Here is a 108,607-nt window from a genome sequence, read left to right on the forward strand (position 1 = left end):
CAGAAGTGCTTTGTGCTATTTTTCAGCTCTGACACAGCTGTGCCTTGTTTCTTCTTGTAAACTTAGTCAGCGTCTCATTCCAACTGAACCTCGACCGTCACCAAACACTGGACTGTGCAAGGCTTCAGGCTCTTTTGCCATCCTTTATCATCAGCAGCTCACAGTGTTGGGCAAGTTTACTTTCAAAATGCAATATACTATATATTACTAGTTACTTTCATTTGAAAGTAATACGTTACTTTACAGTAACTTACAGTGTAGAGTAACTTGTTACTTATTACACTACTTTTGCATTACTTTCACCAAAATAACTGCAGTAGCAGAATGACATCGCCGCCCCAGAACCATCCCGAAAAATTATTTCAACCGCGTTGAAGTCAGCGTAAAGAATCCAAAATTCTAAATGTTATCCTTTTCCTTTGTTATTGTCATCTGTACTGGTTATTTGCATAAGAACACACAATTTGATTAGGGAATTATTGTATCTTTATTTAAATATGTGCTTTGATTTAAAAAAAAAAGTAACTCAATTTGTAACTTGAGTTACTTGACAAAGTAACTGGTATAATATTACTGAAATCCTATATAAGTAATAAGTTATATTACTGAGTTACTGCTAAAAGTAATATATTACATGTAATATGTTACTTTTGTAATGAGTTACCCCCAACACTGGCAGCTCATGACAAAGAAGGAACTCAAACATTTGATTTCTCCCAAATGTATCTCATGTTGAAGCTTCCTATCTCCATGTCTCACAGCCAAGGCAATTCCCTTTTAGCTTTGGCTACCATGGGGCTGCTCTGTTGCTCCCGGCTCATTACTTAGTCCCACTGCATCGCATAGGATCACACAGAGCTGCAGAACAGCTGCAGGTCCACTAGCATCTGCCATTTTCAGGCACAACGGACAATAGCCGAAATGGGCCTCAAGATGTTGCTTTTACTCTTACAGCTACTGACATGTCTTGAGTTTGAACATGGTCAGTGTAAAACTCGAGGGAAATATTGACAGAACAGCGTGGGGGTAAAACCCAGCTGGACAGATACAGATTGTGACAGAATAAGTTCCTCCTTTGAGAGTATAAAACAACAACAATGTTCCTTCAGCATAAGCGTGGCTGTGCACTATCAAGCGGTGGCACAGTACATCCAGGGTGAGCCAGTGGATTCTAAACAAGATCAGATCAAAGTGTGAAGATGGCTGAGGGGAAATGAGGCTGTGCATACAGCAATACAGAAAAAAGAAGTAGAGAAAAGAGCAAATGGGGGTTAAACATACAACATGATAGAACAAGTAAGAAGTGGACTAATGAAAGTATGAACAAAGAAATGGATTACGGATGTGGAAAATAGTATTTCAGTAGAACATAATGAGGCAAAGACAAAACCAATTAAAATATGTACAATATAAGAATATGGCATACAATATGAAATAAGTGAAAAATATTACAATATACATGCAATATATAACCAATGAGAATAAGAAGAAAACTAGCAGCTGATATACCGGATGTGCAAAGAAAATTGCTTCAGAGTGCTATTAAATGTCATGGCAATTCATGCTAGATGCAATTGAATGGCATAATGCATGTAAACACATTCATATTTATTTGCCACTTGTGCATTGAGAAACCTGTTTGTGGATTTTGGCTCCATGTTGAATAAGTTTAAACCGTTAAGATCACAGCCAGCCTTGTCTTTAGAAGTTGGGAAACTGTTATATTAACTGACTCTACCTGCCACCTCCTTGCTGATGCTGCAGGCAGCAGTTTGCCTCTTGCTGCAGAGGAGATGTAACAGACTGGGACAAGGAGCATCTGAACTTTCTGTTGAAGGACTTTGACAATGCAGCAAGAGAGGTGCTTTGGAGATTAGTCTCAAATGCCCGACACAGGTCTGCTGCTGTCACCTGCTGAAGATCTAGACCGGGCCAGGTGTGCTGAGGCCTGCTGTCACCTGCTGAAGATCTAGACCGGGCCGGGTGTGCTGAGGCCTGCTGTCACCTGCTAAAGATCTAGACCGGGCCGGGTGTGCTGAGGCCTGCTGTCATCTGCTGAAGATCTAGACCGGGCCAGGTGTGCTGAGGCCTGTTGTCACCTGCTGAAGATCTAGACCGGGCCGGGTGTGCTGAGGCCTGCTGTCACCTGCTGAAGATCTAGACCGGGCAGAGTGTGCTGAGGCCTGCTGTCACCTGCTGAAGATCTAGACCGGGCCGGGTGTGCTGAGGCCTGCTGTCACCTGCTGAAGATCTAGACCGCGCAGAGTGTGCTGAGGCCTGCTGTCACCTGCTGAAGATCTAGACCGGGCCAGGTGTGCTGAGGCCTGCTGTCACCTGCTGAAGATCTAGACCGGGCCAGGTGTGCTGAGTCCTGTTGTCACCTGCTGAAGATCTAGACCGGGCCGGGTGTGCTGAGGCCTGCTGTCACCTGCTGAAGATCTAGACCGGGCAAAGTGTGCTGAGGCCCAGTTCTCCATTTGCAGGAACACCTGCAGGTTTGCTTTGGTTGCTGTTACTGTTTCTCCAGCAGTCATTTTCTTCTGGTACTGACACTTTGTTTCTACTTATAGATGAAATGTATCTCGTTTCGAATTACAAATATTCAGCATTTTTCTTTAATAAAGAAAGCACTTTTTTAAGAGGGTGACAGCTCAATGTTCCTGAACAAATGAACACCGACCTATTGTCTTACAGAAAGTTAAAAACTGTTCATAGGGCATTTGATGCCGTCTGGCCGAGGAGTCTGATTGGGTCACAACACTTTGATGATAAAAACAACCTGGAAACGATAACCTCGGCACAGTTACATGACAGGAAGAGAAATAGAGGAAACAATCGAAGAGACGGTGAACACATCCATTCACTGCTGTTATTTCTATCTATCGCATCCATGATCGCATCACTCGTCCCCATTATTTTACTTGAAAAAATAAGTTTGGAGATGCATTTTACATTTAAAAACTATCATCTGTGCCAGAAGAAGTAACATAGCCTTTTTAATGCTAAAATGCAAAACTACCTCCTTCAGAAGTAAGACAGCAAATCCAAATTTTAACACACACATGAATTAATTCAATCTGACAAAAACTCAAGAAACTGTGATATTGAGTGGACACATGCTGTCTGAACATGAAGTCCTGCTGTTTGGTTTTCCAGACTATTGCATAATCTAGCCTCAAAATTAAAGAGCATTTGGAAGCAACACCGATGTGAGGCGGAGAACGTGTGCATATGAGAAATCTGTCTGTAACTTTCTAGTCTTAAAAAGCCATTTTTGTTCAACATCTTAAGACGCTGTGAAATGAAGAGACAGAACAGATAGTCAGGATGCATTGTGGTCAGACAGAGACAGAACAGATAGTCAGGATGCATTGTGGTCAGACAGAGTGGCAGGCTGAGTTTCTTTGTCTAAACTCAGTGATAGCGAGCACACTCAATCCAATGAGCGATCTTAGGTGCAGGGCCAACAAGAACTGAATAAAATAATGAACAGGCCAGCACACTAAGATGTCCTTTCAAAAGTTTCATATTAAATCATCTGGGACGACCATAGGCGGAGTTTGACTTTTAGCTTTGGGGGGGCCACTTCTGTAGGAGTCAGACAATTTGTTTTACATTTGAAATTTTGCCCGTTTGCAGCCAGATTTAGAGGAATATCTAATTTTAAGGCTGGCATCATCATGGTCTCTGTCTAATTATTGTTTAATAAGTATAAGAATGGAAATATAAGAAATATTAGAATATGAGTAGAATTACAGAACCTTAATACTCATTATTGTATGTTTAGTAATGTAATGTATATTATATAGCGCTTCACTGTTCACTGTTGCTTTTGACTGTGCTCAAAGACACTACAGGATAAAACAACTTTAATAAAGAGAGAAAATATTAAAATAGATAAGAGAGGGTTTTGAAGGCTTTTTTGGAAAGATGACATAATGAGTATGAAAGACAATGAGTTTTGGCCTGTCAGATTTGACTGGGGAGGGCACAAGGGTGTAGGCCGGGTCCCCTTTAGTGAAGCCATTGCATGTTAGATCGCCGCTCTGGCAGCAGGTGCCAGTATAGGTCACAAGGCCCGCCTCCCCATGTTAGTGGATGGGGAAATGGACAACCGAAATAATCACAGTACACGTCAGATAATTTTTTTCCAAAGGTGGTTTGTATCATTTTAGATAGTTATTATCATGCTAATGCCTGTGCAAGTGGTCATTTTTCTGATCAGTTTGTTTTTAAGTAGTTATTTGACATATAAAAAGGGATGATTGACAGCTGTGGCAGCCAGTCTCAAGCCGTCATTGGCTGGACAGGCTCTTCATATTATAGAGCTAGCATTCGTTTTACATAGACAAGACACAGTGCTGCTTTGATCTGTTGTACCAGACATATCGATGGACCGCAATAAAAAGGACATTGTTTTGAGAAAGGTGCACGAGGAAGTAACGTTGGTTGGGGACTGAAGTAGTAAGTTCAGAAAATATGTGTTTTATTAGTTACTCCAGCTACGTTATCGGTTATTTTAATACACAATGGTTTTAATGGACGCAGGCTAGCATATAGCTGCTTGTGGTAACCGGATGTTTTGCATTATTTGTCGGCTCAATATTACTATAACCAAACAACCGATAACGATAGCTGGAATAACACAATAATAGAGACATATTTTCAGAACGTACCAGGTTTTCCAACTGCCTGCATATGCCAGGAAATGTGTTTTATAATGTTAACTCAACCACCAACACAACCACCAGCCATTAGCTAATCGCTAACGGGTTAGTGTTAGCTTATACAGACACTGGAGGTTTTATTTTTGGTAGTAAGGCAATAAACGTTTTTATATAGATATCTCAGGGAGGTGCTTTGACTGTGGGGATGTTCGTTCTTCACAAGCTCCCCTCTTAGCTGTTGTAAGGATATACAAAGAGACCAGGCAGCCTGGCTAACGCACTGGGCTAACGTTACCACTGAGCTATATTAACACGTTGAGTGCCAAGGACGAGATATCTCGTCTTACATAATCCAACCGTTGAGTGCCAAAGACGAGATATCTCGTCTTACATTAAAAAAAAAAAAAATTTGACGGTGGGACATCAATCAACCCCTTTTACATCTTCTATACCACTATTGGAGGAAGAGAATGTGTATAATCTATTTTACCGACCACTAAGTGGCGACAGTTCTCTCCAGACAGAGAGAAAGCCGAGCAAAAAACAGCCACGGGTTTGCTGGAGAAAGCCATTCTAATTTTCAAGGAAATAGCTGGGCGAAAACTCTTTCGATTTCACACACACACACACACACACACACACACACACACACACACACACACACGCGCGCGCGCGCGCACACACACACACTCGAGTACCTTTGCGCATAAATAAGACCAGAATCGCAAAAGCTTCTTCAAAGCTCTCAGCCGACACCTCAAGAAACGAACGAGCCGGTTTTACAGTAAGCCAGACTGCCCGAGAGCCGCCAGCAGCAGCAGCCCAGAGGAGCAGCAGCAGCAGCAGCAGCAGCAGAGCGGAGTAGGCTGCCTCAAGATTGGAAGAAGGGGATCGCGAAGGAATTTCTCTCCCGTGTCTAACCCCCCCCCCCTCGCCTCTCCTCTCCTCTTCCCCGCTCCTGCGATTCCGTTCTCTTTTTTTGGGATCTGTGAGGCAACAGAAACTCGCCTGTGACAAAACACTGCAAAGCCACACCTACGGAGGGAGGAGTTTGGACACACACACACACACACACACACACACACACACACACACACACACACACACACACACACACACACACACACACAAAACAGTATACAGACTTGCCCAAGGGCACCCATAATCACAGGCACGTGAGGTGGTTCTAAAAATCCATTTATCTCAAAACTCTCTGAAAATCTCTGAAACCATGCTGTACTCAACGGCTAATATCTACATAACTACTAACTCTACAAACGAACTCTTTTAGACAGAGAAAGCACACATTCTATTAGTTCTTTTTAGATGATTGGTGTTCACGAAGTCTTAACAGAAAAGAATCCTCGGCTCTTGTAAAATGAGCCAGAATCCTCAAAAAAAACCTGGCACAACTTACCTACAGCATTGAAAAAACGGCTGGCACTCAATGTGTTAAATAGAACGTTACTTGGCTGCCCTACTCACACTATACCAGTAAACAACGTAGCGTAAAGCGTCAAGGTTAGATTTGTTAAACCAACATTTGCTGCAAAAGGAATTAAATCATAAAGTTAATCAAAATGCCACAGAAACATTAGGCTAATCAACACAAGAGCTGCAAACATCAGTTCATCCGATAATTTCCCCCAGTGAGAGGCTGAGAGAAGCCCGGAGGTCTGACTTGTCTGGCTGATACAGCTCAATCTCCGACAACGAAAATCAGATTTTCGTACAGGCGTCATTTTGATAAACTGATCTCATAGTGGGAATCTTCCTGGTTACTTTTGGTGAGACAAAAAATATTACAACTTAAAGTGCCATATTTACAGAGCTAGACTGTATATAAATACACAACGCACTGTGCGCAAATCTAGAAACAGCAGCTCTACATAAGAAGGTTCAGAGGGGCAGGGACCTCACAGAGGTTCTAACTCAACGGACCTACTGCGCAGAATCTGGTTCACTGATCTGGCAGGATTTCGGCTTTACTCGACCCTGCTGGGCGGAGATAGCCACGCTCGGTCCATATTTATTTATGTCGATGGGAGGGCATTCCAGAGGGAGGGGGCGGCTGCAGCAAGGCCCTGTCAGAGGCCCCCCTGTCAGGATTCAGGATTTTTTATTGTCACTCCGTAGTACAAGTATCACGTGTGAAATTCTTGTGCTGTGGACTCCGTTTACAACATAGTGCAAAATAACAACAATAACAAGCAATAAGGCAGTAAAGTGATAAGACAAGTCAAAGACAGTGACATATTCACTGCACATAGGTGCAAATGGCATGTACATACTTTATACATACCTAAACATAATTGACATTCTGTTCGCACAGGTGCAAATAGCATATACCTAATTAAGCATACAATTAAACATTAGACATACGTAATGGTAGCAGCTACAGTACAGTGCAGTACAGCTACTACACTATTTGTGTATGTTAAGGAGTCTCGTGGCCTGCGGGAAGAAACTGTCCCTCAAGCGATTTGTGAGGCACCGCTGGTTATACAGTTCCTGCAGTTCTGGCAGCTCACATCCTGTTACGTGGTGGGCCGTGCGCCTCACTCTTCTTAGCGCCCTGCGGTCCATGGTACAGTTCCCGTACCAGGTGGTGAAGCAGCCAGTCAGCAGGCTTTCAATGGTGCCTCTGTAGAAGTCCCTGAGGATTTCTGGCCTTAGCCCAAATTTCTTCAGGCACCTGAGTCCGTGTAGTCGCTGTTGGGCCTTTTTGACAACAGTGGCGGTGTGGCCGGCCCATGTCAGGTCCTGGTGGATGTTGACTCCCAGGTACTTGAAGCTGTCCACCCTTTCCACCACTGTGCTGTTGATGGTGATTGGGGTGGGGGGCACCCCACCCCCCCTGTAGTCTACAATGATCTCCTTGGTCTTGGAGACGTTCAGAGAGAGGTGGTTGTCCTGGCACCATTGTTCCAGGGCCCCCACCTCCTCTCTGTAGGCCGTCTCGTCGCTCTTGGAGATCAGCCCCACGACTGCTGTGTCATCTGCAAACTTCACGATGGTGTTCGAAGTTTGAGTCGCCACGCAGTCGTGGGTGTAGAGGTCGTACCAGAAGGGGCTGGAGACGCACCCCTGGGGCGCTCCTATGCTGATGGTCAGTGGGGAGGAGGTGAGGTTGCCCACTCTCACCACCTGGCGGCGGTCTGTCAGGAAGTCCAGGATCCAGTCACACATTGCTGTGTTTAGTCCCAGATCCTTGAGCTTGCTTACCAGCCTGGAGGGTACTATGGTGTTGAATGCTGAGATGTAGTCCACGAACAGCATTCTCACATACTCAACTTTCACACACGGTGAAAATACACACTGGATCATTGTTACGCAAACATCCGCCATTGAAGGCTACACCCTGCCCCCCCTTCGGCAAATCGGACCACGCCTCCATCCTGCTTGTTCCCAGGTATCATCAAAAGCTCAAGCAACACCCCCCGGCCTTCCGAACCGCCCACTGCTGGTCAGACCAATCAGAGGACATCCTGAGGGACTGCTTTGATCAAGTGGCATGGGAGGAGTTCAAGGCTGCAGGGGACCTGGATGAATATGCAGAAACGGTAGCAGGCTTCATAAAAAAATGCACCGAGGACAAAAAAAAATCAAAATTATGCCAAATCAGAAACCCTGGATCAACAGTGATGTTCGGGCTGCCCTTCACGCCAGGACTACCGCCTTCAACTCTGGAACACCAGAAGAACATAAGCAGACAAGATATGCCCTCCGAACCACTATAAAAAAAGCACGGAGAGAATATGGGAAGCAGCTGGAGTCCAAACTGGATTCTAAAAACCCCAGACATCTGTGGAGAGGACTCCATGCTGCCACCGACTTCAAGGGGGAGAAACAGCAATCCCCCAACACATCACCCTCCCTGCCGGATGAACTCAACGCGTTCTACGCTAGGTTTGATCCCTCCGCCAGGGCACCCACCCCCCAACTCACCACCAATCTCCCCCCACCCCACCTCACCACCCCTCCTCACGCCCATAGCCAGCAAGTGCTTCGAAAAGCTGGTTATATCACAGATCCGCCCCACACTCCCACGGGACCACGACCCGCTACAATTCGCATACCGCCCCAACAGGAGCACAGCGGATGCAGTAGCACACGTGCTCCACACCGCCCTCTCCCACCTGGAGGGGAAGGACACCTATGTGACACCTATGTCACAGCTTTAGCAAAGAGATACTGTGATGCTTGTCAAAGTGGATATAAATTGTATGATCATACTCAGCCAGAGAGTGAGATGGAGATTTACAATGGTGAGCATTTTTTTTTTTTTTTTTGCGACTGGGAGGGGGGGGGGGGGGGGTGGGGGCTGGCCCCCCCATTAACTCAGCCCATGGGGATGACCAGCAGCAACGGACGTTTCAGCCCAAAGGCCTTCTTCAGCGTTGTCAGGCTGAGTTTCTTTGTCACAGGTCAGCAGGGCAGTGTTGACAGGACACTTCTCACCCAGGACAAGTCATGTTGAATCACCACGTCTCTCCCTGTAATCTCACTCATCCAGTGACTCTCACTCAGGTCACTGCTGATGTCAGGCCCATATATAGGCCAGTGAGTCATCATCACAGTCAATTCAGACCCTGAGATTTCACAGGAAAACACCTTGTGTCTGCCGCTACGTACTACAGAATCCCCCAGGTTTCTGTTTATGTAACTGTGGGTTTTGCAAAGGCTTTATGGTTTCGTAGGTGTTGTTTAGTCTATGAATTGTATGCAGTTCTGGACTTTATCACCAGGGGTTGCATCCCTGCATACGGTTGATGGTGACTAATAGAAAGAGGATAAAATAGGTTCAACTAATGAGCTCTAATTTCAATAGAGACAGAGGGCCAAAAAGCGAGTGCAAAGTCAAATTTGAAATGCCATACAGAGGATGTGACATTTTAAAGGGGCATTAAGTAATACGATTTTGTTCTCAAACACATGACGGCCCAGAAAGTGAGATCTCTGCTTTGAAAGGCAGGGATCTCAGCAGGTATTTATCAACAACCCCATCAAACCTATGAAGATATCAATTGAAAACGGCCTGCATTTATATAGCGCTTTTATCCAAAGCACTTTACAATGTGCCTACATTCACCCATTTACACAGACATTCATACACCGAAGACGGCAAGCTACCACACAGGGTGCTGGCACAGCCATCAGGAGAGATTAGGGGCTCAGTGTCTTGCCCAAGAACACTACGACATGCAGACTGGTGGAGCCGGGGTTCAAACTACCAACCTCTTTTATCCAAAGCTATTAGTGCAGTGGTTCTCAAAGTGGGGTCCCCAGCAAAAAGGGGATAATTTATTTTCACTAGCATATAATTCCATCCATAATAAGTAGGCTAACACAGTGACAGGATGTATGACTATTTTGGTCATGGGTTTCATACATTTTCTGTAATAAAACATCTAAAAGCTAAAATTATCAGATGGGGGACCCTGGGGACAAAATCTTATCAGATGGGGGTCCGTGGTCTAATTTGTGTCAGTTCAGGGGTCTTTGATGTGAAAACGTTTAAGAATCACTGTATTATTAGTGGACGCACCACTCCACCTCCTGAGCCACAGCCACAGATATATTATTATAAGTTATGTTGTGCCATAGGACAGTACTTATTTACATACTTATACGTATTGCACCTTTAATTTATAATAGGCGCCTGTAAACTGCCTTCATGCATAGGGAAGAAAATTCTTCATATTGCCCTCTGGTGGTTGCATTCAAAACTTGTGACAAAAAGACTTAACTTCACTAATAGTCAAAATTAAAGTACAGTGTATTGAAATTAATGTTATTCCCTCTCCAGATAAAAACAATGCTCCTTTAGCCAGTGTAATTTCAAGCAAGCAGCTAACAGCTGAGGCTTTACAAGGCTTTATTAACCTGGTTTTGACAATGATAGATATATTGTTCAATGTTAATCATAAGGGAAAACTAGCAAACCTATGCACCAAACTTGCAGTTGCTTTTCTTTCTTTCTTGGGCAGCAGTGACAGGCTGTTGCTAGGGGCCATCTGTCAGCAGTTGTAAAGACAGCCAAGAGAGTCCTCTGTGAAAGCAAGGCTATTCTTGTAACCGAGAGAGCATGTAGCTTATTATCTGGGCTTTTCATGGACACAATTTAAATTATTACTGTATATCTTTCTGGTGCAATGTAGCCTAATACAACATTTATTCTAGTCTACACATGTATGGAAGCGATCAGCACTTCTTTAGAATCACTTTATTTAGTAACGGAAGTTTTGAGCCAATGAGAAAAGATTGCCATACTCTTCCACCAATAAAAAGTGTGGATGCTCCTGCATTTCCAGTAAGCAAGAATTCCATTGGATATTAGAAGGGAGGAGGTTCCTCTGGCATAAGTGGATTTGAGGGTTTGGAAGGAAAACAAGGACGCTAGTTAACGTTATCTCGTAGTTGAAGGTATGGATTTAATTATTTAAAAGTTTACAGAGTGTATTCAAGATACATATAACAATTGAAATATTGTATACTATATTGTTATAAACTAATACAACGTTAACAGCTAGTCATAGTCATTTGTTGGTGGTGGCAAACCAACCAACCAACCACCCAACAACCAGACTAACAACTAACCTAAGTAGCCCACGTTAACATCACTAACCTTTACGCTGACGTTAGTTAACCTCACCTAGCTAGCGTACGTTTGTCAACAGAGTAACCCAAATGACAGCAATCACGTCGATTGTCCTCATCTTATTCAAGCTAGCCAATGTTAACATTAAAGGGTTAGCTAGTTAGCTTTAGCTTATTCCCACTGAAGATGGCACGGCAGTGTTCGCAACATGGCCAGAAAATTAGTTGTGCCCCCGGTCTCACAGCGCTGCCTCCCGTGACACTACTGTTGACTAGCCTGGCTAACAAATACTGACACGTTACTTTGTTGATGGCAGGGCTAATGCGTTTGCTAGCAAGCAAGCAAGCTACCTCGCCGTGGATTTATCTACCCAAGTGTATCGTACTTTGCTATAAAAGGCAAATGATAATTATAAAGCGCTTTGAGTTCGTTTGTGTCAACGCACCGCGCTTGTCGCGCCTTGGAAAGTCAAACTCACCCATCAGGCTTGGTGGCAAAGACCATGTAACGCTAGTGTGTTTAGATGTAACATGCCATGCAGTTAACTCATACAGATTTGTAAGCGGTAATGTTGTCAAGTGGATCTGTAAACGCGATTAATGAAATAATACACATTTTTTCCAAGTTGTTCAAGTTGAAATACTCTGCAAAATGCCCTGTGTTAGGTTGCATACACGAGGGGTATTTTTAACTTTAATTAGCCTAGTTCTCTGTAAAGCAACAAGTTAGAACAGCCAGATTTGAACAGTGGAAATCCCTAAATGTAAGCCTAGCACTTAACGTTTGATGGACGTTTTGTATTCGAAGTGAGTGTGTAACATTACATGAGTCAGTGCAAATATTTATGGATGGTCCCAGTGGGAATTAAACCCATGATAGCCAAGATAGTTTACAAGTGCAAATAAGTTCAATCCTATCCATGTGCCAGTACCATCCACTCACTTGTGTGTTTATGCTTTAAGAGATTTACTAACTGCAGTGTGTATTGAAAGAAAGAAGGCTTAGTAGATTACCAAGAAAAACTCTAAGCCCATTTACTGCATTGTACCAGCGTGTTGGTGTGAGCAGTTGATTAAACCATGACATAACAATTGTTTAAAGATAAAATTCGGAAAAAAACGATTGTTCAAAGATGTAATGTAAGAGACTAATTATCCCCTTACTATTTTTGTATTGCTATTATGTTAATACTATAGTTAAGTAGGGTTAGGGTGTCAATATTATTGTGAAGAAATTTTAGAAAGTAAAAATTATATTGAGTATTACAGAAAATTAATGTTTAGGTGTTGCCAGTGTTGTAGTCAAGTCACTATATCTCGAGTGAGTCTTGTCCCCAGTGTCCGAGTCCAAGTGCGAGTCACCAAAGAAGAGCCCGGGTCAAGTCCCCATTAGATGAGTCAGAGTCCGGATTTACTGAACATGAATGTGAATCCCCATCTAATTTTGGTGGAACACACGTGCATGGCCTTAAGCAAAATTGAATAATGTCACGGTATTAATATAGCTATCAATATCTTGTGCCAAATTATTATTGCATATTACAAAAAATGAACAAAAAAGAAAGAAAAAGAAAAACTGTTATCAATTAACAAGTCCAAGTCTCCAACATCTGAGTCCGAATGCAGTCCAAGTCATCAATGCTCAAGTCCAAGTCAAGTTCAAGTTTATTTGCCATTTGCATTAAAATTTGGCATTAAAATGCATTGGAATTCTTGTACACAAGCCACACCTCCACATGGTACAGAAAAAAGAAAGTACAAAACAGAGAGCACACAACAAAACATTAAACAGGGTAAGACATGGATGTACATTCAGCATGTCGGCACAATGCATGGTTGTAAATTAGTATAAAAAATAAAGATTTTTTAAAAAGGCATAATAAGAAGAGCATATGAATAAAGTGCTTTGTGCTGTTCTCTAGGAACCATGCCAGGGTAGCATGTCTGCACAGTGCAAAATTAGAAGGATAAAAAGATAAAATAATAAAATGGTAAAATAATGAAAGCAGCAGATCAAAGCAATAAGGTGCAGTTGTGCTATTCATTTAAGAACCTGACGAACCTGAGAAGTCAAGTCACAAGCCCCGAAAATGACTGTCCGAGTCCGGACTCCACCGGTTGGCTATATTTACAAACAATACTTTTTGTGTGAACTGGCAGACTTCTTCAGAAAACTTAACTGTCTAATATCTACCTGTTAAATGTTTGTTTAATTGCATATGAAAGTCCCCTCAATGAAAGCATAGAAGCATAGTAAACTTAAAATGATAGTGCAGGCAGTAAAACTGGTTTGCAAGTGTTAAAACAAAACTGCATATTATCTTTTATCGTCTTTTTCCTCGTTCAGAATGTTTATTGCTATTGGGATGAAATATTTCTTCTAAAATGTCACAAGTATCAGCATGTTTTGCTTCTGTCTTTTTAGAGGTGTGGTTTTGGCGAGGGTATGGAGCACCCTGCTCACAGAGGGGAGACACTGCCCATCGGACTGCATGACAGGTACTGTGCAATATATTATGTGTACGCCTTTCTTTGGCAGGGATACGCAGTGGCCAAAACACATGTCGTGGAATCTCACTTAGATTGAACATTTTAATTTTTCATCACACGTAACCTACCCCCCCAGAAATCCAGGACCTCTCAGCCTCCAATGTTAGCTGCCCTGAGAATCCCCTGTCACGTTCTGGCATTCAATCCCCCCCATCTCCTCCTCTCAATATTTGCTAATTGTAAACAGTCAAAAGGACTTGTTGAAAATTGTAAACAGTCAAAATTACTTGTTGAAAAGGATAATCCTTGAGACATTTTGGACTGGTGGTTGGCCATTCTTAATCCCATATAGAGGTGTGTGTGCTAAAATTGAGTAATATTAAAATGCTAAATGATATTGAAATGCCACAGTAATGGTATTCAATTTGTGATTATGGAACAATATTAATAATTATGCAAACTCACTCTTTTAAAGAGAAATTCAACCACAAAGTAACATTAGGCCTAGCTCATTTAAAGGAAGACTTTGTATCATTACAATGTCTGTAATATATGCAGATGGGCAGCCTTTACCTTGTTTCCCCTGCCTTTTCCACACAAAATGGCCCCCGTCAAAAGGGTCTATTCACCTTATGTAGCCACGCCCATTTGACCTGGTTGTGTGGCCGTATCAAAACTTCTGGCTAAAAATAAAATAAAATAAAATGGCTGCTGCTCCAATATCATCTAACTCTGAATTAACTAATAATTTAGCCAATTGTATGTAACATACCAAATAAAAGCAAACGGCAATGTCTAAGAATGCAACGCCATGTAACTGGCTCGTTAAGTCTCGCATTCCAGGGAATTACGTTAACGTCTGCGGGTCTTACAAGACGTAAATGGCGCGAGCGCAGCTCGGAGGAGAGAAGACTATCTGAAGCTTTCTTTGTTGGAGTCCAGGTATGTTTTACAAGAAAGTGCTCGTCATTGTCGACGATAACGTTATCCGACCTGGCTAACAGTGGATACTCGCTTGCTTGCTGTGTACCGGCTCAAAGTAGTAGGCTACGTTCTTTATTTTACCCCCTTCACCGTCCGCTCCAAAAACAACTCTCTTATTTTGCGCCGTGAGCGCCGGAAGTGTTAAAAGGACCCGGAAGAATTTGGCCCACTGTAAGGTCTGAACATAAGGTGAATACTCTATAGCATTGAGAGCCTTAACTAGCGTTAATGACCCATGCCAGCTGGCGGGGGCGGAGGTTCTGCATGCAGACGAAAAAGGATTTCTCCATGTAGAAAACACATAGAGAAGGTAAGCACTGTTGATCTGCTTATATTACCAAGATTATAATGATACAAAGCGTGTTGGAAATGGGCAAAGCCTTCCTTGAACAGATTTGGTTTTGACAGGTGGCAGGACAGGTGCTCTCTGTGGGAAAATGCTCATAATTGCGGTATCTAGATTTGGAGGAGGTTGACATGAAAATGGCATAGTCCTCTGCCTCTCGCTGTTGGGGAAGAGCTACAACAGTTTCTGCTCTCCGACCGAAGGGGGTGCCATCTCAGAGGAGCGGTGGCCACAGGCCTTGGTACAGACAGACTCAAGGAGAAGTGCATTAATAGCCTGAATTTCTAGTCCCTCGACTACAGCTAGCTAACTTTAGCCACTATTCAGGAATAAATGGCTTCCAGTGTGAGAGAAGATGATGAATTGGACGATACATTGAACGACACTGTCGAACTTCATAAATTGGCTTTAGAGGGTTATGGGTTTGAGCCTTAAGTACACTGCAGAAGACTGGGGGAAAGACGGGAGGAGAAGAAGCAGAGGCGTCCGTGACTGCTCCTGGGCCACCTTAAGTGGAGCGACAAGCAAGTTTATGTGGCGACTTTCTCTCCAACGCCAACTGAGATGTTTCTCTACACTGCCAACGGAGATGGGAAGTGTAATGACTATGACCGATGAAGAAAAGGATCAAGTTGGAAAAGTCTGTCTTGCATCACATCAAAGTTTTGAACCACATGTAAACGGAGCCGTCTTGGACACATTTTCAAAATCCCCAAGTTAAACTGGTGTAGGTGAGCCAGACCTGCAGGGCCGGGAGGAACAATGACAATCGAGTAAGTACAAATAAACAAATATTTTCTCACTAGGACACCAAAATACAGCTAATGTGTTTGTTGTTGTGGTTAATATAAATCTGGCCTATTATAGTTTGTATGTGAAATGCTCACCATGGTTAGACAGTCTTTTGGGCTATTTAAAAATTATTATTAACACAGCTGTAGCCTAGAACAGGGGTTCCCAAATGTTTCCGTCCAAGCACCACTACGTACCAAATCAACCCCCCCCCATAAAATAAAATGTGCTGATTTCACCATGCAATAGCAGCAGAAAGGCTAAATGACAATAAGGCTACTAAGCTGGTTCAAAACGGACACACACACACACACACACACACACACACACACACACACACACACACACACACACACACACACACACACACACACACACCTACCTGCTAACATTAGGCTGTGGAAAAGACGACCCCTTTGGGAGAAAAAAAAATTCCCTCACCAAAATTTTGCCTAACGTGTTATTTAGCTACCTTCCTGACAAACTAGCATTACATGGTTGGTACAAATCGATTCCTTGGGTCTTCTAGTTTCATATGATACCAGAAACTTCATTCTGGCTTTAAACCTGAGCCTGCTGCAGCCTCTGAAAGTAAATGTTCAAAATTGTGATGTTTCCCAAATATCGTGATATTCCCGAAAATCGGTCAAATCTGGCTACTCCTTAGCTGTGTATGTAAAAACTGTTCTCTGGTGGACCACCAGGCGGAGCCCCGCGGACCAGTTTGGGAACCAATGGCCTAGAACAACTACATGCCAAATCATAACCTATATAATGGTTGCCAGCCAGTTAAAAGCTTAGTCTTAGTGCGGAGCACAGATTAATTGACATGGTCACAACTTTGTTCATTTGTTTGACCTCTTAGTGTAGCCAATACGCTTGGCTGCACACAGACTCTTCCTGGAGTTGGGCCTTCATGATGGTAAAAAGACTGGAGAGAGGAACTCCCCTGGTACTTCCTGCCTCTGTCCAAAGTGTTGGTAAAAGATTCCCCTCTCCTGATGGGCTGTGGCTTTGTGGAGGTGGACAAGAGACACCACAACACCTGGATGGACAGTTCACAGTTTGACTGTGTGGAGTACCATCATCTATGCAGATGAGGGCAGATGACTGTCCACCAGGGGCGGACTGGGATCATAATTCAGGCCGGGCATTAGATACCAAGCAGGCCAGGCCGATACGGGCCGACGCGCGTGCCGGCGTCCGAAGGGCCGTTTGAAGCCCAATTTGGCCCGTTTGAAGCCAGATTTGGGCCGTTTGAAGCCCAATTTGGGTCGTTTAAAGCCACATTTGGGCCGTTTGAAGCCCAATTTGGGCCGTTTGAAGCCCAATTTGGGCCAAGTCCAATTTTACAATGAGATGCACCCACTTTAAACCTGAATAAAGTAATAAAACCACTAGTAAACCAGTAGGCGGCGCCTGGCCTGCTGTTCAGTGAGTGGCCTGGTCTGGCCTGCAAATTTTTTTTTTTTTTTTTTTGCAGGCCAGGCCAGGCCACCGGGCATTTGCCCGACGTGCCCGATTATGCAGTCCGCCCCTGCTGTCCACTGTCACGTTGCTGAATATGTTTTCAATATCTGTACTGCTTCTTAGGTTAACCTGCTGCTTAGCTTGAATGAGTGAAAGAAAAATAAAGTTCCATTACATCAATTCTCCCTCAGTTAATTTCCTTATTATTGGTCTAAATTGAGTTGGATACAATGACCTTTGCTGTTCAGTGGGTTAGAGCCAAAGCTGCTAACACGTCACCTTTTGTTGAAATCTGCCGTTCGCTATTCAAAATAGCTTCTCCTTGTTATTTGCGGAGAGCCGATGACCTTTCTGATGAATTCCTGTGCGCAATTCAATATCAATTATTTTCAAGTAAAGTTGAAAAGGTATGAAACGAAAAATCCGATCGGGTAGCATCACTAGCATGATCATCAAATTTGAAGTTTTGTCCAGCTCAAATTTTAAATAGGAAAAGGCACATTTACTCAATCAAATGCTGCTCGTGATACATCTGTACATGGAGCTATTGAGTAAGACTGGTGTGTTTTCCTTCTCTGCTCATACACTATTATCATGAGTGGAACAAATCAAGAAATTAAATGAATGTTAAAATTCTGGTCGTCGCAGGACTTCATTTTTCATTTGAGCCATTTAGCTCTCGCTCTTATCCAGAGCCACTTGAGAGGACAACAAGAGTGAAGCTAAATCCCTGGATTGTCGTCACCACAAGCCACCAATAGTAAAGAGAACCAGGGTTGAATTAAGTAGGTGGTTGAGTGTGAAGGAATAAAAGCCAGGCTGCAATGTGGATGTCTTTTTATCTTTTCGTTTTGAACAAGATGGCTTTTCAGTGGAAGGAGGAGATGCTGGTGTGGGTGTACAAGGCAGAGAGAGCCAAGCAGCAGTTGGTAGCAGCAGGCAGGGGACAGGGCCTACGTGTAAAGTGATGCACTTTCCCCAGTAGCCTTGTAAAGCAGCTCTGCAGTTGTTGCAGAGCTGGCAGCCAGTTAAGGGAATGCAGGCTAGATGGGACATGAGTTTGGAGATGCTGAAGATGAAGGTGAGCAGGAGAATTTTGGATGAGCTAGTGGCTGAAAGGAGTGATTGGGCAGTTGTCCAGATGGCAGGTAACTAGCTTGGAAAAAGAGAGGTGCTGAGTGAGTACCTGCTGAGGGGAGGGGCTGATTCAGCGGATGTTATAGAGCAAAAACTTGCTTGTGTCCACGACTGACTGATGACTCACAACAGCTTGTTCTCCTAAAGAATATCAGTTACTTCTTGTTCTTATATCCTACTCCTTAAACATCCTCATTGAGCCTGATCAATCATCGTGTTGTGTTGTGTTGTTTGGCGGTGGGGTTTTTTTTTTTTAACATTGCGAGGCAGCTGGATTCACGACGATACGACAAATTCATCTCGCCAATACAGCCAGATATGCGTTTGACTCAACTCCACCAGCGGTGCGGACCAATCGGCGTCCGAGGACGGAGAAGTTGGTCACGAGTGGTTGAAGTTACCCTGTGATAGACGATGATAGACAGATCATTCATCCAATCATGTGCCAAGTATTATTATTTTTTAAGTGCCACTGCCTGCCCCTTTCCCAGTTTCCAAGGATGAGTTCTAGGTTTTGTGTAACAAACCATCTGGCCGCTCGGTGTCCAGGTTCAGTGGAATTTGCCGTGTTTAAGCGCCACAATTGGCCCAAAGGTCCAAACATCGCCCAGCCGGGGACCTAGAGGCCATCTCTAAAAGCGACACCTCTGAATTACTGCATGACCTGTCCTGAACTTGGCGTGTGATGCCCTCGGGCAGCGCCGTGGGAAAAAAGGAAAGACATTAACAGAGCACGGTTGTGGCGGTTGCTCACCATCCACCGCTGTTGGCTTGTTTATAGCACGGTATTGCAATATAGTGCTTATTGTGACAGTTAGAAAGTAGCCGGCTGGAAATGTTTTAATATCAGCCATTTAGCTGGCAGCTGGTGCTTATAGAAAACCCTGTATTCAGAATGTATCAAATACATTCTGGTGTTGTATTCAGTTCCGGGATAACATTTTATGTTCCGTTTTCTATTCAAATGCCACATTACACTTGCTAGTTACTATTAAATCCGGGGTTCCCTCTTTTTTTTGTCAGACCCAGTAGAAGACATGGAGAACCCCGTAAATTAACGTGACGCAAGTGTGTGGCGGGTTGTTGGCAATTACTGTATATTTCAGCGTGATTTGTTTTAACGTCCTACTAGGGATGCAGCGATTAACCGATTTCACTATTAACCGAGTGTTTTTCACTCTCAAAAAAGGGACATTATGGTATTGTCGAAGTAGCTAGTAGCTAGGAAGACACGGAGAAAACTATCGCCCTTTGTTATTTCAACAACACAACTTCACTTCCTAGTTGTCACAGACCACAAAACGTAATCACCCCCTATGGTGTATGGGAAATGTAGTTAATCAATTCAAGATTCAAGATTTTTATTGTCACTCCGTAGTACAAGTATCACGTGTGAAATTCTTGTGCTGTAGGCTCCGTTACAACATAGTGCAAAAAATAAAAGATAAATAAATAAAAACAAGAGGCAACAAGCAATAAAGCAGTAAGACACGCCACAGACAGTGGCGTATTCACTGCCCATATGTGCAAATGGCATGAACATACTTTAAACATAATTAAACATAATGACATTCTGTTAGGTGCAAATAGCATATACCTAATTAAACATACTATTGAACATTAGTCATACGTGATGGTAGCAGCTGCAGTGCGGTACAGTATGGCTACTACACTATTTGTATATGTTAAGGAGTCTCGTGGCCTGTGAGAAGAAACTGTCCCTCAAGCGATTTGTGCGTGCTCTTGGGACCCTGTATCTCCTCCCTGAGGGTAGCAGGGAGAACAGACTGTTGTGGGGGTGGTTTGTGTCTTTGATGATCTTGGTTGTACAGATCTTGCAGTTCTGGTAGCTCACATCCTGTTACGTGCTGGGCCGCGTGCCTCACCCTTCTTAGCGCCCTGCAGTCCATGGTGGTGCAGTTCCCGTACCAGGTGGTGAAGCAGCCAGTCAGCAGGCTTTCAATGGTGCCTCTGTAGAAGTCCCTGAGGATTTTTGGCCTTAGCCCGAATTTCTTCAGGCGCCTGAGTCCGTATAGTCGCTGTTGGGCCTTTTTGACAACAGTGGCGGTGTGGTTGGCCCATGTCAGGTCCTGGTGGATATTGACTCCCAGGTACTTGAAGCTGTCCACCCTTTCCACCACTGTGCCGTTGATGGTGATTGGGGGGTGTGCGCCCCCCCCCCCGTAGCGTAACCTAGCGTAGAACGCGTTGAGTTCGTCCGGCAGGGTGGGTGACGTGCTGGGGTTCTGCCGTTTCACCCCTTTGAAGTCTGTGGCAGCATGGAGTCCACTCCACAGGTGTCTGGGGTTGTTAGTGTCCAATTTAGACTCCAGCTGCTTTCCATAATCTCTCCGTGCTTTTTTTTATAGTGGTTCGGAGGGCATATTGTGCTTGTATTGTTCTGGTGTACCAGAGTTGAAGGCGGTGGTCCGGGCGTGAAGGGCAGCCCGGACATCACTGTTGACCCAGGGCTTCTGATTTGGCATTATTTTGATTCTTTTTGTTGGGACTATATCCTCGGTGCATTTTTTTATGAAGCATGACACTGTCTCTGCATATTCGCCCAGGTCTCCTGCAGCCTTGAACTCCTCCCATACTACTTGGCCAAAGCAATCCCTCAGGATGTCGTCTGATTGGTCTGACCAGCAGTGGGCGGTTCAGAATGCTGGGGGCTGTTTTTTTAGTTTTTGTTGATACCTGGGTATGAGTAGGATGGAGGCGTGGTCCGATTTGCCGAAGGGGGGGTGGGGTGTGGCCTTGTAACAATGGCGGATGTTTGTCTAACATCAATCTACCAACAGTAGCGTGAATGTATTGTAAATTGCCATAAATTATCTGTAGTGTTGTGAAATAAATTAATGCATAATAATCGTGAAACCGTGATTTTTCCTCAGACTATAATCGTACCATCCAAATCTATAATCGTTGCATCCCTACATCCTACCACCATGGGACATTATGTTGTCATTGTGTCTGTGTCTGCCTGTATGTAGATTTTTTTTTTGTAGACAATAGACAATAAATTATAATAGAAATGTAATACTTAACCACAGGTTCCCCCTATAGGGCAGATGGTCTGAGTAGATGTTGGAGCACTTTGCTGCATATATTTGCATATTAATGAGGGAAACATTCTCTTGAAACTGTAACTCCTTAATACTGTAAGATGCAGATTTCACTTTATACTGCAATGCTATGAGAGGACAAATATGTTGAGATTGAAATAATAGCTAATTAATGCATCAGTTACCCTAATTACCTTTTAAACATAACTTGTGTTTTAATGTGGTGATTATGGTGGGAGATTAGGCAGCTCAAGTGCCTTTTGTTTTGTGCCCACTTATTCCAAGTGGGTAAAGAGAACGAATAAATGAATGGTAATGCACACAAAAGGAAAATCCCTTTTAATCTATGAAATGTATGCCTAAATAATGACTAGATGGTGCAATAGCCTGTACAAGCCTATTGGTGTCAAATATGGTGTCCCCTTCAATGACCTTGTATTTCTCTGGATTAATGGAGTTCATTAGAAGTGGCTATTTTTTAATTTGTTGAATTTGCACAATAATAATCCACATACTCCAATTTGATTGAAATTGGGCCAAGCCCCATTGGCATAGCAAATTGTGCTTCCAGGAAGATATGAATATCATCTTGTTTTTCCTGTTCATGCATGAGCCACAGTGTGACGCCTACTCACCTGTTCTCCTCTTTAATTGATCTTAATCCTTCCATCCTGTGTTGCCTTCGTCACACAGATCATCTTTGCCCATTAAACCAATAATAATAATCAGTCAACTTTTCTTTCTTTTTTTTCCCCCCATTCCCTACATGGAATATAATTCAAACAGTTTGAGGTTTCAAAGCGATTAAAGTATACATTTGTGAAAAATCATACAGACAAATTAAATGGAAAAGGATGTGCTAATTAGGTACTAGAATTTCTACTTTGATACCGATACCCAGGAAAAGATCGATACTCGATATCACAGCAGGTTACCCCAGCTCTAGTAATTAGCCTATCAGAACACCTTTAGCTTGTTGAAGCAACAGATACCCACCAATGATATGGAGGGAAAATCAGTAATATGTTTGATTTTTCATTCAAAGAAAGTATACTGCTGGTATCCATACTGTTGCAAATGAGTATTGTATCCGTTTACATTTATTAGTATTGATACTTGCGATCAGGGGTGTAGTGGAGGGTAAACGCGAGTAAACGCAGTTTACCCACCTTTTGAAATGAGTTTACTCACTTTTTGAAATTAGTTTACTTACTTTTTGAAATTAGTTTACTCACCTATTTTCAGATCACCTATATAAATCAATGAGGGAAAACAAGGTGGGTAAACTACTCACCTTGGATAGCTTACCCACCTCTGTATTCACCACTACACCCCTGCTTGCGATACTATTGATACTTTTGACAACCCTAGTACTAATGTTAATATACAAAACAGTAACTTACGTAGCTATTCATTTCCTTGCCATTCCTTTGAAACCTCTGACATTATTGGAAACATTTTATTTGACTGTCACAGGGCTGCTGACTTCATCACACTGCTGTGAAGGGTGGCTGAGGTTTCCAAGATCGGTAGTATTTAAATAGTGTACATTTAAGAAGAGTTTTCACGCGTAGCTTATTTGAATGAAATGGGTTGCTAGAATCCCTCATATGTATTGTTTTGCACTGTCCGAATGCTATTTTGGTCACAGCCCTTGACTGCAAAGGTTATACAATGCTGTTATCTTTGTTCTGTTGTTTGCGATGATTTTTCTCCTTATCTCACTTCTCCCTCTGTCCTCCACTTCTTCTGATGCCAAACCAAGTGCTGTAATCACCACTCATAACAAGGGGGCACTGTTGCTGAGCTACTGGGCTATTCATGAACCCTGAAAGGGGAAAGGGAGGGCTTCTTCCCCCTCCCACCAGGAGACGACTGTGAATGCAGCAGGGCAAGCCGTCACAGCGGATACAATCTATTGGCTTCTCAGCGCTGCCGCGAATGTCACAACCCTGTCTGTAGGCTGCACTGCCTCTACCAGTCTATTTCTATAGCCTCCACCACCACCACCGCCGCTGCTGCTGCTGCTGCTCTCCTCCCCCTTAAATGGTGTGGGCAGAGTGGGATGGAAGCCCGCATTGGAAGCCTTTTCATGGAAATGCTCTTTGCTGTTGGTATTGCTCTAGCACCGTTCTGGTGACAACAACATGCCGTTAAAATGGAAAAGCGGTTCTCCCGTCAGCTGGAAATTCCCAGTGCCAGTGCTTAAGACATCCAGGTCCTCACCTCTTTCGCCTGCTTACATGTGAGTACCAGCAAAATAGCATTCACATTATGCCCTGGCGGTGATGTACATCCAGGTGGGGGCTTTTTTTCTGGATTTTCAGATTTGTAGTTTTTTTTTTTAGTTATGCAAATTATTTGGAATGCATGAAACCGTTCCCTTTCGTTGCAGCCCTGATTAGGCAGAATATGATGAGTGTTGTGCTGTGTGTGGAGAGAGTCGCCCTGCCCGCTGTGCGCCATATGGGCTTGCTTGCTTGCAGAATGTGGTGCTCCTGGGCAGCGAGGGCTCATTTTTTGCTGTGGGCATGTTAAGAAGCACATCTCCAACTCTTGCCCTCTCCCTGTGGCTGTGTTGATTTGGGCACAGAGACTCCGCAAGCTTGGGAGGAGCCTGCCTTTGTCAGGTTGTCTGACATGCCCTGGTTTAGGAGCTATTGTCATCTGCCACTGTTCAGGAGGGGGGAAGGGCAGAATGTAGATGGTTCACACAGGCTCTCTCTCTCCATCCTCTCTTATCTGGCCTTTTCTCACTGCTCCGCGTTGGGTGTCTTGTTTGACTTTTGAACAGTATCCTGGCGTAGGCCTAAACTGAGTCAGGCGAAAAGAAAAGGATAGACCAGATAAAGGGTTAGACAAACTAGCATATTAAGTAGGGGAATGTGGTAACTTGTAGGTAATTTCTTAGGGTAGCAAGGCTAACACAAGTTTCTTTACATGTGTATGTGTGTGTCTCATGCATCTCTGCATAGAATCATACTCCCTTGAAATGGTGCTAGTTTTACAGAAATGTAGCATTAAAATATTCGTGCACACCAGAGATGGCACATAAAATATGCCCTATCGGCTCTGTTTTTTCAGTGGTTTACTGCTCCAAAACGACCTCAATATAAAAGGTGGTACCTGCAACATGGATATTTTATAATGTAAAAAGCATTTTATAATATAAAATATATATTTATATTATCCATACATTAATTCTCAGATTCCTTAACCCTGAGGAAGTCTTAAAGAAAAGGGTGCCACTTTGTATTCTATAAGCTATGTACCAAATTACATGATTTGAAGGTTCTACTTTTTTTTTTTTTTACACTATTGACCTCTTGATTTTTGTTTCATTGTAGTATATGGTGGTAACACTGATCTGGAAACAGTGTAATATGAGTTGTTATTGTAGTGGCAAAACCTTTAATGTTACAACAGTACAATGGTTTAAGTCTGTACCAGTGAAGTGAAATTCTTACGTAAATTCAAATTATGTTTACACAACATAACATCCATATTACTATGTGTAAGAGTAATTTCATGTGGCCACAGTACTGACTCCACCTTACTCTGCCCAGTCTGGCCCTGCCCACACCAGACCACGTACTATTTTGAAATGTGTGTATTGTAAGTTGTGTTTTTAGGCAGACTGATATTGGACCCCCAATTATAGGTTACTCTGTGGTCGGTCTTTATAGGCCCTCTGAGTGCAGCCTGTATCCTTTTGGCTCAGGGATCTTTGGTAACTGTATACTGGTAGGTTGTTCTCTGTATACCGGTGTGTATCCAAAGCAACAACAAAATGATGGAGGACGCACAGAGGGAAGTTATGCATCTGGTTTGAAGACCTTTGTTGGTGTCTGTCTACATTGAAAATTAAAAAAGAGAGAACGATCATGGAAATGTGTTTGCATGTGTGTGCTTGCCTGCAGTGAGTGAGCCCACCCCAATCTATATATAGACTGGTTTGCTGCCTGTGGTGCAGATTTCATGCTAGCGAGGAATGGTAAAGGTTCACTGCCTGTATGACCCGTGGAATACAATCTAAAGTTCAGTCCAAAGTCATTGGGTTTGCACATAAAGTCCTTGAAATGAATGTCATCCTTGCATCTAGCACATGGATACATGGATTCCACACAGTGAGATATTCATATTGAGGGGTTGGCATGTGTGGCTGCTGTGACCACATTTCGCTTAAGCGCATTAGTCTAAAAGTAACTCATCTGGTCTTGGTTCTATTTATTTATAATTTTTCATTTGGAAGTAGTGCACTGTTTTAAGTACAGTATTCTCAAAATATCCTGGTTACTGGCGAAATGGTTTAAGTCTTTTACTCTGAGCCAGCTACTCTTTAGAAAAATAAATCAATGAAGAGTAGATGGAGTGATTGAAGCCAGTATGGGTCTGTATGGACATGGGTAAAGAGTAGATAGAGTGATTGAAGTCAGTATGGGTCTGTATGGAGTGGACATGGGTAAAGAGTAGATAGAGTGATTGAAGTCAGTATGGGTCTGTATGGACATGGGTAAAGAGTAGATAGAGTGATTGAAGTCAGTATGGGTCTGTATGGACATGGGTAAAGAGTAGATATAGTGATTTGAAGTCAGTATGGGTCTGTATGGACATGGGTAAAGAGTAGATAGAGTGATTGAAGTCAGTATGGGTCTGTATGGACATGGGTAAAGAGTAGATAGAGTGATTGAAGTCAGTATGGGTCTGTATGGACATGGGTAAAGAGTAGATGGAGTGATTGAAGTCAGTACGGGTCTGTATGGACATGGGTAAAGAGTAGATAGAGTGATTGAAGTCAGTATGGGTCTGTATGGAGTGGAAATGGGTAAAGAGTAGATAGAGTGATTGAAGTCAGTATGGGTCTGTATGGACATGGGTAAAGAGTAGATATAGTGATTTGAAGTCAGTATGGGTCTGTATGGACATGGGTAAAGAGTAGATAGAGTGATTTAAGTCAGTATGGGTATGTATGGACATGGGTAAAGAGTAGATATAGTGATTTGAAGTCAGTATGGGTCTGTATGGACATGGGTAAAGAGTAGATAGAGTGATTGAAGTCAGTATGGGTCTGTATGGACATGGGTAAAGAGTAGATAGAGTGATTGAAGTCAGTATGGGTCTGTATGGACATGGGTAAAGAGTAGATAGAGTGATTGAAGTCAGTATGGGTCTGTATGGACATGGGTAAAGAGTAGATAGAGTGATTGAAGTCAGTATGGGTCTGTATGGACATGGGTAAAGAGTAGATAGAGTGATTGAAGTCAGTATGGGTCTGTATGGACATGGGTAAAGAGTAGATAGAGTGATTGAAGTCAGTATGGGTCTGTATGGACATGGGTAAAGAGTAGATGGAGTGATTGAAGTCAGTATGGGTCTGTATGGACATGGGTCAAATGAAAGCTGTGACAGTGAATTTAACAGACTAGCAGAATACCCGTGCAGTGTATCAGGCGTATGTAAGCGCAGCCATTTCGCAGCATCACAAGTTCAGTCATTAATCTGTGCAGGCCTCACTCACAGAGTTGGCATGCAGCCTCTCCTCTCTCTCCCCAGAGGGTTTTCATAGTCCACTTCCCTGGCTGATTCCAACTCCGCTCAGCTATGTGCTCCTTAACCCTGGAGCTCTCCATGGTGCTGAACCTGCTAAGTTAGCGTTTGATGCAGCGTTTCCCATACATAAGGCAGCGCCTCTATTGAATGTCTTGCACAGCTGCTGTAAGAGCATGAGTTTAGCAAACGGCTACTCAGGGCAAATGGTGCATTAGTTTGCATGAAGTTGTTTTAAACCTACTTATATTACCAGCCCACATCAATTTTTAGGCCCGATTAAGAGCATTTCCCTACCCTCGAATCAGCAGAAGATTGCACTGCCTCATCTGCCCTCTACTACCCAACCCCTGCAGCCAAAAAGACCTTGCAGAATTCAACACACATGCAAAGATCTAGCCTGGGTAAACCCATCCCCCACGTGACCTGCTCTCAGACCTGTTCTCAGTCACTATGACGCTAGTGACTGGGAACTGAGAGCAGGTCACGTGGGGGCTGGGTTTACCTAGGCTAGCAAAGATCTGTGTCAAGAAATGGGAGACTGTCGTATAACATCGCTTTGAAGAAACGAAAAGAAGAAGAAGCAGAAGATTGACCATTGATTCATTTTAAAGCCATCGTTCTTCATACAAGGCATGAAACCAGGGCTGTAGTGGTGGCTAAACGCACATAAACACCTTTTTCAATGCTCTGCAGTGTTTAGGCACCTTTTAAGATAGTGTAATAATCCGCTCCCGGGATCATTAAGTGAGGAGGAGAAGAGGCAATACTTGGTACAGGCTTTATTCACGCTTCATAGCTCCTAGCTATACACACACAGCTCTTAGCTACACACACGTCCTGTCCGCTTCCTCATATTCCCAGAGTCCTCCCCACCCGAGACCGGAAGTCCCCTATACACTGGCTGGTCCGCTGCCTTCACGTAACGTCGTAATCGCCACCGACATGTCAAACTCTGGGTCGCCACAATAGTTTACTCACATTTTTAAATTGTTTATGCACTTATTATTGCACGAGTTGTAAAAAGTTTGAGTAGGAAACTCTGTTGATGCGGAGATCACGGCAAGCACGTCACACACCAAAACAAAAGAAACAAGATGACACATGGCACTGACCAGGAGCTCCGCGAACCGTAGCCTACTACTTGTGGAGCGCTCCGCGGGAAAGGTAGGCTACACGGCCCCGGTCACGTTGGTGCCTTTCTCGAGCTGCGCTTGCCTTAGCCCCATAACGTGACGCCGCTTTATACTGTACTTACTGTACAGTAAAGCGGCGCCACACAGCGTTAGAATCCTCAATAGGTGGACAAGGCTGTTCAAAAAGCTCTCCTACCCGTATCCGACCTCCGATTGCAGATCCAAAGATATGATCGTCCGCCCAGTGAAGCCAGTAATTTAGCCGGAACACCGGCGCTGTTAAAATGATACTGCTTGCGTGAAACAACCGTTTTAGAAGCAGTCTTTGCACAGCCTGCGCTGAATTTACAGCAGGGTGTGTTTGATCTTACTAACATGGTGCACCGCTGCACACGGCGAGCAAACAACACATGCAGTCACACGGAGATGGTGGCTGTCAGTGATCAACACAAATCCAGCGCACCTGGGAAGTAAAACATGTCATGAAATACTCAAACTCCCAATGTTCCTGTCGGCACTTCTCCTGTCCTCAATACAGCACAGGCTGTGCAAAGACTGCTTCTAAACGGTTGTTTCACACAGCAGTATCATTTTAACCTCCCCGGCGAGCTTACTGGCTTCACTAGGCGGACGATCATATCTTCGGATCTGCAATCGGAGATGGGATATGGGTAGGAGAGCTTTTTGAACAGCCTAGCCCACCTATTGAGCATTCTAACGCTGTGTGGCGCTGACTGCTGTACGAGAATTATCTCGGAGTACAGTAGGGCGCCATGTTATGGGGCTACGCTTGCCTGCCCAGACAAACAACTTGATGGTGCCATTGTGGCAGCGATGCGCAATGCGCATTTGGAGACGTGCATTTGGAGACCAGCTCATGGTGAGCTAAACGTATGTTTAAAAAAAGAATGTGTGTCAGGAGTGGGGAAAATCATATAGGCCTACCGTTTTACAACTGAAGAGTGAATCACTGGTGTAAGAGACATGATTGATTTCCCTCTGATCAAGTAAAGATTAGGTGCGACTTGAATAGTCCAGGTGCTACTGTATAAAGCCAATACGACGTATTGGCTTTATACAGTAGCACCTGGACTATGCGACCATGTTGAAAACTATCTAGAAACATACTGGTGTTTGTTATGGCGAGATCTGTACCCCTGGCCTGGCTCCCGGCAAATTCACAAAATGTTTTATTATTCGCGAAAAGCCGAGGGTGAACTACGGCATGCAGGTTATTTTCTTCTTCACGCAATTAAGACAACGTGACAATTTCTTCTGACGCAGAAGAAGCAGAATGGATTCGTCAGTTTTTCACAAACAAAACAAAAATATAGGTTGCAAATGGTAAATTGCTTGTTAAAGCAGTTAGTCAGATTATGCCTGACATTATTGTTGTCAAGTAGCAATGATTGAAGCTTGATGTGCTGAGCTCAATCAAGCTAATGTTATTAATTTGCACTGCTCTGGCTAACGTCAGCATTGATGAACTGAATGCTATTGCTAACTGTTACTTTGAACATCCATTTGCAATGATTCTGGCTGGATATTAACTATTGTAAATTTGTCACAATGAATGCAATTTGTGCACAATGTGTAAATACATTTTATATTGATTGTTTAGCCCTAATTATTTGTAAAGTCACAACACATTAGAGATGTGTGTAGTTCTTCATAGATTTAGCCTCTTCATTTTGCTCTCAAATGCACCAGGTTGACGAATTTTACTTTAAAATGTACAAAATTTTCCTCCAGGGGAGAATCCCCCCGGACCCCCCTTGAAGGTCCAAGGCCCATCCCATATTTAGCCAGCTACTTTTCCTATCTGGCTGGCTACTCAGAAATGTGGGGCACCCCCTGATATACCTTTTATAGGGCTATTCAGATGAAGTTGTTCTACTCTCATATTTTGTCTTGTACATCGGTCACGGAAGCTTATAGTTTATCCGCCGTTATAACACTGCCGGTGCCGCGTGAGAAAGCTGCCTCAAAAGTATAGTTTACCCACCTTTTGTTTTTTACCACTACAGCACTGCATGAAACTGAACCACAGCTGGGTTTACGCTGGCCATGTTTCATTTGGTTTCACTTTGAACGTCACCTCCTGCAGTGCTGACAAAAATGAAAGGTTTTTGCTCATTTAATACCATCAAGCATCAGAATCATGATGATGATTATAACCAAATATAGCACACTGGACTACTGCTTTCTGTGTTAAATTGATTCAAGCTGGGATCATCTGACAGCAGAGACGTTGACAAGCACAGTGTTGGACTGCTTGTTCCTTACACTGCACCTGTGGTGGGATGAGAATGAGTTCACATCAATCTCAATAGTTAATATCAATTTATCAAAGGTTTAGCAAACATTGCTTGGAGCCTTGGCGGATACAGTGTTGAATGTATTGATCAGATCTGTCAGGGGCTGTTTGTCAGAATTCTTTCATATTCTTGGTTGCTCCCATCTGATTCTTATCTTGGCTGCATGTTGGATGGTGGATGCCTCATTTTGATAGAACTGGTCAGCACGAACAGTGGGAAATCAGCTGCTGTGTGAGAACAGATGAGAGAAAGTTACAAAGTAGCTCGCCCGTAACATAAAGTCAGCTGCTGTCTGAGAACAGATGAGAGAAAGTTACAAAGTAGCTCGCCCGTAACATAAAGTCAGCTGCTTTGTGAGAACAGATGAGGGAAAGTTACAAAGTAGCTCGCCCGTAACATAAAGTCAGCTCCTGTGTGAGAACAGCTGAGGGAAAGTTACAAAGTAGCTCACCCATAACATAAAGTCAGCTGCTGTGTGAGAACAGCTGAGGGAAAGTTACAAAGTAGCTCGCCCGTAACATGAAGTCAGCTGCTGTGTGAGAACAGCTGAGGGAAAGTTACAAAGTAGCTCGCCCGTAACATAAAGTCAGCTGGCAGCTGCTGTGTGAGAACAGCTGAGGGAAAGTTACAAAGTAGCTCACCCGTAACATAAAGTCAGCTGGCAGCTGCTGTGTGAGAACAGCTGAGGGAAAGTTACAAAGTAGCTCGCCCGTAACATAAAGTCAGCTGCTGTGTGAGAACAGCTGAGGGAAAGTTACAAAGTAGCTCACCCGTAACATAAAGTCAGCTGGCAGCTGCTGTGTGAGAACAGCTGAGGGAAAGTTACAAAGTAGCTCGCCCGTAACATAAAGTCAGCTGCTGTGTGAGAACAGCTGAGGGAAAGTTACAAAGTAGCTCGCCCGTAACATAAAGTCAGCTCCTGTGTGAGAACAGCTGAGGGAAAGTTACAAAGTAGCTCACCCGTAACATAAAGTCAGCTGGCAGCTGCTGTGTGAGAACAGCTGAGGGAAAGTTACAAAGTAGCTCGCCCGTAACATAAAGTCAGCTGGCAGCTGCTGTGTGAGAACAGCTGAGGGAAAGTTACAAAGTAGCTCGCCCGTAACATAAAGTCAGCTGCTGTGTGAGAACAGCTGAGGGAAAGTTACAAAGTAGCTCGCCCATAACATAAAGTCAGCTGCTGTGTGAGAACAGCTGAGGGAAAGTTACAAAGTAGCTCGCCAGTAACATAAAGTCAGCTGGCAGCTGCTGTGTGAGAACAGCTGAGGGAAAGTTACAAAGTAGCTCGCCCGTAACATAAAGTCAGCTGCTGTGTGAGAACAGCTGAGGGAAAGTTACAAAGTAGCTCGCCCATAACATAAAGTCAGCTGCTGTGTGAGAACAGCTGAGGGAAAGTTACAAAGTAGCTCGCCCGTAACATAAAGTCAGCTGGCAGCTGCTGTGTGAGAACAGCTGAGGGAAAGTTACAAAGTAGCTCGCCCGTAACATGAAGTCAGCTGCTGTGTGAGAACAGCTGAGGGAAAGTTACAAAGTAGCTCACCCGTAACATAAAGTCAGCTGCTGTGTGAGAACAGCTGAGGGAAAGTTACAAAGTAGCTCGCCCATAACATGAAGGGAGAGATTATCAATGAACAAGGGAGCTAACTATAATCTGTATAATCATCTGGCTAGGTTGGTTCACATCGCTGATCAGGGTGATGTCAAAACATACTCAGCATTTTCATCTTAATTTTCAGATGAGCTTGCTTAACTAGTTGCTTAAAAACCCTGAAAGATGAAATGCTCCCTGCCGTAACTCTAGAGAACTGGTGGAGCACTTCATTGACTTGCCCTTTGGAAATGTAAATAGTCCTCCCCTCTGATTTAAGGCCATTTTGGATGGAATGCAATAGCCTCCCAGAGATCGTTCATTTTCAGTGAGAGGCCAGGGGGGGGGCACAAGCAGTGGACTGTCAAGTGGGCTTGATCCTGTTCAACTGTCGTGTCTGTGGTCTTCACACACACCCGCCCACCTGCAGACTCACAGTTGAGTCGTCCTGACCTCTGGAGGGTGCAACGCAGAGTTTCAACACCACTAGTCAGTGGATGCCATCATGCCTGAGAATGAAACGTTCACCTGACAGTGGGGAGCTTCACCGGCAGGACGTAGCACGGGGGCCACCAGTTCCCTTCCGCCCTGAACAGGCGCCCCGACCGACCAGGGGAGGCGCTAGTGCAGCGACCAGGACACATTTCCTTAATCCGGCTTCCCACCCGCAGACACAGCCAATCGTGCCTGTATGGACGCCCGACCAAGCCGGAGGTAACACGGGGTGCGAACCTGCGACCCTCGTGTTGGTAGGGCAGGGAATCTACCGCTACAATACCCGGATGCCCCATGTCGCTGAAACTTTGCTTAGCTCCCTCATCAGGTGGAGATACTAACCATGCGTGGGGTTGTATCCGGGGTACATGCTTTAGCCACTTTCACACAGGCAGCCTGTTCCGTAAATGTAACGGCAGGCTGTCATGTGAGGAAAGGAGCCGGTGTCTTTATGCGTGTAAATCAATTCTAGAAAGGCACAACAGAAACTGCTACCTTTACTGGAGAAATTTAAATAACAATCTTACTGGTTACGTGTGTGAAAGGGGCTTTGTACCCACAACGACCTTCAGCTTATTTCCTTGTTAAGTCCCTCTGTGGTGGTCCATGGCTACAACTAAGGCCATATGATTTCTGCAAAACGGAAAAAACAGACTGAATCATGGAATTTGGTAAAAATGGAATCAACTGTAAAACATGGAATATTGCAGAATTTCCCATAATTTGTCTGAAATTGATAAAAGTAGGCCTAATTATCAAAATCAAAAGTAGACTAACCTAAATGATTACATAATTATAAAATAGGCCCAGAGAAATAATTCTGTTTTGGATTGGGGTGTTTTGAGAGGAGGGGGGGTCGGTGTTGCGTTGCGTGGGACCCTTTCGTCACCTCACAACTTGGTTTTCACCTTGAGAAACATGTCGAAGAGGCCGTCTGAAAGCCAAGTCATAAAAAAATAAATAAAAAAATTAAGATTTAAATGGAAAAAACAGAATTTGGAGGGGAAATAAATGGAATTTGGAAAAAAATAAAACAGATTTCATATGACCCTATGACAACTCATTCTAACCACTTATACTACAACTGAAATGTTTACTCAGAAACACAAATTCTCAATGAGAAAATTCTGAAGTTATAACAATGTAACTGTATTGCTATATACCTAGCTATCAAAACATGTGCTATAGCTTACAGCAGTGTGAATACACAGACATCCACCACGCACCAGTTAGCGTGCATGAAGTGCCTGGAGCTCCCTCTCTTCACACAAGAAGCAGTGAGCCATGCAGATGGCATGCAGGTCAACATGCGTCTCCATCGGAAATGGCCGTTACACAGTATCCCTAACATCATGAGCTGTGACCGAATGAAGTTTCACAGTGTGTTGCTTAGATGTATTCCTCTCTACATTGTAGCAACATTTTGGAAGAACGCTCAATTAAGTTTTATTATAGTTTGTAGCGATTAGATTAACTGTTCATACCTGCTTGGCTCTACCTAATTATTGTTGGCAAGTTGATATAGAAGCGTGCCTCCCTCTCTGCTCATTTGAGTCCAGGCACAATGATACGGACCCTTCTCACGCATTCAGGATCTTGACTGTCTCCTCTGGTACAGCTCCCATGCTTAGCCTTCACACTCGGAATACATCCACAACTCTGCAGTGACAATACACAGCATATTGTAGCCCAAAACTACAAACTTTTCAGTATTAACTAAATATTAATTATTCTGTATCAACTTCGGTGTCATCCCCCCCTCCCCCCCCCCCTCAAAATCCCCCCCCATTTTCTCCCCAATTGTACTTGGCCAATTTCCCCCTGCTGCCCTGGTCGCTCCTCCACCCTCTGCCGATCTGTGGAGAGCCGTAGACTAGCACCATGCTTCCTCCAACACATGCGCAGTAGCCAGCCGCTTCTTTTCCCCTGACAGCAGGGAGCTTCATCGGCAGGACGTAGCACGTGGGAGACACTATTCCCACCAGTTCCCTTCCGTCGCGACCAGGCGCCCTAACCGACCACAGGAGGCGCTAGTGCAGCGGGTGTATTCTTGCTTTTTTGTTTGCACATTCAACCAGGTCCTGTCCCTTGTATTGGCACCCGATCAGGCTGAGTGACTAGTAGGCCTATTTGGTACATGTTGACAGACTGCCCGCTCCTCCCAAATCCAAACACATCATGATGCTTGTTATGCTTAGCCACTGGTATTGCAGGTTTTTTAAGTTTCACTTTGATGTAGAAGTGTTGACCTTAAATTGCTCTCTGACTATAGGCTGTTTGTATGTCATTTTTGCCCTTGATGTTTATGAGACTCCTTATCTGCCATGGCAACCACAGTCACCAGCCAGACATCTCACCATCTTTGAGTTATGAGCAGGTGATCGTGTTACAAATGATTCTTTGGTGAATCTTAACCATGGCTAAAACATGCCAAGAAAGTGTAGCTGCATTTGGCTTTATCTAAAGTGTTCAGATGTCTAGAAACAATGTTAAGCATTTTAGTCACTGCAGTCTTTATTCACAGATAGATCATGGATAGTTTGAAAGTGACTGGATTGGCAGAGCTGCTATACTTTGGGAAATATGTGTGCCTAAATCTGAACTGTTATCTCATCATTCTTAACTGCACTTGATGACTAGGCAAAAGTAGGGCAAAAAGGGAATATGTAAGGAGACTAATAGAGGAGTGTAACACAGGCAAGCAGCCTCACTGCTCAAAGCAAAAGCTGCATGCAATTCACAGTCCATCAGCATACACTCACTGACTCACATTAGCATACACTCACTGACTCGGGATTGAATCTGACACACTGAAATTGCTTGTAGGCCTATCAACCCCCCCCCCCCCCCAAATCCTACCTGGATTTCCTGTTCTGTAGTTACAGGAATCCACAAAGACGGCGTTGCTCCCTCAAACACATTGCTGTAACGGCATAACGATATTATGTTTATCTTTTAATTTTGGAAACTACTCAAAAGAAACAGTGCTCTACTATACTTCTATATATAGTACCCCTAAACCTGTTGCCCCATTTTTGAATCCAGATTCCACGTGTGATTCCTTCCTGGCAATAATACTAGCTGGTACGTTAGTGAACTTTGCATAGTAAACTATTAATCAAATTAGATAAGCCTGAGCATTAATTAGGGTTACAAACATCCACATTAGGGCGTCAGTTTTATTCAGAATGGGCAAAAGCAAATGACAATTGCCAGACACATACTGTAGGCAACAGAATGTCTGAATTAGTGTAAGAGAAGATTACTCCCTTACTGGAACTCTATGAATGGACGAACAAGGAAATATAAAATGCTTGTATCTAAATTAAATGGACTATGGGCGGTTGCCCGACTTGTGCCTTTTGCTGGTTGGGGAGGACTGTGTTCAGATGATTTTCTCATGGCCCTCTACCCACCAGCTGTCTCATTACATAGTAGATGTTCTGTTGGAATAGAGACGCTATGGGAAAAGGAGAATGATAAGACTGCCTATTTACTGCTTATGGCTTCCATGCTTCTGTCTTTGGAAGTGCTTCTCGCTGTGGTGGGGGAGGGGAAACATGCTGTAGTACCCGCTTCTCTCAAATGTAGGGTTAACCCTAGAGTAAAATAACCCAGTGGAGAATCAGTAGGCCTGCCCCTTTAGCCATGGGTATCCTTGAGTAATTGCAAAATGATTTTCTGTTTGTTTTGATGCTGCGTGTTTGAGATGTTTTTTGCTTTGAGTCTTAACTTGCAATTCAGACCTGCTAAAAATACAGCAACATAATAACAAAATCAACACTATGCCAGTGTTTACATCAGTCCCAACCCATCACAGAAATGAAACGCTTTTGATCATTTTGAGCATCGCCCCGGGGCCATATCAGCTCTGAGTGGACAAACAACTCTCAATCTTGTCAATTAAAAATGATTGTCAGTAAAAAAAAAAATCAACTAATCAAAATTTACTGTGAAACTTTTAAATCTCAGATTTAAAAAGTGTGAAGTTACTGTTCACAAATACCATTATAAATACATGAGAGTTTGGAGCAAATTATAGAGTTTCAGTTTCAGTTTTCGATATCAGGTTTTTGTCAGACTCTACACAGGACAGAGCTTTTTTATTTCTTTATTTTTAGGTCAGACAGCAGGTGATGTCTGTCCCAGACAAGCAGATGGGCGAAAGGCATGTGCATGCAGTGCGTTTACAAGCAACAGCTGAGTGAGCGCCCCAGCCTCACAAGCTTAGTCTCTAATATATACGCTACATATTAAGCTTGTGTGATGTCAACCAAATAGCCATTGCGATGGTTCCACAGTGAAACATCGCGATGGACGATGGCATCGTTGTTGACGATAAATTAATCATTTATGAAGTCGCTGCAGTGCCGATGCCAAATTCGGCTGCGCCGTTGCAATGCACGTTCACGTTAACAACAGGACAGCTGAACTCTACATGAGACCAGCGGGCTGGCTACTACAGCACAATGGCTGAAGTAGCGACTGAAGCAGTGGCTGTCAATACCAGCAATATCAAACGGTGCAAAACAAATAACGTTAATGTCACAGATCCTGACCAACAACATGTGTGTGTTGAATTTAACTAGCTGGCAGAAAACTGACAATTACTGGCGGATATAAAGTTAGATTTGTGTGGACTCCGTTTACCTAACATTATGTTGAGGAGAAATAGAAACACAGCAGCAGCAGTAATGGAGTGACTTGATGGAAACAGGCGAGTTGAATTCACAGTTGTAACTTGTTGTAACTTGTAACATTACTCACATTGGGTTGAAAACAGGAAAGAACATGAAGTTTCTTCTTTGTCTTAACATTTTCACAATAACACAACCGACTTCTGCTTATCCTCCCCTCCCCCTCCTCCTCTCCGCTCTACCGCCTCTCTGAACTGGTTGCGCTTGTTTAATGTTTGTAATGAGTGTGTTTAATGCCGCCTGCGCATCACGGTAAGTCGACTTGGCCTTTTTTATTATTAAAACTGCAAAAATTTTAATTCAAACAGATAATTAATCATCGTGCCAACAACCCTAGTACATATAGTGCTTCCATGGGTTTGACAGGGTCTTACACATGATGCACACCTCTCTGATCACATTACAGATCAGTCAATGTTTTTATTTTGACCAACTTTATTATTTTGTGTCAACCATGCTGATATTATGGTGGTGTGGCACAGATGAGTTTATGTATGGAAACACCGATGTTAACTTTGTCTTAAGTTGTAAATTGGGTGAGTATATTTCCCGCCAAAGTGCCGGTATTTTTGTGCGACTCTGGACATCCATGGAAAATGCTCTGTATTGAATCATTTTTCCATCTTTTTAATAAAATGTTTTGCTTGCATACAAATTGATTCAAATACATTCTGATGCCATCTGACTCGGAACGTGAAGAACTAGCAAACAGCTGCAGTAGCAATCTTTTTAATTTCCCTTTTCTTCCCTCAGTGACTTTTTCAAAGTTACTTGACATTTGCCTGAGGTATAACAGTCTCATAAGTGCTCCAGTAATGTATAACATATCTTATATGTTTTCTTTCTTTCTTTCTTTCTTTCTTTCTTTCTTTCTTTCTTTCTTTCTTTCTTTCTTTCTTTCTTTCAACGCACCCAGCAAGATGGCATGTTGACACTTTTGACACGCTAGGCTTGGTAGGGCAGATTACTCTGGTGCCATATGCTTTGCAGTTGCGTCGGTCTAGAGCGAATACGGTAACTAGTATTCTCCAAAAAGAATGTAGCTTTGAAAATCCTCCCATAAAACCGATGGGTAAATAAATGCCATGCGAGTTGTTAGTTATGTCGCTTAAATATAAAAAGAACTAAAACAATTTTGGAAAAAAACCACGATATTAACACTGACTGCAGTATAAAGTGGTTCTGCTCTCTCGACCAGCTCTCACACCGGATGACAAGACGGTGATGAACAGAAACCAGGCTCATATCACTTCAGAGTGTGGCACTGGCTTGTCTCCATGTATCATCTAGTCACCTTTTCGTGTGTGTGTGTGTGTGTGTGTGTGTGTGTGTGTGTGTGTGTGTGTGTGTGTGTGTGTGTGTGTGTGTGTGTGTGTGTGTGTGTGTGTGTGTGTGTGTGAGAGAGTGAGATGCTACTGGAGTATACCTATGTCATGAGAAGATCAGCCAAAGCATAGCAGTCCCATGGTCTTTTTGACAGGGGGCAGATATATCCTTCTCTTGCTCATGAATAGCATTGGTGTTGCTCTCCGCCTGCTGCTCTGCCACTTCCACAACAACCCCATTGTCTGTCTCACGCTGCTCCTACTAAAACAGCAAATATATCCTATTAGTCCAGTTATAACCTGAATCAACTAGCAACAAACTGGAATGAAACACATTGCCTACTGCTCTATGTTAAATGCATATCTCTGCCTAATACATTTTTTCTAGTTATTGCACACTCATGTTATTTTTCTGCTCTAGCTTTTTATTTTTCTGCTGACTGGCCCTCTGGTCCTCTGAGTAAGGGAAAGGTTTAAAGCAGGGGGCAAGAATGGACACCATGGAGATGTTGATATTATCTGTGGCAGCAGGCTACGAGACATCAATATGCGTCGTTATGTATGGGCTCTAGTCACTAGATCCTGCTAGATTTAACTGTCCATTATCATGATCTTATGATAAACACAGAAAGGTGATAAAAGGCGTTTATTTGGGAAGCATCTGGAGTAGTAACCTACATTATATTATATATCTCCAACATGGTGAGGTCTTTATGATTTGAACGTACAATATGTAATTTTCTGCTGCTAGGGGTCTCTCAATTAGAGGTGACCCCAAATAGTCGACGATTTGTTCAAGGAGCCTGATTCGACTGCCAATCTCACAGTCGAATAGTCACAAAAATGTGGATGAAACAAGGATCATTCCATTCTGGCTATATGGGGGTGCTGAATGTCTGATTTGACACAGAATTGCTTGGTTTCTCCCAATATATTGTGATATAGGCCTATTTAGGTATAAGTATCAGCCTATTAATACCGTAAACCAAGTCCCAATTAAACAAACAAGCACATGCCAATGGATTTTCTGATTACCCGATAGTCTTATTAAAAAAGGAAGAAAAATAATAGTAGAATATTTGTATTGAACAGCCAAATTCGATTCGACTGACAGAATTCTGAGTCGGGTACAGTACAGTCCTACTCTCAATCAAACCAATGACGATGGACAGGGTGTGATGAGGTGGATGAGATGTTGTTAATAGCGTGTGTGTGTGTGTGGGGGGTGGGGCTGCTTGCCGAGCTATTGCTAACGTTCACTCAGTCCGTTTCTAGGTGCTAGTTGTTTTAGGGTAGGATTCCTTCAGGGTTCATTGTTCACAAGTTTTTTTTACCTGGAGTGGAGCTGAATTATTCATGAGGTTTCCTCCAAAACAAACTGACTCTGTAATTAGAACTGGTAAAAACACTCGAGCAGTTACAAAAACCTTCCAGATCTTCATACCTTAAAGGGAAGAAATTAATGAGGTTCTTATCAATGCACATGTAACATGACAAAATGATAAAGCTACCAGGTGCTCATTAAGCTTTTAAGACCCTTCCACTGCCATCCCAGGAAAGAATCATGTTGACTTTAGCTTCCCCAGCTGTCACTGGTGGTAAGATATGTTTCTAAGCTTTCCAGTGACATATGATTAGGGGACTGGATAGACTCCCACCCTAATTACGACTTTACTTCTTTCTCATTATTTCTTCTTCATCATCATCATCTTCTTCTTCTTCTTCTTCTTCTTCTTCATCTTCCTGTCTTCCTCCTCCTGCTCAAAACTTGGTAACAAAATCAAGAAAATAAATGTCTTTGCTGGCTTGTCTGAGTTCATGCTAATTGCATCGTGTGTCTTCCTTGTTTGTGTCCATCCTCCAAGATATCTTTGCAATCAACAAGATAAAGCCCTCAAATTAATAACACAATGTTCTTCCACACCCACGCACTGGCTGTTAAAGCCAGTGATGAATTGGGACTATAAATGTGTCAGTTAGCTAAGGTAATGACAGATCTAAATATTGTGCAGATACTTCAATTTCAAATGCATTATTATCTTAGTTTGTATTGTCATAATACTACATACTTCAGTGTTGTTTTAGCAATAACTTTCTAATTGATGTTTTTAGTCATTAATTAATTGGCTCATAAAATCGACCTAAAATAGAACTTTTATTGGTATCAATATTGGTCTTCTGAGAGGGTAGTAGTACCTCTCTTGAGGTTTAACACATTATTTTTGCCTAAGTCAATGTAGAACTGCGGGAATTTATGCTTTAACCATAAATGTCTTTAAAGCCTTTTAAACTCCATCTGTGTTTTCTGCTGTCTTTGGATAGAGCAGAACTTTTCTGTGGGATGCTGTAGCTTGTCTTCTTTGTTTCATAGCCACCAACACTCCTTTGTGGTTTGGACAACCCACTCTCTCCTCGCTGCCTCTCCGACTTACCACCTGACAGGGTAAATGTACCAGTACATTGCCTGTGCTGTGTGTCAATGTGATTGTGATCACTTCTGTAGCCATGAAGATTTCTCAGCGTCTAGTGATGGTGCATGGTGTTCACAAATTCCTACTAGAAGGAGCTGATTATCTCCCTGTAAATTATACCTTTTTATAACTGACCCCATCCTCTCCTCTCCATTAAAAGATGGTTGTGTGTATTAGTTTGTAGGTTTTTTTCTTTACCTCTTGTGGTGACAGACGCGTCCCTCCAGCCCCTAAAGTCCATACCTGTGTCGTGTTTGGTGTCTTTGTTTTTGATGTATCACCATTGATCATCTTTCCTTTTCCTTGGAGGTTGTGATGGGAATGATAATTAGATATTGGATCTGACCTTCTCTTCAAGCTTATTCATGCTCCTCTTTTGGCCTGATTGAGTTAAACATACTTGAGTTTTATTCAATGAAAATTATTACATAAAAAGAAAAGAGAAAGTTTTAATCCCATATAAACTAGGGTTTAAAGGATGGTGTGATTGTGTTTTTTTCTTTTTCTTTTTTTGCTGTCCCCCCCCCCCCCTTTAATGTTAACTCATTCATGGCCAAAGACGTCTTTGACGTGTTATCAGGAATAGCCCTCCCAGCCAATGACGTGTTTGACGTGTTTTTGTTTTTATTAGTGCAGCGCGTAGTTCAAACACTTCCCCAGCCTGTGACATAGTATCAGGTCCCTGGCATCTAAGACAAGCCGACAACACGTGAACAAACACATACCGCAGCTGTTGTTTTGAAATTGAGCAGGAGGAAAAACAGAAAACGGATAAACGCTTCCTTGTGCAGACAGGAGAAACGCCATTGAAACGCCCCTCGGCGCGCTGCACGAGCTGGTCGCCTTCCTGTGTGCCAGCCGGGAGAAAACGGGAGAAAGTAATCCAGAGATGTGTTTGATCATCGGAGGAATGAGGAAATGATCGATCAGTTTGACGGGTAATCCAGAGGGCGGTGAGGACGTGTTGAATAGCCGAGGGGAAAACGGGAACGATCAAATAGCAGGGAGGATAGGACAGGGAGACATGGACGAGGACGGGTGGACCAGAACAAAACAAAATAAACACACGAACAGCTAACAAGGCAGAAGCGGCAGTCACAGCAGCAGACGCCAGCAGTACTCAGACCCGGAAACAACGTAACGAAGATAAAAGGGGGATCGTGTGTGTGTGTGTGTGTGTGTGTGTGTCTGTCTGTCGGTGTGTCTGTCTGTCTGTCGGTGTGTCTGTCTGTCTGTCTGTCTGTCTGTCTGTCTGTGTGTCTGTCTGCACACTCACTCACACTGAGTAAACTGTATTGTTGAATGTAAAAAAAAAGCACTTCATGTGTATATATATATATATTTTTTTTTTGTCATTTGTGTCATAATGAATAATATTTACATGTCTGATGTCAATACAGTTCAAAATAAAAGAATTGAGAGCGAGTTCTGCCTGAGATTGTGCCCTTTACAAAAATTGCCTTTTCTCCTGTTTATCTTCTCAGGGAGACCTTTTGGGTGAAAACAGGGTGTATATAAATGGCTATAAGTAGAGTACAGAACATGCTAAAAGCTCACTTTTTTTCCTGGTGAACCCAGAAACGTACATCTTCATTTTGAGGTATTGCAAATCACTTTGGTGCTAATAGATAATTTACTGTGGGTCTTGAAAGATGACCAACAATTATGAAAATCTTTGGCCTGTGCTAAATATTGGCAGTCCTAAACTGGCCATGAATGAGTTAATTCTAAATCTCTTCCAAAATATATTTGTCATTTTTGTTCAAGTTTTGTCACCTCGGTCTGATTCCCCAGAATGATTCAGTTATGTAATCCAAACAATCACATTTTACAAGTTGCATCAGAATGCTAACCTGACTCCGCCAGAGGGGGTGCTATTGAGTTCACAACACCACCACCGATGTCGTCGGTGACACAGAATGTGAAGCAAACCCATCCCATCTGGCAGCGTCAGCAGAATGCTAATATCAGGCTAGAAACCTTGACTAGAAATAGCACACGCTTCACATGCTCATTTCTAGCTTGCACGCTATGCGAGCTTGCCCCCTCAGCTGGCATGCACAGTTGAGCAATTGTCGGCTGCGCCGTGAAACCCCTCACCTTATTATAGTAGTGAGATATTTAAAAACATTCTGTTCACCATCATTAATAATGAATGAATGCACACCTTCGGGAACCAAGCCAAGAGAAGACAGGAGGGGTCGTCTTACTGCATGTAGACGGAACAAGATGAAGTTACTTTTTACACAATTATGACTTGAAGTTGCTTCCCTCTTCTTTACTAGTGTAACTTGTAGTATTTAGACCTTCTCGATCGTTTGGCGTAAGGTGGTGATAAAACTCAGTCCCAGCTGTCTTATATCAATCTTCTTCTCGTCTTGACATTCCGACAAAATCAAACATGTTTAATATTATCATTATTATTATTATTATTATTGTCTTTAGCCTTGGCTCATGCAAATAATGTAGGACACAAAAAAGCACCATGTCGCACTCTCGAGTGGAGCTAAACTCCTCATACTCTCCCCGTTTGGTTGATCTCCTTGTTCTCTGTCTTGTTACTGCACCCATCAAGTTGCATCCATTATCTATGCCTACTGTCTTTTCAAAATAAAATCACTTCCATGTTCATGGGAAATAACAACAAATACAACAAATACATGATTACAAACTAGCCATACACATGTGAACTGCACTGTGCCTTGGGGTCATTTACAGTTAAAAATGAGAGGATGTCAGACTTTAGTCTTTTAAAAGTCTTTTTCTTCTAGTGTATGATAGGCAATCTTTGCAAAATTACAGTTTGTGACTAAAAACGCAGTGACTTATGACTTGTCATTAGCTGTGAGCTGGATGTGAGAGGGTGTTAGACTTTAGATGTGAGCTGGATGTGAGAGGGTGTTAGACTCTAGATGTGAGCTGGATGTGAAAGGGTGTTAGACTCTAGATGTGAGTTGGATGTGAGAGGGTGTTAGACTCTAGATGTGAGCTGGATGTGAGAGGGTGTTAGACTCTAGATGTGAGCTGGATGTGAGAGGGTGTTAGACTCTAGATGTGAGTTGGATGTGAGAGGGTGTTAGACTCTAGATGTGAGCTGGATGTGAGAGGGTATTAGACTATAGATGTGAGCTGGATGTGAGAGGGTGTTAGACTCTAGATGTGAGCTGGATGTGAGAGGGTGTTAGACTCTAGATGTGAGCTGGATGTGAGAGGGTGTTAGACTCTAGATGTGAGCTGGATGTGAGAGGCTGTTAGACTCTAGATGTGAGCTGGATGTGAGAGGGTGTTAGACTCTAGATGTGAGCTGGATGTGAGAGGGTGTTAGACTTTAGAGATGTGAGCTGGATGTGAGAGGGTGTTAGACTCTAGATGTGAGCTGGATGTGAGAGGGTGTTAGACTCTAGATGTGAGCTGGATGTGAGAGGGTATTAGACTATAGATGTGAGCTGGATGTGAGAGGGTGTTAGACTTTAGATGTGAGCTGGATGTGAGAGGGTGTTAGACTCTAGATGTGAGCTGGATGTGAGAGGGTGTTAGACTCTAGATGTGAGCTGGATGTGAGAGGGTATTAGACTATAGATGTGAGCTGGATGTGAGAGGGTGTTAGACTCTAGATGTGAGCTGGATGTGAGAGGGTGTTAGACTCTAGATGTGAGCTGGATGTGAGAGGGTGTTAGACTCTAGATGTGAGCTGGATGTGAGAGGGTGTTAGACTCTAGATGTGAGCTGGATGTGAGAGGGTGTTAGACTCTAGATGTGAGCTGGATGTGAGAGGGTGTTAGACTCTAGATGTGAGCTGGATGTGAGAGGGTGTTAGACTCTAGATGTGAGCTGGATGTGAGAGGCTGTTAGACTCTAGATGTGAGCTGGATGTGAGAGGGTGTTAGACTCTAGATGTGAGCTGGATGTGAGAGGGTGTTAGACTTTAGAGATGTGAGCTGGATGTGAGAGGGTGTTAGACTCTAGATGTGAGCTGGATGTGAAAGGGTGTTAGACTTTAGATGTGAGCTGGATGTGAGAGGGTGTTAGACATTAGATGTGAGCTGGATGTGAAAGGGTGTTAGACTCTAGATGTGAGCTGGATGTGAGAGGGTGTTAGACATTAGATGTGAGCTGGATGTGAGAGGGTGTTAGACTCTAGATGTGAGCTGGATGTGAGAGGGTGTTAGACTCTAGATGTGAGCTGGATGTGAGAGGGTGTTAGACTCTAGATGTGAGCTGGATGTGAGAGGGTGTTAGACATTAGATGTGAGCTGTATGTGAGAGGGTGTTAGACTCTAGATGTGAGCTGGATGTGAGAGGGTGTTAGACTCTAGATGTGAGCTGGATGTGAAAGGGTGTTAGACTCTAGATGTGAGCTGGATGTGAGAGGGTGTTAGACATTAGATGTGAGCTGGATGTGAGAGGGTGTTAGACTCTAGATGTGAGCTGGATGTGAGAGGGTGTTAGACTCTAGATGTGAGCTGGATGTGAGAGGGTGTTAGACTCTAGATGTGAGCTGGATGTGAGAGAGTGTTAGACATTAGTCTTGTCAAAGTATTTTCATAGTCTTAAGTCTTCTAGTGTATGTTAGGCATAAGGTTGGCGAGAGAGAGAGAGACAAAAAACAATAATTTTAAAGGTTAAGGTTATTTATGTCTTGCTTAAATAGCCTACAATTTGCCAAAAATGTGCACAAACTCACCTCAAACACATCATTTGTTTGAGAAAAACTGAATGACTGACAGTAGCTTGCCAAACATTGTAATAGCAACTAGAAGGTGTGTTTTATTCAAGATAGCTCACATTTGGCCTACTTTTTCGATAGATTCTCACCCAGATAGAATGACTCAAACCACGAGGGGACACTTATTTACAAAGTGAAGAACTATTCTGCTAACCACGAAAAAATCCACCGCTCAACTAAACAAGGACTTACCACAGCTTCATTACAAACATAGCCTACGCAAAACGATTAGTCTTGTACAACTGACAAGTGCTACTTCATCAAAAGCCTATTATAAGGCACAAATGTAAGAGAGACAGAATTTTTCATATCACAATATTTCATTAAAACCGGGCCAGTCTGCTTTTGAAAATGAACCTCTAAAAACCTTCCGATGGCACATTTGTTGGTTCCTCTGTTATTTCCATGTCTTGCATGGAAAATGGCCTCAGTATTTTAAGCTCACATTGCTGTTCTTTGTAGGCTATTGTATCTCAGCATTTGCTTCTCTGCATCACCTGTTATTACAAACAAAACAGGTTAAGGCACTTTTATCACACACAATTGTTTCATAGACTTATTTAACGCCAAGGCAATGGATTTGATAGAGGCAGCACTTTTGGCACTTTTGAAAAGACACACACAGGGGCTAGACAACCCAGTCAAAGCAATGCAATGCATTGAATGCACAGTATTTGCTTGCAGTTAACCTTTTTGACACTGTTCTGCTGTTTGGTAACAGATGGTGAACTGTTGTCTGACTTTGTGGACGCACAGAATGTTTTAACTTTTAAGCCCAAATGAGTCATTTGTATTAAGAAGATTCTCCTTGGTGCTCTGAGTCACTTGTATTAAGGAAGATTCTCCTTGGTGCTCTGAGTCACTTGTATTAAGAAGATTCTCCTTGGTGCTCTGAGTCACTTGTATTAAGAAGATTCTTCTTGGTGCTCTGAGTCACTTGTATTAAGAAGATTCTCCTTGGTGCTCTGAGTCACTTGTATTAAGGAAGATTCTCCTTGGTGCTCTGAGTCACTTGTATTAAGGAAGATTCTCCTTGGTGCTCTGAGTCACTTGTATTAAGAAGATTCTCCTTGGTGCTCTGAGTCACTTGTATTAAGAAGATTCTTCTTGGTGCTCTGAGTCACTTGTATTAAGAAGATTCTCCTTGGTGCTCTGAGTCACTTGTATTAAGGAAGATTCTCCTTGGTGCTCTGAGTCACTTGTATTAAGGAAGATTCTCCTTGGTGCTCTGAGTCACTTGTATTAAGGAAGATTCTCCTTGGTGCTCTGAGTCACTTGTATTAAGAAGATTCCCCTTTAATGCGCCACAGAAATATTACATATTGCAGTAAAGTATCAAGTATTAGGGCAATTACCTAATTAAAAAATCCAGCTCCGTCAGCTCCTTTACACCCCCTGAAAGTTTCAGCCCGATTGCACGTAAAACGGCATAGCTGTAGCCGGACAAAATTCTTGAAACAGAGGCCCGGACAAACAGAGTCCACATTGCCAAATGTATATAATATAGATAGATAGATAGATACTAGGCATCCTGTGCGCTATGTTTCGCTCGATTCCTAGCCCTACACCTCGCCGAGCTGGCCCTGCAGCCCAAATACGCAGCTCGGACGCTGCGCAGCCTCCCCCTGGCTGCTCCTCAGGGATGCTGGATCACCAGTCCTGGAGCTGGCAACATACAGCTGTCGATGGCTGAAGACGGGGGTCTGAAGCCAGACTCCCACTTCTTTCAGTGTCTGCCCCAGGGACTTGATTTTGCTCTTATGACATCACTGATGACATCATCAGTGGGACTCTTATGACATCACTGATGTCACAACTGCTTTTATGACATCACTGATGATATCACAACCTCTCATGACATCACTGATAATGTCACAATGGCTCTGAAGATGTCACATCACTGATGCCGGCATCTCGCGCGCTACACACGCTCGATGCCTACGCACAATTAAGCATGATCTACAGTCCAGATATTTGAGTTCCAAATGATCATATATGAGAATGATTAGAATCTGGCAAGGTCACATTCATTACTTCTGTTATGGAGAAAAATGTCACGCAGCTAATATTTTCTACCTGTGCTCAGTTCCCACTTCCAGAATTCAATACAAAGTTGTTTTGTGCATTTCTTCAAGAACACTTTTCTTTTCAGGGTAGAAATTGCAAAGGGAGTGAGATTCAGGCTGCTTTCTCACTGGGAACGATTGCGTTCGTTCCGTTCCGTTCCGCACCAGGGGAACGATTGTCCCCCCTCCCCTCTCCCTTGCTGGTCAGCTTTCACATTTAACATTTCCTCTGCGCTCGGGAAACGAAACAGAGTGCACTTGTGTCATCTATGCCTGCAGTGTATCCTCGCTCCGTGTGTTGTCTATGAGGTTTGGAACGGTTGGCTTTCACACTCGCAAGTGTTCCGTGCCCGGGCACGCCAAAGCGCCCCCCCCCCCCCCCCCCCCAAGACCACCTTTTCAAGTGGATCCTGTCACGGTTCCCTGTTGCTCGCCCGGGCGCGGGACGAAACGGAACGCAACGTTCGCACTCATCAAATGTTCCGAAACTGGGGGCAATTTGGGGACAAGTGTGCTTGGGAGCGGTACCGGGGCGCCAGTGAGAAAGCACCCTTACACTGGCACATGGCACGGGCATGGCACACCTGGTTGCCACCAGTCTTACGTTGGAAGACACTGAGCAAATTCAGTCAACGTTGCTTGCCCAAGGATACCTTGGCGGTAGTTGAGGGAGGGGGGGTAGCATGTCCCGCTGATTTCCCCTGCCATGTTTTTCCCAGCTGATCCAGGGCCAGGCATTCAAACCTGCAGCCTTTCGGTCACGACTCTTCTCTACCGGCCACCCCGCCACATATACTCAAGTAGTGTGCTTTTGAAAACTCTTTTGCCCTACTTTCCAAAAGCCTACAATCAGGTGTAAAGACGTGTTTGCGCTGCCATTTTGAAGTCAAATCCTTCTTTTCTTGTTTCCTAACAGATCCCTCGTGGAGGACGACGACGCTCACATGAAAGTTGCCCTGGGGTATGGTGATATGGGCGTCTCTGCTCATCTTCAGGCGTCAAAGACGGGAAACACTCGCTTCTTCACAAGCAACACACACAGCTCAGTGGTTCTTCAGGTGAGAGTTCAGGCACACTGTCACTGTTGTATGTATAGACCGATAAAGCTCATAATAACCTTTGCTTCGTGTTCCTGGAGACATCCTAAGAGTGATGTAGTCATGAAGTGATGCAGTATAGCTGCATCAACAAAAATGTCGCTGCTTGGGAGTAAAATGAGACCGCGATCCAGATTCAATCATTGCATCATGGTTGCGGGTGAAGTTTTTTTTAGTCCACAAAATGTGCTGGAGTTTCACAGCAAAACCGGTTGCTGCATTCTCATAGTGGGACTGGCGCCGTGGGCTAAATGTTTGCACTTGTTAGCTGAAGTCTTCACTGTAGCCGTGAGTTTAAAGTGAAAGTGAACACGGGACTTTCGGCTCACTGCTACAGTGAAGATCTGGGACAAAACCCCTAAACTGCTTGATGGGCGAAGTTGTCCTCTTTTTCGACACAAGCGCTTCCAGTTTATTCTCAAAATGGCGGCTGGTTGCACAGGTCAAAACATTTTCCCTCTTGGGACCCCCCCCCCCCCCCCCAGCACCCCCCACCCCACGCCCAGTCCCCAACGTTACAGGACAGCTTAAAAGAAGAACTTCAAAGTGGTCTGTTAGTTACAAAGGCTCTTGAAGTGACCTACTTTTGACTTTTCATCCTTCATAAAGAATGTGTTAAGAACGGGAGCAGTATGGCTGGAGCACAGAGCAGCATATTGACAGAACACAAACAAGTCTCTTTACTGAAGTGTAGCTACATTCTGAGCTCTTCTTTCCAACATTTGCCATGCTCGCCTCGCTGCTCTGTGCTTCTTCTACAAGAGAACAGATGTTGCAGAGAACTGAACACACTCTGGTCCCGCCTCTCAGTCACTCATACACACACACGCTGCCAAAGAGGAATAGAAAGTGAAACAATTTGATAGATGAAATATTCTGCAGTTTGATACTTGAAAAAGGTACAGAAACAGAAAGACTGGGAATCAATAGCGGGAATCAATAAGGCAAATGTGTTTTCGATTCAGTCTTTCTGGGAACATTGGAATTGATTCCTCAATGGAACCAAGTCTCCGTTTCTAACACCTGCTCTGTCAACCCAGGATTTTATAATCCAGCTAAATGCATGTTCACGTAAAAGGGGGGGGGACTTATAACGTGACACAAAATAAACGCGTAGAAAGCGACACAGAATAAATACATTTTCACCGTGATGGTCATACTTTTTCTACAGCCATTATTATATGCTATCAAAATTAATTTGAGAATGATTACAGTAAATATTCTACAGGAAATTTAAGGTTAATATGAGAGAAACAAAATTATGTTAAAACAGAAACTCTGGCATTTTCTTAAACAAATCATAAACTAAAATTAACAAAAATGTTCTCTCTTAAATAATTTCCAATAGACCCTTTTCACGGGGGCCATTTTTGTGTCGAAAAGGCAGAATAAACACAGGTGTAAGCAAAACATTAATGGGGGTTTCCAAATTCCAATCATGGAAGTTTGAAACCCTCATTAGTGTTTTGCTTGCACCTGTGTTTACCCTGCCTTTTCGACACAAAATGGCCCCCATGAGAAGGGTCTATTAGGTAAAAAGATGGAACTAAACTAAACTTGTTTATTTGCTAGTCATGCATACAACTGTGGTGCGAATACAGAGGCGGACTTGGTTTTCTTTAGTATAAAAATATAAACTTTAATTACCTATTAAAATACAATCTCAATTGATAGCATTACGAGTTCAGTTCAGCAGCTTGGTCTGCTCTGTGTCGGACTGGATTTGCCCTCTGCAGCATCTGCTTGGTGCACAGGTGCTGGGACTGAAGTGCAATCAGCACCAGTCAGTGGGGTGGTGCGCCAGCCGCTCCTCCTCCCGGCCTGTCAGTCACTGCTCTGGTGTCAATTGAAAAAGCAACAACAACAACAACGACCAGTGTAGAATAAATTGGGAATGTGAACAATCCCTCTGTAGCAAGAAGCCTGTCTGAGCAAACCCGGCTGCAGACGTTTGACAGACAAGCCAGCAGCATGGCACCAGTAGACATTGATTCTCCAAGAGATAAGGTGCTTTTAGTTGTTGAAACAAATACATATGCTATTAATGTAAATGAGTTGCTATGTAATTTCCTGGTTAACCTACACTATATTCCTGGTAAGAAAATGGAAAGAGGCTGAATGGGAATTCCCAGAGGAGGCGACTGCATCAGATCCAAGTTTTGATCAGCCCCTTCTTGCCGCACAGCATGTGCTCCAGAAGTTGTGCCTGGGTCACGTTCAGCCTCAAGCAAATCCATGCAAATAAATAGCAGTGATATTTTGAGGCTGTTCAGGCTACATGTTATCTAGCTGAGTGAGCCACTGTGAGAGAAATCAGATTCAGATTCAGATTCATTTATTTAAAGAGTGGGACATTACACGTTAATGAACAGTACAGCCGTACAGTAAACATGTCAGGTTATAGCCCAAGGGCTAGTTTCCACCTGTAGTCCCATGGCAGGTTGATGTAATCATGAAGGAGAAAAAAGATTAATAGTACAAAAAAGATTAATAATACAGAAGATTAGTAAAACCAAAAATGATTAAAACACACACAATTAATAAAACCAAAAAATTAATAGTACAAAAGGTTAGTAAAACCTAAAATGAATAAAACACACAGAGATGCAGCGAAACATGACAGATGTTAAGTGTGGTCACATTGTTGTTTTGATCTGAGCCATAATTTCAACTGGCCTTTGAAAGTGGCGAGACTAGGGCATTCTCTAATAGAGGGAGGTAGATTATTCCAGAGGGTGCTTCCCGTAAAGGATAAGGTCTTCTGGCTAGATATATTCGCATCCGCATTCTGTGTCATATAGCTATCTATCTATCTATCTATCTATCTATCTATCTATCTATCTATCTATCTATCTATCTATCTATCTATCTCTATAGATAGAGATAGATCTCTAATCTATTCTATCTCTCCTTAAATGTTCCCAAAAATGTTCAAAAGTTCAAAAAATAATACCATTTTACACATTGAAAAAATGAATTCGTTGTCAGCAAACAATCGCTAACAATCCATGAGCTGGTGAAGTTATGAGATATTGCACATCAAACGTCTCGCCTGGTAAAACTGTTCTGTTGTGAAATCTGTCTTTATAGCTCAACAAAAGGCCTACACGTCGATTGTACTATCAATGCAAAAAACCCACATTTTTGAATAGTAATATATCAAAACAACTTGTCTCACATCTATCACTTCTGTGATACGGTACTGACTAGCATGTCATTATTTCTCCCTTTGTCTTTTTCTACTGACGTCACAGCTTTTCTCTGTTCATCTGTGACTCCTTTTCTCTGCCATTCTGCTCTGTTCATCTGTCTCACTCCTCTCTGCTGTCCTGTTTGCTTCTCTTCAGGACACAAGTTACACATCTTGGTTACACACTGTTTGTGATGGAATATTCATTCAACATTCAATTGGCTAACTCAGTGTGTCACAAAACGTTGATCAATTAAAATGAGATGTTAACCACTGAACAGGATATGACCGCAGCAACATACTATAGCCTTTCTTCATCAGTGATTGATTATTCTAGGCCACCGATGTTAGGCTCTGTAGCTAGACTTTGCTCCCTAGTGCATCAGTCAGATTCAGTTAGTGAACCAGCGATTAAGCCTAAAATCCTAACTTATCCTTCATTCTTATAAGGAGAAAGTTGAGTGATATCATACGTTTTTTATTTTCTGGCTTGCGCAGCACCCCTTTACTGTCAGGCTGCATTAGCAAGCCTCTGTCAAGATGTGGCTGAAAGATAGACTTTGGTTATTGTCCTTAATGAAACGTTGAAGTCTCAAAGATTAAGAATATGGATACTTCTATTCAATTTTGATGATAAAAATAGTAAAAGTAGTAGTTAATATAAAATTGCCTAAGCAGGCGGGCGGTGTTAGCCACGATTTTGCGGGCGGTCGTTGTTAGTCACGTTTTAAACATGACTCAAATCGTGACATCGTCAGTGACTTCATCAGTGTGATGCAAATCGTGACATCATCAGTGATGTCATAAATCAGGCTCCACCTGAGCCCTTCTTGAACTAACATCTTTCTCTCTCTTTCTCTCTCTCTCTCTCTCTCTCTCTCTCTCTCTCAAAAAAAACTTTACCACTCTGTTCCTTCAAAAGTTGAAGCTGTCATAGACTGTGTTGCATAGTTGATTTCTCTAATGTTGACAAAAATGTCTTATTGTAAGTCGCTTTGGATAAAAGCGTCTGCCAAATGACGTAATGTAATGTAAATCCTATGGCGCATCATCTCCAGAGTCTCCACCCTAGAAATCGAGCGCACGCACTACAGTGACATAATCATTTGTGATGCAAATCGTGACATCATCAGTGACAGCATCATTGAGGTCATCAATCCCCCAACAAGGGCGCATCATCTCCAGTCTCCACCCTAGAATGCTAGTAATTACAAATGTGCCAACTATGGAATGTATGTTTTTGCCTGGTTTGTTGTCTGCCTGTTTTTGCCTAATCATGTGACCTTACTGGCCTGGGTAGCAGTCTGGCCTTGACTGTATGAGCTAAACATCTCTGGAATGAAGCCACTGCTCGTTTCCCTTGGCTCACACTAACAGCCCTCTCCGGCCTCTCTGCTGTCTCTCTCGTCTTCCAGGGATTTGACCAGCTGAGGATAGAGGGATTACTATGTGATGTCACACTGGTGGCTGGGGATGGCGATGAAGTTTTCCCTGTACACCGTGCCATGATGGCCTCCTCCTCCGACTATTTCAAAGCCATGTTCACAGGTGGGTCTCCTCTGCACAGAACGGCAGCAGCAAACCTCCTTTAGTGCTGCTGATCAGTGGATTAGCCCAGGCCTCAGGTTGGCAGCTGACCCATAAGGAGATGTTTTATGATAATGCATTAACTATGGCTGCTGATAGCTGCTGCAGGATGCCAATTTTGAATATCAGCTATTTGAAAAGCTTTTGAAAAGCTTTGACATAGTGACAACTCATAAAGCTGATTACAAAGGGTGTATATTTTTTCTTTTCATTCATTCATTACATATTGTGTACACAATTCGGTCAGATTTTTCCTGGGACCAATTTTATTTATTTATTTATTTATTTATTTATTTATTTATTTATTTATTTATTTATTTATTTATTTATGTAAAGTAAGTCAGTAAAACTGTATTTTTATAGCGCCCTTCACAGCACAAATACACACAGTGTTTTACATCGGTAAGAAAAAGCAATACAGTGCAATAAAACAATAGATTAAAAAACTAACAAGGTACAATAAAAGCATGGGATAAAACAACAAATATGACAAGTAAAGTATGTATTTATTTGATTGTAGGGTGTGCATCCCCTTGTTATGATGCCTTAATTTTAGGGGTGTCACGATATTTCGTCGCACGATATATCGCGATATCGAAACGTCACGATATCGATATCGTCAGAAAAAAATATCGTAAAAAAAAAAAAAAAAAATGCTCCTGAATAATAATAGAACAAATTTTGCAGAATCAACACGCATGAGTGAGGGGGTAGACTACTACTGGCATGGCAAAACAGCTCAAGGGGTACATAAGATTACATAAGTTTAGGGACCATTGAGCATGAGTTATTTAAGAAATAGATTGTATACTTTATTTTTCTTTCACCATGCAACAAACATTTAGTTTGTGACAGTGTGACACATTCTATTGCAAGATAAGCATTATCTTCCATGTTGTTTTCTAGTTATTATAATAACAATTTCCAAAAACAGCATTTGTTTTGTATTTTGTTATTTCAAATGAAAGACTATTTTTCCAGTATTTTCCCAGGGCTCCCTTGAAAAGAGGTTTCGATTTCAACGGGACTCACATGGTTAAATAAATGATAAATAAATACATAAAAATTATTTACTTTTGTTAAAAAAAATATTGTTAAAATATCGTATCGTATCGTTATCGTGAACCCAATATCGTGTATCGTATCGTATCGTGAAATTAGTGTATCGTGACACCCCTACTTAATTTCCTTCTCCCTTTCTGCACTGTATTCTAAAGTAAATTGTTTATTGTTCATGAAAATCCCCATGCTTTGATGCAGGGGTCTCCAAACTTTTTCGAATGGGGGTCAGATTAGATATGTGAAAATACCTGGGGAGCCAGCTGCTTCTCGTATCATATGGGTTATTAAAAACAAAAAGAAAAAAATACACATACAATACAATTGTACTGAAAACATTATTCTGCCTGTGCTGTTCCTACTTGGTGCTTGTCTACAAACTGTATGGTAGTGCTGTCATCATTAGGTGAATGGGAAAAAATGCAAATTGAACTTGCTTGATTAACCAATACTGTGTGGAGGGCCACATAATAGCTCTAGTATATTTTGAGAGACAAGCCGAGCCCGAGGGCCAATTAAAATCGGTCTACGGGCCGCAATTGGCCCCCGGGCCGGACTTTGGACATACCTGCTTTATTAACGCTACCCAGTTAAGTCATCATGTTGCTTCATGGGAATTTAGAATCACCTAGTACCTACGTCCCTCCAGTATAGAGAACCGCAGGAATAAGTCTGGAAGTATACTTCCGGGTTCGTCAGGGGAAAAGTGAATGGGGTTTTAGAATGGGGATTTCACTTAAATGCATAAAATAAGGTCTGTGGTTAACAAAAGTTTATTGGAACGCGAATTTGGGTTCAGCAGGATAATCTTCACAAACGTCAATAACTTTTATGACTTTTGCAACGTAAATGTGTTTTTTTTCAACACCTTTTTTAGAAAATGCTTCAAAAGGCATAAAAGTGATTAACGTTTGTGAAGATTATCCTGCTGAACCCAAATTCGTGTTCCCATAAACTTTTGTTAACCACAGACCTTATTTGACACAATTAAGTGAAATCCCCATTCTAAAACCCCATAGGCTTTTCCACTGACGAACCAAAATGGCGGTGATTTCTGGTTAAGCCTACAAAAATATGTCATCCCTGCGGTACTCTATTATACTGTGAAACAAATGGTTTCTCTATAATTCATCAAAGTTTCATAAAACACTTACTTGGTCAAGTCATTGTTATGTATGCAGGTTTATGGTAATTTATCGTTGTAATGAATGGTAATTTAGTGAATTTTTAGCCTGGATCTCTTTGGGGCACTGCCTGGTGAGGTACATTACCTAAGCAACCTTAAGACTTTAAAGTACAAACAGTCTGCTTTAAGGGTATTTTTATCCATGGTAAAAATGTGCCTAATTTTATGAACATGTTCCCACCATTCCAGAGGGCTAAACAGCATTTGAACAGAAAAGGCTCATATGAATGTAGTTGTTTTAATGTGGCTTGAAGTTAAACTTTTCTCACATCTACTGTATATGGAGATTCTTTTGATATAATATACTCCAGTGATTCCCAAAGTGTGGGCCGCGAGTGGTCTGCCAACACTCCCGATTTTCATGGGCGATCCTATGGCTGTATAGCGGGGTGTTTTTTTAAAGCTACAGTAGAGATCCTGTTATCAGAAGAAACTAGAAGACCTAAGGCATCCACTGGTACCCAGCATAATGTGCTGGCTTGTCAGCACATTATGTGGTCATTTCCATAGCAATACTCATTTGGCTGAAACAATGTGCTGGCGTTTCAACATCTACGTCTTACTTCGCTATTTTCCCCTCCTTTGCTTATTGACAACTATCGTTAGTGTACTGAATTCAAACTATAAGTTCTACTTTACTTACCGTACTTCCTCACTGGACATGGTGCTTTTAGTCACTAAAAGTTGTTGAAAAGAACGGTTGCGGCGTTATTCGAGGCTGATTCAAGTCCACACTGCAGTCTCCCTCTGGAGGCGCGTTCCCGGGTGGGTACGCACGCGCTCTGGCACATGCAAGCGCCTGGGTGCAGTTCCCCTAATGGCCACCGGCGTCAGTAAGAGGGACAATTGCCGGAATGGGTCTTTAAATTACACTCCAAATGTAGGTTAAATTTGGGTGAGGGAAAACTATTTCAAAGGGGTCCCTTGACCTCTCAGCTCAATTTATCTGAATGAAAATGTGTTCAATGGGTACCCACAAGTCTCCCCTTTACAGATAAGGTAGCATTTTTCGCAGACTAGCATTAATAGCTGGTGGATTGATTTCTTCTGTTGTTGCTCATCACATTTTGTCTGAACATTATGCATGCAAATACTTCTAATGAGTAAGGGGGGAGAAAATGTTGACAATCTGATTTTGGGTATTTTGCCGAAATGATTTTGTATGTGGATGGCTTTCCCTTATGCCTATCACATGCTCTGTTAATGAAAAAAATATATAATATAAAAAAACATATAGGGAAATACATCATCTTAGTGTTGTGTGTTGATCAGAGTTGTAATTAAAGGGTTGGGTGGGCCCCACAACATTTTTCAGATTTCAAAGTGGTCCATGGCATTCTTAAGTTTGGGAACCCCTGACCTACTCTATATCTAATGTAGGCCTTTTGTGCCCTTCTAGTTGTTTAGCCTTTTTTTTTTACATTTATATGGAGATGTCTTTTGATGCAGTGTATAACCTAAACTTACTAATGGGAGTTTTAAAAGGCATGTGAACCAGGTATTTGCTCCTCCCATAGTATTTAAGTGTGATTGAGGACACTCCTCCCCATGATAGAACACAACTGTGTCCTATTCCCTTCCCTATATATTTTCTGTTGAGCTGGTATGTCCCTCAATACCCTGAAGAAGGCTGTCAATGTTGAACCTTTGGTAAATTATTAGAATATATTGTTTTGCATTGTGGCTACATGTGTGAAACTTCCTTCCTTGTCCTTCACACTTTAAGTTAAAGTTAAACAGCTGTTCTTGTCACACAATGCTTGACTATTGGCCAAAAAGCTGTTTTTCTCCTTTAAATGTAAAAGTAAACCCTGTATTTAAATATAGATCTTTATTTAATGCCATTAGGGCTCTGATCAGTGAAGGACTCTGCTTAAAACACACAGTATACAATGGGTACTAGTCACTGGTCACTAGACTAGACCACCTCCAAGAAGTTGGAAGTTGGGTTTGAGGCTTGGCATTTGCAGTATATGATGGAGAAGCTCCTGGTATCAGAGCAGAAGAGAATGCTTGTTGAAGGAGTTAAGGGGAGAATTGTACTTAAAGTGAAGGAGAGCTTACAAGTAAACTGCGCCATGCACAGATGCTGACTAAAGGTTTTTTCCTGAGACCTGTAATCCTCTCTGAGAATTAGTCTGGGGACACTGATGAATACATTTTCTTTGACATTTAAGCATAATGGCGTAGGCTACTTATAAATAAATGAATATATATATATTTTTTATTTTTGGTCGTATGAGGCCTTTATTCTCAAAGGTACTCAGAAATCAGATAGATGCGATACCTCTGGTTGTTCTCAAACCTTTCGACCAAAAATATGACGAGTGAGTCATATTTCTCTCTTTTCCCTACTCTCCTCTTATGCAGGTGGAATGAAAGAGCAGGATCTCATGTGCATCAAGCTTCACGGTGTTAACCGAATAGGCCTGAAGAAGATCATTGACTTCATCTACACAGCCAAGCTCTCGCTCAACATGGAGAATCTGCAAGACACACTCGAGGCAGCCAGCTTCCTCCAGATCCTCCCTGTGCTGGACTTCTGCAAGGTCTTTTTAATATCTGGGGTAAGGAAGCTGAAACAGCCAGCACCACTACATACAGTATAACTAGAAGCTGAAACAGCCAGCACCACCACTACATACAGTACAACTAGAAGCTGAAACAGCCAGCACCGCTACATACAGTATAACTAGGGCTATTATACACAGCAGCGTACCTCTAGTCTACACCAGAATTAAACTGCAAGCTTGGGCTTCAGCTCCATCATGCGCATCGCTCAAGATCTTCGTCTTAAAAAATAAAAATACTCAAACCAGTAGTTTGATGCATTTTGTCTAACAGTTTAGTTTGTGTAACATGGACTGACGTAACCGGATGTTGAGGTTTTTAAATTCCCTAACTAAGCCTTCTCAAACAGTCTGCTATGGCCTCATGCTGCCATTAGTTTACCAAATATTTTGGGATAAAAAGGCCTGCCTTGTCAGAATGAGAATAAAACAGTGCATTTACACACAATAATCTGATAACTTGGAATAATCAGGTAATTGCAATAATCTGATTGATGCGTTTGTATACACTTTAGATGCAATAATGGGGGCGGGATTGTTTACATGATTCAGTCAATTAGTTGGATTTCTCTCCCCAGTAGTAAAACTCAAACTTCCTGTTATTTTCAAAACTTCCTGTCTGGTTTTCAACATGGCGTCGCTTACAGTGATGATATGGATGAGGCTGCATCATCGTTCCCTTGCCGATCCCAATACAGTATACATAAACAGACCCTAATCTACATAAATATCTTACTTAACATAATTTACATCTTTGTCCCCCCCCCCCCCCTCATACTTGGTCTCACCCGGTGACATCACTGACGATGTCACCCAGTCTATAAATACAGGAAGTGGTTGGGTGTTTCTTACTTATGTCTTTGGACCTCAACATGGTAAGTAACAAAGAAAGGAAATAATTAACATGTCACACAGAACTGAACCAATAAACGATAACTAAACTTATCAGTACTTGTTAATGTTTTACTAGAAATGTTGATGGAATGTACTGTAAACTGTAACCAATCCTAATGCAAAACACAAACTAACCCACGACACTATGTGTCTGAAAGTTACAGATCAATTATGGACCAATTGCTAAAACAAACAATTAACAAGCATTGTTAAAGCAGTATGAGAATAATGGGAAAAAGGGGGTGTTCTCACCCACTTTGTCACAACTCCCACACGGCCCACACTTAGTTTCACTTTGATTTGAAAACAAACCACACATGCACACGCCACCGATTTTCCTCTTATGTGTTGCCAGAGTTGTTGTTATGGGTAGTATTATAGCCATAGGCCAAGTTTGAACTTTAAGGTTGGGGGTGCAGAAAAAATGTACAGGAAAATTAATCATTAGGATACCAGCAGGTGCATTTTCATATCCCATCTAATATGCCCAATGAGTGATGACATTTAGCTTAGAAATCAAACTCAAATCAAACAAACCGCAAAACCGAAAATTGTGTAGTCTAAACAAGTGAGAAAAAGTGCTAAAAGGAGAGAGCTATGAGTGCTTGAGCACTGAGCAGTGTAGCCTACGTTTAAATGTACAGCGTTGTAATTGCCTGTCATGGGACATGCAAGATGCCCACACAGGCGAGGCGGTTGTATCCGGCTGCCATACCACGGTAATGGAAATGAGACAAGAATAATATTATGTTTTATAATAAACATTGAAAATAATCACAGTCACACAATTATTCTACCCTTTATCTAGAGCAAGGCATTACGATAAAAGATTACTTCTGTGTTATAATTAAATGGATATTTAAATCCCTACATGCATTTTGGCTACGGCCACTAGGGGGTGCAGTGCACCCCCTGAACCAACACAAACTTCGCCTATGATTATAGCAATGTTACTACTTCTCTGAATCTGCAGCTGGGTAGGATACTATTGCCAGCCAGACCACAAATAACCAAAACAACCTTTCGCCAGTGCAAAATGTTTGTGTTTAACTGCATCCGCTTTTTACAAAAACAAAAACAAATTAACGGAATCTGATTAACTGTAAAATAAAACTGATTATTGGGCAAAAAGCTAGATGTGTTTATCAGATTTCTCATAAGAGCTTTTATCCGAGAAAGCATATCACACTATGCTGTTTACATGAACACTTGAATAATCTGGTAACAACATAAGTCAGATAATGATGGCTTTAGTGTGCATGTAAACACACTCAATGCGGAAAGTGAAAACAGTTTTCCTAAATTCTCTCCCCACAAAATACCCCAATCTTCCGCCAGGTGTTGGTACCCAGGTGTAAATGTCTCTCCCTCTTCTCCTCCACTGCTGTTCAACACTTTAATGGCTAACACCAGGACGGCTCAGCCTAAAATGTTCAATGATATATTTCAACTTCTGCTTGTTTATTTAGAGGCTATGTTCTTGATTTCACACATTTTGAATACATGCCTAAAATAGAAGTAGTGCAGACACAGAGGCCTCACGTGTTGCTGACGTGTTACTGATGTGCTGCTGATGCAATGCGACTGGTGTAGACTATTGGCTCATTTATACCTCATTTTCATACGTAAATAGATGTGTCCGTTTCAAACGGTGTACTCCTCACTGCCCACATACTTCCATGTGTCTTTCACGTTGGTATCATGTTAAGCAATACATTCACCAGTGGGCAGTAGAGAGTCAAATGTGTGTGTGTGTGGTTTTGCTGCGTTTCATGCGTATCCGTAAGCTTTCAGAGGACTGAGAGAAAACGCACGAAATGAACGCAGAGTACGAACAGAAGGCTCTGTCTGTCTCCGTCTTTAATGTAGAGTATAATTGGGCCTTAAATGTTAAGTTGCCTCCGATTACAGCCCCCCTCAATGCTAAATCATGGATCATTTGTAATTAGGAATCTAAGGAAAATATGTGCATAAAAGTGTGGAGGATCCATTTATTTATGTCCTAAGCTCTGTTGTCAGTCTTAGGTGCAGCATTCCTAAGACTTCCCATTTCTTATTCCTCGCAGGTTTCTCTTGACAACTGTGTAGAGGTGGGGCGCATTGCCAACACATACAACCTCACAGAGGTGGACAAATATGTCAACAACTTCATCCTGAAGAACTTCCCCTCACTGCTGAGCACAGGAGAGTTTGTCAAGCTGCCGTTTGACCGGTTGGCTTTTGTACTGTCCAGCAACAGCTTGAAGCACTGTAGTGAGCTGGACCTGTTCAAGGCTGCCTGCCGCTGGCTACGCTACGAAGAAGGCCGCATGGACTTTGCCTCGAAGCTCATGAAGAACATCCGCTTTCCCCTCATGAACCCACAGGAGCTCATCAACCATGTGCAGACAGTGGACTTTATGCGCACAGATAACACCTGCGTCAACCTTCTCCTGGAGGCCAGCAACTATCAGATGATGCCCTACATGCAGCCGGTGATGCAGTCAGAACGGACGGCCATCCGCTCGGACAGCGCCCACCTGGTCACCCTGGGGGGCGTCCTGCGCCAGCAACTAGTCGTGAGTAAGGAGCTGCGTCTGTTTGATGAGAAAGCCCACGAGTGGAAGGCGCTGGCACCCATGGACGCACCTCGCTACCAACACGGCATCGCGGTCATTGGCAACTTCCTCTATGTGGTGGGTGGCCAAAGCAATTATGACACCAAAGGCAAAACAGCAGTGGACACAGTGTTCCGGTATGACCCTCGCTACAATAAGTGGATGCAGGTGGCCTGCCTGAATGAGAAACGCACCTTCTTCCACCTTAGTGCACTCAAGGGACACCTCTACGCTGTCGGTGGAAGGAATGCTGCTGGGGAGCTTGGTGAGTTGATTTCACTGCTTGTTTGTTTTATCCCTAAGCAACAATAGAAGCCATCAGCATTGGATTATTTACAACATCTATACACATACTGTAGCATACACATAGTGTAGCGGTGATTTGTTGTCCCAACATATCACATGCATCATCTCTGTATGATTTAAATTAGATGCAGGTACAGAGAGGCACGTAGTACGCCGACACAACAGCAGAGGAGGATAAGTGGATAGTCACATGTGATTTGTCACTGGAAGTTTGGGCGTTTAAAAAATGGTGGCATCAGTGCATCCCTACTCAGTAATGTGGCTGTGTTTATCATTTCAAAGACAATGAATTGTTTTGGTAAAACGCGCCACCTTGATATCAACTGAACTCACTGTAGCCTCATAGTTGATGCAAAATAAGCAAGCTGGAGTCCAAACACCCCTAACTGTGGACCACAAAGCGGTGCCGCCCAATACTTAAATGCAGCTCTGTAACTGCAGTGGACAGAGCGGCCACCATGCAAGCAGTCCTCTCTTCTGGGTTATAATTAGACCGATGAGCATGGCCCCATTCACTGCCTGTCCACACCACTGCTCCTTTCTGCTTTCATTCAATGGCCTTTATCTTTGTTGTTTTGCCCGATGTGTCCAGCTGCTGTATTTTATTTGTTTACCCCGGGTACGCACGTCACGTGGGTGTGGTTTCACATCATGCCCACATCATAAAAACAATACCTTTAATGTAGCTTAACAACAAACAAAATATTTGCAGGAGAAGGAAGCAATTTGAACTGATCCACTTGGTGTGTTTGTGATGGGACAGTCAGGTTTGATTCTCATTTATGCCTGGTTCAGTGCTATTGAATTCATTCATTAAAATATGTAACAAAAATATCTTTGGAAACAAACCTTTTTGGATTAGTTTTTCCAGACAAATCATTCTAATTGACCATATTGTCAGACCTTTTATGGAGCTTAGAATTCTTTCTTTTACTAATTGTAACAAAGCAATCCCTATTTGTATTGCACCAATGGGAAAAACACAAGTTGAAATTTTGTGAAAAGTGTATCTGTAACACCCATTAACAATCATTTGACAGTTATTCAAGCTTATTAATTTGGACAATGAAAAAGTTGCACAATAGCTGCATGACCCTGTTAATGCAGAGGGGAAGCTGCACACAGTCTGTGACTAAAGATAGAAGCTTAACGCACATCAAGAACTGCATGGGCGTGAGTGAGGGAAGGATGGAGCTTGAAAGGGTTAAATAATTAATTTGCGTGAGGCTCTTGCAAACTTAGCAGCATGAAACTAAATCTCCTCTACAACAATTGCTTGCATTTACTGTAAACCTTTGCACAAATTAGATTTATATTGTATAATATATTGATTATATTGTATTTTATAAATTAGATTGATATTGTAGCTTCTTAAATGAAAATAAAATTTTAGAGAAATTCCAATCAGGTTTTCATCCTTTGCACAGCACAGAGACAGCTCTTCTTAATTTAAAGTAACAAATGACCTTCATTTAAACTCAGATGCAGGACACTGCTCGATTTCAATTCTTCTCGACATCAGCGCGCCATTCAACACTATTGACCATGAGCTTCTCCTAAATCGCCTGAGGGACTGGGTTGGCATCTCAAACCCTGTTATTAACTGGTTTAAATCCTATCTCTCAAATAGGACATTCTCAGTACTGCTTGGTAACTCCTCATCTTCTTCTGCACATAACGCTTGTGGGGTGCCACAAAGCTCAATTCTGGACTCAATCCTCTTCTCTCTATATATGCTCCCATTAGGTTACGTTATGCAAAAATACAATGTGTCCTAACACTGTTATGCGGACGATACGCAGATATATATACCCATCACTCCAAATGACCAAAATAACCTAACCAATCTGCACAATTGCCTGTCCGAAATCAAAGAATGGATGCACCAAAACTACCTTCAGCTTAATAAGAATAAAACAGAAGTACTACTAATTGGTCCACACTGCACAACTGAGCAGCTCAAACACCAGCTAGGCTCCCTAGCTGCCTACGCAACACATTCTGCTAGGAACCTAGGGGTTATATTCGACAGGTGAAGAAAGTTGTCCAAACATGCTTTCTGCAACTGAGAACCATCTCCAAAATTAAATATTTTATGTCCTTTAGCGACTTGGAAAAGGTCATATATGCTTTTATCTTCTCTAGACTTGACTATTGTAACTCACTGTACTCTTGCCTCAATCAGAAACAACTGTCACGCCTACAACTGGTTCAAAACTCAGCCGCCAGCCCAGAGAAATACATGTTAATTAGGAATGTAACCAGTGTAGATGTAGTGAATCTGATAGTTCATGATTCAAGGATCAGTTAAATCGGTAACATACACATGTTATACCGGTCTTCTGGTTTTCTGCACACACACAGGTCAATTATCAATTTTCAGAGTTTATTTGACCACTTGTCCAGATATTTATCCAAATGATTGTTGCTAAGCATGCCTGCACTTTTCACATTCTGCTGCAATCATATAATTAAACACATTCATATGTTGGATCTGCTCTGTAGTCCCTACAACCAGTCTTCTATCTGCTCTGTAGTCCCTACAACCAGTCTTCTATCTGCTCTGTAGTCCTACAACCAGTCTTCTATCTGCTCTGTAGTCCCTACAACCAGTCTTCTATCTGCTCTGTAGTCCCTACAACCAGTCTTCTATCTGCTCTGTAGTCAAGTCAAGTCAAGTTTATTTGTATAGCACATTTCATACACAGAGGCAATTCAAAGTGCTTCACATAAAATGGATGACAGGAAAATAAAAGAATAAAAGAGAATAAAATGGACATTTAAAAGCATCACAACAAAACTTAAAAAAAGAGTATAAAAAGTGCAGGAGAATTTCGTTTTTTTTTTAACCTGGACCCATCTCCTGGCAATAATTATGATTTGGCCACTCACCCAGCGATGTCCGTGGCGTTTCTGGCCGTCCTAGCGTTGTTTTGAGATCAATAGCGTCCAAGTCAGTTGTAAAATGGAGCTGATTTGGGGCCAAGTGTGAGCCTGTCTTTCCTGCATCTAAATAGCTATTTTTATTCCCGTTTTCGCCACATATCGTAATAATGTGATCCCTCAACATCCACCAGAGTGATATTTCGCCCCAGGCCATTTCCTGGACTCTCACAGGGATCAAATTACCTCAAACGTGATCTCGGTCACCAAGTCTCGTGAAGTCCTGCGATACTTTCCTGCCGACTGGCCAACTACAGGTACACGCTTTGCGGTGGTGGTTTTAGCGTAACCTATGTGGGATTCGAAATAACGAAGGTTATGCCATGCTAATGTAGGCTAACGTGCCCCGGCTAGAGTGATGTGGGCTGGGGCCAGAGTTATGATTATTGCACGGGAATTTCCACAAACTAACGCATGAGCGATTTATAATTGGATTGGATTAATAAACGTTTTGATGGGAGGTACGGTGGGGCAGTGGTAAGCACTATCGCCCTACAGCTCGAAGGTTGTGAGTTCGATTCCCACCTGGGACGAGGTGAACGCTGAAGGAATGCGTGCCCGTCTGCATGTCCTCGAGTGCCCACCGCCCGGGTGGGGTCGGCAAAAGGGCCTTTCTGTGTGGAGTTTGCATGTTCTCCCCGTGCCTCCCGGGGGTTTCCTTCATATAGGAACCCCCTTCACAAAAACATGCAATATCCTGGTTGCTAATGTGGTTCCTCCTCTGGTCGTTCAGGGCGCCTGTTCAGAGGGAGGGGAACTGGTTGGAATAGCGTGAACCTCCCACGTGCTATGTCCTACCGGTGAAGCTTCCTCTGTCAGGTGAAAAGAAGCGGCTGGCTGACTGCCCATGTCTCGGAGGAAGCATTGAGCCAGTCTCGGCTCTCCCCAGATCGGCAGAGGATGGAGTAGCAACTAGGATTGAGAAATCAAGTGAGCACTAATGGGGGATAAAAATGGGATAAAAAAAATCGGGGGGAAAAAAGAAACGTTTTGATATTTTGGAAATGCTGTCCAGTTGAGAAATAACTGAAGTTATTGCTGCATCTACGATAGCCTCGCTAGCTTTCGCTTCTGCGGCGGCAGCCATGTTGACGAGTGAAAAGAACTAAAAAGACCATGTACCCACTACTTGCCCAGACGCTTCTCAGTAGCATCACACAGAAAGCCCGCCTAAGGCTGCCGCTGATTCGACGAGCCAGCCATGGTTCGGGTTTCTAAGCCAATCATCTTAACTGTCTGCCTGTGCATATCAAGATGGATTACGTCGAGAGAATCTCTTTTGATCTCGCGAGGTTATCCATCTTGCAAGCAAGGTTAGATCTGAGGTCTTCAGGCAGTTTGTTCCAGCTAGCAGAAGCATAGTGGGTAAATGCGGCCTTCCCATGATTTGATTTGATCCTAGGGACAGTTAATAAGCTGGACCCTGCTCACCTGAGGGGTCTAGACGGTTCGTAGCGTGGGAGCAATTCAGCTATGTATTTTGGGCCTAGGCCATTAAGTGATTTATAGACTAATAACAGTATTTTAAAATCTATTCTATGACACACTGGCAACCAGTGTAAGGACTTAAGAACTGGAGTGATATGATCAGCTTTCTTAGTCTTCGTTAGAACTCTAGCAGCAGCATTCTGAATGAGCTGAAGTTGCCTAAGTTATTTTTTGGAGAGACCAGAGAAAAGGCTATTGCAGTAGTCTAACCTACTATAGATGAAGGCATGAATTTTTCTAGATTTTCTAGATCCTGTCTGGACATGTAGCCCCTAATTCTTGCTATATTTTTAAGATGATAAAAAGCTGATCTTCTGATTGACTTAATGTACGGTAGTCCCTACAACCAGTCTTCTATCTACTCTGTAGTCCCTACAACCAGTCTTCTATCTGCTCAGTAGTCCCTACAACCAGTCTTCAATCATATAATTAAACACATTCATATGTTGGATCTGCTCTGTAGTCCCTACAACCAGTCTTCTATCTGCTCTGTAGTCCCTACAACCAGTCTTCTATCATATAATTAAACACATTCATGTTGGATCTGCTCTGTAGTCCCTACAGCCAGTCTTCTATCTGCTCTGTAGTCCCTACAGCCAGTCTTCCACTGAGTAGTTGCACCTGAGCAACTGGGGATTAAGTGCCCTGTTGAAGGTCACTTTGACTGTAGTTTTTAAGGTGGAGCCAGGTGCTTAGGCTGACGTGTAGGACACCAGTGTTTGATTCTATAGGGACCTGTAGGACACCAGTGTTTGATTCTATAGGGACGTGTAGGACACCAGTGTTTCATTCTATAGGGACCTGTAGGACACCAGTGTTTCATTCTATAGGGACCTGTAGGACACCAGTGTTTGATTCTATAGGGACCTGTAGGACACCAGTGTTTGATTCTATAGGGACCTGTAGGACACCAGTGTTTGATTCTATAGGGACCTGTAGGACACCAGTGTTTGATTCTATAGGGACGTGTAGGACACCAGTGTTTGATTCTATAGGGACCTGTAGGACACCAGTGTTTGATTCTATAGGGACCTGTAGGACACCAGTGTTTGATTCTATAGGGACCTGTAGGACACCAGTGTTTCATTCTATAGGGACCTGTAGGACACCAGTGTTTGATTCTATAGGGACCTGTAGGACACCAGTGTTTGATTCTATAGGGACGTGTAGGACACCAGTGTTTCATTCTATAGGGACCTGTAGGACACCAGTGTTTGATTCTATAGGGAGTGGGACCTGTAGGACACCAGTGTTTGATTCTATAGGGACGTGTAGGACACCAGTGTTTGATTCTATAGGGACCTGTAGGACACCAGTGTTTGATAGGGACCTGTAGGACACCAGTGTTTGATTCTATAGGGACCTGTAGGACACCAGTGTTTGATAGGGACCTGTAGGACACCAGTGTTTGATAGGGACCTGTAGGACACCAGTGTTTGATTCTATAGGGACCTGTAGGACACCAGTGTTTGATTCTATAGGGACGTGTAGGACACCAGTGTTTGATTCTATAGGGACCTGTAGGACACCAGTGTTTGATTCTATAGGGACGTGTAGGACACCAGTGTTTGATTCTATAGGGACGTGTAGGACACCAGTGTTTGATTCTATAGGGACCTGTAGGACACCAGTGTTTGATTCTATAGGGACGTGTAGGACACCAGTGTTTGATTCTATAGGGACGTGTAGGACACCAGTGTTTGATTCTATAGGGACGTGTAGGACACCAGTGTTTGATTGTATAGGGACGTGTAGGACACCAGTGTTTGATTCTATAGGGACGTGTAGGACACCAGTGTTTGATTCTATAGGGACCTGTAGGACACCAGTGTTTCATTCTATAGGGACCTGTAGGACACCTGTGTTTGATTCTATTCACCTTATGTAGCCACGCCCATTTGACCCGGAACTGTGGCTGTCCTACGACTTCCGGCCAAAAAAAAAAAAAAAAAACGCCGGCAGCGCCAATATCATCTAATTCAGCAGCGCCGCTTGGCGGAGTGAGGAAGGGAGTGCAATAATAAGAAGAAGAAGCTTACGGCTAGCAGTAGTGGCAGTAGTTAGTATTAGCAGCAATAGTAACGGTAAACGTTGTGTACATTTTAAAATGGATAACGTGGTCAATATATGGGCGCATACGTCTTCAACACTGCTGCAGTCGGATGGAGATAGCGTACCGCACCCGTCAACTATTAGCGACTGGGACGATGACATGCGAAAATGGCCACAAATAACCTACGGGGATATCTTCAATTATTTTGTGCTGGCGACCCGGGCTCTAGTGCTGCAGCAATCGCACACGGCTTTTAATCGTTTTATCTTGTTTTTATGTTTTACGTTTTATGTTTCTGTGTCTTCAGTGGTTACGTTAACTTTGCCATCTGCACTCTGGGGAAAAACACGCTCACTCTGGACAATACCAGCTAGCTACGTCAGCTAGCTTAGCTTCTTTCCCCCACGCCGAGTGGAACAGAGCTCGGCTACCCAGGAACCCTCCATTAAGAGCCTGATGATCCGAGAAACCTCTGGATGAGCCGAAATCGCAACGTTCCGGGTTGTGAAAGGACAGAGCTCGGTGATTCTGGAACCCTCCACTTAGAGCCGGAGGATCCGAGAAATCTCTGATGGTGTTTTGGTGTGGCGGGCTAGCATAGCTAGGCACCTCCAGGATAATTCCTACCAACTGGGAGACCAAGCTAGCCTAGTCTCTTCAAGCCAGCTCGGCTGCTTTTTGCCCCACAAAGGGCCAGCTCGTCGGACAACGGTGGGCCCTGCGTCGGGGATTATTGATGCTGCGATACGGCAGCTTTCTGTGATATTAGGAGCTGCTTGCCCAAAGCTAATCTGCTAGCTTCTTCGGGCTGGCCGCGTATCTTGACCGTGTCCCTCTGCCTTAAGCTAGCTAGCTTGCTAGCGCCGGGGCCCAAGGACGCACACCACAGAGCCACTGACCAATTTCAGCACCCAGAGGTGAGGCCACATTGTCCACCCCTGCATTTCATTCACATGATACGTTTAGGGAGAGCCTGAGCCACTTGAAGCTGCCTGTAGGAAGCCTGCTCTACAAATGTTTCAACGCTCAGCCAAGAGAAGAGCCACCCCAGCCAGATTCCCTTCCACATGGTGAGCATGATGTTCCCACCACCTGCCAGAAGTGTCTGTTATTTTACAGTACCTTCATTGCACTTGACCTGACCAAGTCTGCATCACTGGAGCACATCACCAAAGAGCAGAGTGCCTCACACATGTGGTATGATGCTCGCAAAATTCGCATCACTGCTAGCTCAGCCAAGAGGGTTCCAGTCAGAGCCATTCCTGAGAAGTTCCTGCAGGAGCACCTCTACCCCAGGTTCCATGGGAATGCAGCTACACGATATGGGAAGGAGAGTGAGCTGGTAGCTTCCCAGTGGCTGGAAGGCTGTGGCTACTCTGTCAGTGGCAGAGGCACTGTGGTCAGTGTAGAAGAGCCATGGCTGTCGGCAAGTCCTGACGGAGTGTTGAACACTGAGGAACTGTTAGAGATCAAGTGTCCAGTCTTGGGAAAATATTTTGAGTCTCTGGAAGACCTCTTCAGCAGCAAGACCTCAGATGTAAAGATGGTGGATGGGGAATTCCAACTCCAACCACACGGGCCACCTGGCTATTACAAAACGTGAAAACGTATTAATATAGAGCCGAACTCTCTTGATATAGAGCGGAACTCTCTATGGCTGTGAGTCACAGGAGAAGGACGCTCGCACGCACGTCGCACCTTTTTTTTTGCTTGTAAAGTGAAAACGTATTAATATAGAGCCGAACTCTATTTTATTTTTGTTTTATAATGTTTAAACCATATGTTCAAACCCACATCACCCTCCTTGCTAGGCGAAGAGGCTAGTACCAGCCCCGACTAGGCAAACTGCTAGCGGATAGCAGTTTTGGTTTATTGTTCTATTTTAATTATGAAAGTGTTTTGATATGCTGTTGATTTCTTTCTTATTATTTTTTTTTTCTCTTTGTGTGCTATGCATTGCTGCTTGTCTTTCAATGATTTTTTGTAGAGCACCTTGGATTGCCTTTGTGTGTGAAAGGTGCTATATAAATTTGACTTGACTACATGCAGGTGCAGCTGGGCATGTTCTGCACAGGGCTGAGAGCAGCAAAGCTGCTCATCTGGACCCCATCCCAGCAAGCCTTGATCAGTGTCACATATGATGACAATTTCTGTGCTGCGATTGTGTCTAGGCTAAAGGCTTGCTATTTTAAACATATGCTGCCTCGTATTGTGGATGATTTTCAGGCAGGCAGCTTGTTATTGAGCGACAGGTACATGCAGCTTTGTGAAAGCTAGATCCAAACTGTTAATTCTGCTCTCTAATTCACCCTCTCCCATCTTTTTGAGTGTTCAGTATTTTTTCCTTTTCTGTATCGATTTCGCCACTTTAACTTGAACCAACTTTAACTTCACACTGCAACCTCAGAGATCTGGTCACTCATGAAGATTAAATTACTGACCCCCCCCCCCCTTCTTTTTATGTGCTCAACTTATCACATTGCACTCAATGTGATAAGTTGAGCAAGTAAGTAATTTAATCTTCATGAGTGACCAGATGTCTGAGGTTGCAGTGTGAAGTTAAAGTTGGTTCAAGTTAGGAAGCTGCACGATATTGGGGAAAAACAGACATTGCAATATATTTGGTTTCTGCGATATATATTGCGATATGAAAAAATACACGATTTTCACCAAATGACTTGATTGGCTCATCACGCCTTGTCCCTTTTAAGAAGGTAGTGGGTAACCTGCATGGATGTGACGTAGTAGCAAGTGTTTTTAGCTGCAGCCAGACTGATTGGCAGGATGCTAGTGTGCTAAGTATCAAGCAGCAATAAAGTTATAGCCTGACGTGTTCAAGTTAATTTGCCTTATTCTTTGACATTGCATGTCCTGCAATGTGACTATTGCGCATGTGCACATTGCGGTGACGATGCTGAAACGATATATTGTGCAGCTCTAGTTCAAGTTGTATGTTTGTATGTATGAGAGTTGCCGAAGTTATTTCATTGTTGAATGCTGTTACCATTAATTAACTTTGTCCATTGTACATGTATATCTTTTTTTGAATAACAAGTAAACACATTTACCCCTCCAAAAAACTGACTGCCCATGTAAATTGATCCTTCCCTTGGACGTAATACAAAGTAACTTTCCTATTGTAAATCTGTGATATTATGGTATGGTATGTTCCTTGTCTAGGTGATGCAACACAAAATAGCACTGACAGCAGGACTGAGGGGGAAAATCCACAATGTATTTAATTGGTGGACAATATGCAGCACAAACAACAATATCCTAATCTACACTTCCTGGCCTGGTTAAATGAAAGTATATATTACATACATGTTTGGACAGAGTGGACAGTTTAAGATAGGTTTTCAAAATTCTGACTGTGGACCTCCCTCCAGACAAAGCTTGGAAAAAGGAGCCCCCCTCACTCATTCCAGGATACCTATGGGTAAACCCAGCCTTCAACGTGACATCACAGGCTATGCCATAGTTAGTCTACATCGTTTCACGTCTGCCTTGAAAATTCCCGAAACATGAGTGCATATTCACAATTATATATTATTAATATATTCACATTGACAAGTAAATAAGTTGAAGCTTGCAGTGAAATACTATTTGTTTCACCAAATAAATGGAAATTAATACAGGTTTGGACAACGGTAGTTATTTACACAATATACAAAAGGTTTGGAGATGAAGACAAGCTCGATCCTGTTGCTGCTACTCTGACAACTATACAGATAATTTCCCAAAAATTAGAATATCATGGAAAGAACATGGATGACCGTGGGCTTCAGCGGATTGTCAAGCAAAGACGATTCAACGGCTGAATTGAAATGAACGGCTCCACAGCACTCAGACCGCAGCTGCGGGCGATGTTCAACGCATTCTTGCTCTAAAAACAGTTTTCGCTTAATCGAATTATTGTAGCACCCTTTGACGGAACATGGCGTGCTGCTCGGCATTGTCGACGATAACGTTATCTAACCTGGCGGCTAACAGTGGATACTCCGCTTGCTTGTAGTGTAGTAGGCTACGTTCTTTGTTTACTGCTAGCGCTGCACTGACTCTCTTCTTCGGCGTTGTTTGTATTTTGGCGCCGTGACCACCGGAAGTGTTAGGTGGACCCCGGAAGAAGTTGGCCCACTGTTAGGTCTGAACATAAGGTGAATAGGGACCTGTAGGACACCAGTGTTTGATTCTATAGGGACGTGTAGGACACCAGTGTTTGATTCTATAGGGACCTGTAGGACACCAGTGTTTGATAGGGACCTGTAGGACACCAGTGTTTGATAGGGACCTGTAGGACACCAGTGTTTGATAGGGACCTGTAGGACACCAGTGTTTGATAGGGACCTGTAGGACACCAGTGTTTGATTCTATAGGGACCTGTAGGACACCAGTGTTTGATAGGGACCTGTAGGACACCAGTGTTTGATAGGGACCTGTAGGACACCAGTGTTTGATTCTATAGGGACCTGTAGGACACCAGTGTTTGATTCTATAGGGACGTGTAGGACACCAGTGTTTGATTCTATAGGGACGTGTAGGACACCAGTGTTTGATTCTATAGGGACGTGTAGGACACCAGTGTTTGATTCTATAGGGAGGTGTAGGACACCAGTGTTTGATTCTATAGGGACCTGTAGGACACCAGTGTTTGATAGGGACCTGTAGGACACCAGTGTTTGATTCTATAGGGACGTGTAGGACACCAGTGTTTGATTCTATAGGGACCTGTAGGACACCAGTGTTTGATAGGGATGTGTAGGACACCAGTGTTTGATTCTATAGGGACGTGTAGGACACCAGTGTTTGATTCTATAGGGACGTGTAGGACACCAGTGTTTGATAGGGATGTGTAGGACACCAGTGTTTGATTCTATAGGGACGTGTAGGACACCAGTGTTTGATTCTATAGGGACGTGTAGGACACCAGTGTTTGATTCTATAGGGACGTGTAGGACACCAGTGTTTGATTCTATAGGGAGGTGTAGGACACCAGTGTTTGATTCTATAGGGACCTGTAGGACACCAGTGTTTGATAGGGACCTGTAGGACACCAGTGTTTGATTCTATAGGGACCTGTAGGACACCAGTGTTTGATTCTATAGGGACGTGTAGGACACCAGTGTTTGATTCTATAGGGACGTGTAGGACACCAGTGTTTGATTCTATAGGGACCTGTAGGACACCAGTGTTTGATTCTATAGGGACGTGTAGGACACCAGTGTTTGATTCTATAGGGACGTGTAGGACACCAGTGTTTGATTCTATAGGGACGTGTAGGACACCAGTGTTTGATAGGGATGTGTAGGACACCAGTGTTTGATTCTATAGGGACGTGTAGGACACCAGTGTTTGATTCTATAGGGACGTGTAGGACACCAGTGTTTGATTCTATAGGGACGTGTAGGACACCAGTGTTTGATTCTATAGGGACCTGTAGGACACCAGTGTTTGATTCTATAGGGACCTGTAGGACACCAGTGTTTGATTCTATAGGGACCTGTAGGACACCAGTGTTTGATTCTATAGGGACCTGTAGGACACCAGTGTTTGATTCTATAGGGACGTGTAGGACACCAGTGTTTGATACGGATGTGTAGGACACCAGTGTTTGATTCTATAGGGACGTGTAGGACACCAGTGTTTGATTCTATAGGGACCTGTAGGACACCAGTGTTTGATTCTATAGGGACGTGTAGGACACCAGTGTTTGATTCTATAGGGACCTGTAGGACACCAGTGTTTGATTCTATAGGGACCTGTAGGACACCAGTGTTTGATTCTATAGGGACCTGTAGGACACCAGTGTTTGATTCTATAGGGACCTGTAGGACACCAGTGTTTGATTCTATAGGGACGTGTAGGACACCAGTGTTTGATTCTATAGGGACGTGTAGGACACCAGTGTTTGATTCTATAGGGAGGTGTAGGACACCAGTGTTTGATTCTATAGGGACCTGTAGGACACCAGTGTTTGATAGGGACCTGTAGGACACCAGTGTTTGATAGGGACCTGTAGGACACCAGTGTTTGATTCTATAGGGACCTGTAGGACACCAGTGTTTGATAGGGACCTGTAGGACACCAGTGTTTGATAGGGACCTGTAGGACACCAGTGTTTGATTCTATAGGGACCTGTAGGACACCAGTGTTTGATTCTATAGGGACGTGTAGGACACCAGTGTTTGATCCTATAGGGACGTGTAGGACACCAGTGTTTGATTCTATAGGGACGTGTAGGACACCAGTGTTTGATTCTATAGGGACGTGTAGGACACCAGTGTTTGATTCTATAGGGACCTGTAGGACACCAGTGTTTGATTCTATAGGGACCTGTAGGACACCAGTGTTTCATTCTATAGGGACGTGTAGGACACCAGTGTTTGATTCTATAGGGACATGTAGGACACCAGTGTTTGATTCTATAGGGACCTGTAGGACACCAGTGTTTGATTCTATAGGGACCTGTAGGACACCAGTGTTTCATTCTATAGGGACGTGTAGGACACCAGTGTTTGATTCTATAGGGACCTGTAGGACACCAGTGTTTGATTCTATAGGGACCTGTAGGACACCAGTGTTTGATTCTATAGGGACGTGTAGGACACCAGTGTTTGATTCTATAGGGACCTGTAGGACACCAGTGTTTGATTCTATAGGGACGTGTAGGACACCAGTGTTTGATTCTATAGGGACCTGTAGGACACCAGTGTTTGATTCTATAGGGACCTGTAGGACACCAGTGTTTGATTCTGTAGGGACGTGTAGGACACCAGTGTTTGATTCTATAGGGACCTGTAGGACACCAGTGTTTGATTCTATAGGGACGTGTAGGACACCAGTGTTTGATTCTATAGGGAGGTGTAGGACACCAGTGTTTGATTCTATAGGGACGTGTAGAACACCAGTGCTTAATGGCCTGAGGGGTCTGGCTGGTTCATATTCAGTGAGCAAGTCAAAGATGTATTCGGGAGATAAAGCCTTGTAGACATGAGTAATACTTTGAAATAGGGCTGCTCGATTAATCGAATTTTAATCTAGATTACGATTTGGGCTGTCCACGATTATGAAAACAAGATAATTGACATCAAACGATTTTGTGGCTCTTGTCTCTCTCGTTCTGTCTTGTGTTGTAAATCAAGCGCACCCCTTCCTTTGCTCGGCCCCTCCCCCAAAGCACACCAGCTCGAGTTGTGACTGTCGTGTGAAGAGCCACAGGCTTTCTCCTCCCCGCTTATTTCACAGAAAGAGAGCCGCTGGTCGAGAAGAGAGGTGAAACAACGTATGTGGGGTGGAAACACTATGGTTTCGCCGAGTTTAAAGGTCCTTACACTGCGCATATCTGGCACTGTTTGTTCCAACTCTGTGGCTGTGACAGGTGGGTCAAAACTCGCATCGCAATTCCGTGCTGTATATTCGCATCGCTCTTGATGTGTAACTGATGAGCGATGCGAATATACAGCATGGAATTGCGATGCGAGTTTTGACTCACCTGTCAAGATATGCGCGGTCGTGGCAGCACCCCGCAACATGACCTCTCCCTCTGTTTAATCTCTTGAAATCCACTCACAAAGTGGTCTATGACTATGACCAAGAAATAACGCTAAATGAATAAAAAGACAAAGTCCCATCTAGTTACTCCTGCCACAACACAGTCATCGATTCAGGACACTCTTTACAATGCGACCGCATTGATATGATGCATGAATATGCATTCAACAGCTAACGATCTCACAGATAAACATTAACAATAGCCTATTATGAACCTAAACGTAAGTCGCTTTGGATAAAACCATCTGCCAAATGAGTAATTTAATGTAGCCTAATGTAAACGAACGTTACTCAATAGCGTTCTCATTTGGTTAGATTTGAGGTTTAAGGACTACTAGTTCAGATGTTTACCAACATATTGAATGTAGATTAATAGTTGCAGTTGGTTGTGGCAGTTCACTGCAACATAGTAGGCCTACATATACTGTATATTTATTTTAGTTTTTATTTTATTTCTAAATCATCTTTGCACTTTTATTATTTATTTATTTTCAATTATATCTAAAATCCAAAGACATCCAATGTTAAAAAGAAAAGCCAGTGTCAATGTTCAATAAATGCATGATGTTCTCAATGTCAATGATGTCAATAATCGTGTTAAATAATCGTGATCTCAATATCAATCAAAATAATCGTGATTATGATTTTTGCCATAATCGAGCAGCCCTACTTTGAAATCACTTCTGTATTGTACTAGGAGCCAGTGAAGTGGATGGCGACTTGGAGTGATAATTATGCTCATTCCTTCTTGTCCCAGTTTGCACTCTGGCTGCAACATTCTGAACAAGCTGCAGCCTTCCAACAGTCTTCTTGGGAAGTCCAGTGAATAGGGCATTACATTAATCCAGGCGCTTGGAAATGAATGCATGAATCAACCAATGTTTCAGAGTCAGACTCGGACAGAAGCTTCTTACAGTATATGGCCAAAGCCTTCAAAAACGCCTTCAAAAATGTGCACAATTCCATTCTTATAGATTGGTTTAGGCATGTTGTTGTCTCTGGTCAATTCTCCAACTACTTTTACTTCCTTCAGAAGTTCTAGCCTAACTACCTGCAATGGACTGCAAATAACACTTTGTTCTGAAGTAACCTGCAGCAGGTTCAATAAAGCTCTGTCTCTCCATCCATTTTCTATCTGCGTCAGGGTGGTAGGGGCAACAGGGCAAGAAGAGCAGCGTAGATATGTCCCCCCCCGCCCCCCGCCCCCCCTTCTGTGTGGCCCGTGCTGGAATTGTTTTTTTGTTTTTTTACAGTGCACCTGCTACATTACTGCAGCTGATTCATCTAAACAAAGGTCAATCTCACTTGAGACACCTGAGATACCTGAACTTCCTCTTGGGCAGCCAGCATAAGCATCATTTTCTATGGGAGAGCACCATGGCCTCAGACTTGAAGGTGCTGCTGATCCTCATTCCAACTGTGTCACTTTCAGCGGCAAAGAGCATTGTTGAGTCATTGACTGAGTCTGATGCTCACCTTGAAAGAGCCTGAAGGAGCTCTTGCTCCTAGTGTACAGGTACATGGACTAAATGTTCACAGCACAGTTCAAGCTTTTTCCTAACCCAAACATCTGAACTGTTAAGAACAATAGAGTTTTCCTCCTATAACACACTGTTGTATTTAGGAGAAAAACCACACCCAATACTGTGTGGAGGACCCCACCACTCCCCGGCCTGCCTCCAGGATTGAGCGCCAGTGTCCCCTGAGGTTCTTCTCATCCTGAGTAGTATTTTATGAAACCATTGTTAGGTGTCTTACAATGATGGTGACTCGTGGAATCAAATGCTCTTTTTATATGGAAAGCATCAGTGCACTACAGTAGAGCAATGCTGACAAACCTGTAGTACAACGAATGCTGCTCTGCCAATGGTTGCATCCTACAATCTCCATATTGCCTGTTTAGTCACTAGAGTCAGTGCTGAGGGAGGGTCAGCTGTTCTGTATTTAAATCCTTGTTTTAGCTCCTCCCACACTGAGACCCTCCAAGGCCTCATTTGTAGCTGTTTGTCCTCCTTAGTTTGGTCCTGACCTACTTTCTACTAATAATGTATTTCTTTATTTGCTTCTGTCCCCCCCCCCCCCCTCTCTCTCTTCCCCCAAGCTACTGTGGAGTGCTACAACCCGAGGACAAACGAGTGGACGTATGTTGCCAAAATGAATGAGCCACATTACGGCCATGCAGGGACGGTCTATGGCGGTTATATGTATATTTCAGGTAAGTGGCTCCAGGGAGCTCAGTATCTATAATACTGGATTTGTCAAAGTTCATTTTCATCTGGCCTTAAATAAAGACTGGCATGTTTCCTCCAGAATGTTCAGGTTGTCTAGTTGTGAGAGCCTCTGTAACTGTAACAGCGCAGACACACTGGAAACACTTAAGGCGCGTTCACACCGACCTATTAAAGTTTTTCGCCGGCATCGAGTTTACATACAAAGTCAATGCAAACGAGCGATTGAGCGTATATTCGCCCGGGAGAAAAATCGCTGGGCGTCCGAGCGACAGAGACAGAGCGATAGGGCGAGAATTCGCTCGTCGCCCGAGATGAAATATCCCAACTCGAGCAAAATTTCGCTGCCATCAGTCGCTCGCTGTTCAACACTGATTGGCTGCCGTGTGAGAGTGAGTCAAGGATCACACTTGCTTGCAACAAACCGCTGGTTTATTGTGTGGCAACAAACCGCATTGACAGCTGACATGAAGTGAAGTCTGTACTACCGGTATAGAGCTTGCGTTAGGAGCACGCTGATAGGCTTAGCCAGAGCCGTGTAGATAGAAGAGTCCCGACATCTCCATTCACTCCAATGGACCAGTTTTTTACTCTCAAGAGTTCCAGGAAGTAAGGTCCTGGATTAAGCAGCACTGTCGAGTTGCAGCAAAATAGACAGTTTGTGTTGTACTCTGAAAGGGTTTTTTCCCCCTTGAATCAAATTGTACATTATCAGCTTTATTTTAGCATGCAAAAGTAGCGCGAGACCTATTCCTGGCTGTTCATTGGCTAATGTGTCTCGCATTTTGGTCCTCCGCTGACGCCACTCTCTCTCTAGAGCAGGGGTGGCCACATGAGAAACCCAGATTGTTGCCGGGGGCCGAACAAATGTTGTCATGCCGTAACCCAGGGATGGGCAACTTTGATGATAGAGAGGGCCACGAAAGAATTTCCTCGCTACCAGAGAGCCAGATTTTGCTGGGTGCTGAACGGCGCCGGCATGAAAAACTTGGGGCATTTGAAGGCAGGTTTATAGAGGAATAACTCATTTTAAATTAACAGTTGTGATGTCATTATTCAGTCTTAACCACCAATATTTGATCCTTTTCTCATTCACTCCTATGTCACCACCTGCTCTCCCTGCAGGGCTTGAAATTAACTTTTTTGACCACCTGCCAATATGGCTGCTAGATTTTAAAATTACCAGCCAATTAGAATTTCCACTAGCCAAAATGTTTTTCTTTAAATAAACCAGAATATGAGTGGGTTAATTTAAGCACACAGTAAGTATCAGTAAGTGGCCCAGGATTCTCAAAGCCTGTGTTGAGGGTCACACGAACAAAAATGGGCCACCAGTTGCCCAGGTCTGCTCTAGAGGACACTAGGCTTAGCTTGTAAACAACTACGGTGGCTCGTAGTGGACAAACATTCTGTTCCGACCTACAAGGCTTATACTCATTTCTGTAAACAGTTTAATCTGAAGCAATTGATCACAGAGCACACACGGGTAACTGATGTATCTAAAACCACCATAGACTTGATTTTAGTATCTGACCATGAGAAGATCCCCCAGAGCGGAGTGATAAAGTATGGTCTCAGTGACCACTATCTCATTTACTGTACCAGGAAGGTAAAGAGAAAAGTCTTCACTGGTCATAAAACTATTTATGCCAGATCCCTAAAGAACTACTCAGGGGACATTTTGAGAGCCCAGCTAGAGCAGGAGAACTGGTCACAGGTCATTGATGCCCAAGAGGTAGATCGGGCCTGGGACATATTTAAATCCAAGTTTCTAAGAGTTATTGACTCTGTAGCCCCTCTCAGACAATTCAGAGTGAAACAGAGAACTAACCCGTGGTTCGACCATAACATAGCAGATAGCATAAAACTGAGGGATGCTGCCCTAGCTAAGTTCAATAGTTCAGGAAACACAGATGACTTTGAAGATTTTAAGAAATTAAGGAACCAAACACAGGAAAAGATCCGTATAGCTAAGAGAGATTACTTTGCAGATACCATAAAAGAGAACAGCAATGACCCACCTAAACTATGGAAAACCCTCAAAGAGCTAGGCTGTGGGGGTGGTCCCAATAGCAGGTCTACGGAATCCAACATTGGCCTGGCCACAGAAAAAGGGATGGAATTTGACAAATTGAGTGTAGCCACCATCTTCAATGACTTCTTTACCTCTGTAGCTAGTAAGCTTGTCTCCAACTTACCTGCTAAGTCAGATATATTTGGTGAGAGCTTTGTGTCCAGCTACTACAGTCAGCGAGGAGTACAGGCTGACTCATTCTCCCTAAGCAAGGTGTCAGTTGACAAAGTGGCTAAAATGCTAAGTGAACTCAAGATCAAGAAAGCCACAGGAGAAGACGGTATCAGTGCTAGGTTCCTGAGGGATGCTGCTGAAGTAATAGCCCCTTTAGTTACCCACATCATAAACCTTTCACTAGTGCAAGGCAAGGTCCCCACCGAGTTTAAAAATGCAAAAGTCATCCCCATATATAAAAAAGGCAGCAAATCAGATCCCAGTAATTATAGACCTGTGTCCATTCTAAGCGTCCTATCCAAGATCTTAGAGAAGATAGTCCAAGAACAAGTCCAGACCTATGTAGGGAACCATGACCTACTCTATGAGTTGCAGTCCGGCTTCAGAAAGTCCAGCTCCACTGACACCTGTCTTTTATACCTGACTGACAGTATCAGGAAGGAAACAGATTCAGGAAAACTGTGTGGGCTAGTACTGCTCGACCTGCAGAAGGCATTTGATACAGTAAGCCACAGCATACTGCTTAGCAAACTTAAGGCACTAGGTATGACAGAATCTGCAGTTAGATGGTTCTCTTCATACTTGACTGACAGAGTGCAGCGGGTTGAGGTCAAGGGCACTATGTCCGACGCCAGGCACATAGAATGTGGGGTCCCGCAAGGAAGCGTATTAGGGCCACTCCTTTTCTTACTGTACATAAATGATATGTCTGCAGCATGCTCGTGCAATCTCTTCTTATTTGCAGATGATACTGCCATGCTAGTCTCGCATAAAGACCAGAGCACACTCGAAAAGCAATTGGGGGATGAGCTAGCCAAGATCAGCAGCTGGTTGGTAGACAACAGACTCTCCCTTCACCTAGGCAAGACTGAGGCAATCCTGTTTGGCTCCAAACCCAAACTTAAAAAGGCCCAGGACCTCAAAATTGCACTAGGATCTACAACAGTGACAGCTACAACAACAGTGAAATACCTAGGCTGCATGCTAGAGAGTAGCTTAGAGGGGGAGGCCATGGCAACCATGGTACTTGGCAAGGTCAATGCCCGAACCAGGTTTTTAGCTAGCAAGGCCAGCCTCCTTGGCAGAGATAGCCTAAGACTGCTAGCAAATAGCTTAGCACTCTGCCACTTCGATTATGCTAGTATAGCATGGTATGGGGGGTTGACAGTGAAAATTAAAACAAGATTACAAAGAGCGCAAAACAAACTAGCTAGGGTCGTATTAGGACTAGGTAATCGCAGCCACATAGGGAAGAAGCAATTCCAAGAGCTCAATTGGCTTCCTGTGGAAGAGAGAGTGAGACAACTAAAACTCAATATGGTGCATAACATTGTCAACCACAGGGCCCCCACATACCTTCTTAACTATTTTACTGTAGTCGGGGAAGCTCACAGCCACAACACCAGAGCTAGCATAGCCAACCTCAAGCCTAAAATCTGTTTTAAGACCAAGATGGGTCAGCGCTCCCTGGCTTACTCAGGAGCGCTCGAATGGAATGAGCTGCCTGCACCCATCAAACAGAGCACAAGCCGACACAGTTTTAGGAAGAACACAGGGAAATGGCTGATGGAGAGAGTCAAGGAATAGCTACAATAGACACTAGGAAAGGGCGTTAACTTATTGTTCTGTTTGTATTTTATTGCATTTTATTGTATTTTATTGTTTTTATCTAGTTGTATTTTATCTGACTAAATTATTAGATTTATTTGATAGGAGGGTTGGTAAGGGTATTCTTATATTATTATGTTTATGATTTGTTTTTAATGTATAGGAACATCGATGGGACCATGATGGAAACAAGTGTCCAGCACTTTATCATGTAATCCTTTGGATATGATGTGTATTTCCATTAATAAATCAAATCAAATCAAATCAAACATTGCGTAACGTTGTAGCCCCCAGATGTCCGTCAATTCTTGTGCCTGTTGACGAGCGATTTAAACACAGCGACAGAGCGATTCCAAAGGGTTGAATCGAGCGACAGAGAGAAAAATAAATATCTCGGTGTGAACACAGCTTTACGACACGGGAGCGTGGTGAAGCACAAGCAGTTTCACTTTGGCGTCCTTGACTAGACTGATCACACCGGCTTAGCTCGCGCCCTGCAGCCAGAGTTTCTGCATCTGGCCTATTTGTGACGTGAGCTGCGAGCTCCGCATGCAGCCAGACATGAAGTCAGTACATGTTGTGACCGCCGGCACGGAGCAAAACGGAGCGCTTCTGGACGGTGTGAATGACCAGGCTCCTGCTCCATGCTTCCCTTCCATTTCCAGTGTGTCTGCGCCGTGAGGATCAATATTGATCTTACAAGTTGATTCCACCTCTTGGAATCACATTTGGCATGATGGTCAATGTTTTTCATTTGGATTCATTAGACGCTTTTATTTTATGGCAGTAAACGATTGACTACAGTAAGTACCTGAAAAAGAAAAAAGGATGATTGGTGAAATCATCTTCAGAGCCATAAAACCTGTTTCATGACACATAGTAGATACAATGCTGCTGGAGATCCTACACTGACAGTGAGGTGTTGAGTGGAATTTCAGGGTTCCGATCAGAGAAGCTTCTCCCAGTTTGAGCTCTAACATTCCCAGATGTTATAATGAGATGAGAAATACAATGTTGTTTAGATATGAACGGGCAAAAATAAGAGAAGGAATGAGGGGCATGACTAGAGTTCCAGTCTCTGCCATGTTAATCTATTTGACTATGTACTGTTCATATTTTTAATATGACAGCAGTAGGATTTTGGAAGTAAGAAGTGGAGCCATAAAAGTATGTTAATGCCTGCTAAATATTTCTCTCCCAAAATGATCCAGTAAATCATAGAATCTAACATGAAATTTGCTGAAATGTCACAGAAATTTTGGTCAAGTAAAAGGTGATGGAAACGCTTGGCTGGAATCAATCCTCTGTTGCTCTTTAGGAGTCACCTCGGTGCTTATTCACTTCATAGGCTTGAAAACAAATCCTGCGTTGTGGAGATAAGCCCTAGTTTCTCAATGTGTGACTAATCCAAAGTGATGCTGGCTAGGAAGGGAGGGGGAGGATGGAGGAGAGGGGAGGCCTATGTGTAGGAGGTGTAACACAGAAGAGCCTGTGTTAATCCCTCCTGCTCTTTGGGTGCCGTCAGCGTTCATAAATGCAGCGCATAAACACGAACATCAACAGTGTCCATAAACATGAAAAAGGTTCACAGCTGCTGTTTGGCAGTGTAGAATTTTGCATATTAAACATGAGCCAGAATAAGCAAAACTCTGTCCAGATGCCAAAATGTCGCCCAAATTTCATGAAGGCCTATGGACTAAAATTGTCCGTCGCTCCATCTATGAATCTTTACTGTCCCTGGTAGTGCCAGTTAAAGTGATAATCCATGAGATTCTTGTTTTTCTTGATTTTGACACAACACCTTGGATGTCATTGCTTTGGTGTTTTGCACTGCATTTCTCTGCAATCGCAATAGTGTCGCTGTCGCCAGTATTGATGCGACTGGATTGACAGCAGCTCCCTCCCACACCCCAAAAAGAGTGTTTGCTACAATAACGTAACAGCATAATTTCAACTTGCGCCTAAGTAAGAAGAGTGACGTATACAGTGATTATACAGAGACAGTAATATCTACACTACATCAATAGTGATAACTGTTTAGTTATGCGAGGAAATACTGATTATAAAGCTATATTAACAAAATACAGTGACTGCTTATGATAAGGTACAAAAATGTATATTAGTCATTTTATGCTTCTAATTAACACTACCACAAAATTTACGAAACTAAGCTAAATAGTCAAGTTTGCCGATATTTGAATTGGCTGTGAGATGGTGACTCATTGTTTGGCTACCAAAAGATTGCTGGTTGTCTCAAAAGTTGTCTAACTTGCAAGATTCTTGGTGCCCTGTCACACAGGTCTGCATGATATCAAGCTGAGCCTAAACCAGTAAATTTAAACATATAATCTTTAGATCTTACTGCTCTAGCAGATCTTCTTCAGTCAGTTATGTAGTTATATGGACCACATTGCCTGGCTGCATGTTAGTTTATAGTTATAATCTTACGCTTTCATATCCTTTTATTTTCTGAAAATTCTTATCAATAAATTATACCTAAATGGCTGACAGAATTTTTGCCAGTGTTTCAGTGTAGATTTGCAGTTTTGATGAAAAGATCAACACATTGGTTGTCACATTACAAATGACGAGAGTGGTGCAGGAAGAATTGTGTGTGCATGCAGATGAAAAGCTTTTAAAACGTAGGGCGTTTTTATTCCCTTAATCAAAAATGAGCCAGAAAGCCCCAACTAACGTCATCCAGCATTACTTTCATTGTTTGAATAAACACAAAAATCAACATTTTTCTAGCACATTTTTAATTAGCTAATATTGCACTTGGCAATCCTAAGAAGTGGGGCGTAAAGTTTGGGACCACACAGACTGCATTATTTGGCAAGGCAAATGAAAAGGCAAGGCAAAGATGAAAGACATATTTTCGCTCCAAATAAGCCTCACCCAAAATAAACTAATGATGAATAACTTGGAGCTAATGGGTTGGTAGCCAGATGTTTTGTCATTCTGCTTCAGGCGGTGCTCTGCATTGCATGTTTACTGCTCACCCTGTTTGATGATGTGAGCAGCACATACAAGCCAAGGTGATTATTTTGATGGCTTCATGTTGCAGTGGTACAGTGAACAATAGAGCAGCCTCAGTACAGTACCCTGCTGTCACAGCTGGCCTACAGTCACATCATGTTGCAGTGGTACAGTGAACAGTAGAGCAGCCTCAGTACAGTACCCTGCTGTAACAGCTGGCCTACATTCACATCATGTTGCAGTGGTACAGTGAACAGTAGAGCAGCCTCAGTACAGTACCCTGCTGTAACAGCTGGCCTACATTCACATCATGTTGCAGTGGTACAGTGAACAATAGAGCAGCCTCAGTACAGTACCCTGCTGTAACAGCTGGCCTACAGTCACATCATGTTGCAGTGGTACAGTGAACAGTAGAGCAGCCTCAGTACAGTACCCTGCTGTAACAGCTGGCCTACAGTCACATCATGTTGCAGTGGTACAGTGAACAGTAGAGCAGCCTCAGTACAGTACCCTGCTGTAACAGCTGGCCTACATTCACATCATGTTGCAGTGGTACAGTGAACAATAGAGCAGCCTCAGTACAGTACCCTGCTGTAACAGCTGGCCTACATTCACATCATGTTGCAGTGGTACAGTGAACAGTAGAGCAGCCTCAGTACAGTACCCTGCTGTAACAGCTGGCCTACAGTCACATCATGTTGCAGTGGTACAGTGAACAGTAGAGCAGCCTCAGTACAGTACCCTGCTGTAACAGCTGGCCTACATTCACATCATGTTGCAGTGGTACAGTGAACAGTAGAGCAGCCTCAGTACAGTACCCTGCTGTAACAGCTGGCCTACAGTCACATCATGTTGCAGTGGTACAGTGAACAGTAGAGCAGCCTCAGTACAGTACCCTGCTGTAACAGCTGGCCTACAGTCACATCATGTTGCAGTGGTACAGTGAACAGTAGAGCAGCCTCAGTACAGTACCCTGCTGTAACAGCTGGCCTACATTCACATCATGTTGCAGTGGTACAGTGAACAATAGAGCAGCCTCAGTACAGTACCCTGCTGTAACAGCTGGCCTACATTCACATCATGTTGCAGTGGTACAGTGAACAGTAGAGCAGCCTCAGTACAGTACCCTGCTGTAACAGCTGGCCTCCAGTCACATCATGTTTCAGTGGTACAGTGAACAGTAGAGCAGCCTCAGTACAGTACCCTGCTGTAACAGCTGGCCTACAGTCACATCATGTTGCAGTGGTACAGTGAACAGTAGAGCAGCCTCAGTACAGTACCCTGCTGTAACAGCTGGCCTACATTCACATCATGTTGCAGTGGTACAGTGAACAGTAGAGCAGCCTCAGTACAGTACCCTGCTGTAACAGCTGGCCTACAGTCACATCATGTTGCAGTGGTACAGTGAACAGTAGAGCAGCCTCAGTACAGTACCCTGCTGTAACAGCTGGCCTACAGTCACATCATGTTGCAGTGGTACAGTGAACAATAGAGCAGCCTCAGTACAGTACCCTGCTGTAACAGCTGGCCTACAGTCACATCATGTTGCAGTGGTACAGTGAACAATAGAGCAGCCTCAGTACAGTACCCTGCTGTAACAGCTGGCCTACAGTCACATCATGTTGCAGTGGTACAGTGAACAATAGAGCAGCCTCAGTACAGTACCCTGCTGTAACAGCTGGCCTACATTCACATCATGTTGCAGTGGTACAGTGAACAGTAGAGCAGCCTCAGTACAGTACCCTGCTGTAACAGCTGGCCTACAGTCACATCATGTTGCAGTGGTACAGTGAACAGTAGAGCAGCCTCAGTACAGTACCCTGCTGTAACAGCTGGCCTACATTCACATCATGTTGCAGTGGTACAGTGAACAGTAGAGCAGCCTCAGTACAGTACCCTGCTGTCACAGCTGGCCTACAGTCACATTGCTAAAGCTATGTATGGAAAAAATGAAGGGGCATCTTGGTTTCATCAGGATAGAACTGCCCAATTTATTAATTTATTTTTGATCCAAGTTTTTTCTGATGTTCCCCCATTTTCTCCCCAATTGTACTTGGCCAATTCCCCCTGCTGTCCCGGTTGTTGCTCCACCACCACATCTGCCCATCTGGCGAGAGCTGTAGACTAGCACATGCTCACATGCTTCCTCTAATATATGTGCAGTCGCCAGCCGCTTCTTTTCACCTGACAGCGAGAATTTTCACAGGCAGGACACAGTGCGTGGGAGGATCATGCTATATCCCCCAGTTCCCCTCCCCTTGAAGATGCGACCAGAGGAGGTGCTAGTGCAGTGACCAGGACCCACACAGCCCACCAGCTTCCCACCCACAGACATGGCCAATTGTGTCTTGCAAAAAGATATAAAAGGTGGATATTATAAAAGGTGGTTGACATCCATGGTTTATAAACCTGGCTCATTCAGAGACTTACAAATCCACACTCCCATTCTGATGCCTTTCTTTTGGAAAAGAAACGAAAGCAATGTGAGTATGCCACTACTGTAGTGTTTTGATACAAGAGGTCATTACCCATTAGATGAACTGTGTTGCACTGAGGCCCTACAGTAGGCCAGAGATGCTCACAAGTCATGTTTTGCAAGTCCAAGTCAAGTCTCAAGTCTCTTATGGATGAGCGTTCTATCATCTGCTGCATGCCATCCGGTCTGCTTAGAACACTGCATAGCTAAAACTAAGGAATTCAAAGCATGTACTGCATTATCCTCACTCCTTTATCTATTAGAATACAGTAGCAGCAATGAGTACAGATGACATTAGTAGACATTTACTTCATGTTAATGCACCAAAAAAATAAAATAAAGAAAAATAAAGATTGTTCACAAGTCCCAAACCTTCAAGGTCAAGTCTCAAGTCTTTGAGGACGAGTCTCAAGTCCAAGTCCCCAAATTTTCACACAAATATCTGTGCTTTCAACTCCTTACATTTTCAAAACAGGGCTAGTAGGATATTTTAATAGTCTTTGAATTATATTAATAGGACGTGACTTTCAGGTGGCATTGCACAGAAACAGAAAACATACTTTTTTTTACTTTTATACTTACCGGTAATTACATTTCAGAGCCTTTACTTTGTGGCTTTTGCTTGAGTAAACAAGTTGAATCAGTCTTTTTTACACAAGTAACTGTACTTGTATTTAAGTAAAGAATGTGTGTACCTTTCCCATCTCTGCTGAACCGGCACAGGGCCACCCTGCCACTGGCTCAGAGTCCATCTGAAAGATTCACATTCTGTGTTATTGATTCATAGCCGGTCTGACGATTCAGACTACTTGGGAGTGATTTAGGGCCATGCATAATCACAGCTGAATCCTCAGCCAAAGGGCTGCAAAGCGAACCTGACAAGAGACCATCAAGAGTGTGGTGATGTTCAGTGGAGAATTTAATGAACGTAATCTTAATATGTCCATATACCTTCAGGTACCATCATTAAAAAGGGCTGTCATTCTTACCGGTGATCTGCTATAGCAGAAAATGCCCCCAAATTAAAGCTGGCTGCAGTTGAACGCCAGTCATTTTGCTTAAGCAGTGAAAAGAGGAGCCAAAGAAATGAGAGGATTCATTACTTCCCAATTGAAATATTCCTTGTCATCTTGTCATCTTATCCAGAATTGGATAGATTGTTATCTCTTTAGCAAAGTGTCTTGGGCTGTCAGTTTGCTCAGAGACCACGCATAGATCTGTAGCAGTTGATATTGGTCACTCTTTTGATCATCATGGGTCTTTTTGCCTCAGTTTTGTGTCTATCTGCCCTCCTTTCTTTGGGTTCCATTTGTGCCAACGCTGTGATTCAACCAAGCAGGTCATCAGTTTTTACAACGGGACACAGCAGCACATTTCTATCTGCTTCACTGAACAGTGAAATGTGTGTCTATATGGTAAGATATGGGCAGATGCGGCCGAAAATACAAACAACCTAGTCTTGACTTTCGCTATCTACAGAGGGACAAACCCACTTAGCCTGTGTCTGTCCTAGATAGGTACAATTTGGCAAAATGTTATCCACTTAGAAGAATGAAGATACTGATTAGAAGTTGTAATATTGATTTAAAAGTTATTGTTGACGAGAAAGGTCGAGGCCGTGAATTGAATCCCAGTAGCAGGGCCTCTTGAGAGGAATTAAAAGGACCGTGGCTAGTTGGGACCTTATCAGCTTCCCCTTGGTGTTTCTCTAATGGCAGACTTGGTGTTTCTCTAATGGCAGACTTGGTGTTTCTCTAATGGCAGACTTGGTGTTTCTCTAATGGCAGACTTGGTGTTTCTCTAATGGCAGACTTGGTGTTTCTCTAATGGCAGACTTGGTGTTTCTCTAATGGCAGACTTGGTGTTTCTCTAATGGCAGACTTGGTGTTTCTCTAATGGCAGACTTGGTGTTTCTCTAATGGCAGACTTGGTGTTTCTCTAATGGCAGACTTGGTGTTTCTCTAATGGCAGACTTGGTGTTTCTCTAATAGGCAGACTTGGTGTTTCTCTAATAGGCAGACTTGGTGTTTATCTAATAGGCAGACTTGGTATTTCTCTAATGGCAGACTTGGTGTTTCTCTAATGGCAGACTTGGTGTTTCTCTAATGGCAGACTTGGTGTTTCTCTAATGGCAGACTTGGTGTTTCTCTAATAGGCAGACTTGGTGTTTCTCTAATAGGCAGACTTGGTGTTTCTCTAATAGGCAGACTTGGTATTTCTCTAATGGCAGACTTGGTATTTCTCTAATGGCAGACTTGGTGTTTCTCTAATGGCAGACTTGGTGTTTCTCTAATGGCAGACTTGGTGTTTCTCTAATGGCAGACTTGGTGTTTCTCTAATGGCAGACTTGGTGTTTCTCTAATGGCAGACTTGGTGTTTCTCTAATGGCAGACTTGGTGTTTCTCTAATAGGCAGACTTGGTGTTTCTCTAATAGGCAGACTTGGTGTTTCTCTAATGGCAGACTTGGTGTTTCTCTAATGGCAGACTTGGTGTTTCTCTAATGGCAGACTTGGTGTTTCTCTAATGGCAGACTTGGTGTTTCTCTAATGGCAGACTTGGTGTTTCTCTAATAGGCAGACTTGGTGTTTCTCTAATGGCAGACTTGGTGTTTCTCTAATGGCAGACTTGGTGTTTCTCTAATGGCAGACTTGGTGTTTCTCTAATGGCAGACTTGGTGTTTCTCTAATGGCAGACTTGGTGTTTCTCTAATGGCAGACTTGGTGTTTCTCTAATGGCAGACTTGGTGTTTCTCTAATAGGCAGACTTGGTGTTTCTCTAATAGGCAGACTTGGTATTTCTCTAATGGCAGACTTGGTATTTCTCTAATGGCAGACTTGGTGTTTCTCTAATGGCAGACTTGGTATTTCTCTAATGGCAGACTTGGTGTTTCTCTAATGGCAGACTTGGTGTTTCTCTAATGGCAGACTTGGTGTTTCTCTAATGGCAGACTTGGTATTTCTCTAATGGCAGACTTGCTGTTTCTCTAATGGCAGACTTGCTGTTTCTCTAATGGCAGACTTGGTGTTTCTCTAATGGCAGACTTGGTGTTTCTCTAATGGCAGACTTGGTGTTTCTCTAATGGCAGACTTGGTATTTCTCTAATGGCAGACTTGGTATTTCTCTAATGGCAGACTTGGTGTTTCTCTAATGGCAGACTTGGTGTTTCTCTAATAGGCAGACTTGGTGTTTCTCTAATAGGCAGACTTGGTGTTTCTCTAATGGCAGACTTGGTGTTTCTCTAATAGGCAGACTTGGTGTTTCTCTAATAGGCAGACTTGGTGTTTCTCTAATGGCAGACTTGGTGTTTCTCTAATGGCAGACTTGGTGTTTCTCTAATGGCAGACTTGGTGTTTCTCTAATGGCAGACTTGGTGTTTCTCTAATGGCAGACTTGGTGTTTCTCTAATGGCAGACTTGGTGTTTCTCTAATGGCAGACTTGGTGTTTCTCTAATGGCAGACTTGGTGTTTCTCTAATGGCAGACTTGGTGTTTCTCTAATGGCAGAGTTGGTGTTTCTCTAATGGCAGACTTGGTGTTTCTCTAATGGCAGACTTGGTGTTTCTCTAATAGGCAGACTTGGTGTTTTTCTAATAGGCAGACTTGGTATTTCTCTAATGGCAGACTTGGTGTTTCTCTAATGGCAGACTTGGTGTTTCTCTAATGGCAGACTTGGTGTTTCTCTAATGGCAGACTTGGTGTTTCTCTAATGGCAGACTTGGTGTTTCTCTAATGGCAGACTTGGTGTTTCTCTAATGGCAGACTTGGTGTTTCTCTAATAGGCAGACTTGGTGTTTCTCTAATGGCAGACTTGGTGTTTCTCTAATGGCAGACTTGGTGTTTCTCTAATGGCAGACTTGGTGTTTCTCTAATGGCAGACTTGGTGTTTCTCTAATGGAAGACTTGGTGTTTCTCTAATGGCAGACTTGCTGTTTCTCTAATGGCAGACTTGCTGTTTCTCTAATGGCAGACTTGGTGTTTCTCTAATGGCAGACTTGGTGTTTCTCTAATGGCAGACTTGGTGTTTCTCTAATAGGCAGACTTGGTGTTTCTCTAATAGGCAGACTTGGTGTTTCTCTAATGGCAGACTTGGTGTTTCTCTAATGGCAGACTTGGTGTTTCTCTAATGGCAGACTTGGTGTTTCTCTAATAGGCAGACTTGGTGTTTCTCTAATAGGCAGACTTGGTGTTTCTCTAATGGCAGACTTGGTGTTTCTCTAATGGCAGACTTGGTGTTTCTCTAATGGCAGACTTGGTGTTTCTCTAATGGCAGAGTTGGTGTTTCTCTAATGGCAGAGTTGGTGTTTCTCTAATGGCAGACTTGGTGTTTCTCTAATAGGCAGACTTGGTATTTCTCTAATGGCAGACTTGGTATTTCTCTAATGGCAGACTTGGTGTTTCTCTAATGGCAGACTTGGTGTTTCTCTAATGGCAGACTTGGTGTTTCTCTAATGGCAGACTTGGTGTTTCTCTAATGGCAGACTTGGTGTTTCTCTAATGGCAGACTTGGTGTTTCTCTAATAGGCAGACTTGCTGTTTCTCTAATGGCAGACTTGCTGTTTCTCTAATGGCAGACTTGCTGTTTCTCTAATGGCAGACTTGCTGTTTCTCTAATGGCAGACTTGGTGTTTCTCTAATGGCAGACTTGGTGTTTCTCTAATGGCAGACTTGGTGTTTCTCTAATGGCAGACTTGGTGTTTCTCTAATGGCAGACTTGGTATTTCTCTAATGGCAGACTTGGTATTTCTCTAATGGCAGACTTGGTATTTCTCTAATGGCAGACTTGGTGTTTCTCTAATAGGCAGACTTGGTGTTTCTCTAATGGCAGACTTGGTGTTTCTCTAATGGCAGACTTGGTGTTTCTCTAATGGCAGACTTGGTGTTTCTCTAATGGCAGACTTGGTGTTTCTCTAATGGCAGACTTGGTGTTTCTCTAATGGCAGACTTGGTGTTTCTCTAATGGCAGACTTGGTGTTTCTCTAATGGCAGACTTGGTGTTTCTCTAATGGCAGACTTGGTGTTTCTCTAATGGCAGACTTGGTGTTTCTCTAATGGCAGACTTGGTGTTTCTCTAATGGCAGACTTGGTGTTTCTCTAATGGCAGACTTGGTGTTTCTCTAATGGCAGACTTGGTGTTTCTCTAATGGCAGACTTGGTGTTTCTCTAATGGCAGACTTGGTGTTTCTCTAATGGCAGACTTGGTGTTTCTCTAATGGCAGACTTGGTATTTCTCTAATGGCAGACTTGGTGTTTCTCTAATGGCAGACTTGGTGTTTCTCTAATGGCAGACTTGGTGTTTCTCTAATGGCAGACTTGGTGTTTCTCTAATGGCAGACTTGGTGTTTCTCTAATGGCAGACTTGGTGTTTCTCTAATGGCAGACTTGCTCAATGGACTACTTGGATAAAGAAATGGGATTTGATCTGTCAGTTAAGGAGGCTGAGCAGCATCACAGATCTCTGAGTCATGGCAGCTGATTGGACGACTTCGGCCTCCACAGTAAATAGACTGAGATCACTGGGCAGAGATGCTGTCTCTGTTCGGCATGCGCTGCAAATCCTCACTGTGCTGCGTTTGCTCCTAGTCATTCTGCATAGGGGGGAGGAAAGGGGGGTGGGGGGGTGGCTCCCACCCAGATGCATGCTGGGATTGTGTTCCTCTTTATTTTAAGCCTTCCCTGTAGACACGTCCTGTTTTTTTTGTGTGTTTTTTTCCCCTCGGCTTGTCCCGGTGTCTACAGTCTGTTTCCACTGCAGCTTTGTGTGTGTGTGTGTGAGTGCATTGTAACGCTGTTTCTCTCTAGTAAGTAGTACTCATCGGCATCATTTCAAACTGTAGAAAAACAGACGGTGCTTGTGTGAGTATTGTGCTGTGCATGAATGCTGTCACAGAATTATTGCTTGTAAAAAAGGCTGTTTGATTCTTTAACGGATTGAGGACATGACAATAGATGAATGGCCTTCTTCTTGATTCTCATTACTCACAATGTTAGCGTAGCCTCCCTTTAAGTATTCGCCGTCTCCGCTGTTGTGGCTCGGGCTCAACTTGGCCTACAATGTAATTCTAGGTTGACACGGGTGATCGAGTCACAAATGGATCTAATGTGAACTTGATTGATTAGTGTGCGGGGCGTGTGTTTTTATCCCCCCCCCCCAAGTGATTCACGTCAAGGCTAATTTGTCCCATTTTTTTTCCCCTTGTTGCTGTAGGGGGAATCACTCACGACACTTTTCAGAAGGAGCTGATGTGCTTTGACCCAGATGCGGACAAATGGACTCAGAAGGCGCCCATGACCACGGTGCGCGGCCTCCACTGTATGTGCACGGTGGGCGACCGCCTGTACGTCATCGGGGGCAATCACTTCCGGGGCACCAGTGACTATGACGACGTGCTGAGCTGTGAATACTACTCCCCCGCCCTCGACCTGTGGACACCCATCGCCGCCATGTTGCGCGGCCAGAGCGACGTGGGCGTGGCCGTGTTCGAGAACAAGATCTACGTGGTGGGCGGCTACTCGTGGAACAACCGCTGCATGGTGGAAATAGTACAGAAGTACGACCCCGAGAAGGACGAGTGGCACAAAGTGTTTGACTTGCCCGAGTCGCTGGGCGGAATCCGCGCCTGCACACTCACAGTGTTTCCCCCCGAGGACCTCACGGGGTCGCCCTCCAGAGAGTCGCCCCTCTCAGCACCTTGAGGAGCCAAGGGGGGTGGGGGGAGTCCACTTTGCTCGTACCCCCGTCAACCCTGCCCACTCGCAAACCCCCCCCCCCCAACACACACCTTATAGACATTGTTTGCACTTCCTCTTTGGACTACATCTGTACCGCATCCCTAAGTACTCCCCAAGTCCGCCTTCCCCAAAGCTGTGCAGAAAAGCCCTTCCCCAAGTGATTAAACCCACATACCGATATGGTTTGGCAACCTAATTACATGTTAATGTTGCATATTCGGTATATTTTGGCAGGAAATACCTTGACTTGAAAAGTGACTTTGCAAATCAACTTTTCTACCTGATGTCTATGAAGTTTTGTTATGTCTTGTTTCTTTAGGCGTTCTACCTTGAGATCCACTATGTCGATTACCACACTGACTCTCTTGTAGTCTATACCAGGTCAGATGACTACCACACTGACTCTCTTGTAGTCTATGCCAGGTCAGATAACTACCACACTGACTCTCTCTCTCTCTTGTAGTCTATGCCAGGTCAGATGACTACCACACTGACTCTCTTGTAGTCTATGCCAGGTCAGATAACTACCACACTGACTCTCTCTCTCTCTTGTAGTCTATACCAGGTCAGATGACTACCACACTGACTCTCTTGTCGTCTATACCAGGTCAGATGACTACCACACTGACTCTCTCTCTCTTGTAGTCTATGCCAGGTCAGATGACTACCACACTGACTCTCTCTCTCTCTCTCTTGTAGTCTATACCAGGTCAGATAACTACCACACTGACTCTCTTGTAGTCTATACCAGGTCAGATGACTACCACACTGACTCTCTTGTAGGGATGTTCATTTTGAAAAATTTCCATAATCGAAAATTGGGGAAAATTAACAATCAATTATCGATTATTGATCATATTACCGGTAATAATAATATTTTTTTATTTTATTTTATTTTATTTTTATTTTTTTACAAAATGAATGCCTATGGCAGAAAATACGAAAGACAACGTGTTCTCCTCAATGAACTCTTTATTTCAATGTGTCTCCTCTCCAACACTCTGCTGTCCCCGGCGCATGCCGGTGTGAATTCCCCATGTTTAAAACAGTTTTGTTGGCACAAAGGCCCGTGCCCAGCCAGAAAACTAGAGACTATATGAAGCTCCACCTCACGTTAGTCGGCTGTGCAATGGAGTGGGGCGAGGAGGAACGAATTCCACCCAAACCTAGTCCGCAAAAAAAAATATATATATATATATATTTTTTTTTAATAATAACAAAATCGATAAAAATTACACATGATCGATTCCATTCCTTAACGATCAATTATCGATTTTCGATAACTGATGAACATCCCTACTCTCTTGTAGTCTATACCAGGTCAGATGACTACCACACTGACTCTCTCTTGTAGTCTATGCCAGGTCACATGACTACCACACTGACTCTCTCTCTCTCTTGTAGTCTATGCCAGGTCACATGACTACCACACTGACTCTCTCTCTCTCTTGTAGTCTATGCCAGGTCAGATGACTACCACACTGACTCTCTCTCTCTCTTGTAGTCTATGCCAGGTCAGATGACTACCACACTGACTCTCTCTCTCTTGTAGTCTATGCCAGGTCAGATGACTACCACACTGACTCTCTCTCTCTCTCTTGTAGTCTATACCAGGTCAGATGACTACCACACTGACTCTCTCTCTCTCTCTTGTAGTCTATGCCAGGTCAGATGACTACCACACTGACTCTCTCTCTCTTGTAGTCTATGCCAGGTCAGATGACTACCACACTGACTCTCTCTCTCTCTCTTGTAGTCTATACCAGGTCAGATGACTACCACACTGACTCTCTCTCTCTTGTAGTCTATGCCAGGTCAGATGACTACCACACTGACTCTCTCTCTCTCCTGTAGTCTATGCCAGGTCAGATGACTACCACACTGACTCTCTCTCTCTTGTAGTCTATGCCAGGTCAGATGACTACCACACTGACTCTCTCTCTCTTGTAGTCTATGCCAGGTCAGATGACTACCACACTGACTCTCTCTCTCTCTTGTAGTCTATGCCAGGTCAGATAACTACCACACTGACTCTCTCTCTCTCTCTTGTAGTCTATGCCAGGTCAGATGACTACCACACTGACTCTCTCTCTCTTGTAGTCTATGCCAGGTCAGATGACTACCACACTGACTCTCTCTCTCTCTTGTAGTCTATACCAGGTCAGATGACTACCACACTGACTCTCTCTCTCTCTCTTGTAGTCTATGCCAGGTCAGATGACTACCACACTGACTCTCTCTCTCTTGTAGTCTATGCCAGGTCAGATGACTACCACACTGACTCTCTCTCTCTCTTGTAGTCTATGCCAGGTCAGATGACTACCACACTGACTCTCTCTCTCTTGTAGTCTATGCCAGGTCAGATGACTACCACACTGACTCTCTCTCTCTCTTGTAGTCTATGCCAGGTCAGATGACTACCACACTGACTCTCTCTCTCTTGTAGTCTATGCCAGGTCAGATGACTACCACACTGACTCTCTCTCTCTCTTGTAGTCTATGCCAGGTCAGATAACTACCACACTGACTCTCTCTCTCTATCTCTCTCTTGTAGTCTATGCCAGGTCAGATAACTACCACACTGACTCTCTCTCTTTGTAGTCTATGCCAGGTCAGATAACTACCACACTGACTCTCTCTATCTCTCTCTTGTAGTCTATGCCAGGTCAGATGACTACCACACTGACTCTCTCTCTCTCGTAGTCTATGCCAGGTCAGATGACTACCACACTGACTCTCTCTCTCTCTTGTAGTCTGTGCCAGGTCAGATGACTACCACACTGACTCTCTCTCTCTCTCTTGTAGTCTATACCAGGTCAGATGACTACCACACTGACTCTCTCTCTCTTTGTATTCTATACCAGGTCAGATGACTACCACACTGACTCTCTCTCTCTTGTAGTCTATGCCAGGTCAGATGACTACCACACTGACTCTCTCTCTCTTGTAGTCTATGCCAGGTCAGATGACTACCACACTGACTCTCTCTCTTTGTAGTCTATGCCAGGTCAGATGACTACCACACTGACTCTCTCTCTCTTGTAGTCTATGCCAGGTCAGATGACTACCACACTGACTCTCTCTCTCTCTCTCTCTTGTAGTCTATGCCAGGTCAGATGACTACCACACTGACTCTCTCTCTCTCTCTTGTAGTCTATGCCAGGTCAGATGACTACCACACTGACTCTCTCTCTCTCTTGTAGTCTATGCCAGGTCAGATGACTACCACACTGACTCTCTCTCTCTCTTGTAGTCTATGCCAGGTCAGATGACTACCACACTGACTCTCTCTCTCTCTCTCTCTTGTAGTCTATGCCAGGTCAGATGACTACCACACTGACTCTCTCTCTCTCTTGTAGTCTATGCCAGGTCAGATGACTACCACACTGACTCTCTCTCTCTTGTAGTCTATGCCAGGTCAGATGACTACCACACTGACTCTCTCTCTCTCTTGTAGTCTATGCCAGGTCAGATGACTACCACACTGACTCTCTCTCTCTTTGTAGTCTATGCCAGGTCAGATGACTACCACACTGACTCTCTCTCTCTTGTAGTCTATGCCAGGTCAGATGACTACCACACTGACTCTCTCTCTCTTGTAGTCTATGCCAGGTCAGATGACTACCACACTGACTCTCTCTCTTTGTAGTCTATGCCAGGTCACATGACTCTCTCTCTCTTTGTAGTCTATGCCAGGTCACATGACTCTCTCTCTCTCTTGTAGTCTATGCCAGGTCAGATGACTACCACACTGACTCTCTCTCTCTTTGTAGTCTATGCCAGGTCACATGACTCTCTCTCTCTCTTGTAGTCTATGCCAGGTCAGATGCCCTTGATCCCAGAGAGCAGAAGCAGATAGGGACATATGAATCTCAAACACAGCTGGTTTTTAACTCAGGGGTTGGCCCATGCCCCATCTCTCTCTCTCTTACAGTTTCAGTTCTTTCCTGCTATTGCTATGAAACTGTTAACATGAAATGGTGTTTTCTAAATTTAATAAATGAGATTTTGAAAGAAATGTAATGTTGTCCTCTATTACTGACTACAGTGGAGCCATGCTAATCCAAACCGCTCGGTAGGAGATGTTCCAACCAGCAAAATGCTATTAAACTCAAAAAACCTATTCACTGTGGGAAGGTGCACGTATTGAGAGGGAAATTCAGAAACATCCTTCCATTGAAGAGAATGTTTTTGAGTTACTGTCTATTGTTAACTTTGCTTATTCGGTAGACTGGTCACTTTGGATTTCTGTGGTTCAGGTAAATGATATTACTTCAGTTTCTCACTGCAGGCAGGCAATGTGGATTAGTATTGTGTGAAGCCTACCGGCTCTACCGGCTCTGCTACAACAAGATGCATAATCACACATTGTTTGATCTTTCTTTATCAAATGTGACCATAACGGATGGGGCTGCAGATTTGAAGTAGAACAACAAATCAACCGGTTTGCTCTAAGCAGGAATGTTGCACTTTCATTAACTTGACAAGAGCATGTTGTTAGCTTTCAAACTGATATAAATTATTTGGGAAGAAAATAAATCTGAGTTTATCCTGGTTTGCTGCAGTGGAGTCCACATTAGCGGTTTGATATAAATTGAGAAAGGTTATTTATTTAACCACAGTAAAAAAGTAAGTAAATTGACACATCTGGGCCGGGACCCACACTTGCTGCCTCCCATCTTTCAACGTTGTCGCAATGCAAATTCAAAACTTGCAGTTGGAACCGGTAACAGTCCGTACTTCTCAATCGCTGACCCTGCATAGTATTGTTGAATGCCTCATCCGTGGTTCTAGGGGCTTGGCTGTCTGTGTACTCTCTTAAAGCACTTCATTAGCTACTAGTGATAGAAACACGATGCTGCTGACCATGTGTTTAAGGGGCAGCAGGATGAGGAACAGACGGTAGTGTCACCCACAATCTGCCCACCTGCTTCTGACTTCAATTGCAGCATATGGTGTCCAAGGCGTTTGCTTCATGCTGCTGCAAAGAATGAAAGGTTTGTGTCATCATCAGATGACTTTTGTTTAGAGCTTTATGATATCCTCATCAACTTCAATTATATTAGAAACACCTAAACCTCAACCTGGCTTTAGGGTTACAATGGGGCTGTTTTAACTCAACATACTATTTGAAGTATAGGCTACTTATTGCGTTAACAAAGCAATTTTTAAGGTTGCACATTTTTCAGAATTCTTCCAAATAAAATTAAAAAAGGGGGCGGGGGGATTTCTAATCCTTTAATGGAAAGTCACTGAATTATCACTACAGTCAAACTATTTAACTATTACAACCAGAGGGAAGACACTCTACTTTTTGTTATCCAAGTAAAACGAGGTGCAAAAATGAATTGGCTCAACCTCTGGTATGGAGATACATAGCAAAGGATGGCGAAATGTTGTTTGGCATTGTTAGCTTTTAAGGTTGTTGCAATAAAAATGTATGCTATCAGATGTAGCCTACCATCTCCCCTCTATCGCCCCGATCTAAATGCAATGCACCATTAGGAGGCAAAGGAAAGGTGGGAGAGAGATAAGGGGAGGGATGCTGTAGATAAATAATGTCTCAGACTCCGTTCTACCCACTGACCTCTACAAACCACAATGGTGACGCCCACCTGGAGAGCTAGGCACGCGATGCAGGTCACCAGCTTGGCAGGTCAGGCTAGCAAGGAGTACAACACATCAAAACAAACTATAGCCTGTTATAAACATGGTACTAGAAATCCACAGAGGATGTGCCTTCTTCTTTCTTCTGTGGTGTTTTATGTCACCGGTGATGTAACTCGAGCAATTGTGATGTCATCGGTGATGATGTCACTCGAGCCATTGTGTGCCGCGGAACCGGGCCGCCAAGCCGTTTTCCCACATGCGTACCGGAAAATTACCTGTAAGTCAATATCGGACATTTCCCTTCACACCTCTCCTCTGGCATGTGGGAACCTATCAGCGAAATTGCCTGTATGTGGGGGGGGGGGGGGGGGCGGCACTGCAGAGCGGGTGGGGAGTGACGTGTCGCAAAACTCCGAATGGTGAAATAAGTTTGCTTGTTTATCCGTTCACCTGCATCGCGTTGAAGCACTTTTTACAGACTGGCTTCATTTGATGTGTCCGGGCTTGCCTTGGCTGTCGGCAACGTAAGCAAAATACTTCCACTTTCGCTTCGTGCATTTGCTTAGTCCCTGTCGGGCTGTGACTGAAGGAGGAGGACGGACTGTGGCCAGAGAGCGAGCAGAGAGGAGAGGGGAAAATCAGCACAGCACACCCACACATGAAGCTGACATAGGCTACTGCTCTTATTATCACAAGATCATTTCGCCAGTTTGCTTTAATGTGCGCGAATGATTAGATTATGCCCGCTGGAACATTAAGCAACGTGTGTACACCTCGCCCATGAGAGTGTCGCGGAAAATGACTGCACCCGTTTCTCACTAGTATCCGCTAAAGCGCATACCGCTCTTCTGACAGGCTAGAAAGTGGTGAAATCTCCGCGACGACGGGGTCGCGCTTATACCGGCACGGTGCCTTTCTCACATGCAGGCATTAGACCACGTACCGGTCATTTTGCGGTACAAAGCGCATGTGGGAAAAGGGCTATAAGTAGTAAGATACTGTTACAATACCCGTCTTGTTTGTTTATCAAAAGAATTGGTAACACTTTACAATAAGGCTGGGTTAATTAAGGGTTAACAAAACCTTAATTAAAATGTTTGAAGCATACCTGTGCCAGAGAAGATTTACATACCCTGTCAAGGGTGGTTACTGGTTACGCTGTAACAGTTCACTGATCAATAGCTTGTGAAAGTGCTCAGCCACCACAGCCCTGCAGGCATTATCAGCTGAATCTAGCGTGAAGGAAACCTGGAGGGACATGAAGTGTGTTTAACCCTGAGAGGTTAAATCGTTTTCCCAGAGCGAGTCAACTGCTCCAATTCCTCCCTCTCTCAGCTCTTCACTAGGCCTACATAGAATAAGATGCTCCTCTCTCAGCTCTTCTTCACACACTAGGCCTACATAGAATAAGATGCTCCTTGCAGCCACAAAGGAGAACGTCACAGCTGAAAACAAAGCTGGCAGTGCGTCGTTCTGTCTGTGATGTACGTTCACCTCACTGTCTCTCCTGCTGTGGTGACCTCAGATGTTCCATCCATTCAATAGACCCTTTTCACGGGGGCCATTTTGTGTCAAAAAGGCAGGGTAAACACAGGTGTAAGCAAAACACTAATGAGGGTTTCCAAATTCCAATCATGGAAGTTGGAAACCCTCATTAGAGTTTTGCTTGCACCTGTGTTTACCCTGCCTTTTTGACACAAAATGTACCCCGTGAGAAGGGTCGATTCATTCATCCTCTTGACCTGCTTTTGCCTTTTCAGGGTCACGGGGGAGGGGGACGTAAGGGGCTGGAGACAGGTGTTCTGGACAGGCCTTCTTCCACCGCTGCAGTTGGAACTCCAAAAAGCATTTTGAATTAATCTTTTTTTTTTTTAAGTACAGTGACGTACCTACAAAGTTAGAGTAGATTGACACCCAAAATACAACTGACGCATAAACTCAAACTAGGCCTGACGCACGGCCAGATGTGGAACAAACCACATCCCAATTACCCCACCCACCACTGCTATATATAAATATATAAAAAGGACAGGAACAAGCCCTGGAACAAGAGATGAATCAGCGGACAGATTATTCAGTACACAGTCACAGGGGAGAGAGCGCCAGAGAGGAGAGCGAGGGTTTGACCTTTTCTGAATATTCATGGGGACAGGCAAGAGACACAGAGAGAGAGAGAGAGAGAGAGAGAGAGAGAGAGAGAGAGAGAGAGAGAGAGAGAGAGAGAGAGAGAGAGAGAGAGAGAGAGAGAGAAATTCAAAGCCTTGCTGAGATGTTACTTGACAGTTCTTTTTTTAGGGGGTCTAATTAAGCCAGCTTTTGAGTCGGTGCAAAAATAAATAGGCCTATCTGTGTAGCACTGAACATCAGGATCAATATCCATTAACACTGTCATGCGTTCAGTCAGAGGACAGAGGGGCTCTGTGGAACCTTTCATCGTGATGAGAGAAGAATTTCATCTTTAGTTACAGCAGAGCTTTCCATTCCTTAATGCGTTTCATCGCTACTGATGCATTTCTGTTTGTGCACATAAACACTTTCAGCAGTCTGGAGAATCTGGGTCACTTTCTGCTTGGGATGAGAAGAAGCCCTCCCGAGGCACCTACTGAACGTGTGCTGCTGTCGATGTGTGAACGTGTCAAAAGTCACATTGTAATCCACACTTACACCTCCATCTACTTCATCATGAAGCAAGTGAGTGCTGAAATCCTGGGAGAAAGGCATGCAGTCAATGTGGGAGAGAGAGAAAGAGAGGGGGGGGGGGGGAGAGAAAGAGAGAGAGAGAGGGGGGGGGAGACAGAGAGAGGGGTTTAGCATTCAGGAGACATTAATGGCTCATTAAAAATCCAAGCAAGCCCACAGTTTTTGAGATAGGCAAAACTGCATGGTGTAATATTGACTTTGGCTATCAGGAAACAATATTGGTGAGGAGAGAGAGAGACTGAATGGTCTGAAGGCCTTCTTAAGCCCAATGAGTGCACCGGGCCCAGGTGTACCCAATCAGCCTAACGACCCCAACACCAGGCTCCTGCAAGACAGTGCCAGGAGAGTGTGAGGGTCATCACAAAAGCAAACATTTTTATCAGATCGGGACCCTGGGACAAAGATCTTATCAAATGGCAGTCTGTGGTCTAATTTGTGGCAGTTTAGCGGTCCTTGATGTGAAAAAGTTTGAGAATCTAGACCATGCTGTATTGCCAGAATATGAGTATGTCACGTTTTTTTTGTGTGTCACTTCAAAGCCAGTCACCAAGTCCTGGCCAAGAACAGCATTTACTGTCCCTGCACAAAACTCAAAGCCATTTAGAAATCAATGAGTGCGTTAATCAATGAAGCATCCTGCTTCACTGAGAACAGCAAAGTGTCGTATAGCTCGTCTCCTTTCTGTCATCTGGGCCTGCTGCAGCAAAAGGCAAACGTTAAGAGTTTTATTGAACAGTGCCTCAAACAGCATTGTCTGGATAGCTTACGTTTTCATGCTAGATGACTAGACAGTGCATCTTGAAAACATAACATAGCCACATATAGTGGCAAATGTAAGATCTTTACATTGACGAAAAAGACACTTTCAACTAATGCATTTATAGTGAAACTAGATTCAGCTGATAATGCCTGCAGGGCTGCGGCTGAGCACTTTCACAAGCTATTGATCAGTGAGCTGTTACAGCGTAACCAGTAACCACTCTTGACAGTGTATATAAATCTTCTCTGGTAGGTACGGGTATGCTTCAAACATGTTAATTAACATCTGCATTTAACCCTACCACTGTCATGCATAAACTACTGTAAGCCTAAAGGGGGGAAAAAATCAAAATGTGACAGTAGTTAGTTGGGAAATCAACCTGTCAAGGCTTGATATCCTGTGTTTCAATAATGTTTGTGTCAACTTTTAGTATGTTACAGTTGTTTAAGTATGTTTAAAGTATGTACATGCCATGTGCACCTATATGTGCAGTGAATATGCCACTGTCTTTGACTTGTCTTATCACTCTACTGCCTTATTGCTTGTTGTGTCTCTTGTTTTCCTGCACCCATATGCCCTGTTATTTTGTACTATGTTGTAAACGGAGTCCACAGCACAAGAATTTCACAGGTGATACTTGTACTACGGAGTGACAATAAAAAAAGAAATCTTGAATCTTGAATCTTGTCATAATATTCATGTGTTTATAAATGTGCAGGAATAGAAATGAGTATATGAAACAAAAAATTAACATTTCAGCTCTATCCTAAATAGTAATAAACTATTATCATTCTTGTGACATTACAGAACATATCCTTGAATTAAATTGCTGCAGATTCCCTGATTGTCATTATAATGCTTCTTCTTTCAGCATGTTCTAAAGTGCTGCATCCTAATCATGAAGTGCTCGCCTTATGTTGAGACTTCCGGATCCGTCTGTACTGCAGCACAGACATTATGTTGACACTTCAGGATCCGTCTGTACTGCAGCACAGACATTATGTTGAGACTTCAGGATCCGTCTGTACTGCAGCACAGACATTATGTTGACACTTCAGGATCCATCTGTACTGCAGCACAGACATTATGTTGACACTTCAGGATCCGTCTGTACTGCAGCACAGACATTATGTTGACACTCCAGGATCTGTCTGTACTGCAGCACAGACATTATGTTGACACTTCAGGATCCGTCTGTACTGCAGCACAGACATTATGTTGACACTTCAGGATCCGTCTGTACTGCAGCGCAGACATTATGTTGACACTTCAGGATCCGTCTGTACTGCAGCACAGACATTATGTTGACACTTCAGGATCCGTCTGTACTGCAGCACAGACATTATGTTGACACTTCAGGATCCGTCTGTACTGCAGCACAGACATTATGTTGACACTTCAGGATCCGTCTGTACTGCAGCACAGATGTTATGTTGACACTTCAGGATCCGTCTGTACTGCAGCACAGACATTATGTTGACACTTCAGGATCCATCTGTACTGCAGCACAGACATTATGGTGACACTGCAGGATCCGTCTGTACTGCAGCACAGACATTATGCTGACACTTCAGGATCCGTCTGTACTGCAGCACAGACATTATGTTGACACTTCAGGATCCGTCTGTACTGCGCAGCACAGACATTATGTTGACACTTCAGGATCCGTCTGTACTGCAGCACAGACATTATGTTGAGACTTCAGGATCCGTCTGTACTGCAGCACAGACATTATGTTGACACTTCAGGATCCGTCTGTACTGCAGCACAGACATTATGTTGACACTTCAGGATCCGTCTGTACTGCAGCACAGACATTATGTTGACACTTCAGGATCCGTCTGTACTGCAGCACAGACATTATGTTGACACTTCAGGATCCGTCTGTACTGCAGCACAGACATTATGTTGACACTTCAGGATCCGTCTGTACTGCAGCACAGACATTATGTTGAGACTTCAGGATCCATCTGTACTGCAGCACAGACATTATGTTGAGACTTCAGGATCCATCTGTACTGCAGCACAGACATTATGTTGAGACTTCAGGATCCGTCTGTACTGCAGCACAGACATTATGTTGACACTTCAGGATCCATCTGTACTGCAGCACAGACATTATGTTGACACTTCAGGATCCGTCTGTACTGCAGCACAGACATTATGTTGAGACTTCAGGATCCGTCTGTACTGCAGCACAGACATTATGTTGACACTTCAGGATCCATCTGTACTGCAGCACAGACAAGCAAGTGAAATGTTGCTCAGCAAGTTCCTGTCTTGTTCTTGCTCTTAATTAATGCAGGTGATTGATGTTACCAGAATGAAGTATCCTCATTAGTTTCTACTAGTTCATTACAAGCCTGAAATCTCAACAGAGATTCAATATGTTTTCCAGTTGTTCTACAAAGAACATCAGACCTTTATTTCTATTTTAAACCCAAAACAAGAGTGAAAAAAGTATCATCTTTAAAATAGCATGATGTCTCAATCCAGGGGCGGTTTTAGGATTAGACCTTTGGGGGGAGGAGGCTCAGCCCCCAATCAGAATATCCCGGACACTATGACTACTTTGTGCATTAGTTAAAATCCTCATGACCTTGGGGGGGGGGGGGGGGGGGGGTGTACATGCTGTGTATCAATAACGTTTGAGAATTGGAGATTTGTGCGATTTTGTCAATGTTGACGATTGGATGACGAGCACTATTTTCTGAAAATGTCTCAGAAAAACACACTTCAATGTACCTGGACATCCCATACATTTTTATGTATCTACATTCTGGGTCTAGACTAGAGAGTTTATTGGAGCTCATACACTATGTAGCTGACATATGTCAGACATGGCTGTAAAGCTCATAAAAGACTCATGTGGTTCTAATTAGACCAATTTCATTCTGATAGCTTGATGTGAGAGGTCAAGGGACCCAATTGAGTAGTCATGCCATTTACATTTGTCAAAAACTTTGCAGAATTTGGAGCTATGTTACACTCGCTTCCCAGCGAGCTAGCATAACATGGCTGGTACCTACGGATTCGTCTGGATGTCTCGTATTTGGGGGGGGGGCTCAGATTAAATTTGGGGGGCTCAAGCACCCCCCCAAAAGGGTCTAAAACCGCCTATGTCTCAATCTTATATTTCACCTTAACACATCTGGAGAAAGAAGTCGAGATTGAGTGTTTTTTCCCACAGCGCTGGGCCAGCAGGCCCCGCCGGGGGCAGAGGATGGCTAAGTCAGGACACTCATACTCACTTACTCACTCATGGACGTTTCGTGAGTTTAGTGGGAATAGGGGCTAGTAGCTAGGGATAGGAAGGTGGTAGAGAGTCTGGTTAGGAGGGGTGGGTAGGGGGATGTGGGGCGTGGGACCATAAAGCTGAATAGCCACACCACTGCGCCATGGGCTTAAAGGTTTGCGCTTGTTGGTTTTATCATTGGAGTTAATTACTGATCTTGTGACTAAAAGTAGATAAATTATGAAATGGAACACTGGCCATGGTTTTGAAAAATTCTCTAATTGCTAAAATGCACAAACATTTTCTGGACAAATAGGGCGTTTTATGCCAAACAGATCCATCAGGGGGCGGAGATTGGCATCTATAGGGACAGCCCCTCAATGGGAAAAAATATTTTATTCGGAGTGTCATAACTTGTGCATCCACCCATGTTGTGTATATGATACGGTGCCCATGTGGTCTCACTTATGTTGGTAAAACGACCAGAGATTAAAACAAAGAATAAGTGAACACAAAAGTGTGATTCGCCGTAAGGATAAGGATTCCCCAGTTGCATTTAATAACATGAAACATGACGTGGCCTCCCTCCGTCTCTGTGGTAGCCTATTGAAAAAGTTTTGATGCCACCTAGGGGTGGAGACCATGATCTGTTACTGAAGAGAAGGGAAGCGTTTATATACAGTAGTTGTATAATATGGATGTTTTCAAGATTGTTGAAGATTGTTGAGCACTGTCTATTTTATTATTCGAGTGTATCCAATGCCTTTTCTCCCTGATTGAGTACCCATACTTGTAAATGCATCAAGGTGCTCAGCCAGGTTATGTCCTCTTCTCTCATTGGATGATTGATTGATGGAGGCACCTCTCATATGTATATAGCCTATAGATGGAGATATGTGCCGCCCATAACACTTGATGAAGGTCTGAGGACCGAAACGTCTGCTCATCCAATAAAAAATATATTCTCAAGAGAAGGCGAGACAGTGTGCGGGAGTTTCTGTCCTATCTTCCTCCGACGCACCTGTCACACTTTTATTATTATTATTATTATTATTATTATTATTATTATTATTATTATTATTATTATTATTATTATTATTATTATTATTATTTTAGCTCTGATGAAAAGGAAATTGTCATGATTCATGGCCCATAAACCCATGTGAAGGGCAAGAGAGCAGGTGTGTGCCTGCGTGCGTGCGTGTCTATGCTGATGTCAAAGTGATTGATAACGCTCTTGGTATCAACCTCCTCAGCTCTGTCCTGCATAGTGCCAAGTTGCCATGGTTACCAAGCTCTTCATACAAGGAAATAAAAAAGGGCAGATATTCCTCTCCTTTGTGAAACATGCTTCCTGAGCCATCCTGAGGAGTTAAGAGGGGTGCATTGACCTGTCTGTCGAGCCGTGAATGAAAGACTGTAAAAAGATCCAGTCAAGGCGAGCATTCAGATGCTGCTTCAAATTCTGGCATGTATAAAATGTAGGGAGGCGCTGGATAATTACTACTACTAATTCAGAATCATTTGCATCCACCAATAGACCATAGACCATTTCCATGCACACATTATCATTAAGCATATGCTAAGGATGCCATG

At 43.3% G+C, this 108,607-nt stretch overlaps 1 protein-coding gene across 5 annotated transcripts; it reads left to right on the forward strand.

Annotated features, from left to right (window-relative positions):
* Positions 1 to 13,707: 13,707 nt before the first annotated feature.
* Positions 13,708 to 94,670, forward strand: klhl13 (kelch-like family member 13; the record flags this gene model as incomplete). 5 transcript variants are annotated; one of them, XM_083637693.1, is made up of 8 exons in its annotated part: positions 13,714 to 13,787; positions 41,026 to 41,097; positions 48,834 to 48,975; positions 53,620 to 53,752; positions 58,407 to 58,603; positions 61,567 to 62,362; positions 78,540 to 78,653; positions 94,183 to 94,670. In XM_083637693.1, 8 exons carry the CDS (start codon positions 13,714 to 13,716, stop codon positions 94,668 to 94,670), a joined length of 2,016 nt encoding a protein of 671 aa, XP_083493819.1. The 5 variants fall into 5 exon arrangements, with proteins under 5 accessions (XP_083493822.1, XP_083493819.1, XP_083493820.1 ...); XM_083637694.1 differs by having other exon boundaries at positions 13,714 to 13,766; XM_083637692.1 differs by lacking the exon at positions 13,714 to 13,787 and adding an exon at positions 23,699 to 23,796.
* Positions 94,671 to 108,607: the final 13,937 nt, after the last annotated feature.

This window comes from Poromitra crassiceps (assembly GCF_964638095.1).
Source record: "Poromitra crassiceps genome assembly, chromosome: 1".
NCBI classification, from domain to species: Eukaryota; Metazoa; Chordata; class Actinopteri; order Beryciformes; family Melamphaidae; genus Poromitra; species Poromitra crassiceps.